The sequence below is a fragment of the Toxorhynchites rutilus genome, chromosome 2 (assembly GCF_029784135.1).
Source record: "Toxorhynchites rutilus septentrionalis strain SRP chromosome 2, ASM2978413v1, whole genome shotgun sequence".
NCBI classification, from domain to species: Eukaryota; Metazoa; Arthropoda; class Insecta; order Diptera; family Culicidae; genus Toxorhynchites; species Toxorhynchites rutilus.
In genome coordinates, this window is record NC_073745.1 from 62840452 (window position 1) to 62984630 (window position 144179).

At 38.1% G+C, this 144179-nt stretch overlaps 6 protein-coding genes across 10 annotated transcripts; 5 read left to right on the forward strand and 1 right to left on the reverse strand.

Moving 5' to 3' along the window:
* The first annotated feature begins 3791 nt into the window (after positions 1-3791).
* LOC129768784 (7SK snRNA methylphosphate capping enzyme bin3) lies at positions 3792-19791 on the forward strand. Its single transcript, XM_055770660.1, has 5 exons — positions 3792-4382; positions 11955-14012; positions 18367-18585; positions 18646-18792; positions 18862-19791. The coding sequence occupies exons 2-5, from the start codon at positions 12084-12086 to the stop codon at positions 19474-19476; spliced, it is 2910 nt and encodes a 969-aa protein (XP_055626635.1). The 5' UTR covers positions 3792-4382; positions 11955-12083; the 3' UTR covers positions 19477-19791.
* Positions 19792-24856: 5065 nt separating this feature from the next.
* Positions 24857-64591, forward strand: LOC129768576 (sprouty-related, EVH1 domain-containing protein 2). Of its 5 annotated transcripts, none has more exons than XM_055770315.1 (10): positions 24857-25080; positions 44826-45015; positions 45076-45244; positions 52891-52961; positions 53059-53122; positions 53183-53328; positions 53448-53599; positions 53669-53869; positions 53940-54113; positions 63356-64591. In XM_055770315.1, exons 1-9 carry the CDS (start codon positions 25061-25063, stop codon positions 54064-54066), a joined length of 1140 nt encoding a protein of 379 aa, XP_055626290.1. In that variant the 5' UTR covers positions 24857-25060; the 3' UTR covers positions 54067-54113; positions 63356-64591. The 5 variants fall into 5 exon arrangements, with proteins under 5 accessions (XP_055626290.1, XP_055626287.1, XP_055626291.1 ...); XM_055770312.1 differs by having other exon boundaries at positions 24868-25080; positions 53406-53599; XM_055770316.1 differs by having other exon boundaries at positions 24870-25080; positions 52939-52961; positions 53406-53599.
* A 20931-nt stretch (positions 64592-85522) lies between these two features.
* Positions 85523-108766, forward strand: LOC129769680 (trafficking protein particle complex subunit 5). Its single transcript, XM_055772087.1, has 4 exons — positions 85523-85789; positions 85858-85984; positions 91772-91954; positions 108637-108766. Exons 1-4 carry the CDS (start codon positions 85620-85622, stop codon positions 108733-108735), a joined length of 579 nt encoding a protein of 192 aa, XP_055628062.1. The 5' UTR covers positions 85523-85619; the 3' UTR covers positions 108736-108766.
* Positions 108747-109377, reverse strand: LOC129769681 (uncharacterized). Its single transcript, XM_055772089.1, has 2 exons — positions 109180-109377; positions 108747-109068 (listed from the first exon to the last, which is right to left on the reverse strand). Exons 1-2 carry the CDS (start codon positions 109297-109299, stop codon positions 108856-108858), a joined length of 333 nt encoding a protein of 110 aa, XP_055628064.1. The 5' UTR covers positions 109300-109377; the 3' UTR covers positions 108747-108855.
* LOC129769679 (uncharacterized) lies at positions 108914-116169 on the forward strand. Its single transcript, XM_055772086.1, has 3 exons — positions 108914-109417; positions 115089-115569; positions 115628-116169. The coding sequence occupies exons 2-3, from the start codon at positions 115135-115137 to the stop codon at positions 116027-116029; spliced, it is 837 nt and encodes a 278-aa protein (XP_055628061.1). The 5' UTR covers positions 108914-109417; positions 115089-115134; the 3' UTR covers positions 116030-116169.
* Positions 116170-116410: 241 nt separating this feature from the next.
* On the forward strand, positions 116411-139926 carry LOC129765447 (cathepsin L-like). The gene is made up of 6 exons (XM_055765779.1): positions 116411-116561; positions 116682-116794; positions 131215-131420; positions 135293-135414; positions 138922-139358; positions 139428-139926. Exons 2-6 carry the CDS (start codon positions 116702-116704, stop codon positions 139587-139589), a joined length of 1020 nt encoding a protein of 339 aa, XP_055621754.1. The 5' UTR covers positions 116411-116561; positions 116682-116701; the 3' UTR covers positions 139590-139926.
* The last annotated feature ends 4253 nt before the right edge of the window (positions 139927-144179 follow it).

Genomic DNA, 144179 nt, shown 5'->3' on the forward strand with positions numbered 1-144179 from the left:
TGGATAATCGGGGGTCCACAGTATCTTGATTCACTCACATTGCACCGTGCCAGCAGCATGTCTTCGGTGTGTTTTATGGAAATCGTCAATGTGTGTGTTTGTATGAAAAAATGTCATTTGGTTTTGTTTTGAATTATTCCAGCAATGTTGAACGTATCTGGGTTAAAATCTCGACGGTAAAAAAAATTAAAAATTTAAAAAAGTTTTTTCAAAATCATAAAAAAATAAAATCAAAATGAGGGCATGCGTCTACATTTAGCAACCTTCCTCCTACATGCGTGCAGTTATAAATTATGTCACTACTGCATACAACCATATGCACGAGAGAAACAGAGAAGTACAAATATCGCCGGCGTGAAGTGTCTTCGTTTGCATGCCAGCAACACGCCAAAACCTCGCTCACGGCACGTCAGAACATAGCCATATTGCCTTAAGGCGAAACAAACGTCGAAATAATTCATCCGTATTCGTGCAGCTATTTACGCTCTATCACATTAGGGCTAGGCCCAAATTGAGTCGCGTAAAGCGCGAGTAACTTGGCTCGACCTAGCGCTTGTTTTTGTGGCTAATGAAAACAGATAAAAGATGGCCAAGATGGTGCAGCGTTTGTAGGACGTGACTCACGTGACGTTGTGGCTGAACCACAGTTTCTTGTGCTGGTCGTGTCGGGTGTGGTGCTTGTGTTAGTGAACAATTATGTAGCGCCGTGAGTCTGACATCGTAGGGTTGTGGCACGTTACTTACACCAACCTACGACTCAATATTGCGCACCACCACGAGACGTGTGTAGCACATGTGAGCCGGTTAGTTCACGAGTGCTATACGCTTTGCAATTTGCGCCTAGCCTAACATGCCCGAATGCAGTTTTAAATTGTTGAAATGTGAATGCAAAATTTTACTTGGTGTTAAAACTCCTGCAGATTGCAGTCTTTTTGTCGGCTGATAGTCGATAGTGTAGTCGGGTTGGGCTGCTAGTGCTAAAACCGACTCAACTGAATCGGTGTAATGTGCGCATATGCATACCTCTCCGTACTGATTAACACGTGAGCCCCGTGTCGGTTCCTAGGGACTGACCTTTGAGTTTTTCATTCCTATAAGTTTATTATCTCATGTAATAAACTTATAGAAAAATTGATTCACAACGCTTAGTTAAAAAAAACCCATATAGCATGAAAAATAACAGCATACATTCCATTCCGTACGCGGACTATTTTCCAAACGCTCATTTCCATTTGTCAAGAATTAAATCTTTTCTTTGACATGTACTGACATGTGTTATTTTTTGGCTTCGACCAACAGACTTGGTGGAAGCGAGTCAATGACAGAAAGTCATATTGATTGTTCTCGAAAAACTATGATTTACATCAAATGCACGCTCTGCCTCTTAAACCCATATAAACTCAAACGGTTTTATGATCGCACACGTCTATCAATGCGTGAATTCGTTACCGGGAAAAATCACCGCAGTAAACAACTTCAACAGAAACAAACGCTTAGAAAAAGTGTAGTAAGCTAGAAATATTGTGGCGTGGGAAAAACATCATGTGTATAAATGCCTCACATTTTTATTGTAAATTTATTCTCTCGTTTTCGTTTTCCGAAAATTATTCTGTGGTCAAGGTATTTTGGGGACGAAGTCCCCATTTCACGAGGATAAGGAATCGAGGCGGCCCAAGCGACATATTCAGGAAGCGACGGTGTCTCGCACGCAAACCTGAGTTCCACTGATTGCCCGATTAATTTGAAACATAGGATACGATCCTTAAGCAATGTCCGGCCGAGCTTTAGCGAACATCGGACGGCATACGTTTGCTCGGTGAATTTTTGTTCTGAAATACCGCGCCACAATATTTCTAGCCTACTACACTTTTTCTGAGTGGTTGTTTCTATTGCAGTAGTTCTCTGCAGCGATTTATTCCGGGAACCTAATTCTCAATATTTACGACACAACAACCACATGATGATCTAGCCTTCTATGTTTGAATATATTTCATTTCCGTACTAACATTATCTGTAACACACTAATATAAACGCCAGCAGTTGAAAACCATAAGGAATTTTGCGCACCTTAATTGGGAATAAACAAAGAAGTACGTATAATTAATAAGTCGAACGACAGGAGTACGCCATCTCTCACCATCAAATACCTCACCATCTCTCTAGGTATTTCTCCTGAAGCCTCCTTGTTCTATTTTTATAAGTTCAGAATTATCAACTATGGGTGATTCTGAGCGACTCTCTCTTTTTGTAAAATTAAATGTACCGTTACCCTAGGTTTAAACCGTAGAAGAGGATGTTTGGCGAAAAGTCATCGGTCAATTTTCATGCAAAGGATAGTTTCAAAAATATTTGTTTAATTTCACATGATCTGGCCGTTGATCAGAACAGACTACCAGGCAAACATTAATTGCCAATTAGAATGATTGAATGTATCCAGCATCCAAAAATCCCAATATATTCGCTGACACAAGAGGAAATGGTGATGCTATAATTGGGAAAAAATATCGTATGGAATCTGTCTATCAAACAAATCGCCTCCGTGGGCATCCACCATTACGAGGGAGTCACCTTTCTCATTGCCAGGAATTGAGAAGAGTTCTATACGAGAGTTTTCGAAACCAATTGCTGTCAGTCCAACAAAATAAACAGTTTTAAGTTTCAAAATAAGAAGTTTCTGCAGCTTACGGAAGGCGTATGAATATATTGTAGTGAAAAATTCCCACGGGATTGTGTGTTTAGCCTAAGAAAGTTCCCAAAGTCGGCTCAGAAGAGGTGTTATTTCTGCCAGAAGAATGCTGAAGAGGCGTGCTCTAGAATAGGCACAATAGTTCTTTTCTAAAACGTTATGAGATCTCCCGAATGAAATCATGTGCCGCAAATCGAGTGGAGAAAATTAACCGTCTAACTTTATGTGGATGTTCCAAGTGTATATTGAATCAAACCAGAAACCCAAGGTATTTTAAATTCAATGACTGGCTATTGTTTCTGCCAAAAAGTTTAAGTTATAATTGGGCTGAGAATCGACAATGCAAGTCAACAAGACAAGTCAACTATCAACAAATTGTACAAGAAGTCAATAAAATTTCAAGATTAACATGATATAATTGTAACGTTAATGTATAATTTGTGAAAATACGTCCCACTTGATTATCATATATTTTTATTCGTTCTACTTCATGATACATAAGAAACTATTTCATACTACAATTTGTCAAAAGCAAAACGTATTCCAAAAAATGACACATTAATATATTTCGTATCATTTTAGAATAAGAAAAATTGACATTTTTCATTATAAGCCCAAATATAATTGAGGTAAATGTTTTCAGGTTTTCTATGTTAACATGCCACTGAAAAAGTTTAACAAGGATACGCCCATTTCATATGTCGCACCATCTCCTCTTTACGATCATCAAATACATTTTCGCCACACTGCTGGGGAGTACTTTTCTTAGACCTCCTCTAAGCAAAAACTTGACTCCATCCAAATTCACCTAATTTTCAACAAATCCGTTACAACCTGTCCTGTTTCACATTTGCTATCTTCCCGCCTCACTTTGAATCTACTACATTTGATCACATATGCACTAATTGGTCTAAATATCCACTTTTTTATGGCCAAACGATCCCAAACCAGCCATTTTTATCTCCGCACCTGTGGGCCCAGTGGTTTGCTGTCTGTCAAACAGGGCCAGCATTTCGAGTGTCTCCATGCAAAACTTCACACCTAGCTTCACAGCGCTGAGTAAAATTCGCTCTCGCCTGCACCCGATCATCAGTTCGTGCCAAGAGTTGGAAGCGTATAGTTGGTCTGCGTTCGGATTCCCCCTAATTTCGGTGAATTTTCAGTGCTATTAAGCGGAAAAGTGAGTGATTTGCATGCAAAAGCAGTGCGGAAAACGTGTACTAGTATCATCCAGTGGGTGGACTTTGAGCCGTGGTTGGGCGATTTTTGAATTCGTGACACGCCGTGCTAAATCACTACGACCGTTGGGGAGGAACACAAGCAGCGCCAAAGCGCACACTGCACTCCAATCATCGTGGAGTGAGTGAGCGAACGAGCGAGGATTCCTCGATCCGGTCGAAGTGTGGACGGGAGAGAACGAAGGAGCGAAGACGAAAAGAAGGTCTTGCTTTTCCACACCGTGTGGTGCTGCGCTTCTGCTTCTTGTTTTGCTCTGTGGTTGAAGGGGGAGAGCGAAAATTCTGCATATGCAATAGTAGCAGCAGCAGCAATAACAACAAAGCACAATAACACAAGCGAAAGCGCGAACGAGAGGGAGAGAGAAAGAGCGATGTGAAGCGATTCATCTTTTATACGTTTTTCTAATCAACAAAGTTTTTTTTTGTTTTGTCCAGAGTGAGCAACGCGAGAGAAACAGGTTCGTGTACTGTGTTTGTTTATCTTTTTTTTGGGGATAAGCACTGTGGGTCTCTCGGAAGTGCATGTGGTCGGTAAATAAAATATTTTTTTCCGTATCAGTAAATAGTTTTGTTCTTGGATTTTAATTTGGTTTAATGGTTTAATTTTAAATTCAATTTGATATTTTTTTCAAATTTTTATGCACAAGAATGTTTTATTAGTTTATGCGATATATTCACTTTAGTCGGATCCGCGATTGCAAAGATACGGTGTCTTCAAAAACAATTTTCGTAAGAGATTATTGTACCATACGAAAAAAAAATAAGTTTTCTATGCACATTGAACACTGAAGGCGCGTTCACATTCTGCCGGTCGGCCTGTACCAGGCGGTATATTCGGTTCGTTATGTCATGTGGATGTCCCATCTCGAGACGTCGGTTAATCGTTCGATTAATTCAAATAATCGAATATCTGAAATTATAAACGAGTAATTTTGTATCGAATAATTTAAAATCAAAATATAAATACATCGAATAATTGTCACTGTAATCGCGATTAATGAAAAAAGGAATCTTTCTCAATGTTAATGCATTTTTAGGTTAAGAATTAGGCTATACAATTCTTTTATCCAACATTTTTATATCCAACCGATAGACCACGAGACCAGAATGACAACGTGATACGTGACTATTACGAGAAATAAATATTCGCTCGATCAATCGAATATTGAAAGACAATTATTCGAATGAATCGAATATTGAAAAATTCCCCAACGATTAATCAATAATCGAATAAATTTTAGACATCACTAGTCCCATCGGGTACATGAAGTCATGAACACACGAAGCACAATGCCGTCAATGCGCATTTACTTCGTTTTATTTTGGTTTGATTTTCTTTGATCCGGACTGACTTGTTTCGGGTTGTGTTCGGTTTTCGGCACGTCGGCAAGCCTGGACGGCACATCTACCCTTATTCGTCTTTACCGGGTGGCCAATGTCGATTGGCGTAATGTAGACGCATCTTAACCCTTTGCGGTCGAAATTGATTTCCCTTAAAAGAGATTCTCTTAGCTTCCCACGCTTATAATATTTTGTTTATATCGAGTACCGTTACCTATTATTCATAGAAACGCCGTAAATATTCGTGAAGAAGTTCACTAGGCATTAAAATTCGGTCAGAAAGAATGTAAACTATTACTTTATTCAAAACAGTATTTAGTATAATTCATTGCTTCGGTGGCTGAGAGTAGACAAACGACCGCAGAGGGTTAATTTGATACGGAGAACGGAGTTTTCATTCATGATTTCCATTTGAAAAGTATTCATTACGTGAAAATCCATTATTATCTTTCACGCTTAACTAACTCTTAAGATGAAGGTCCTTATTCCCCTACATACTTCACGAAACGTACGGCACGTCATTTGACTTGGTTTAGAGAACGTTAACATTTTTTTTTTCTCTATTATAGTGGCTTTTAACAAATTTCGGCTGGTTCTTCACTTTTACTTTCATTCTTGGAATGAATGTCGGGAGTGAGAATTGAACTCGTGATCTCTGCGTGAGAGGTGTGGATGTTACCATTACGCAGATCGCCTCCACAGAAGAACGTTTATAATTATTTTAGCTTTCAAAGAGTTTTAAGGCAGCATTCTAGTCTAGAAATTTGAAAAAAAAAATAAATACCACTTTGTCGGTTGAACAAAGTGTGAATGTCAATCACTTCATTGGAAAAAAGAATAGCTATGTTCATTATCGCTAAATATTAGACCCGTTTTTTATTTATTTTTTTATTGAGGTGCCTATTTCTATTTCAGGGTGGTCAAAAAAATAATTGTTCCCCCTTTTCCCAAAAATTACTTCCTTCATTAATTTATAACTTTTGAACTACTGAACCGATTGAGATGATCGACATATCAAATTAAAGCCAATAAGCTTCTTTGAAAAAAACCTTGTACTTGCCAAACATTTGGATTTTGTTTTCGTAATGATTGATTGTATTTTTTTTATAGTTTACTCGGTTAAAGATAGAGGGCGCTTTCTTGAAAACTGAGTTTTTTTACATAACATATCCAAAAATCAGAGTTTTTTTCGACTAGAGTAGATTTATTCAACTAAAATTTAATTACCGCAAATGTAACGTTTTTGCAAGCTCATTGGTTCCAATTTCATATGTCGATCGTTCGAACCGGTCAAGTAGTTCGAAAGTTATGAGTTTTTAAAATGTCATTTTTGGATGAAAAGGGAAAAAATATTTTTCGGACCATCGGTTAACTTTGAAAAATCATTAACCCAAAAAAAAATACGCCTCTCTGATTCTCGGATATTTTATGTAAAAAAATGGTAGAAAAATTATTGAACAATTAAGCCCCTTCTATCTTTAAACGAGTTAATTATAAAAAAACAAATACAATCAACAATGGTAGCAAAGGAAGAGTCTCGAAGTCTTGGCAGGAGTACCCCCGCTTACTCTTCGGTTCACAGAATTATCCTCCAGATTTCTCATCCGTTGCAAGATCATGAATCCATTGGTGATTGATAACTTCGAAAATCTACTCCAACTGACTCCTCAGTCAAGTTTTATGTCTTTATACCATGAGTACCTTACCCACGACGTGCACCCTTCACCAGGCATCTCCAACCAAGTTTGCTTCCCATACTTCTGCAATTCCTCTGTCATTTTTGATCTGTCCATGCGACAAAAAATCCATGGAATACCAGATCACCTATGCTCCAATGTTATTCCGTCGATATTTTCGGAAAAATATGGGAAAGTTGGATCTGATAAAATGTTCTTTACTGACGGTTCATTCATAAACGGGTCCACTGGCTTCGGCATCTTCAATGAAAATTCCAGTGCCTCTTTCAAACTCAAAGATCCTTGTTCCGTGTATGTCGCTGAACTGGGTGCGATATATTACGCATTAGGGATCATTGAAACATTGCCCATCGACCACTATTTTATTTTTTCAGACAGTCTCAGCTCAATAGAGGCAATCCGCTCAATGAAAGTTGATAAATGCTCATCTTATTTCCTAACAAGAATAAGACAACTATTGAGTGTTTTGGTCGAAAAATTATTCAAGATTACCTTAGCATGGGTTCCCTCTCATTGCTCGATACCGGGGAATGAGAAAGCGGACTCGCTAGCTAAGGTGGGCGCTTTAGAAGGCACACTTTTTGAAAGGCAAATTGCTTATAATGAATTTTTCCACATTCCTCGTCAGTATACGCTCGTAAGTTGGCAGCGCATGTGGAGTGGTGATGAGTTCGGTCGTTGGTTACACACGATTATCCCTAAGGTCTCGACGAGTGCATGGTTCAAGGGATTGAATGTAGGTCGTGATTTCATTCGCGTGATATCTCGGCTTATGTGCAATCACAACAACCTAAACGCGCATCTCTATCGCATTGGGCTCGCAGCAAACAATCTTTGTGATTGTGGCGATGGCTACCACGACATCGAGCATGTTGTCTGGTCGTGTATCCGGTTCCATGCTGCTCGCTCTCAGCTCTCTAGAGCACTGAGAGCACAAGGCAGACAATCGGATATCCCCGTCCGGGATATCTTAGGTAGCCGGGATCCTGATCTTCTGCTTCATCTATACCTGTTCCTCAGAAACGCCGATGTCAACGTTTAATGATGTTTCCTTCGTTGTGTCCCCGTTTCATATCCCTCCTATCCGATCGATAAACTTTTACTTAGTCGCGGCAATACATACACACACTCTTTACAGATGCACGGGCCGAAGGTTGTGCAGTCCACTGATTATTCAACAAGAGCCAAAGATTGTACCGCTCATGACAACTCTACACGAGCTGATGATTGCGCCGCCATTCTATCCTGGATTCCTTGAGTCGAGAAAGACGCACCACGCTAGATATGGGGTACAGACTAGGGGGGCGTTGCTGATCAATGGTCAGCTGCATCCCAATAGGAAGTATCCCGTGTCGGGCACACGTACAGAGCATCGAAGACTGCGACATACCAATTATGAGAACACTTGTAATACTAACCTCGAGTCAACCGCGAGTAATCGGTTACATATTACTAACATAGTCTAAGCAAACATTGTCAAAATATTGAACTCCCGGCCCCGTTAGGCTGACGCCATATGAGCCTTAATAAAATATATATTTTGGATAAAAAAAAAAAAAAAAAAAAAAAAATACAATCAATAATTGCGAAAACAAAATCCAATTTTAGCAAGGGCTACATTTTTTCAAAAAAGAATAGCTCATTGTCTTTAATTTAATATGTAGATCGTTTCAATCAGTTCAGTAGCTCAAAAGTAATGATTTTTTTAAAAAAGGGGAAAGAAATTAAATTTTCGGACCACTCAAATATGGAAATGGGCACCCTAATGAAAAAATAAAACTATGAGTAGCTTATACGTAATCGCAAGGCTAACGTAGGACTATCGCTGGCTTAGTAATCATTTGTGTACACTCAGGTTTTTTATGTGGGGGATACATACCTCGTAAAAAATCCGCGTTGATTGGACAATCCGCGTTAATTCGAAAATCCGCGTTAATTGCAAAAAAACGCGTAAAAAAAGCTGGGTGTATTGGTAAAACTAGTGACTGAATTTAACAAATTCCGAATTTGATTGAATTCAACATATTTACTTTGTAGGTAAAGAGTTTGAATAAATCATTGATAGAGTTCGGAATCGACGTTATCGAAGCAAATTGTTATCAACAGTGAGCTGAAGACATCGAGGGACATCTTCCACCTAGTCATGAAAAACCGAGCCAATGCACACCACACCAGAGTTGTCAAATGTTTTTCAGTAAAGTCTCGATTCGGACGAATAAAAGGTCTGGATATATATGAAATATACCTCTTGTAATTTTGTTTTATATTTTTTTTATTCTTTATTTGAGAGGTTTTCAACCTCCTGGGCTGGTTCGCCACGTTATCGACGGCATTGCTGCAAGGATTCGTTGAGATCAAATTATTGCAAATAAAATAATTACACAAAAGTTGGATAGAGGAACTGCCCTCTATCTGCGAACCACCTTTCGATCCAAAAGATGCGAAAAGAGTTGGGTCAATATGAAGAGATTATCATACAGCTCCGTTCAGCCGGAAAAGAGGTATTTACGTTCAAAACCTTGCACTCGTTTTCGAAACTTTGAACTCACACCCCGGTACAAAAACGCAGTCTTACATCAAAAATTCGGGTCCAATATTTTGCGATAACAGGGTGTCGACTTCTTGGAAAAACCTTGAAAATCGGGAAATATCATCAATCTAGAAAAAAATGCAATTCCGCCGATTAGAATTTTGGTTATTGCAGTAATTAGAAAGTTAATTATTCCAAATATTGTATCTGACTAGTTTGACTTTTTCTAGGTTTTTCAGTATATGTTGTTTGCTTTTGTTTTTGGAGAGGATATGTGTAAGGATCTCTATACTATATGGTCTATCTTGTGTGTGGAAACCTCTACGTCGGGAGGGCATTTGTTTTTGAATGTTTTTATGTAAACATGCGTGAGAAAACGGTTGTGCTATGCGATAAGTTTATGACAAGGAAAACCGAAAGAATAATGCTTTTGCGTCAAATTAATCAAAGTTAATGAAACCAGAACATTGCCAGAACAAATCGCTTTATTAAAATCGTAATAAAATCGTGAAATTGACCCAAATCAAAATGAAAATGACTCGTTTTGTATTAGTGTTTAAAGATCCGTCAAGAAAACTTTGAACCATATCAATGAATCCAATATTTTATCTTTTACGACACTTTTCAATCGACGTTCAACTTCATAAAAAATCACAAACAATCTATCGAAAATATCGACAGACGTTCAAAAATTTCATCGTTATAGCAAATTAAATGTATCCAAAACTACACCTATAGCACTAGTAGAAACTTTGATTGCTAGTCTGCATCTGGAATTTTTCTGAAAAATGATTAGAAAATCAGGGAATATGATTCGATGATTTTTTTTTCGGGTTTTGAGTCGCCACCCTGGATAAAAAACCAAACTACCAATTTTCACGAAAATCTAAGAACCATCATACTGGTTTGGCATGGAGTGACTGATGAGTAAGGTTAATTGACCCAAAAACTTGTTTCAATAGTTCAAAACTGCTTCGAAATCAAACTATGGGAATTACAAAAATCAATGAATATGACAACTGCTTAAAAGCCCATTTCAGTAAAGATTTCTCGATGCATGTCGTTGACTGACAGTAAAAGTTCTCTAAATATTTGGCTCACTTTCTGTTTTGCTACTGTGTTGAACAATATTTTTCGCTACAGAATGCATCTTCAGAACATGCAAGAAACAAACTTAATGTAGAGCACACTCAAAGCAGAAGATAAATATTAAGTAGGACGTAAGTCGTCGGTTTTCATAACGTGGAAATTATACGAAATGTTATGTTTTATGCGTTATTAAATAGACAACAGTAGTGGGGGACATATGTATAATCGCCTGGAGCCGCATTGTGTGTAGAAAGGCGAGAAGGAATAAACTATCTTCACCTGGTCTACAAAACAACGCAAACCCATCGGTCGTTTTGAGGCCCACTAAAACTTTCGACTAAAGGGTTATTTAATGTTTTTTTTTTCAATTATAGAGTCCTTAAGTTTGATCAGTTCATTCGTCTTTAGCATTGAAGAAGACCAATTTGAAAAACTTAACTAAACAGCTCGGTCTTGAGTAATACCATTTGGGAAGATTGGGATCGTTAGTTGGAAGTCTGATAAATAATAACGCGAATAACCTATTTGTGATTTTTTTCCAATCGATCATTCAATTTTCGGCATTTCAATTAATGTTTCCGGGTTAAAATTAACGCATGGTATTTTTCAGCGTTGAGAGTTGTGTTCTTCGGTGGAAAACGAAAGGTGAAAATTTCTTTCGATGCTATTGCTTTCGCCTCTGTCGCCACAACACAATAGATTCGGTTCAGATTTTCTGTTGCCGTTCAGCGTCTTGTGTTTAGATGTTTAGTTCTGCATTGGAGACGAAATTTTGCTAAGAGATACTGAAAAACTATTTAGATTTTCGAAAAGTTCAGCGTTACAGTTTCAGTGTTCTAGACAGCTAGCAATCAACTGTACAAGTCAATGCTTAGAATTAATTTGACAATTTACTCAAATTGCTTCGCGTATCGTTCGCGCTGCTTCCTCAGTGAAATCATTCATCGCATTATCGGCCCTTGACATTGCTATCAAATATTTGTATCGAAGAGTTTTAATATCAATTTTTTTCAATGTTTGCTCTCGCCGCCAATAATTTCGTAATTCTATATTAACCAATGCGGTCGTGTCTTGGACATCACCCTTCTTTTCTTGTTTTTTTTGCGACCCACGAAGCCATGAACACGTGTTTGTGAAAAAAGGTTGAATACCGCTGGATTGGACAATAGAGTACGATTTTCCAGCGTTAAGTTTTGGTAATTTTGTTATTGTCTGAATTTGCGTGAAGTGTTAGTATTTGCCTCTGATTTATTTCAAAAGGCAAACGTTATCTTGAACTGTATGTCTTCACATATTTTGTTCCATTTGGGCGTTTTTTCTTTCTCCAACCGACACAATTTTGTTACTGATGTCACTTTGTTTTTCATTTACAGATTTTTGAAATCCATCATTTGTGCTTTGCATGACGCAACGGGTAAGCGCGCAAAACATCTCTCGCGTTCGTTACACTAACAGCAGTGCGATATTTGGGCGGCGGTTTATCTGAGCGCGCCGGACTATTGATGGAAGACGCAGGAGTAGAGGGAGAAGCAGGTGGTGGTGGAGGAGGTGATGAACAGCAGCAGCATCAACAGCATGCTTTCGCTGCCGTACGCAATGAAGGCGGGCAACAACAGCCGCAGCCGCCACCGCCACCACTGCCGCCGCGATTGCATGGCAATAAGAAACAGAACAAGCATTTCTCGCGGCAGCAGAATAAAAACAAAAAGTGGAAACTGAATAAATTCAAGAAAAAGCAACGGGATAACGGTGGGAAGAAAAAGGAACAGCTCAAAGGAGGGCTGGATTGTGGGCTGCTGGTTGGAGGAAAATGTGAAGAAAAGCCTCTCCAAACGGCTCCAAACGGAGGAGGAGCAATGGAGTCAAAACAGCAGCAGAGCGGAGGGAAAAATAAACACTCGAACAAAAACTCCTTGAACAGCTTGATGCAGGTTAGAAATAAGCGTCTACAGGCGGTCGCAAAATTCTTTTTGCCAGATAAACGTCCCAGAAAGGATTGCATTATCCCGCCGACAAAATTTCTCCTCGGAGGAAACATCTCCGATCCACTGAATTTGAACAGTTTGCAGAACGAGTCGGAAAATGCCGTCACTCCCAAGTCATCTCCGATCCCCACGCCTCCACATTACAAGAACAAAATAGAGGTAATTATTCCGCCGAACATCAATGATCCGTTGCATCTGTTGGACCCGGTGGATTCGGTTGAGTACGAGATGCAGCTTTGCTCACCGATGAAGAGAAAACAGCGAGCTCGAAATAAGCGAAAGAGAAAACTAAAATCTGACAAAAACAATCAGAGTATCGACAATAGTAGCGTTGGAAACGCCAGTGGGCAGCTGTCCACTAGTCTATCGGAGGCGGAGGGAACCACGGCGGAAGAAGCCCAATTGTTGGAGGCTCCCGGTTCCACGGCCAAAGAAGTTGATCATCCACTCGAGAGCGGCAGCATAGGCGACAGGGACAAAGCAAGTCGTAATTTGAAGCTGGATTTGGAGATTTGTCGGAAACGAAGGATTAGCGAGAGCACATGTTGCAGTAATAAGGGTAAAGTGCGCCGCATCGATTCGATGGACAAAATCGTCAGTCCCGTCATACCTCAGCCAGGTGCTTGGAAACGCGGTCATTGGCCTACGCTACCGGTAGGTGGACGAAATCGTACCAGGACGCAGTCATGCACCTCGAACAGTGATGAGCCTCCGGCAAAACACGCCGCTCCCACCGAATCAGAGGTAACTGCCGAGGAGGCTAAACCGCCAGTTCCGGCAAAGCAAAAAGACGAATCGGAACAGCAAGAGACAGCGTCCAAAAGCGAACAGGGCAGTAAAACTAAGTCTCCTCAAAACGAAACAAATTATCATTATGGAAACTACGATCGATACTACGGGTATCGAAACTTGAACGAATTCATCGATGTTCGATTGAAAGTATTTCTGCGGAATCCGTATTTGTTTCGAGACAAGGACGTCTTGGATATCGGATGCAATGTTGGCCTAATGACGATTGCCGTTGCCAAAATGCTGCACACGAAAAGCATTACCGGCGTTGACATCGACAGCAAACTTATCGCCAAGGCTAGAAGAAATCTGGCGGCCCAGGTGAGAATCCCTCCGCCTGATGATCCTACGATGATTTCAGATGCTATTGTGCGATTGGATCAAGCCGCACAGAATGAGCAGCAGACGCCCGGGGAGCATTCCAAGAATGCAGTCAAAAGAGGCAAACCACATCCGCGTCGAAAAATCAGCGGCGCTCGTCCAGGTCAAACGAAGCATCATCAGCAGCGGCATCAGAGCAACGAAGCTAAAAAGGGCATTTCACAATTTTTCCCCATCTCGTTCCCCCTGTCGCTTGGCAATTGGGGCGCGAAAAAATGTCAACTGGATTTGATTTCACCGGATAATACGTTCCCGAGTAATGTCATCTTCAAAACGGTGAGTTTCAGTTAGTTTTTTTTTTTCGATTCATCCAAACATTTATTGCAGAAGCATCATGTGTAAACTGGACCAATTTGAATTTTTAATTCACAATTCTAACTATGATGATTTTTTTTCCTTTGCGAAACATGGCTTTCTTCAGGCGACGAGCTGAATTTTCACGATTCCAACATTATTCGCCTCGATTGAAATGACTCGTTTGGGGGCGCACTATTTGGGATGAAATTTTGGTGGGTTATATCTATGATATAACCGCAAGGTTGACGTGAGATTACCGTTGGATAACTAATTATTTCTTTGCATTGGTGAAATTTTTGATTGAATGAAACAATTTCCGAATTCAATTGAATTCAACATATTGGCTGTGTAAGTAAAGAGTCTGAACAATTGCCATTTAAGATCAATTCATACATTGTGATATATTATGTTCCTCGGTAGAAATTAATTTAATGACCGTCTTTTGACGGTAAACTACTTCTTTCAGGAAGGATGCCAAATCAGAAAACAGGTCACGTTTTTATGAAATGAAGTTAACGTGATAACTGTTTTCACAGCGAACGGATTCTGATGATTTGCACACCAAACGAATTGGAAATTCTCTAAGATTTGTTTGACAATTCCCTAATCCCTAAACGATTTAAATTAATGAAAACTGGAAACATTCCTATTTTCCCATACATTTGTTCTGCCGATTTGTGTGCTTCCCGTACCCGTACCGACAATAATCCGGTTCAACATTCGTTTCTGCCCGTTTTCAACTTATTTGATATAAAAAAGCCATCCACGATTGGAACCCACTCCACTTCTCGTTTGGGGGTCATCGGAGGAACATCGTTGCTGGCGGACATCGAGCGAGAATGGATTCGTTCCCTGTCGGGAAAGACAAGGGAAGGAGAAGTATGGAGTAGAGTTTCTTTCCACTGATGGAATGGAATAACCACAGTTGCAAGCGAGTAAGTAAGTACAAATTTCCTCCGACTTGCACTGTGGTCACGCGTATTCTAGAGCTTGCCACTAAGAATGCATTCTAGGCGTGTTATTTGGCATAGAAATCTCAACTAAGTACTAATAAAAAATGACGCAAGTAATACTACGTTGAGACGGTGAAGTTCCTTTAGGAACGTCAGTGTCATTTAAGAGAAGAGACCTTTCATAGAATATGCTTTCAAATCCCAGTAGGATAACTCCACACTTTTTCCACCCGAAACATTGAAATAGACCCCTATATTGAAAGGTTAGATTAGTAGTCTCACGTCAAAACAAGGAGATTGTATAATACAATTCCATGGTTCTACGTCGAAAATGCGGTCGTGTCCTGAATACAACCCTTTATAACTTTTTACGATATGATGTTTAGAGCTTCCAAAATATTTGAGCGGAAGAATTTTCAAATGATCATTGTAATTTACATTTCCCTCTGAAGTCAATGCATCTCTCAAGTGTACGTACTTCTCGAAGTGCGAATTAGCTTGATTTGATGAACTTCAGGTACCCAGTTTCGATTTTGACATGCACGCCCAACGCATATTGTTGAATCTATTGACGTTATCGCAGCGAATGGTTATCAACATTTTGTCTACTCATAAAACGGTATGCGTAGAAATTCAGTGAGCAGAAGATATGAAGGCATATACCAGGCAGACACGAAATATAATTAGAAAGCTTCACGAATTTCTTACACTCTAGAATTTTGTCTGTCCAGTTCTAAAAATATTTACACCCAACGATTTTCAACTAGCACAGATTCTTTGTTCCAACTTATTATCTAATGAATTATAATTCCTCTGATCATTCTCCACTAATCATAAAATATGTCTTTATCTATCTGATTTGAATTTTTTTTTTTTCAAATGCTGCTTTCAATTTCTGTTCATTCAGGAATAATCTTGAATACAACCCATTTATACTTAAGAGTTTCTCCTAGCCTTCTTATTTTTCAATGTAGTGCAACATATTTTCGTAGAAAGTTTTCATATATTATAAGAAATTTAGCCTCCTATGTTTAGATTGAATTGATTAGAACACCAATGAAATCATCATTGAATTGATTAGAACACCAATAACAAAAAATATAGGAGGTTTTGTCCAAGGCACGACCGCATTGTTGACGTAGAACTATAACATTGTTGACGTTGAACTATAACATTGTTGACGTAGAACTATAATATTGTTGACGTAGAACTATAACATTGTTGACGTAGAACTCATAACATTCCAGCATGACATTCACGATGGTCTAGCTTGGTATTCCCCGAAAAATTATTTTGTGCACAACCTTAACGCTTGCTTCGCCATAGCATCAGTTCTATGCATTGATCTAATGTCAAATAAAGCCCTTAGGACGACGGAAAACAAGCGATGTTTACTGCTTGGAGTAATGAGGAAGACAGAATATTTACCTCAGCAGAGATTAATAATTAATATTTGTGTTTGGCTCAAAACTAAAAGTCGCAATGTAGTCATAGCTATCCACAGGCTCTGGTCACCATCTTTCTGAAGGTTTGTGAAGATATCTGAAAAGAATTAGAGAAATCACGCTGAGATGACTTCGGAAAAAGCTTTGTTTTAGGCGCAATACTTGACCGATTTCGGCAACCTAAACCTGAAAAACCATAGATAGAAATTGTGGAAGAAAAAATGTTGAATTTTGTGTTATTGAAAATAATGACAAAGAAATAAATATTTTTTGTTCATACTCAAATTACGGCACAAGTTGATAGAAAGACGGGACAATCAAAGAGGGTCGTAAAACGGTACTGTCCCGTTCAGAACGGTCAACCCACGGGAACACATTTCGTTGAGAACAAAAGCATTCTCAACTTGCATGTATTTGCAATGCCGATTTTCACGATTTGCCGATTGGTTTTAAAGATCGTGTTAGGAAAAACACGTGCTCCCGATTTGCATGTATTTGGAATGCGATTTCCCAGGGACGTTAGTTTTGAAATTTTTGTTGGGGAAACACATTTCGGTGGGGGACAAAAATGCCCCCGACTTGCATTTATTTGCAATGCCGATTTCCCCAGGCTCCTCGGTTTTGAAGTCTGTGTTGAGGAAACCGTATTTCGCTGTTACTCTGGTTGCTCCTTTTGGGCAGCACAAATCGAGGAGCACAAATCGGGCCAATCGTGGCAGTTAGGGCGTTTGGATAACGCTTGACATTCACAATTATTCAATTGTTCATCTCGTGAAAAATATCGTTTTATTCATTAAATATTGACTATAAATTAATGCAACATCTTTGCGATCTATTAAGAAATGCTATAAACATTCGAAATTTTTCATTTTTCCCTACATGTTCTGTGTTTAGGTTTTCAATCCTCCTGCATGGCAAGCATGTTAGAAATATTTCTCTGCTCTTCTTCGTTATCCCTGGATTGCATGAAGAAGGTAATCCAAGATCCCCATGACAGTGTGATCACCTACCAATATCTTTATCGATCGTCAATCAATCAAGATCTCGTGAGTAAGTCGATATTGCGTATGAATTCACGAAAAATATTTGACTGGAGAAAATTTGCGGAAATAGTATCTGAAGCAGTCGTTTCGATGCAGGAACTTCTTCCCCTCGACTAGTATAACTTTACATCATGTTTGCTCAGGAAAAATCAGGAAAATTGGATTAGTGGAATGGTTTTGAAACTAAAAGGTTTGATTAGAGCAAAAAAAAGTGGATATTGACGGAAATTCGCCAATGGTTTGTCAAAGGAGACCACTATGAGCACTTTTTAGAATACGGCTACGAGAATGCGTGACTGGAACCATACAAATGAAGCGAGGAATAAAGAAGGTTTGCGACATAACGCTTCTATGCGGTTATGAAAATCTTTCGATGGTAGAATCCTAAATTGCCCTCCTTTCGTGTAATAATTTAGCTTCGGGATCGGACATAATTAAATTCCACTTGTTGAAGAGACTTCAAAACTTGGCGAAACAGAGTTACGATCACTATTCGTATAGGAAAATTGTAATGTCCCGGCTTTTGTCGAATCATTCTAACCTAATCGCGCATCTTCTTCGCATTGAGCTCGCAGCAACCAATCTATGTAAGTGTGGCGATGGCTACCGTGTATTTGGTTCCATACTGCCCGCTCTCAGATTTCCAGAACATTGAGGACACAAGACAGACAATCGGACATCCCCGTCCTTAGGTAGCCGTGACCCTGATCCTATGCTTCATCTATACCTGTTCCGCAGAAATGCCGATATCAGCGTTTAATGATATTTCCTCCGTTGTATTCCTGTATCAAGTCCCTCTTATCCGATCGATAAAACTTTACTTGGGCGCGGCAATAACGAAAAATAGGTCTGAAAAGAAATCTAAACATTCATTGTGAACCTTATTTTGCAGATGAACTATGTTCTCAAGGATGAGACTCTCATCAATTACGATACCCAGCAGTACGATCTTATTTTGTGTCTATCGGTGACCAAGTGGATGCATCTGAATTTCGGAGACAACGGTTTGAAAACAGCTTTCAAGCGAATGTTCAACCATCTACGACCAGGCGGTAAATTGATTCTAGAGGCTCAAAACTGGGCAAGCTATAAGAAAAAGAAGAAACTGACGGTGAGTAGAGAAAACTGATCCAAGGTAGCTGACCAACATTTCGTCTCGTAATTTTTCCAGGACACAATTTTCGAAAATTACAAGAACATAGAATTTTTCCCGAATAGATTTCATGACTTTTTGCTGAGTCCTGAAGTGGGGTTCAGCCACAGCTACCCCTTAGGAATTCCACGCCATTTGAGTAAAGGATTTCGACGACCTATTCAGGTAATTGTGGTGTTCTCACAGTCCAGCTCCATCAGGATTCGATTAACGTTTCCCTCTTCATAATTTTAGCTCTATGTGAAGGGAGATTTCACTCCCAGCCAGGCACAGTGGAGTGACACGTACCACCCGCAGACACCGTACGTGAATCATCACAACATATACACAGATATCGCGGCAACCACGACCCAGAACCACTGCATGTGGGGTTCGACAACGCCCTACCAGCCAAGCTACAGCGTTCGCTGTACACCCTCACACACCTTCATGGCCACTTCACCCTACTACAATCCACGCCAGACGGACAGCTACCAGCCCAGCTACGACGGGGGCAATCGGCGGGGCAGTTACTGCTTTGCGTCCCCACTCTACTCGACCACTTGGTCACCACCACCGGATTTGTGTCACCAGAGGCGGTCGGCCTCAAACACGCCCAATTCGGCAAGTTTTAGAAGCGCAGAAAATGACGATCACTACGCACAGCAGAGCCGCCACGTGTACCCTCCTATGGAGGTGTTCCCGTTGGAGCCCGCGGTCCGGCTACCTGGTTCGGCCAGCGTTCGGCAAACCGATTCCGACTCGGAACCCTCGTCGAATTCGGCCTCTCAAACACCCACGCGATCGCAATTTGATGTGGACCAATCATCGAACTCTCCCAGCACCACGCACTCACAACCGGACAAGTAGACGAACGGCGCTGTGTTTTTGGTCTTGATTTCCAATGTAGATGTATTTTTTTTTTCATTCTGTGATTGAACTAAGGTTTTGGATTCGGTTTATTATCCAAATTACCCATACACTATCTCATTGCTGCGAAACACCTAGTCCGTTTGCTTTGCGAAGAAACCCGTTGTATTGACTAATGTTACAAAGGATTAGTAGTTCTTTAGGACGACTACAAATTACCTGTTTTTTTTTCTTCTTAGATTTACTACTTAGATTAGCTATGAGACATAGTCGATGTAAATATTCAATAAGAGAATATACAATTTTGGCAAACAATATCGAATCAAAGCGTTTTTGTCTCCTGAAACTATTCCCGACATAACACTTTTAACGGCCAGCTGATGTAATAATCGAATTTTTCATGTCATTTGAACCTCCAATAAAAGAAAAAAAAATCCGGAAAATGAGAAACTGAAAAAAAAACTGGAAAATCGAACAAATCTTTGTCACATCCACTCGTGACGCGTCTTCTTCCAAACACCTTGGGCAGAAGCAGCATGGTCCCACCTGAGAACACCAACAACCACAAAAAAAAACTGAACAAATAGTCTGAGGAAAGTGTGAAGGTAAGGGCTGTATGGAAAACTCTATTATAAAAGGCTTTAATACTAATTATCCTTAATTGTCTATTCTAAATCAAAATCGAGTAAGTTAGTAACTCGATTTTTCCTATGTCTGATGCTAAGTCTAAACTTATAGCTGCGAATAGCTGCGAATCAAAGGTCCTATTATAGAAATCGATTCAATAAGAATTTTGCTCGTTATCTCTATGATACTATTAAAGATATCGAGCAAATCGATAGCATCGATCGAGTGATAGCTGTCGGTGCAACTGTCAGAATTTTTCGTGTTGTTTGGTTTGCTTGTTGCATATCTTCAGGGAATTATTCTGCTTTGGTTTGAGTCCCTGATATTTTCCTTTGGGAAGCGTTTCAGAAACGCTTAAATATATGCATTTTGCAAAACATGAAATTCGAGCTCGGTAAGATTTATTCCATTTTTCTCGATTTACAAAATACGAAATTTTGCTCGGTGTGATAGTGATAGTGATCGTATCGACTTCTTTTTCGATTTATATAATAGGGCCAGTATCCCAATCACCAGTGGCGTCGAGTGAAGCTTCCGCACCCGGTGCGGAAGTGACTGGTTGCACCCCAAATATTTTTGATCTATATAAATAAAACTCTTACGTTTTTAAACTGTTTTTGATATCAATTAATAAATATATAAATAAAATTAAATAGGGGGTCTTCGTAGCCTAATTGGTTGCGTGTCCGCTACTAAGCGAACAATCATGAGCACATAAAGCCCTAAAGCCCTCAACTGACCATCTTTGTGTGTTATTCTAGCTACAACGTCCACACAACAATCATCATGTGACGGTAGCCTCATATCAACAGTCCCGCTGTGTCCAACTGTGAACATTCGAACAATAGGAATATTCTTACGCCGAAAAATGCGACATGTGTTGTGTATCGATAGAATAGGAATAATCTTACGCCTAAATGGCTACTGTGTAATGAGAAAAACATAAGAAAAGATGTACACGATAAATTCGGCTCTGTTACAGCTGAATTGCTAAATGAGCCTAATAAAAATAAAACTGATGGGAAAAAAACTAAATAAAACAGCTTATTTTGCATTTAAACATCATAGATTTCTATTATAATAATAAAAATAATAAATGTTGTTCTTAACTCATAGTTTACATGGTATGGCATAAAAAAATCACAGCGTAAGAATACTTTCTGGGACATTTTTCAGTTGAGGAGCTCTGAGTTATGAGCTCATAATCGTACGCTTAGTAGCGGACACGCAACCAATTAGGCTACGAAGACCCCCCATAGAATATGGATCCAGTTCAATTAATTGTACAGGATTTTCCTTCTCAGGTTACCTAAAGGTAAACTCTTCCGCGGGTTGTGACATATAAGATTTTCGGAATTTTGAATATATTGAGAGTGCAAATTGAAAACAAAGAATCGGTCGCATCACGAAAATTTCCTATTTAACGCGCTCATTGCTCGGGTATTCCCTGATGGATTAATAAGATGTTTGTGTCAATCGTTTCAGGCCCTCCCTAATAATTTATTACAGTGAAAAATATATATTTTCTGAAACTTCCTGATTATTTTTTACTCTAGACAGCGAGCAGTACAGAGATAGAGAGAGCTGAAAGAGAGAGTGTGTGAGAGAGAGAAAGAGCTGTCTACGAGTGCTAGGATACTATTCTTACTTGTAATTATGCAAACGATGTATGTTACTATAATACTTTCGGGCGCGAACGATATCGAAGTGGTGTGATGTTATTTTCACATACTACTGTTACGGACAGATGATAGCACTAGAAAATAGTACAAACTAGACCCCGGGAGAGCGAGGGCAAAAATAATACTACCTAAGGATGAAATAATTATTCTTTCCTTCATTCGCAGCGCAAGCGTATCGACGAGCTGATAAACACTAGATGCACCAATATAGTGCTACAAAGTTTATTGTATGTTAATTTGGGATAACGCAGACGTCGCCAGATCGCATCTTGCGTTATCGCGTACGAGAAGAAAGCAAAAGGAACAAATTGCAAAAAGGGAATTCTAGGTTCAAATTCTAGGTTGTGCACCCGTGGCCGAGTGGTTAGCGTCTCACATTATCATGCCGGGTGTTTAGGTTCGATTCCCGTTCTGGCCGGGGGATTTTTTCGTCAAAGAAATTTCCTTCGACTTGCACTGTGGTCACGCGTATTCTAGAACTTGCCCCTCGGGATACATTCAAGGCGTGTTATTTGGCTTAAGAAATCTCAACTAAGTATTAATAAATGACGCTAGTTAATGCGTACGTTGAGACGGCAAAAGTTCCACAGGGAACGTTAACGCCATTCAAGAAGAAGAAGAAGGTTCAATTTTAGGTTCAAGAAAAAAAAACATGTATAGATTGGAAAGGATGTGAATAAAGATTAGTATTAGAGTAAATTAGTGGGAGGGATCCTCGTAGCCTAATTGGTTGCGTGTCCGCTACTAAGCGAACGATCATGAGTTCATAACTCAGTTGACCTCAATTGACCATCTTTGTGTTATTCTAGCTACTAAGTCCACGCAACAATCATCATGTGATGGTGATCCCAGCCTCTCATCTCACATACGGTCTACTCCATCGGCAATTGATACTATTAATAACACAACAATGGAAGTTTCAAATAAACTGTCCCGCTGTGTACGGTCCAACTGTGAACATTTGAAAAAAAGGAATATCCTTACGCCGAAAAAGGTGACATTGTGAATTTTCAACACATGTATCGATAAGATAGGCATACTTTTACGCCTAAATGGTTACCGTGTAGCAAACAACAAAATTGTCGTGAGTTGAAATGTACACGAATAAAATCAGCTCTGTTACAGCTGAAGTGCTAAATGAGCCTAAATAAACAAACAAATGGGATAAAAAAAAATGCAAATTGGATTAGATTTGTTCACCCTTCATATATACCATATATGAAGTTTCCAGTATAGGGAGATTCATAGAATTACTAAAGAACTCACTTTCGTGGATAAACCGCACCGCGGATCATCTGCTCGCTGATAATTGGGGTTCTGCTGTATATCATTTCTATTCGGCATTTTTAATCGAGCTATGCACCATACAACGACTAATCGCCATTCTACTGTCATCATCGCTCGGTGATCAAATCATTACAAAAAGTTTATTTAAGTGGAATTTTCCAACCTTCCTGTAACTTTTTTCTATTTTGAAAACGTTTAATTAGTTCACCCGAAATACATTACCATTTTTGCTCTTCCCGAACAAAACACAAACCTTCGTCAATGTCGAATTGTGCAGCCACATTTGCGCAACTCGATTGAATTTGGGTCGAACGGGTTGCAGGATGCAAAGTTGCGTCCCGTTCGGGTAATTCTGGTTCGATCGGATTCTTGAATAGGGGAGAATGAAGTGCGATACACAAACAACGTCACCGTCACCGTTCCGTCAACAATTCTTTTGAACTTATCTTGCCGACGTCTACGTTACCGTTAATGGCGCAGGGGTAGTGGGGGGAAAGTGGTCATCTGCTTGTTTGGTAGTATAACTATTGACTATTGACACCGTATTGATCGTCATCTTATGTTTGAAGAATTTCATGACTTTGGAGTCATCCTGTACTTCAGTGGAGCTGTCGCATGTCAAAATATAAACAAAAACAAAAATCGCTCTCTCGGTAGACATTTGGCCGTAGTTTTGTGCGTTTTGAATTTAAGGAATTTGTAGTGACATTTAGTTTATTGGACCTGAAATTTTCGAACAGTTTGGATGACTGCTCACAGATTCTAGGAGAGGTGAACAGATATTTTGTTCGATTTCAGCGATTATTTCGCATTTCGTTGTTTGGAGGGCAATGTGGTCAGTGGAGGATTACTATTGACAATGTTCTGTTTTCAAAGGCTGATATACCTTATCACCTTCTGCTCCTAAAGGGGTCCCTTTTGTGGTTTTAATCCAAGAAAAATATACCACCCCAGCCAAAACCAAAACTCATTATGAAAAACGTTATGTGTTTCCTACTACGTTTTCGTACATATGAGAAAATTTCAATGGCGACTCTAGGTGAATAGGCCTAGGTCATTTCATACATGTACCTACTATTTCAATAATAATTTAAACAAATTTGGACAAGAAAACACGCATAAATCCATCCCTTCTAGCGTGATAGTGCGAGTGACCACTTTGCCCTCCACAGGTGACCACTTTACTTCCTCACTAAAAAAAAAGTTCGAATTTTCAACTTTTTTTCTAATGATCAAAAATGTACTATTTTTAATTTTCATAATAAAAACCGCTTACTATCTTGAACTACAATAAGTTGAGCTACAATATTCTTCGAAGAATGGGAATTTTAGTGGTATGTGGACACAGGAAATGGGCATGTTCCTAAGGGCACATTCCCCTGCGTGAATGCGACCATAAGATTTCAGTGGGTATATTTGTTGTTTCATTCGTTTACGTTTACTTTACGATGACAGGATGTTGCATGTGACATGGAGAGTAATAGTATCATAGCAAAGGATTCATTTCTACTCTAATTTCATCTGTTATGTTTGAATGAATACAGCTCGATTATAATGACGTCATATGGTTATTGCCAGAAGTTACTGCCTTCTTTTGTGTACCGTGTCAAAGAGCACCACCTGAACACTCTAATCTCGTCTCTTTCTCGTTCTCTTTATCTAGGGAAAAAACTGTCTGGTATTAATCAGGAGAAAATAGCAAACATCATCCGTGAAATTCTCGCGAGCAGAATGAATGAACGAGCGAGAGTGAGATAAAGAGTCGAACACCAACAGAGAGATCTCGCGCGAGGAGTGTACAGAGCATCTCAACCAAGCAAAAGCCAGAGCCAGTGTAGTAGCAGAAAAAGCAGCAGCAAGGAAGGAAGAAAACCTTACCACTAATCGCCTCTCACACGAAAATTTTCGCTTTGGCCCATGTACAGATACAAAAATGGTGAAAACAGTGTTACTACCGCAAAATATTAGTATATTTGAGGTATCGAATCATGACCGAGGCATCTGAAGAGTAAGTGTCGCGTTGAAAATAGCCCCATAATGGTGCAATGCTCGGGCATTGGAAAATCATGGGATACACATTCCTTTTTTCTTCGATCCTTGTGGGATTCCGTGAGTCGGGCTCGATGTGTGTATGATGTTGTGGAAGAAGGGGGGACGAGAAGAAGGGATATGAAGCAAGGCCCACAGAGTGAACAGTGAGATGAAGTAAGAAAGAAGTAGAAGTAAATCAATTGTGTCTCCACTGAGGTTGGAAAGAAAGTGAAACGAGTCGCGAGTCTCAAGAGTGTAGTGTGCCTATGAAGGTCCCTGATTTGGGGACCGGTGAAAAGTGGCCGAGCTGGATGATACTGCTGATGGGGACCGTGCCAGTGAATCGGATGGAAGTTCCAAGGAAAAGTTAGTGATCCAGGCTTGCTTGGATGGGGGATGTGGTCCTAACGAAAATGGAATTGAGTTTTTTTTGCCCTCAGTTGTTTCGAGTGCTGCTCGCTCAACGCTCTTTATCACCCAATACTCGTCTCTCTGTTTCCTTCTGGAGCAAGAGTCATTTTGGAGGAAGCCCTATATCAGCAGGCGACTATGCGTGTCCCATATGTGTTTGTGTGGTTTGCGTGGTTTACATTCAGTGGCAAATGTTCTCAGCGATTTTGACAGAACGACGATGGAAGCGACAAGCGCTTCTCACTCGCTAGCATAGGGTGGGATGGTGGTCGCTTTTTGGATTTTATTATCGAGGATTTGTCTATCGAAATAGTTTTCAATGAAGCAGAAATGATTCACTTGATATGTTCAAATCGCAACATAACTTCTTGCTGTGATGAGAACAATTCAACGATAATCAGGTCTTATTAGATAAATACACGCAAAGGACCACCCTTGCACCTGTTCATCGGTGAGAGAACGTGTATGAGTTCGTATCGAGTTTATAAGTAAATGCCAACCTCAGAGTTTTTTTTTATGAATGAAAAAACAAGAACTATGGGGTTTCATTGAGAAAAGTCGAGCTGCCTTAAGTTACAGTTCGTATGGTTCTCTGTCCTGCATACTCTTTTTTCCTCACTAGTCAACACATGTTTGGTTTTGCGCTTGTGTTTGTATGAGAAATTTGCTGTTTTTTTTCTTTGGAAGATTCATACATTTATGAGACTAGTAGATCAAATAATACCATAAACATGGATTTATTTTTAAATTCGATATTTAGATCGTCTGCTATAAATACTGTGAACATTTTCTAATTTGGCTAGACGAGGTCCGATGTTTGTTGGATGTGAGGGCTCTTATGTGAACGATAAGGCAATAGATTGGGTACCAAAAAAGTATACGAATCCCCCTCTCATTGATTACCCTATGCGAGAGAAAAGATGTCCTGAGAGAAGAACAACATTTTGCTTTAAGAAAATATCTTTAAAAAATATTTTTCCAACATCCACGAGCAGCATGTTATCAATTAGTTGCACCCTTCAGTTACCATCGGTTAGTATCGCTGAACTATCGCCACCCGTGGTCATGAACAAGGCCATACTAAAAATATTAATGATGTGCAAAAATTTATGAATGAAAGAGGGAAGACCTTCGGAGAGGCAGCCAGTCTGTCCCAATCGCCAACAACACAACGCAGCAGCAGAAGCTCTGTATAACCCCCTATCGCTCTTTTTCTCACTGCTCATATTTAGCAGCACTTCTCGCGTGCTCATGCGAGGGTAGGCCTCTAGACGACAGCCTAAGGAATATAAACAATTCCTTGTGAAGCTGATTATATTGTTCTAGATTTTAGAGAAAAATGGTTTGATGTGCTTCATAACATTGGAGCGTAAAGAAACTTTCAGGTGGATCATTCCACGATAATGTTTCGTAATGTTTAACGCTATTTAACGCTTTAAATATCCCTATGTGGACAAATTGTCTTCCAAAGGTCTATATTCTCCTCATCTTATCTACGTCGTTTAATATTTGTTACTAAGAGCCTACAGATTCATCTGAGAAAAAATGACCATTATTTCCAACAAAATTAAAATTAAACTGACATAATCAGCTGTCATTCGAATGCTTATCAATGAAAAATTATGGCAATTCAAACTAGAGAATTTAAACAGTGATTATCAACTGTTTGACAACTCAGTAGTGACAAGTCGTTCGGTTTCACGTTCCTCAGACCATTGGTCCTTATTCCTGCTTACACTTCACGGTGCAAACGAAATTAAGCGCCTGATTACGAACGTCACTTCAAGGTGAAAACGAAGTGATTTGTATGCAACGTTATATGCACTTCATTTCAAGCCTGATCACTAACGCCACATCACTGTGAAGACGAAATGAGTTGTATGCAAAGTAATGTAGAATTAAATTCGTTTTCAGCGTGAAGGTGCGTTCGTGATCAGGCCCTTCGTCTTCACCATGAAGTAACGTTCGTGATCAGGCCCGAAGTGTATCAGCGATGACAACGGTACGGTGTCGACTTCTGGATAAGAAATTAGTTTTCTACTAAAACCTTACCATCATAATATAAAATTATCTTCAGATACAATTTCCGTAAGAGATTATTTTACCACATGAAGAAAACAAAGTTTTTCATCCACATTGAACACTAATTTGATATGGAGAAGTTTATTTTCATTCATAAGTTCCATTTGACATGAGTTCAATCTGCTTGAAAACCAATTGGGCCTGATCACGAACGTCACTTCACGGTGAAACGAAGTGAATTGTATACAACGTTATTACGGCCGCCAACGTGTGTGTAGAATCCGGAAGAGTTCATCCGTCGTGACAACTTGATGAACTCTGAGTTATGAATATCACGATACTGTCACGTCACGGGGGAAAACAAGTATATTTGTCACCTGTGTTTTAGATGGTGAAAGCGAATCACGCGGAATTTCGGATTTATTTAGCTTTTTTGCTAACATTTTGAAACTCGTCTTGCTTTTTAAGAAAGAAAAGATAAACAAACAGCATTTGGTGGTATTTTCAGAACGAAATCCTGACGTATCCAGAGGACGTAAATTTGTTCATTTTGATTCGATAAATACGCTATGGGATGTAATTGAGGACTAAAAATGTAGCTCTCGCAGATCGATTGAAACATGACGAAAGGTCTGTTTTCGATTATTTGGGGCGATTATTCGTATCGAATAACAATCCGCTGAAAAGTATTCGATTAGCTGATGAACGATTAATTTCAAAAATCGGGGATCACTAGTTGCAACCCCATGGAATGGCAATGGAGGCCACTGGCCCAAAACGATCATTATGATTGATTATGTATAATATTGATTTGTTGATATTTATATAAATAAAATAATATATAAATATTTTAACGTTGTCCTTTTTTTTTTATTCTTTATTTGAGAGGCTTTCAGCCTCCTGGGCTGGTTCGCCTGTAACGTTGACCTATATTAAGTACTTTTCTCTATTCAAACGAGTAAGACAGCTGAGAACAAGAGTATGCGAGATATCGATTATAAAACTTATGATAGTCATGCTTTAACTCTAGAGTAATTTTTTTAGAAAGAGGAAAAAAATTACATTCCCATATGTTCAACAAATACATTATTCAAGAGCAACCAAGTATTCCTCCTTATCTTTGAACCAACGTTTGATTCGGCAGACTAACGCACCAAGCAAATGATTCATGGAATGAGTCCGAGTAGTTGGCATTGAAATACCGAATCATCGAGGTATAATCGCAAACTTGTCATTCTAAAGCATACGATCAATTAAATGGAATATTTCCTCATAATCTCATTAAATTTACCTACATAACGTTCAAACGCCCGAAATTATGCAACTGACATGTTTCTTATAAACGGAAATGAACTCTTTCACTTCACGGAGTTTATTTTTACACGCAACTGTCCGTGACGATGATAGACACAAAAAGATTAAGTGAAAGCGTTTGTGACAGTGACTTTCGTGATCAGGCCCAATATTATCTTTGACGCTTCACTAACTCGTAAAATTTGGATTTTGACGATTTACATTCCAAACGATTCGGAAATTCCCTAAGATATGTTTTTTATGCTATACTAGCTGAACCCTGCCACGCTTTGCTGTGGCTCATGCATGATTGAGTTGAATTTTTAATTTTTTTTATGTTGTAACAACAATCTTAGATGTGTTTGATTGTTTTGCATATTGTTTGAGCTCAATCGGATAGAACACATATGCATTACTGAATAGTCGATTTTCATTAGAAGCTCAATTTCAGAAACGCACTCTAGTCATATATAAAATCATTTTTCTTCAAATTTTCCCATTTTTATGCCATAACAACACTCCTTGAAGTGGATTGTGTATTGTGTCCAAGCTCTATCGGTTTCGTATTTTTCGAGTTTTTGACGTGTACACAAACGAACAGAACATTTTTAAATATATAGAGATATTACAATCCCCAGATATGTTATTGGTTTAAATCGATGAAAACAAGAAGCATTTCCATTTCCCATACATTTGTTCTAACGAGCAACTTATCGGTGATCAACGAAAAAAAAATGATTTCGAGACCGGAAATATTAATTGAAAAATCTTCTACTGAGAAGAGCGCAAAAGAGGGGATAAGTGTGTGTATATTGAGTTGCTTCAAGCCATCGATATATGACTGTGTGCGTAAGTGCGTGCTTCATAACCCGTATATACAAATAGCACATCTTCGCTACACTGAAACTGAAACCATTTGTATTATTATTATTTCAAGAATATCAAGATAAACCATAGTGAATGTCGTGCTGGAATGTTGTAAGTTATTTGGGTTCGCGTGCAAATCGCAAAACTGCCTTCAATAAGGATGGAATTTGCGCTAATCTTGATCATAATGAAGCAAAGCAATTTTTTTCGTGGTTATTGAGATTAACAGACTTATATACATAATTTACTTCGTTTATTTAGTCACCAGGAAAGTAAATGTCGTTCTAGAATCTTGTTTGTGATTGGGTTTCGCCCGTCAGTAGCAAAACTTTCTCCACTAAGGGTAACAGCTGTGCTCATCTCGAGCATAAAAAAGTAATGCAACTTTTTTCGAGGCCAGTAATATTAACAGAAGCGTTTCTTTTGAGAATTAGCGCAAAATGATGAGAAGTGTTGATATTCTTAGTCGCTTCAAGCCCTCAATATATGGCTCTGTATGCATGCTATGTTGAACGCTTTTTTGGTGCTGGTTGGAGAGTTTAGAAGAGTGCAGCTGTTCACCAAATCATAAATTTAACCATCAATCAACACTCAACTTCAAGTCATCCAAAAGAGGAATTGAGCAAACGAGTCAAGTAAACACCGTAATGAAGTTTTGTCCCTTAATACTTAAAGATAGAAGATCCTTGTAATCAACAATTAGATTGATGAGTTGTAACTATTTTTTTTACAATCTTTATGTGTGATATGTAAGAACAGCAATACACTTCAATCTAGGATAAATTATTCATCTAAGATGAGTTTGATTTTATGAATTTAAATATTTGACGAGATATTTAAACAGAGATACTAAGTTCATGATTTGTAGTTCTAAAACAACATTGCTATTAGAGATGTAACACTGTATGGGGATGAGCTGTCTTTAATTAAATATTTGGCATGGCGAGTTTTTCGGAAAATTGTTTTCTCACAAGAAAGAAGGCATGTGGCATGCTAAAAGTCCATCACGAAAGATGTTATGTGAAATATGCTTTCCCTGCTAGTTCATCCTACGCCACCAGAAGGGCTAGAAATATTGTGGCGCGGTATTGTATTTCAAAACAAAAAAACCTAACGCCCCGGGCAAACGTATGCCGTCCGACGCTCGCTAAAGCTCGAGCATTGCTCAAGCATCGTATCCTATGTTTCAAACTAACCGGGCAATTAGTGGAACACAGGTTTGCGTGCGAGATACCGTCGCTTCCGACGAAGGGTCAGCAGTGAACTCGGATAGTGTCATCTTGGCGGCTTGGGCCGCTTCGCTACCTTATACTCGTTAAACGGGGACTTCGTCCCCATTACATTGCCCTCACAATAAATTTCGAAAAACGGAAACGAGAGAATAAATTTATAATAGAAATGTGAGGCATTCATACAAGTGATGAAACGGATAGTGGTTTGGCCGGATACCGGTGGCGATTATTGCTAATTGGAAAAAAAATCATTTAATAGTGTATCATGTTTTCTACAAGGAATTTAGAAAGTTTTATTCTGACAATGGTTTCATATTATTATAAATAGATTTTTGTTAATGAGGTAATTCGAATATTGGCCGAGTTGGAGTAAAAGTTACATGCAAACAGAAATCAATTAATTTCATAGAGATTGAGAATGAACTTAGAACTATGATCAGGGATGGTAGTCTGAGAAGGGGTACACTTACTTCACTACAAATCGAAATTCACTAATTTGAAGACTCAATAACTGTTAGGCTTGGTGGAGAAGTGCGTTGAGCTTTTATATATTCGAGGTAATTCCACATGTTCCTGCATCAAAAAAGTATTTGGATAAGGACGAGACTGCACAAAGAACACCGATCTTACTTCGTATGAGAACATCTTTATACGCTGGAGAGATCGTTTTAACTACTTGAAGAAGATCAAAATTATCTGATTGCAACCTTTTAAGACCCGAGGTTCAGGTCAAACAATTTAGGTGTTCTCGAAACGTAAACAGACAGACAAAAAATCATTAAATCACCGTTTATTTCAGACAGGTACAATGTTTTCTAGTTTTAATCCCATCTATCGCTAACCTTCGGCCCTATCAACGGTCGTGAAACGATCAAATGATCAATCGGCTGAACTTTGTGATCCTGATTGATGATGATTGGGAAATTTGCACGATGCATTTGTGCAACGATGACGTGTTTACGATCACAATCTACAATCTATTGGCCTCGTGTTTTTTGAGAGATTTCAAGCGCCTGTTACGCAGAATCGATCTCACGATAAATGTTCTATTATATACCATATTAGACGCCGAAATTATTCAGCGTTTTTTTTTCTCATAAAACACAAAGAATGGAGATAGTTTCAACCATTCACTGGTTCGTCACTTGGACCAACGGATTTATTCTGTTGGAAGAATGTTGGGAGTGAGCATTGAACTCGTGACCTTTAGCGTGAGAGGTACGGATGTTAACTACTACGCCAGATCGACTCCCTTTATTGGGTGATTTATTTAGGGAACCATCTGTAACATAGGAAGCATAAGAGTACTGAGTACGAGATGGCAGACAAAACCACCCTTCAGGCATTTGGCTGCAAGATTCGAAGTTTTCGTCATGGTTGAAGCACATCGACACCAATCACACCCAGATTGTGTTGCAAACAGATCACTTACTTATGCAATCCGTACTATCGAAGCTTACGATAAATTCATGCTTATTATACAGTCTAAGCTGAGATCCTGTGGTGTCTGGAAACAGTTGTGTGTCACAAATCATTTCGTACTGCTGGAAAATACATCATTTGCAAAACCCCTCAATGTGCTTTCGAAAAACTCCAGTTATAGTGGTAGGTCAATTCGTCTAAAATATCAAGCGATCTTTTTCTCACGACGACACAACCTCCCAGGCTTGCACAGCTGCACAACCAACCGAAAGAATAACTTCAAAATCGACAAAACTAGATACTTCAGATAATTCTAGACCTTTAATTCTATTACATTACTATCCGAATTGGCCACAAATTGAACTGTTAGTCCTTGAGACCATCGCAAATGTTTTCAGCTCGAATCTAGTGCCGTCCCAATTGTGCTAAAAACCTCTCGATTCCTCTCCTCTTCTTTCCAATTCGAGTAACAGTGTTTTTTCAAATCGGAAACGATAGCAAACGATAAGCCACAGTGCAAGGAGAATCATACGTTTTAACCAATACTGTCAGAAAGTCAGAGCGTACAAATCGATCGAAGTCAGTTATCGATGATTTTCCAATCAGTCAAACGAATACTTTTCCCGAAAAAAGATCAGTCAACTTTTGTCCTCAAATGTGAAAATAGGAATAAAAATAAAGAGGTCCTGTGATAAAGAAGATGGTAATATAAAGAAGGTGGTAATTATAAAAAATTATGTTGAATTCCTCATGATGAGAAATGAAAAAAATGAGAGCGGACCACTGCTCAGTCTTCTGTGGACAATATGCGGTGAAACGTTGAAACGAATTATTAAAGCTCAAAAGAAGAATCGATTCCTCCTCGGAAACACCAAGCGCAAATCATGTGCTCATTTTTGTATTGGAATAATATTGTATGTAATATTTTTTAGCCATTTTGAGAACTACATATAAATTTTACACGAAGCTTCGAGGGAAATTCTATTTCTCAAGCATCGGAATGGGCGATAAAATCATTTTAGATGAATCAAAGCCGATCTTCTTAAAATAAAATGGTTTCACAGAATCTAGTTTTTGAAAGAGCAATTCTCCAGACTTTTGGAAAAAATTGGCATACCTGCCGATAGCAGAAAAGAAATGGAATTATGAGAGAAGAGCATAGTGTTTAGGCGTGCGAGACCATTTCTCTGTCGCTTTGCAATGATTACTAAACGGATTTCCGATCGGATACCGGCTTATATAAAGATTATCGTGATTTCAATAGCCAATCTTCAAGCTATTGGAACAAGTTTAGCAAACATATAACTCCTGGACATTTTGTCTTTCGAATGAAGTGATTATCATACCACTCCGTTCATCCGACAAAAAGTATTAACGTTCAAAACTTTGCACTCCAAGTGTAACACTCCCGTTTTGAAACTTCGGACTTACACTCCGGTATAGAAATGAAAGACATAGTTCTACGTCAAAAAACGTTTTGTCGTGGGTATTGTCGGGGACATAACCGAAGAGACCTTCGACTATAGCAAGGGCCGTCAACACTACCAACGCTCCCAGAACATAATTTCCAAAGAACAAATCCACAAATTATACTATGCAGCGCTTTTCGTAGAACAGCAACAGAAAATCTGAACCGAATCAACTGTGTGGTGGCGGTGGCGGCGACAGAAACCGCAGCGGAACAAATTTTCACCTTCAGTTCTCAACCGAAGAACACAACTCTCATCGCAGTAAAATATCTTCTCCACATCCGGGTTGAAACATACAGAACAAACAATGTCTGTCTAGATTGAAACTAGAAATCGAAACTACAAAGCAAATCAATTCATACCTCTTGCTCGATGCAACGTGAATTGACTTGATTTCCACTATACAGTATTTCCATATTTATCGATTTCCACTATACAGTATTATCCGATTATCCGCGAAATAGTCTGGCTAGGCCAACGCGCATAACGAAAATCCCGGATAACGCGATGAAGACTAAAAATGAGGTGCAAACACGAAATAAAGATATCTCAGCATAAAAACTATGTTTTATCAATACAGAAATTATTCAACTATTTATCTGTAAGGTCGTGCACATCAGTGGTCAGATAATGTGAAAGCCATGACCAAAACAAAAGAGCAAGTGCTTACCTCTCACTGACAAATTTCGAGATGTTCTATAGAATTACTATAGAACTCGCTTTCGCGGATAATCCGCACAGCGGTTCATCCGCTCGCGGATAATCGAGGCTCTACTGTATATGTCTTAGGCAAAGAAAATTGCTAGAAATGTCTCCTATAATTTTTTGTATTTGGAATCAAAAAACATCCATTAATTGAAGAGATATTAACGTTCAAAATCCATACATTTTTTCCACCCAAAACTTTAAAGTGGACCTTTCACTTAAAGGTTAGATGTTGTCCTATGTAAAAATCACGTTGGAATTATTTCATAGAAAAATTACGGTTGGTTTCTTGTAGGGGAAGGGTGGTAAAGACGGACATCCTAAGTAAATGTTGATTTTTTTTAGTAAATTTCACAAAAAAAAATAACAATCTCACCACAAATTGATAGTCTAGGTCTCTTTTTATAGTAAAATTTGTCTTTGAGGTAGAAATTTTGGAAAATGAATGTGTCCGGCATCCTTGAAAAAAAAGATTAACACGGGAAAGCCGGACACTTAGGGAGGGAAAGATGGACACTAACTGAAAATTCATGTTTATGTACTCGGTGAGTTTTGGAGGTCTTCAAATATGCCTTAAAGATAATCTAACAGAAAAGCTAGACTAAAATCACCCAGGAGAGCTTGTATTTTTTTGTCTAAAATAGCTTTCGGCATTCGGAATGACAAATTCGGATTACGTTTTAAAAAAGTATTTTATTTTCGTCAATATTTTTGCAGTAAAAATGAGAAAGCTTCACCGCTGATTCGATGAACTGGAAGAGAAGTGGTGGTAAAACATTCACGTAACGAAAAACACTAAAAAAATAACTCGATAACAATGAGAACCTTATATTCTGCAGACGAAAACTTACATCGAGCTGCTCTTTGCAGATTACTTTTTTATTTTTGTTTACAATTTTAACAGAAAGCCAGCTAGGTGTACACAGTAAGTGTCAAAGATATTGATACACTGTATTGCAAGTTTGTACATCATTAAAATTTAAAATAAAAATGTAATTTATCAATTATACAGGGGTGTCCGTCTTTCCCGACTTTCCCCTACTTATTCTAGGGAACATTAGGATCGTAGGATTAAATTTTGCATCAGTTTTCATTTGACACAAATTAGAAAAAAAGATTTCTCACCATTTTTCCAACACGAATTTCCCCCATCGCATGACGAGAAAAATCGAACTTGTTGCACCAGTGATTAGCATCGGGGGTACGTTTTTTTTGCTCTGTTTCGTTCTATCCGCGCTTCATAACTATGTGGCGCTATGTAGTTGTTCTGAATGAAACACAAACTTCAAGCGCACGGCAGCAATCATAACCCAGGCTGGCAGGCAGGCAGTTTCCTCCCTTCATTCAGAACTTTTTAGCAGCAGAACCATGAACGAAGCCCGCCTACCGCTGCTTGCTTGCTTGTCCGATAATATCGTTTCTATGCGCAAGAACCCATTCACCCAGTATGAATGTAGATTTATTATTATCCTGATGCCGAGTTGGGTAGTCCCTCGGCGTGTTCTTGCTTGTGTGTATGTAAAGAGTCATTACAAGTTGTTCGCTGCCAGGATGGTTAGTGAGCGAGTGAGAGGAAGAAGAAAGGAGATCTCATCAAAAATAGTGCAAGTAGTTCCTTGATGAGGGGGTGGTGTGAGGGATACACGGGAAGCATAGATGGTTTAGGTATGTAGGTATTTAGATCATATGTTTTTTATTGGCGTTTTACAACATTGGATTTAAATAAATGTAAAGAAATAATTTATTTTTAAGCAATTCGTATTAGAATCTGGTTCCGTCGAAGGGGGTGAAATGGGTCAAAGAAAGGAAATTTCCGATTTTTTTGTCAAATAACTATCGTAAATTAGAGTGGGATGCATTTCTGATTATATAAAGATGTTCTCTTAAAATTAATTTACGAGTGTTCAGAAAATAGTTGAATAGCATTAATTTTTCACTGAATTGCAATTAAATGAAAGTTGACCCAATCCCACTCCTTGGAAGGGGTGACAATAGATCAAAGTTATGAATATTGTTTTCTTTTAACATGTCTCCTACTAAACGGTGAACAGCTTTCAAAAATATTCGCAACATTTGTCAAGATATTACTAATAGAACTTACTTTTTTCCCTGGTTTCCCTGGAATCATTAATCTCCCTGAATAATTTCGATCACAAATATTCGGAAGACTTTATAGAAGGGGAGCAATTGACATATGATTCCATTCTATGACATTAGTTGGATCAATTATCGTCATGTTGGTGATAAAAGGATCATATAAATTAAATAGTTTTAGGATTTGGTTACAGAGTGCAATATAAAAACTTATCGAATCGTTCATGAATTCAACTACGGCGTTGTCTGAAATTACGGACAAATATTCATTGACCAACATTTCAGTCGCGGCACCTACAGACCCCTTGTCCAAACTGACATAATTTTTCTGATCGAACTGTACGTTGTTCAGATTGGTTATATTTTTCATATAGTCTGTCCTCAAACAGTGTCTTGAGTAATCCTGGAATGCTCGGATACAAAGTAAATAGTTCCGGACTTTCGCTTTGATATTATCTGTTGATATTGTTCGCCATGCTTAGAGCATAAGACAAGAAGGTCAAATAAAGAATCGTCGAAGGGACATTTAAACCGTCATAGACCGATCTTACTCGGATCTTCTCTACATGATCACCATTCAAAAGAAAATGAAAATATATTTTGAGCGGTTCGTAACGTTAAAATATACGTTTGACAACACTTTCTAATGAAATCCACCGCGTGGCTGACGGATGCAGCAATCTGAAGGATTTCAACTCTAAGAGAGTTTGAATCATATCAAACTTACTGTTTTATAAAGGACTATAGATCAAATAGGAGTAGATGTCCTTACACAGCTGCTCGATTGTGCTCGTAATGCACACATGGTCATACACATTTTAGTGTGAACAAATCTGGACTGTCCTTCATTAGATACGCTCCTAATGACTTCCCAAGAACGATCATGTTATTAGCTCCGTCGGAGGAATATTGAAATTATTTTTTATCAATCTGGGATAAGCAAAATTAATGCCATACCTTTTTTGAATAAAATTCTACCCAAAAAGAAGCATCTTGGCGTTCGTTTACAATGAAGTCAGTAAAATCCAGGTTTCGGATATCCCTGAATTCATTAACGATTTCCTGAATATAATTTCGATCGCAAATACGTGAAAGACTTTGTAGAAGGGGAACAATTTACATATGCTTTCATTCTATGGCGATAGATGGATCAATTATCGCAATGTTCACGAATAGCTGGCCATTGAAATTAAAACGTTTTAGAACTTGATTACAGGGCGTAATGTAAAACTTTATCGAATTGGTCTTGAAATCAGCGACGACGTTGTGTTAAATTTCCCATACTGACAAATATTTATTGAACATCATTTCAATAGCGGCACCAACATAAACATTATCCAAACTGACCAACTTTTCCTGATCGAACTGAATGTCAATTGACGGGAGCCAAGTTAGTGAAAACCCGACATACCATACTTCTGTGTGTCAGTAAAAAACTTGAAAATGCTGGGAAAATAAAAAAGCTGGATAAAACAGTGAAAATTGAAAAAAAAACTGGAGATTTTTTGCCTTTGGTTGTTTCGCAGGCACACTTAAAAAAAACTGACATTATACAGGAAAAACTGGAAGGTTGGCAACTCTGAACACAAATGAGTACTTTCATTCATATAAGTATCTGAATGATCCACTCATGTTTGGTAATATATTCGTGAGAGGTTACTTGCATGACACATTGTGTGTCATTCGATATTGATAGAGATGAACACTGATGTCAATTAAGTTTCGGGACTGGAAGTGAAAGAATTTGTTAACAAGTTTTATTGATATTTGTTGAGTTTATTATTCAAAGTAGCTTCCTTCAGCTTCAACACACTTTGCATACTGATTCAATAGTGATTCAAAAACGTGCTTAAGTCAATTTTCAAAGCTTTCAATGTTTCGTTTTTTGCAGTGTCATGACACTTCATGAGTAGGTAAACCTAGCCAGACCATTTCACATACTCCCTGACTTCTTGATGCTCGTGTTGTATAGTCCTGACCAAGGAATTGCCGAACAATCGCGCAGGTGCTATGGGTGATCGACGTTTGAATACCGACCAAGGCCTTCTCCATGATCAACATCTTTAGCATTTCCAAAAGCGTCTTCGGTACGATTCCAGTTCCAGAGAGAACGACTGAAACAAATCATTGGACCTCGCTTTTTTTTCCCTGTTGGATGTGAACCACTGCGTCCATTATTCTGAACTATTGTGGTATATCCCATTTTTTTATACTCCGCTTCAAGCTTACCTACTGCTTATTGATGGAGAAGTAAACTGAAAGCTATAGCGAGATAGGTGCCAATCAGGACCTCGCTTAATCCCCACACGTTTCTTGTAAATTTAATGCCCGTGAATCTCTTCCAGATTTTGGCTCAGCTAAATAGCGACATCGCTATATCCTCTGCCAGTGACGCGGACAGCTTGGTATAGTGCGTTTTGGTTGGGACGTTATGCGAAATATTCGCGCAGTCGTCGCACTTGGGCAACACATAGTGCAGGAATATCGACGGATCTTAGTCCCCATTCCGGCACATCTAAACGCTTTCCTCATCTTCCTCACGTGATCTTCTAAATCAGTTTTGTTCGATTTGATTACTCCAAAACAGAGGGTCAGCAGGGGAATCGCGAATGTGTTTATCGTGCGTATCTTGTTTCCCGCGTTCAGCATATTTTTCAGCTGTAAAAGCCTCACAACCCAGCCGGCCTGGATTCAATCCCTGTTCGCATCGATTGGAAATTTTTGTGGTACAATTCCAAGCTGACATTCAGTCTGAGAGAATGAGAAGTCTGCTTCATACATACAAACAAAAAAAAAATATATGCGAGTGGGCTTTATTAGTAGTAACGGTTGTTTTTTATTCTTTGCTTCCTTCATTAACGATGCCCGAAAAGCTATTTGTATCGCGCTTCAGTTTGTTCCAAATTCTATTTATGTGGTATTTCTTATACCACTTCCTACCAATATATTTGAGAGTTTGAAAATATGTGGAATCGTTGGCTTCAGGAAACGCTCTGTTAATTGTATGAAATGGTGAGTTAAAATTACTAAAACCAAAAATGCGTTCTTTTTCATCCCATTCGTTCGGATGCGTATGGAAATCTATTTAATGATTTGTGTAATAATCCCATTATGCTCAAACTACTACTTCTTCAAAACGCTTTTCGAGAATATTCCAGAGAATCAACGTCAAATACATATCTGCTTTTCTAATGGTCTTAACGTAAAGATTGTTTCCAAAGCAAAAATAAAAACTGAAATTAGAAACATTTCTTCGGTGACTTCAAAGGACAGTTCAACAGTAAAACTGCACAATCAAGCGAATATTTTTACAATTAAGCATGAAATAACATCTGAAGAAACTTATTTGACAATAAAATCATTCGCCTGCAGATAATCCTCGAGAAACAAGTGTCTATCGAAAAGAGTTTTTTCTGAAGTCTTCTGCAATCGTTTAGTGCAATTGAATGTTGTTTTATTTGAAGCTAATCGAGGTACTATTTGAAAAAATGTGTAGAAAGCATTTAAATGAAGAGACAACCAATGGATTTAGGCATACTTCTTTACTAAACTTTGACTGCAAGATACTAGTTCATATATTGAAGCGTAAATTTGAACAAAGAAAACAATATTTTGAATGTTTTATTCCATAAAGCGTATTGATAGTGGATTTCTCTTGGCTGTGGTGCAGAATATGTAATCTAATCCTGGATTCAAAGCCACTGGAAAAAAACACGAATGTCGTAATAACATGTGCTTATTAACGGAAATTTCATTTGTAACATCACAATCTTTCGATCGGTAGGACAAAGTGATCCTTTAAAAAATTGATCTCCGGTGCCGAGCACTCTGTTTTTGAGCTGGTATTATGAAATTTGGATCGCATTCATTTCGCTAAGTCCTTCTCAAATTATTTGGTAAATCCTAATAATATTCCGGTCATTTCATCATATTATTAACATCCCACATATACTCTGCAGATACAAATGTATCAGCAGTTCGCTATGTCAAATTTACTCTCACGTAGACCTGGATTTAGAACACAGAGTTCAGTTTATACTCAAATATGACGTAGCTAAGAAGTTGAAAACAAATATCCTCCACTACCAATGGAAGCTTCATCGCTCAATGTTTATGTGACTTCCATGCAGAATACATATTTCAGTGAAGAAGTTCGATGATATGGAAAAAATATTCGACATAACCATTTTATGGATAAATATGGAGTACCCAAAATAGGCGGAGATTGCAGAAAAGTTATCATTTATTTGAACAGGTGAATGTATTTTTAAAAAAAAATCTGTTTACGTGTCCACGTGGACATTATCTGTACCCCCACCCCTTCTCACCGTGAACATTTTCGTACCCCCAACCCCCCCTAAAGTTGTCCAATTGGTATGTGGACAGCCCCTAACATCTTTTCTGCCAACGCTAGTCAAAATTACCTCTCAGTTTTTAAAAATGCTGTTGACAAGAGCGATATTGAAATAGAAATAAAGGGGAGAGTCGGGAAAGACGGACACCTATGTATGATTGATAAATTACATTTTTATTTTAAATTTTAATGATGTACAAACCTACAATACAGTGTATCAATGCTTTTGGCACTTACTGTCAATTATGTCAATTACACCAATTACACCTAGCTGGCCTTCTTTCAAAATTGTAAATAAAAACAGAAATGTCATCTACAAAAAGCAGCTTGATGTAAATTTTCCTTGTGCAGAAAAGAAGGTTCTCATTGTTATCGAGTAATTTTTTAGGGGTATTTTTCGTTACGTGAGTGTTTTACCGTCATTTCTTTTCCAGTTTATCGAATCAGCGGTGAAGTTATCTCATTTTTACGCGAGAAATACTGATGAATAAAAAAAAACTAACCAAGTCGGGTAAGATACTTTGTTTTGAAATCGATTTGATTATCTCCGCCTTTTTCTAACAGATGCTCACTAATTACGTTTGCAAGTGCAACCAGATATCATGGACGAATCGGCAGAGCGGTTTTTAAAACGTAATCCGAATTTGTCATTCCGAATGCCGGAAGCTATTTTAGACTTGAAAAAATGAGAAAAATTATCTAGAAAAATCTTCTAGGTGATTTTAGTCTAGACTATTTGATCTATCATGTTAAGGCTTATTAGAAGACCTCCAAAACATATTGAGTACATAAACTTAAATTTTCAGTTAGTATCCATCTTTCTTGCCAAGTGTCCGTTCTTCCCGACTCTTTCTTATTTTTTCAAAGATGCCGGACACATTCATTTTGCAAAATTTCTGTCTCAAAGACAAATTTTATTATAAAAAGAGAACCTAGGATAGTCTAGTAGTCAAACCTAGCTATATAATTTTTGTGTATATTACGAAGAAAATCAACGTTTACTTAAGGTGTCTGTCTTTACCACCCTTGCCCCATATGTTCCTCTTACTATAAAGCGCGGTGCCCTACGAGCATACTTAGGCTAGTGCACAAATTACGTAACGCTAAACATGCGGTTTTTGGACCACCTACAAGGCTGCTATAAAGGGCCGGGCCGGGTAAGGGAGTAAAAAGTGCCCCCAAACCAAATCACTAGCTGTATGGCAAATATTGTAAAGGATATTAAATAAGAAATTTTGGCGGTTTATTTGAACCCCTATGTGGTTTGACGTAGGATCTATAGTGAAACACGTGTTTTTCGTTTATTTCACGCCATCCTCAAAAGATCCGAGATAAAAATTTGAAAAAAATACTGAATGTGCATCTTACTACGGTGTATCAAGAAAAATGATCAAAAAAAATTTCATCAAAAATTTTAGTACCAAAAAAAATATTGAAATTTTTAATTTTTTTTTTTGAGATTTAGAGATTCAGTACTACTCTAATTCATATTTAAATGTGTTTCTACGGCTTTTCTAGATATGTGTGATTTTTTTGAGATTTTTTTCAGTGTTGCGCGGTTTCAAATTTTTTTTTTATATTTCCAAAGAGTGGTTAGGTAAGGGAGTAAAAAGTGCCCTCAAACCAAATCACTAGTTGTATAGCAAATATTGTAAAGGATATTAAATAAGAAATTTTGGTGGTTTATTTGAACCCCTATGTGGTTTGACGTAGGATCTATAGTGAAAAACGTACTTTTTTGTTATTTTGTTATTTCACGCCATCCTCAATAGATCCGAGATAAAAATTTGAAAAAAATACTGAATGTACATCTTACCACGGTGTATCAAGAAAAAATATAAAAAAAAAATCATCAAAAATTTTAGTACTAAAAAAATATTTAAATTCTGAAATTTTTTTTTTTGAGATTTAGAGATTCAGTACTACTCTAATTCATATTTAAATGTGCTCTTACGGCTTTTCTAAAATATCTTCTGGACTTTTTTCAGTCAATTGTATCTTTTTCTTCAAATAAATACCAATAACGCCTAAAAAGCTATATTACACGCACAGTCTGTGAGTATTTGAGTTACGATTTTTCGCGAGTACAGTAGGGTTGAAGAATATACTTTTGAATAAATTCTGTCGTTCTACTGATGGGTCCTGTTTCAGATCAACTCATCTGTGCTGTATTCACATTGAGAACTGCGAACTGGAACCATACAAGATTAGTCTTGTATGTGGGTGTGTGTGGGATATCCTACAAATTCCGCTTCTTCAACATGGGAGTTTGTGGGTTTAATATTTTCGGCTTCAACGGGATATCCAACGATCGCTAGGTTGTTCCTCAGACCATCTTTTGTACTCGCAGAAGCGTAAAGACTTGAGCCGCTGCGGAATGCTTCAAGTTGAAGTTCGCGGGCTGCCTTCTCGATAGAACGTTTGCAAATTTGAATGAGAACTTGCTCGGACACGCCCGCGTAGGTATCCCAGGTGCCCGTCAGCTGGTCTAGGATAGTGTCTTCTCCAAACGCAATGGATTAAATGTCCTTCCACCTTTTGCCATTATCATTTTATAAGGTGTTCGTGCTAACCTCAATAAAACATATTAGATGTTTCTTCATTAAAATTTTCGTTTGAATATTTCCGTTCAGATTGTTAGTTATTTAATATTAACATATCCTGATATTTGACCATAACTTTTATTAAAGGAAAAAATTGCCATTAAGAACAATTTAAATAATATTTTCTCCAAGCATGTAATTTGTTAAATGACCAATTAAAAATGCTGGAAACATTCAAAAACAAATACAATTTTGATTTTACTGATTTTCGAAATCTTATCATTATTATTAACTAAACCTTTGGAGAAAACTTCGCCTTTAAAGACTGCGAATGCGAGTTTCAATAAGGGAATAGTTACTTTTTTGCTCGTTAGCTCTATTTTGCTGTTATAGAAACAGTCGGGTGAAAGCTGTCGGCATCATTTTTCGAGCTGAGGAGGCGATCTGGCGTAGCGGTAACATCCATACCTCTCACGCTAAGGGTCACGAGTTCAATTCTCACTCCCGACATTCTTCCGAAATGGAAGGTAAAAGTGACGAACCAGCCAAATGTGTTGAAAATCACTATAATACAGAAATAAAAAAAAAAAAAAAATTTTCGAGCTGTTTGGTTTGTTTGTTGCGTTTCTGATGTTTTGCTTTGGGAAACAATGTTTCAAAATATGCAATTCGACCGACGTTCGGGAAATTATTCGATTGGATAAGATTCTATCGATTTATAAAATACGAAAATTTGTTCGGTGTGATAGTTATAGGGATCGAATCGGCCTTTCCATTCAATTTACAGGATAAGTTATATATAATATTTTATATATACAATATTTCCGATACATTCGATTTCGGCCATATGGCCACTAGGGGGCCGTTTACAGCGATCGATCCGATGAACTCAATTTTCCACTACGAAATTCGCGACGGATGTTGTCTCTGAGTTCTTCTAAAGTTGCTGGTTTGTTTGCATACACTAGTGACTTGACATAGTAGTGACTTAGAACATGTCGCGATAGCGCTCTCTATTGACGATCGTTCTCATCGACGAAGAAATACGGCCCAATCACTTCTCCGGCATTAAAGCTACATGTTCATGTTTTTTTTTGCGGAAGCAATGGTGTTTCTTGAAGGCATCCTGAAATGGTTTGTTTATCTTATGTCAAAAACGGTATCTCATAAGGATGGGAAACAAGCATAGAGGAACAATTACCAAACATCATCACTGTCTTTTTGAATAGTGCCCATGTTCGTTACAGATTTTTTAAATGTTACATTTGTACTATATCCGTACTAATTTCTCCTCAACTTTTATTTTGCAGTGATTTCTTAGTTACAGTTCGTGCACAAGTGATGGCCAGAGATGAGAGTACAGAAGGTTGGTTACCACTGCAAGGCGGTGGCCTAGCGAATGTCTCAATCCGCAAGCGAGCACGACTGCCACCGGACGGTGGTGGTCACGAGTACATCATTTATGGACAGAGAATTGCCGACCAAACAGTAAGCACAGCAGTCCGTTCGTTCAACAATTTCCCGTTGATCATACTGATTTGACCCGTACCTTACTTGCAGGTTATACTAAGTTGTGTCATTAATAGAGATTTGCAGTACTACAAGGTAATGCCCACTTTCCATCATTGGCGCGCCGGGAAGCAGCGGAATGGGCTCACCTTCCAAACTGCGGCCGACGCGAGAGCTTTCGACAAGGGAATCATCCGTGCCTACGATGATCTTATTGATGGTGAGTTAGGAAGTGGTGTTTCGTTCATCCTAAACCGTTTTTAAAAGAGATGATACCGAAGAAGCTGCCGTTGGATTCCGCCTCATCGACAAACCTAAATTTTTCTCCCTGTTTAAATATGCAATTAGCTATTGTTTGTTTGTTTTTTTTCTTTCTCTCTTTTTATTAAACACCGCATTGTCCGAACCACAATGATCGCGGACAATCAATTTGTGTCGGGAAAAAATAACTTCAATCGGGTGCAACAAACACAAATAACTGACCAATATAAAAATCAATCCCGAAATTTACTACTCGGTGCACATCCTTCAATATTCTCTGATGGTAAGTGGAATTTCCGTTGAAATGGATGGTTTCGGTTTGGCTTTCCTTGTCTTTTTCTTTTCGGTTTACGTTTTTCGTTATTATTTCCGTTTATGGAAACAAGTGATGCAATGTAAAACTGCGTGTATGATAATTATATTAGATATCGCTAAACGCGCTACTGTTTGGTATCAAAGCCTTCTGACAGATACCCCTCTAAATACTTACTTTCACTCTTGTAATACTATAATTTACGAGTACTATCCCAAACTCGAATGTAGAACTGTAAACTCTCCACGATTTTCGCATCTATTCCATCGTGTAAGGCAGTTTCATCAGCGCTTTCCTTCCACATGTCCAGTGTATCGACCTTATTCTGCAAGCACACAATCTTGAACGGAAGTTCAACAATAAAGAAAACATTCTGCCCACAATGGAATGGCTACAGAATTCTGATATTATGGAACTGACAGAATTGGATATTCGTTCCCATTCTAGATACTGATATCGGCACTTACTTGCCGGAAACTGAAGGGAATTTTTATGATAAGGCAATCAAAATTGAAAAAAAGTGTTTTGCAGTTGAAGACGTTGTTATAGAATAGTATCTTATGTTTCAAACTCACCGGGCAATCAGTGGAACACAGGTTTTCGCGAGAGTTGTGTTTGTGTACATAAAGCACCACCGAAAGAGGGTAATATGAAGAGGTTAAAAGACCATTAATATTCATGTAGCAATTTCAATGGAATAATGGAATCAAGTTTTACGGAATCGACCGCCCAGCATTTAAGGCCATGTCTTAGACGCTTCGAGCAGCGTTTCTGATAAAACATCGCCAAAAAAGCATTTTAGGCGGTGTTTTTTTTAATAAAAACAGGACCATGCAGGATCTTTGTAGAACTACGAAAAAAAGATGTGAACATTAAATTAATCAGTACTCTAGGCTCGGTGATCAGAAGAACTAACGAGCTTCGACAACATGTAAAAGATATTAAGTACGTTGGTAACAACAAGTTGCTGCTGTTTTTACAAACATCTTTTAAAAACTATATAATTGATGGAAAAGCTGAACAAAAATAAACGGGTTCTGCAAAACCTACGCGTCACGTCACCTCGTGGCAGTCACAGGTAGTATTGCCACATTTAAATCTGTACCAGAGGGGTCAACAATCTTTCTCATCTGTACTTTTTTTTCTAAAAATCTGTACCATCGAAAATATTCGTTGTAGAGAAAAAATACTCATTTATTTACTACAAATACTACATTTACATTAGCAAGTCATTCGTGTGTTTGATGATGCTTATACATAGTTTTTTTTGAATCTAGATTGCAAACTATCTATTTTTTTTTATTTTCGAGCTGCCACCACGATGTTTGACCAAATCCTTTGATCTCAAAATAGCGTTCATTGTATCGTTGCTTAGCCGATTTCAAAGCTTTGTTTTGATTATATTCAGAAAAAAAATCGTTCGACAGTTGCCGAGGAGTGAGACATAGTGAGAACGTTACAAACAAGGTATCGAAGCGAGCGAATGGTAAATTTTTTTAGGCATCCAATTTTTGCCCACCAACCCTGCACAAGCTCGTTTTCTGAAATTGTGATTTCCTTACATAGTTTTTTATTTTTAGGCTACAGAATTAATTCTTCACATCTTATACATTCCCATTGTAGAATCCTGTAAACGCTTCTAACACAACGTTAATTCTAGACAAATTGGAAAAGTTTCTGGGATTTAACATTGCCGTAGACTTGAGCGTCGAATCATCAAAATCGAACCTTTTTCTCATTTGTTGGATCAGCGCCACGAAAAAACTGCGACAAATATCCTTTGAAATGATCTGCTTTTCGCTGTCCGTTGTTCTGATAATTTCATCTGCTGGTATACCAACCTAAAATTCTTTTTTTTTATCTCATTTATTTATTTATTAGGCCTATCAGCATTTTTTAGCTGTAACAGAGCCGGGTTTTAATCGTGTACATGTACATATGTTTATGTTTCTATAAATTGTAAATTACACAGTAGTTAGTAGTAGCCATTTAGGTGTTAAGTTTTCTGTTCCACTACATTATGGTAAATTACACAGTACTAGTCATTTAGGCGTAAGGGTATTCTTTCTGTTCATCCATTGTTCAGCAGACCGGACAGCGGAGACAGTTGAGATTGATCATTGTTGAGTTATTAATAGAACAGCAGCCCGATGTGTCTTGCAGAGCAGAGCAGTTGTATGGATGAATCGATCTTATTTCGACCGTGGATCGATTTCCATCGCTGATGATGGTTACGTGGACGTAGTTATTCTATAACAACAAAAGGATGGTCAATTGAGGGCCCGGAGTTTGAACTCACGATCGATCGCTTGGTAAGCGAACGCGTAACCAAGTGGCTACGAAGACCCCCTACCTAAAATTCTTGTCGCTATTCAAATGAGCACTTCATGTGGCATCGTGAATTCAGGTTTTCCAGCCTGGAACACACGATTCTATCTGTTGATCTGGAGCAAAACATACGTCGCACCGTCTGACGCGGTTTTAGGAGATTTAAAATAGTGCATTTTTCGTCATTAGAAAAAGGTTGAAAAATCGAACTTTTTTAACCGGGAGGTAAAGTGGTCACTCGCATATATCATGCTGAATGGGATCGATTTATGCGTTTTTTTCGTCCAAATTTGTTTAAATCATTATTGAAATAGTATGTGGATGTACAGGGTGCGGCAGCACAACTTCCTTTTTTAAAATGCGCGCCACTCAGTTAGTTGATGTCATAGCGGAACGCTAGTGGTCTCGTTCAAGAGGGTGCTATTGTTTTTTTAGCGATGAAGCCCATTTTGATTTGTTTGGGTCAGTTAACAAACAAAACATGCGCTACTGGGCTGACACCAACCCTCGAGAATTGCATCAAAAGCCTTTGCATTCACCCAAAAATTCACTCAAAAAGTAGTGATTTGCGCTAAATATCTTGTCAAATGTGCTAGGAAGGAAGCCAGGATACAACACCTCGGATCCTGCTGCTCAGAAAAGCTGAGTCAACGAAAAAAAATAAGCACATGAGTATGTTACCTAAATTTGTTCGCCGAATCACTTGGGAGGTAACAGATTATACATTGATGGACGCAAAAAAATCCACCCCCATTTGAAATCAAAGTAATCCAATATTAAATGTTTTTCCAAACTTTTCGGTATTCCATTCAATACTACGTAAAAGTAGGTACAGTGAGTTACATCTAATTCGACATTTAGTTAATTGGACAGACCTGTAATGCGACACGAGTACAGTGGAACCTCGATTATCCGCGAGCGGATGATCCGCGGTGTGGTTTATCCGCAGAAACGAGTTCCATAGTAATTCTATGTACTTTCCCAGAATTTATCAGTGAGTGGTAGGCTTTTGGTCTTTTGTTTTGGTCATGACTTTCACATTATTTCCCTACTGGTGTATACGACCTTACAGATGGATAGTTTAATGATTTCTGTATTGATAAAACATAGCCAGATTATTCCGCGGGTAATCGGGGTTCTATTGTAATTGGACATTTTTGTCTCCAATTGAACATTTTTGTGAACATCGAGTTTGGGACCCGAATTATGACCCCAGAACGAAAGAGGTGCGGACTGCCCATGTTTGTATAGGAGACGTAAACGACAAAATGAACAAAATCGACTTTTTCGCTGTTTCGCATTCTACACAATGTAATACGTTTGCTCAACATGCAAACAAACAGCACTGTTTGTCCGAATAACAGACGTAGTTCCATACAACTTTCATACATTGTTCGAAAATCAACAATTATCAGTATTATTTGCTATAAGCTAAATCTACATTTGAATCACATTCTTTGTACAGTCCAAACATGTCTGTCACGATAGTGTCTTATTACTTAGTGTTTCCTAATAGATTAATATAAAAAACCATTGAAACGCTGCTCATATAATTATTATTTTCTGTACACGATGAACAAAGAGAAGTAATTGTGTTCTTTAATATTATAATTACCTAAATTTCTGCATTTGGCTCTTCAAGTAGATAATGAAACAATCAGATCAGTAGTAAAATTAAAATAATATTGGTTCTTAGCATTATAACTCCTCGGATTAAACATTGAATTATTCCACATACTCAGCATTTACTCATACCGTTGGAGTAAGTCACTCTACCATCTTTATGCAAAAGATCGTGATATCGGTAAATCATGTTGCTAAAATTACCAACATTGCGGATTTCCTTTACAAATTCAATTAATTGAAAAAACACGAACATGCTGTTCGTATCATATCCCAGAGTATTCTTCAGGAAAAAAAATACTATCATAGACTCGCAACAAATCCAGTGTATCTTTTCCAGACATTTCACTAAATTTCTTCCGAACCTTTTTGATTTCATCCGATATTAACTGAAACTACCGACGGAGACGTTTTGACTATTATCGGAATTGTAAATACTAACGCTACAAACAGAGCAATCTGGTGATTACGTCTAGCTATGCGGACAAATCTTGATTGAAACGATTGATTGTCCGCATAAATAGACGCAAGCGTTTTCCAAATGGGAAAAATATGTTATAATCCGCAAAATCACCTAGGGCCTCTTTTTGCCGATAATATCCTTCAACTGGACAGATCATTTTATCGGAAATTTGCATGGTTGCTTGTAGGCCAAAAAACAACAAAAATGCATTTTCCCAACACTAATGGTGTTTAGAGATATCTAAATTTTTCATTTATTCGATTTTGGATTAAATGAAAAATTTTGAATCATTTTGAAATATTCGATTCATTTGAATTATTCGAATAATTGTCTTTCAGTATTCGATTAATCGAGCGAATATTTTTTTCTTGTAATAATAATGAACAGATATAGCTGTCGCAACCCCTCGTTGCTTCTCACCTATTATCCAACGACTTGCTTGTGGTGAGAGATCCTCTTTTTTGGTGAGCCACTGTCAGTTATACGAATGAGTGATGAGAAGAGACATAAAAAACAAAACAACTGATAAAAGCGCTAGACAAATTATAAAGATTGTAGATTTCAAATTTCATTTCAAATTTCTAAAAAAAATTAAGTGACTGTGATTGAATTATATATATAAAAAAATATATTTAAAAAAACTCTGTACAGTTCACAAGGTCAGTTGACGCATAACTTAGAATTGTAATCGTGTTTCTTATTATTAAATTTAGTTGGCAGTGAATATTCAAATTACCAAATTGAAAGGACAAGAGAGCGATTGTAAAACGAGAAAGGGATAGTAAACGTAAGGAATTCTAATTTAATTAGAAAGAACAATTTATTGTATTGACCCCCTTTTGGCAGGATTTTTTTATTTGTAATATACTTTTAATCAATTGGAAAATATCATCTTCGTTGCAATCGCAACAATAGCATAATAAAAAAAGATTATGATATTATAATATTATATATTAATATATATATATATATATATATATATATATATATATATATATATATATATATATATATATATATATATATATATATATATATATATATATATATATATATATATATATTAAAAGTTACATTAAATATAATTGTAAAATAAACATGGAGTAGAATCATGGTTTTTGAATGAAATGATGTTTCAGTATATTGATAAATTTACTATTTCATGATTGACAAAAAAAATCCATAGCCTAACTCTTGGCCTAATCTCATTATTCGATACCAAATTACTCGAATATAATTGCAGTTATTCGATTATTTGAATTAATCGAACGATTAACCGATGTCTCTAATGGTGTTGTCGATTACGTCTCATATGCAATCATGGGCAGCGGAATAGTAAGTGAATCTCTGAAAATTAAAAAGGTGGTTGCTATTCCAAAACATGGTCGTGACCAGAGCCTACCTACATGAAAGCGACAGATTTCGTTAGTACCAACGTTGGCAAAGGTAACGAATTCAGCAGTACTACACCGTTTACAACAGTTCCTCGAATCAGGTGGGGTACTTCGGGATACCTCTTTCGGTTTTCGTAAACAGCTATCGACAACCACTTGCGTTTCCTCTGTGATAGATAAACTGGATATAAGGAGGCAATAGGGAAACATTTGTGACTGGCTTTATCTGTATCGATCTTTTACACGCATTCATTTAGAAAAAAAATGGTGGAAATAATGTCTATACTCTGCGTGTCTGTGGATATACAGCCATGGATCTCATCGTTTATTACGAATGGGAAATCAGCCTTTAATTGCGCGATCGGAGCATTTGCAGGAGAATCACGAATGGCTTACCCCAGGGAGATGTGTTTTCACCATCATTTTTTTAACGTGCATACCGCTGTGGTTTTTACAACCACACCAAACCAAGAAATTGCAGAATGTTAACTGTGATGAGAAATCAATGTCTACGTCGGGTGACTAGTGCAATTAGGACTACGCCACTCAATGCATTGGCAGATCTGAGTGGACAAGGTCCATTAGAAATCAGACTACAATACGTTACAACACGAGAAGTAGCAAGATGTATCTCGACAGGTAATGTAGTAGCTGATCAACCAGAAGACGGCGAACATTGGTTCAAATATACGTAAATGGAAATTTTATTTTGGAGTAACAAAAGAATTTTTGACGATATCGACCCATGGATTAAGATGTGTAGTGCTGAAGGAATTGATTGCCTAGAAGGTTTGAACTCAGCGAAGCAAAGTTCTAATCCTATGCGGTTGAAACAATTGGCACTTTTTGTGGTGAATGGAAGAGATAGGCATCGTGGAAAGATATATACTGACGGCACAAATTGCTCGAAACAAAACGGATCATATCGAATCTTTCATACCGAGTTGGATTTTTCCAAAGAACCGTTTCCCTTTCGTAATAGCAATAGGGTGGCACATGTAAATAAAATAATGAACATAACAGTATGGTGTTGGGTTTCGTTCCCTATGCGTTGGAAAATGTACAGACGAACGAGCACTTATGTTGAGGATGACGTCCTGAAACATAATAAATCTAATCTCATTAATAAGAAGTAGAAGCTCTGTTCATCACAGGTTAGCTAACGCTTAGCATTGATTCATTGACGTGCTTGCCAGATATCAGTTTCTCTGTAACATAATTTGACTGCGGTTGGCAATCGCGTGACATAAGGATGGATTCGTATATTGATGACATCCAGGAACGATAGTTGATCCCCGGGGAAAGCTGTAAAATATGAACCTTGGCATTATCACTGTCTGATGTTTTTGCTCCTTGTTAATAGTTTTACTTCACTTTATTTTGTTCACGTTTCGATTATGCTATATGGGAATTGATGGCTCATGGTATCAGTGGAGTATACATCCTACTAATGGGTGCTTTTCTTCTCACGCTCTTTTCAACAGGTATGGCTGACTGTACGACGCGCAACAAATACAACGATGTGGATAAAGTTGGTGAAGACGACGTGTTCATGGTAAGCGATCCTCCGAGTTCACTCTTAGTTCGAAACTTGTGATAGAAGGTTGTTGCATCCCTTGATTAACAATTGTCCTTTGTGGTTTCTGTTGCAGACATTAGATTTACCCGTGGAACCCTCCGAGTCGCGGTCGAATTCCGAAGGTAGCGGAAGTCATCGTATGTTCCCAATGGTTCCCCCGGTTTTCTACCATAATAAAGTGTTCTCGCACATTGCAGAAAGCGTCGATAAACAATCACAGCAGCAGCAATCCAGTATTCAATACATATCGGGCGATAAACCATCACCTCTGTTAAAGCCTGGTGATGACAAAGTTACTCCAATAGTACCTGGTGATAACTACTCATACGTTCAGATCACTGATGTAAGTATTTTTGGCAGCATTGTTTACTGTGGAGCGTGTTCATCGAATTGGAACTTATTCATTGCACTTCCCCACAGTCATGCGACATCAAGTTAAAGTATAACTTCTACAACTTGAAGGCCCACGAATACAACTATCCGGTCGTCGATGAACCCGTTGGATCGATCCTGAGCGTACGACGTGATTCGACATCTAGTCTTAAAAAACGAAACGCTCTCGACGTACCACCGATGAAGGAGGCTACGCTAATTAAGGCCCGATTACGCTGCAGGTACAGTAGTGCTACCATTGCGATTGTTCACGATGGGTGATTGTGTCTTTTTGTTTGTTTTCTCTTTAGATATTGTCAAGAGTTTTATAATGACGAATATAATCACAAGGGTTCGTGTAACTACGCGCCCGACTGCTTCAAGACCGCCATCGAGAACGTATCCGGAATGTTTTGCGCACGCTGTATGCTGTACCACTGTATGAAGGACGCGGAGGGCGAGACCGCATCTCATCCATGCTCTTGTACGGCGGAATCCGGCTGCACAAAGCGGTAAGCGGTGTTTTGGTTGATGACAAAATGAACCGCTGAATCGTTATGATTATTATTCTACTGCTTCTAGTTGGCTCGGTTTGGCGCTGTTGTCACTGCTGGTACCCTGCCTTTGGTGCTATCCGCCGCTACGCGCCTGCCACTGGGTGGGCGTATCCTGTCGACTGTGTGGCGGGAAACATAAACCACAGATTTGACATCCGATCAAAATCATTAACCTAACAAGTATTAATCGGCTCGACTGGTAAGTGATTAGTACTTAACGAATTCCCTTGGGTCTCAAAAATTCAGTGTTCAGTCATCAAGCAAAACGCTTTTTTTTCCTGGCGAAATTTCCAAGTTTTTTTCGTTGTTTGATATTTTAGTTTAGTAACGATACTACAACTTCCTCGATTTTTGCGCTCTCAGATGGCATCTGGTTAACGTTCTTCTGTGTATTACTGTACAATTCCTGAAACACGAAACCAGAATAGCATGTTAGGGCCTTCAAAAATTACAAAAAAAATAACTCCCGAATGTATCTTTTTAAATTGATGCCTTCTTAGAACCTTTATTGGACCATAATCGCGTGTGAGTTGCGTAACGATCAGGTAACCCTTTGCGGTCGGAATTATTATCCCGTGAAAGTGATTCTCTTATCTCCCCACACTAATATTTTTTGTTTACACCGAGTACCGTTGTCTGTTATTTATAGAAACAGCGTAATAATTCGTGAACAAGTTCACTAGACATTAAAATTCGTTCAGAAAAAATGTAAGCTATTACATATGTTTGGATAAAGTATTTAGTATGATTCCTTGCTGTGGTGGCTGAGAGCAGACATACGACCGCAAAGGGTTAAATGTTATGCCTTTTCGGTGGCGAATTTCAAAAAACCGGATAGATTGAGTGAATCAATAGATTTTCTCCGTTTAATGGAAATTGGCTTATTTTAACGCTTTTTTGACAAAAGTAAGATTATTTTGAACCACTCTTAAGAATCCATCAGCAAGACAAGTTGGGATCAGCTGGAGGCGATCTGCCGTAGCGGTAACATCTATACCTCTCACGCAGAGATCACGAGTTCAATTCTCACTCCCGACATCCATTCCAAAAATGGAAGTAAAAGTGACGAACCAGCCGAAATGTGTTGAAAGAGTCCCCATAATAGAGAAAAAAAAGTTGGGAGCACTTCGATTCGATCGCATTCCCTGAGAACCGTTAGGTACTCATTAGAGTGCCAATGGATGTATGAGAAAGAAGGGTATTTCGAATTTTCAAACGAAAACTTTCATTTCTTTGAAAACCGAAAAATCACCAAAGGGGGAGTAGATGAAATCAATACAAATTTTTGACCAAATATCCAAAAAATTTTTTTTGTCAAAAATCGACTTTTCAGACAAAAAAAAACACCGAGTGCCAAAAAGTCTATTTTTGACAATTTTTTTTTTCAAGATTACAGTAAATCTCGTCGTTTCTTGCAATTTAAAGATATTTGGCATCACAATTTTTTTTTGTAAACCCCGATTTCATGTTCGGTGATTTTTCGGTTTTCAAAAACTTAAATTTTGACGTGTTATAACTAATAACTAATAGGGTAAATGATCTTGGTTTGTCCGATTTGGGGTGTTTTTACGCAACTAGTAAATGCAAATCGATTTTTCTTTATGAAAATCACATATATTCAAGACGAACTTGGGTTTGTTCAAAAGCCCCAAGTCTCTAGTTGCTAATAGTACCATAAGGCGTTGAAATTATTCAAATTTTTATGTTTTTAACGATTTTCCTCAAAGAGGAATTATGATCATGGTTTGACCACCTCTGATCATGGTTTGTCCAAAAAATGATCATTAGACACCATTTTTTAATGAAAACATTCGAATTTTCAAGTAGATGTTGCATTTATCATTGCTTGAGTTTACTGTCATCCGTGCGATCCGTCCGTGCTCCTAGGCCCAGACCCATCAACTTGTTACTCTTAGAAAACACATTCCAACTTCATTTTGTAATGAGGCGTAATATTATCACGCATTTACGCAACAACATCATTAGCTATGTGGATAGCGTGGTCGTGTAAAACAGCCTTGCATTCCAGCCGGCCTTGGTTCGATCCCCGTTGACGTCGTTTGGACTTATTTTTGGGTGCAATCCCAAAAAAGATGAAAAAAGAAAAAAGAAAGAGATGTCTGCTTTCATACATACAAACATTTTAAAGCGTTGGGGACAGATGATTTATTTGCCCATTTACGCTTCAAATGAAATGCTTTCTAGCAACGCTAATTTGAGTGTTAACATACATTTATTCCGTCTGAATACAGAATAAAGCTAGAGCACCTTGGTCATGCTGAAGTAGTTCAATACAATGTACGTTGCAGTACGTTCAGGAATGCACTGTTCTTCGAACGCATTTTCTCATGGGCTCGATTTTAAAAGGGTGTTCGAGCTGCCTGAATTCGGGGTTATTCGGTATTGAAGAATAATAAAGCCAGTAATCATAATTACTGTGGATGGAGGACCAGACGAGAACTCTCGTTATGTAAAAAAAGGCCATATGGTGATTCTTCATTTTAATCAATTGAATGATGATGCGATGTTCTTTGCTACAAATGCTCCAGGACAGTGCTTTCAACCGAGTTGAACGTCTGATGACTCCTCTATCCCGGGGGTTAGCAGGCTCAATACTTCTACATAATCATGAGGGATCTCACTTAGATGAAAAACTCCGAACAAGGGACCCGGAAGTGAAAACGAAACATTTTGAGTATGGGGAATCGTTAGCTGATGTGTGGAATAACTTAGTGATCGGTGGATATCCCGTGAGCCTGCAAATTTCCAAATCGATGAAGCGGAATCAGTAGGATATTCAGCAGAGGTGTTTGCTCGTCGCATGAGAACATCCCAGTAGTTTTTGCAAGTAGTGAAATCGATAAGATCTGTACTGTATTTTGTGTACCACGCCTAATCGACCGGATTGATGATGTTCAGCATCTGTAATCGGTCGAGCTTACGATCAACGGTATCCTCCATAGCGTAAGCTACCAGACGCTTCGGATAGAAGACCCGTCTGTTCGAACATGTTCTTTTAACTCCAATTTCACTTTCATTTTGGTTTTGGTCGACACTGGTAATATTGACGCATGGCAGCAGAAGGTGTCCATGGGTACAAATCTTGTTGAAACTATCGATCAAATCGGATCCGAATAAATGCCGCTGCTTACAGATGAGCTCGCGTCACGTACTGCTTCTGATGGCGACGTCGCACTTGAATTCTCTATCACTTTCAATGTTGCTGACGATAACGTAGGACTGTCAACTTCCACCAAATCTTCCTGCTGATTCGGTGATGTCTGAGGCAGTGTCGAGTTGCAGGCGAATATTCGTTTTGGGAAGACCAACGGAGACACATCTGCGTACACCTCGGCGGCGAATGAATACAAACCTGCCACTTCGTTCAACTCGACTTCAATCCACATTTCTACTCTCCCTGACACGAATCTCGTTACCCGCGGACACATTCTTATTTTTACGTCCATATAAAGTGAAACGAACACTTGATTTCTGATGCAAAAAAGTAGTTACACAATTAATTGACGATTTATTGTTTACAAACGAACTTAGACAGTTATCAGATATACTATAAAAGTTCTCGCATCAGTATTAGTAAATAGCGTGCAAAATAGCATGCAGTTTGGGAGGAATTCTAAACAAAATTTTAGTTCACTTTGTATCCGAGTTCAATTTTGTGGAAAAGCAAAAACAAAAAAATATCAACAAAAACAATGTTTATATCAACAAAATTCACAAATTTGTCAGTGTTTCTGAACACTGTACGCTTTTTATATGTTTGAGTAATTTCCGTGTACGATACAAAAAAATCTAGCTCACCTGTATTATATGTCAAACCACGTTGAATTCAAACATCTTACATGCACACGTGATACATGTGAGAGAGAGAGAGAGAGAGAGAGAGAGAAGCGAATTCATTTTGGGGGAGTCACTTCAGTATGCATTGAAGTCCATTTGACGGATAAGAATGAAATGCGATAGTCGAGTCATAGAGTGAGATAGCATCTGAACGTCTGAATGACTGTTGAGTCATGTTGGCGGAGAAACTGCTGGAAGAAGTCAAAATTCATTTCCAATTGAATATGAAGGCGAATTTCTTCATAGTCCGCTGACTATACTCAGTTGAATGTGCCTTTGGCGAGCCCTGGTATTTACATGTCTAACTTCAACCATTTTTCATAGTTGGATTTGAAAAAAAGTGTCATATGAAGAATTTCTCTGTTCTGCACATTTGTTGACGAACAAAATGAGTTGAAGAAAATCGATGAAAATTGTTGACGTTATGACAAGTTCTTCAGTCGAGTTAATTGTGCCCTGAAGGCATTCCAGAACGCGGGAAACAAGGTAAAGGCTATCAACACTTTCGCGGTTCCCCTGCTGACCTTCACGATAGAAGATGGCGAAGAAGAATGAGATATGATGACACCCGCCCTCTGTGACGTTGGACGAGCTCCTGTGTTCTGTATAGATTAAATAATGGAAAAAAAAATCACCAGTTTTTAATCAGTTTTTATCACAAAAAAAAAAACCACAGGATGTTTGTGTCCGAGACACTACTGCATAGTTGACGTAGGATTTCGTTAGGCTATCTGTTGCATGCTGATTTTGGATATGTTTGAAGAATTGCATCGTTAAACTCTTTGATAATGATTTCGTGGTCCTGAAAAGATATTGGTTTTTATTTATGAAAATTGAGATAAATTGTTTCATATTTCAAGTGATTATAACACATTAAGGACCGCTCACGAGTTTTCTCGTGATCCGTCCGTGATCTGTCTTTAGATGTCACCTACTTTGATGCGTTGTATCCTACTTTGTGTATTTAAGTATTTACATCAATAACCAATGTAATGCGGATTATAAAACAAAAGTGCATCTTATTTTACAATTTCTAAAAATTTAGTACAATTTTTTTTTTTGAGAAAAAAAGTTATTATAATTATTAAAAAAACATTTTTTCAATAATACCTAGAATACATCTTATTGTACAATTTCTGAAAATTTCACAAAAATTGCTTCATAAATAACAAAGTTATGATGATTTTAGAACGTACAAGTCTTACAGATTTCTTTGCGGTCCTTAATGTGTTAACACAACCGCTACCATATACAATTTTACACCTACACTTGTGCTAAATGTTTCGCAATGCATATGAATATTTTTTATATGAAATTTCACGATCCAATCAACATTAAAGTTCCAAATTTAAATTTCATTTGCTAGAATTAATAGTATCACTCACCTTACTTGCAATATTAGAATGCCCCGACTTGCTTATATTCGTAATGCCGATTTCACCTGGCTCCTTGGTTTAGAAATCTCTATTAGGGAACACATTTCGGTGGGAACATAAGCTCCCCCTAGTTTCATGTACTTGCAATGCCGATTTCTCCAGGTATCTTGGTTTTGAAGTCTCCCCAATTTGTTCCCGAAAGACGTAATCCTACCGCAATCCATGTTAATGGAAAATATAACTTTCGGTCATAATTTCAACTCATTATCATTTTCACTTAACCCATTAGTGCCCAGCGTATGAAATTGATTACGCAAAAATGATGATTTTTTTGATGAAACTAAAGTGTTAGGCGTATTTTAAATGACATTACAATTTAAGAGTGTTTTTTTGTGTCAGTGTCATTTTATCTGTCATTTTTGTTGTGTATTGAAGCTTGCAAAGTTCGAGTTTAATGGATTTGCAAAAATAAACATAAATTTATAAAAGTTTTTCCTCTTAAAGGATTCTAAATTGCTCAAATCTGTGACACAACACTACTAGACGAGTGTAAAAAATGATATCTAGCAAAAAATCCGAAGAAAATTATGAAACCGCAAAAAAAACCATGTTTACTTTTGAGCGTATGAAATTTCATACGATGTGCAACTACGGTATATTTTTTCTCAATAGGATATATCAGCTTCCCGATAATCCAGAGGAGCTGTACAATTATCTGATTGATTTGAACGAAGACGCTTTTGAAAATCTAGTGTCAACAAATGATATTGACTTTGTCATCGTGCCCCCAAACGGTGGAGACAGCGATGTGGATGCTGGAAATAGTGACTCGGAGGACGGCCCTTCCGGTTTTGGCAAACAAGTGAATGTCGAGAGCAACATTGAACGAGACCAATCACAAGAATGCTCCTCGGGCAGCAGCAAGAAGCGGAGAGCCAGACACTGGAATTTTAGTCTTTTTTATTGTTTCGCGCCTGAGCCCAACAATAAAGTTGAAATGGCCAGTCTTTTAAATGAAGATACAGGCAAACCTGTTTTTGTGCGATTTCTCACTTGTATGACTGTTTAGGTGCGATTTTATGATTTGTGCGATTGGTTTGTGTGATTCAAGACCCGATGTCATAATAAAATCGCACAAATGAGGAATGGCGCAAAAGGGGACCGCACAAAAACTGGTTTGCCTGTAGTTATTATATCCTACACTTTATTTACGCGGATTTTTCAATTAACGCGGTTTTTTTAACCGGATTTTCCAATTAACGCGGTACCGCGTAAAAAACCAGTACAATATCACATCTCTCTCTCAGCTCAGCCATTTTTTTTCAGGTTTACACTTACAGGACAAGACAAGATAGAACCCGATTATCCAGGGGTATGACTAAAACGTCAAATCTCTCATATTGCCAGTGTACCCAATATTGCTGCGGTTCACTGACATTTTGGTTCCGTCAATTACTGTTGTTTACAACTCGGTCCGGTTATATGGTCCAATAGTGGCTAACTTTAAACTCCATGTTGAATGTGAACACCTCCATGTGAAACTGAAACATGAAAATCGCTTATGCAGTTAGAAATAAAGCAGCGCAGTTTTTCTTTATTTTTACTATCTCCGTGATTTCAACGATTTCAATCCTCGCAAATTATATGTTGGTAAACAAACGACGCCATATTGAATTTGATTTTGGGTAGCCTATATTCAATTGATGTCTAACCCCTGCGATTATCATGTCGATTATCAAGTTTCGTTTTTTTGTGTATTTAGTAGAGATGGAACGGATTTGTTGATTTGTAGTGAAGTAAGTGTCCCCTCTCTCAGATTATCATCCCTGAAGACTTTTCATAGTTTTTTGATCTTGAATGCAATTAATGGATTGTTGATTTGACGTGTAACCTTTCGGAAACATATTGGGGTACAAAATGAAAAATGAAAGTCGATCGCATCAAAAAAAAATTCAATTTAAAATACTTATGGCTCAATCATCCTATGATGGATTGGTGAGATTTATGCATCAATCGATTTCGGCACTCCGTAACAATTTTTTACATTGAATAACAAGATATATGTCGTGAAACCAACTATCGAACAAATCATAAAGCTCAACCGTTATCCAAATGGAAAAAATCTCGTTCTGATCGGTCGAAATCGAGGATACAAGCTTCCTTTTGTACCCATAATTATTGCTCAGTCATTTTCTGATCGATTTACGAGAGTTTTTCATCAATCGATTTCGGTACTTCATAACAATTCATTACAGTTAAAATATAATTTATGAAACTACTTTGTTTGTGTTCCCTAACGCAAGCTTCAAAACCAAGGAGCCTGGGGCAATCGGCATTACAAATATATGAGAGGCTCAGAATGCAAGGGGTGTAAGTGACTTGATCGTTTTCTCTTCATCAACTTTTTATTTAGTTAATAACTCAACTGCAAAGACTTTCCAATTTAAGTTTGCTATAGAATCCGATAGATGAGGTTTTGACCTATTTTCCACGTTGGTAAATACAGCTGGGAATGTATTTGCTGCTAAGTTATGACCCAAAGAGAGAGTCGATGTAGAGAAATCGATCAAATCACTTACACCCCTTTCATTCTAAGGCCCTCATATAAAATGGAAATCATTTGAATATCGAACAAAACGGTTTTATTTCATAAAATTCAACTTCAACAACCATTTTCATGGTTTATTAGCACTTTCGTGTACTGCCGTTCTACGCATAATTGTCCCATAGTTCATAGGAATTGCATAGAACATAGTACAGTTATGCATAGAACGGCAGTGTATCGGATTTAGTATCACTAAGTATGGTACCGGAAAAAGCACTCCGAAGGGTGCAAACCCACATCATACTTCGAGTAAATATACGTCGTACATCGGTTGCAATACGCACACCTTCGTTGGGTACCAGTTGGATTTGCATTAATGAAATGATTTATTCCGTCAAACCTAACTTCCGATGACTTCGAGTGTTCAGACTTGATCTGCATGAACTCGATCCTCGCTGGATTTATGTCACTCATCCGAATTAAAGGTCATTTTTTCCCAGTGTCTGGCTCTCCGCTTCTTGCTGCTGCCCGAGGAGCATTCTTGTGATTGGTCTCGTTCAATGTTGCTCTCGACATTCACTTGTTTGCCAAAACCGGAAGGGCCGTCCTCCGAGTCACTATTTCCAGCATCCACATCGCTGTCAGAAGCATCCACAATTCCAGTCAGAAGTGCAACGAAGTACTTCAGAATCATTTACTGCTGTATTTACACCAAAAACTATTTGATAATTGGGTAATTTTCCATCAATTCATAAAATCCGGAAAGTCAAGGCATGGTTTGATGAATAAGGGCTTCAGATTCTGGATTGGTCAGCTTGTTTAACAGATCAAATGCCTATCAAGAACTTATGAGAAGTGATCGTACGAATAGAACAAGCAGCTTACAAGCAGTATGAGTGTGTATCTTGTTCTACGCAGTATCCTCTGCGTAGAACAAGATACACACTACAACAATTCATGTGAAATTAACGTTAATTTTGTAAAGGAGTGAAAGTTTTTCCATCTGGTTCTATAGTTATGAAACACTGGAAATTTGGTTTTTTGAATGTTTCGCGCCTGAACACAACAATAAAGTTCAAATGGCCTACACTATATACTTCAATTCAACCGACTTCTTAAGACGCGTCCACATCACGCCAATCGGCCTTGGCCGCCCGGTAAAGCAAACTAAATGTGGACGTACCGCCCGGGCTTGCCGACGTGCCGAAAACCGACTCGAATCAAACCGAACCCAAACCGAAACAAGTGGATCCGGTTCGAGAAAGTCGAACCAAAACAAAACGAAGTATATTAGCGTTGACGACATAGTGCTTCGTGTGTTCGTGATGGCTTCGTGCATGCGATGGGACTTCGGCTTCGTGCACCCGATGGGGCGTCCACATTACATAACGAACCGAATATGCCGCCTGGTACAGGCCGATCGGCCTCATTCGGCATAATGTGGACGCGCCTTTACATACCTCTGGAAACTCAGAATAAATGAGTGGTTCTATAGTTTTGAAACGCAGTGTATGTCGTTAGAGCCAAGTTCCCATAGAAAAACGGTGTTAGAAGAGGGAAAACAACTCATCATGTTCAAAATTGAGCATTAGCTACACAATCAATAATTCTCATAGTCCAGTTTGAATCTCTCCTATCACACATACCCTTCTCTACTTCCAGATAGCCATTGGGCAGCTCTCAAAGCCCCTTCTGAATAGCAACTAGAGATGGACAGAGGAAACAATGAAACCACATGGAAACACTTGTTGGGCACCCAACAAACCAGCACCCAGGAAAGAGTAAAACACACACACAGACACGAATCCAAAAGCAACGCAGAAATCTACCAAAGTGATAAAAAAGGGGGCAAAACGGAAAATTGAATTGAATGTGTTATGAAAGGTAACATGAAACCAAATCAGAACAGAATAACATAGATCTGCTACAAAAAAAAACCACACATAATAACTAAATAAATAAAAATAAATACAAACCAACAAAAAAATATCGCTAAATGTAGAGAAAGTGAACAGTGAATCAATAACTCGTTCGTTGATGTCTATATCTAGCTGAAACAAACAAACAAAAAAAGGGAAATAAAATAGGAAGCATCCACATCAAATTAGCGAAATCAAAAATAACTTTTGAAAGGCGCATGGCTGAAAATCGAACCTGTGGACAGGCAAATCTTTTGTTAATAACACAACAACTTTGAAGCTCTATTTGAAGATGGAGAATGGATGGCAAACCACACCAAGGTATCAGCAGATCAAGCAAAATTAATGAAAAAAGTTGTGCGCACTAGAGGAAGGTGGAAGAGTATAGGGTATAACAGCGAAACAGTGAAGAACAACAACAGCAACAAATCTGTATTTTAATGTCGAAGTGGAATCTGTTACTACAAAAAAAAAGAAGTAGGCATATATTACTCTACCATAAAAATAGTTTCCACAATCATAAAATTTATGATTGAAGATGATGGGGCTATTAAATTCATCTTAGAAACGTCTACATTTGTTTTGTTGCACGCGAGCACCAGGCAAAATAGGAACAAACAAAAAGTGTGCTATAACGGAAAGCATTTTCTCGTTTTTCCGGTTCATCGAGGTATTACTATTTAGTTCAAATACATTAAGACGACACCTATATTTGTACGTCAGTTAGTACAATGGAGAAATTTATGAATTATTAGTATGTAAGCACACCGTTGTTTGAGGTTTTTTTTATCGAAATCTTCTATTTTATGACTCTAGAGTACGAATTGTAAGAGATTAATGATTCGTTCAACTATAAATATATATATATATATATATATATATATATATATATATATATATATATATATATATATATATATATATATATATATATATATATATATATATATATATATATATATATATATATATATATATATACATACAACAATTATGAATTCGTTGGATATTTACTAGTTTAAATCATTTTCATTGAATATTCATAAAAAGCCTACGAAGGCAGAGGTGGACATATGTTGAATAAATACGTATGCTATAGTTGAGTATCTAGATAAATAACAGTGTATATTATAATTACGATAGCAGCAGTGCATAAACTTAAGCAGTTTGAAGAAAACGAAACTTACCTTAAGGTTTAATAAGATGAACATCTTAACATGAAATGTGAGAGTTATGTGGCGCGTTCGGCAATTGAATAGTTTCACGAGATGATCCGAACATTGCGGCGCATCGTTTGAAGTTTTCGTAGACGAACCTACCGATAACAATGCGCATCCTGTGGGACCCTTGAAATATTTTTCTAGGTATTCACCATTTGTCCGATTTGCACTGTGCCATGAGGATGCACACCTTATCGAGCGGTTCTGACGGAACAACCTGCGCGCGCAATGGCGAGGAACCATCTCGATCGATGAAGTAGAAATTTTCATTTACGTTTTTGTTTTGAATCAGCGGAGAAATAAGTAACATGGCAATAGTGCATATTCACAATGTTAGTCTTCTTTTACATTCTATGGGGCACACACACACACGAAGGTCGTCGTGAAAATTGCTACGGGCTCAGCAGTTCTCATATTCGACCTTCAAGCATTTCTATATTGTCGAACGGAGATGAAGATAATGGTATATGTTGAACAAAAACAAAGAAAAATATATCCAGCAGCTATAAATCTATGTTTCAGCTTGACAGAAAGTCTTACAGATTATTAAAGACTAGTAAAAAAACACATTAAAAAGGTATAAATAAGAGAACAAAAATGTATTCAATGGAAATAACAAATATAAAAAAAAAATCGTAAAAAAGGAATAAACTTACTACGAAAAGAAACTTATGTGTTATGTCACAGTGGGAAAATATGAAGTAGACAAGATATCGTAGCAACCCATTAATCCTATGTAATTTTGATTTCACTTTCTGTTTATCTGATCTCATTTCCATTGGTGACATAATTGTTTCTACCAACACATGTTCGAATTCGGATTCCATGCGATTTCATCCTCATTTCATTTATCGTGTATCGCCATAAGTATTTATTGTAATTAAAAAACAAATTATTTGCTCCCTCCGACCAAACCCTTTTATATCTGAACGACGAGGAGGTAAACAATACACACGCAAAAACACACACACATACACACACACATGATTAGACAAAAGAAATTCCAAAATTCGTTCACATGTCCATCGTTCTGTTTTTTTTTCTTGACAAAGTGTTTTCGTCTTTGTTCAGTGAGTATTTTGTACCTATTCGATACTTTCTGTGTATAGCGAGGAGTTATTGTACGGAGACGGTGAGCGATAAAAAAAAATCTCGGGAAGGCACGACATGACAGACGACGAATAATCAATACATGGGAAATTCATGATTTTTATATATTTTAATATATTTAAAAATATTAATTATAATGGAAATGAAAATAATAATAATGAAAAAAAAGAGTAAATAAAATAAGAGATCAAAGAAATGATATTTGTAAAAAGCAAATATTTATAATTCTAATAAATAAATGAGAAAAAAGAATTACAATAACTTACCTAGCAAGTTAGCAGTAGCGCATTAGCACGAAAGAAATCCATTCAAATTTAACAGGAGTCTGTGGGAAACTATTGAGAACCAGAGCAGTGGGTCCAAATCCCCAGAAGGATGGTTGTAATAGCTGTTATCCATGGTTATTATAGAAAGAAAGTAATGGTTAAACCCCTAAGCCAAGGTGTTACGCAACTCGTGCCGAGGGATGAATGGTAGGGGTCGGGAATTTCATCAAATACCCTGCCTATAATGGAGCCTGTGGACCACCGGGGCGCCCTCCATAGTATTTTCCGACCTTACTGTATTAAGCGGGTCACTGATGTAGCTGACCTTCTTTACCGCGCAACTCGTGGAACTCACATGAACAATCCTAACAAGCTTTTCGGGTTCCGGCAGCCTCTCCCTGAATAATGGAGACGAACATAATGCTGGACAGAATAAAGTTCATTCAGGTGAACCTTCATCACGCCAAGGAAGCAAGCAGCGTCCTATGCAGAAGATTCATTCGCGAAACTTTGGATGTGGGTCTTATTCAAGAGTCTTGGTTCTATAATTCTAGGATTCGAGGAATCTCTACACAAAAATGTTACTAAGCTTCTCTATGGCAACACACAAACCGCACCAAGAGCAGCAATTCTTATACGGGATAAGATTAGGTATGTTCATTTTCGCTATCCAACTCTTGACGAGTAAAGTTCAGTGTCGGTTTTGTGCGTTGCCACTTTTGCTATTGTGCTATTGGTACGAGTGTATCGTGTACGAGTGAAGGTCATTGCTGTCCGCGACCTGACCTTTTGTGAAGTGGAACGAAGGAACAAAGGAAGCAGCGCTCTTGCAGCGAGCCGGATTGCGGCTGTTGAACTGATTCGGCATAACGGGATCGCCATCGCGTGACTGTCGCAAACGGGATTCATCATCACGTGGCTGCGTAAGCTATTCTTGCGCTATTGTGTTGTCTCCGTAGCGCGTAGCCTCTGTCTCTCCCTGATTAGGGCAGTAGAGCGCATTATTGGAACAACTTATATATTAAGGTACACATATTTATTATTAATATTATTATTCAATTCATTTGTTCATTGTTTAATATTATTATCATAATTTTTTTTTTGCTATTTTTTTAAGATTATTGTTAACATCAATAATAATTTAGAAATAAGACAGAAATTTTTGTAAGATGGAGAATAGTGGAGGATCTCCAGAGATGGAGATCTCCGATAATGATTCTCATACAAGATCTGGGAAAAAACATAAACGATGCTTCCGATGCAACCCAATCCTCGTCCTCGTCCTCATCCTCATCCTCGTCCTCGTCCTCGTCCTCGTCTTCCCCCTCTGTTGTCTCCGCTCCACGTGTCAGTGTTTATCCAGAAGATGCACCTGGAACTGGCCCTTGGGTTGTTATCCTCCGGCCAAAACCGAAAGGAAAAAACCTTAACGTGATTCAGATCATGAAAGATCTGGCCAGATACACTTCTGTATCTGAAATTCGCAGGGTTAGACCGAACAAATTGCGAGTTGTCGTGAATGGACGGAAACACGCAAACGAGATTGTTGCTGATCAACATTTCACTCTCGAATATCGAACATTTATACCCTCCCATAACGTAGAAATTGAGGGGGTGATAACTGAAACGGGTCTGACGAGCGAACAAATAAAAGCAGAAGGAAAAGGCAAGTTCAAGAAGCTCCCCTCAATGGAAGTGAAAATCTTGGACTGTCGCCAACTCGGGAAACTTTCCCATGATGGGGACCAAACTAAATTTACGCCGTCCGACTCGTTTCGAGTCACCTTTGCTGGTGCCGCCCTCCCTGACTACGTTATGGTGGACAAATTGAGACTACCTGTGCGACTCTTCGTGCCAAAGCCCATGACTTGCAACAAATGCAAGTCAGTTGGTCACACTTCGGATTATTGTGCCAACAAGGAGCGCTGTGCCACTTGCGGAGAGTAACATGAGGGGAAATCCTGCAGTGCGACTGAGCATAAATGTCCATATTGCGGGGGATCTCCACACGAGCTCTCAGTTTGTGAAAATTACAAGAGTCGCTGGGAGAAACAGAAGCGCTCTTTAAAGGAACGCTCGAAGCGCACATTTGCGGAAATTTTGAAGGGCGCTTCGCCACTGACCCAACAACAAGAACAACCAATCTCAACACACAATACCTTTTCCACGTTGCCAGTTGATGAAATGGAAGCGGACGCAGCTAGCGGGGGCACACCGTTTATTTTCAAAGGGAATCCCCGGCGCAAAAATGTGACCACTCCCAAAGTTCAAGAACAAGTCCCCACGGTTATATCCTCTGTAGCTTGCCTAAAAAATCGAGTGCAGCGGACAAACAAAACCAGGTTCCTCCTGGCTTCCGTGGGAATATTTCATCTTCGAACGACCCAGCACTCGAGGGGACATCAAAAACCCCAACTGTCCCTGTTTCGCCGTCAAGCTCAACTTCCCAATCGGGATTTATAAAGTTGACTGACCTTGTGGATCAAATCTTCACGTGTTTTAATGTTTCCGATTCCATCAGAACCATTGTCATCTCAATGCTTCCAGTACTGAAGACAATTTTGCAACAATTGATGCAAACATGGCCCCTCCTTGCAATGATTATCTCTCTTGATGTCTAATTTAAATAGAGAGGTCGGAGATATCACTGTTTTACAGTGGAATTGTCGTAGTCTTATCCCTAAATTGGATACATTTAAATTTTTAATTCATAAGTTCAATTGTGATGTTTTTGCTCTGTCCGAAACTTGGCTTTCTTCGCGAGATGATCTCTCTTTCCACGATTTTAATATCATACCAATAAGTGGTATCAATAAGTGCCACTCATTTTTTCGAATTGACCTTCCACCTATTGGAGGGATCGAAGCTGTTGCTTGTCATGCAAACATCAGAGGCAAAGACCTCTGTATTGTCAGCTTGTATTGGCCTCCGAGAGCTGCGGTTAGCCGCAATCAACTTGTTGACATGTGCTCACTCCTTCCTGAGCCACGATTGATCTTGGGAGACTTCAACTCTCACGGAACTGCCTGGGGGGAACAGTACGACGACAATCGTTCATTGTTGATATATGATCTTTGTAACAGCTTCAATATGACCGTTTTGAACACTGGGGAAACAACACGTGTACCTAAACCTCCTGCTAACCCAAGTGCTCTTGACCTCTCGCTTTGTTCGAATTCACTATCGTTAGATTGCAAGTGGAATGTAATCCAGAACCCCAACGGTAGTGATCACTTGCCAATCAAAATTTCCATCACCATTGGGTCGAATTCTTCTGAATCTATAAACATGGCATATGACCTCACAAGACACATCGACTGGAAAAAATATGCGGACGCGATTGCTCTAGCCATCAATTCCAGAGATGGTTTACCTCCATTGGAGGAGTTTAACTTCCTTTCTCGTTTGATCTATGACAGCGCGGTTCGCGCTCAAACGAAACCCATCCCAGGTTCCACCATTTCCCGAAGGCCTCCCAATCTATGGTGGGATAGCCAATGTTCCAAGCTTTATGTAGAAAAATCGAATGCATTTAAAGCATTTCGGAAACGTGGAACCCCTGAAAATTTTCAAACGTATTTAGCCCTTGAAGATCAATTTAAAAACTTAATCAAAGGGAAAAAACGTGCTTATTGGCGAAATTTCGTGGGAGGTTTGTCACGAGAAACGTCAATGAAAAAATTATGGAAAGTGGCTCGAAACATGAGAAATCGCTCTTCAACGAATGAAAGCGAAGAATATTCACATCGATGGATTTTTAATTTTGCACGGAAGGTTTGTCCTGATTCCGCTCCTGTGCAAAAAATTGTTCGAGATATACCACAAGGTAGGTGCGATCTTGATTCCGAGTTTTCGATGGTACAATTCTCTCTTTCTCTGCTCTCATGTAACAATTCTGCTCCGGGATCGGATAGAATTAAGTTCAACTTGCTGAAAAACCTCCCTGATGTGGCGAAACATCGCTTGTTGAATTTATTCAATCGGTTTCTGGAGAATAATATTGTTCCAGATGATTGGAGACAAGTGCGAGTTATAGCTATTCAAAAACCTGGAAAACCCGCGTCCGACTTCATTCGTACCGCCCAATAGCAATGCTGTCTTGTATACGGAAATTGTTGGAGAAAATGATCTTGTTTCGCCTTGATCGATGGGTTGAAACGAATGGCCTGCTCTCAGATACACAATATGGGTTCCGCAGGGGCAAGGGAACGAATGATTGTCTTGCGTTGCTTTCTTCGCAAATTCAAATGGCTTACGCCGAAAAAAAACAAATGGCTTCAGTATTCTTGGACATAAAGGGGGCCTTCGATTCTGTTTCAATAGAGGTTTTGTCGGACAAATTACACTCTCGGGGTCTACCACCTCTATTGAATAATATGTTATATAACTTGCTTTGTGAGAAACATTTGAACTTTTCTCACGGAGATTCGGCAGTAAGTCGGGTCTCTTACATGGGCCTACCCCAGGGCTCATGTTTAAGCCCCCTTTTGTACAACTTCTATGTAAGCGACATCGACAATTGCCTTACACAAAATTGCAACCTAGGACAACTTGCAGATGATGGAGTGGTGTCTGTCGTAGGATCAAACGAATCCGACCTGCAAGGACCCTTACAAGATACTTTGAACAATTTTTCAACCTGGGCCATTGGGCTAGGGATCGAATTCTCCACGGAGAAAACAGAGATGGTGGTTTTTTCTAGGAAGCATAGACCAGCAAAACCAAAGCTTCAACTTTTGGGTAAACCGATTACTCATGCTATGTCATTCAAGTATCTTGGGGTCTGGTTCTACTCCAAATGTACTTGGGGGGCCCATATTAGGTATCTGAGTAAAAAATGCCAACAAAGAATAAACTTTCTCCGTACAATTACCGGCACCTGGTGGGGAGCCCACCCAGAAGATCTTATAATGTTGTATCGAACAACTATTCTCTCAGTGATGGAGTATGGCAGTTTCTGTTTTCAATCAGCTGCCAAAACACACCTCATTAAACTCGAGCGAATTCAGTATCTTTGTCTCCGTATCGCGTTGGGATGTATGCCCTCAACGCATACCATGAGTCTCGAGGTTTTGGCAGGCCTACTCCCACTAAAAGATCGCTTCAATTTATTATCTCTTCGGTTCTTCATCCGGTGTAAGGTCATGAACCCATTGGTGATCGGAAATTTTGAGCAGCTGATCGAGCTAAATTTTCACTCCGGATTCATGAGTTCATATCATGAATTCATCTCCATGCAGGTTGATCCTTCTTCGTATATTCCCAACCGTGTTTGTTTCCCTGACTACATCAATTCCTCTGTGCATTTTGATCTGTCCATGAAGCAAGATATCCATGGATATTCAGATTACCAACGATCGAGGATCGCTCCAACGATCTTCGATGAAAAGTATGGGGGTATCAATTGTGATAATATGTACTTTACTGATGGGTCCACTATAAACGAGTCCACAGGATTTGGAGTGTTCAACGAATTTTTTAGCACCTCACACAGTCTTCAGAATCCTTGCTCAGTGTATATTGCTGAATTGGCAGCAATTCATTGGGCGCTGGACAGCGTCGCCTCACGACCTGTTGAACACTATTACATTGTAACGGATAGTCTTAGCTCTGTCGAAGCTATCCGTTCAGTGAGGCCGGAAAAGCACTCGCCGTACTTCCTTGAGAGAATACGAGAAATTTTGAGTGCTTTATCCAGACGCTGTTATGTCATTACCTTTATCTGGGTCCCTTCACATTGCTCCATTCCGGGTAATGAGAGGGCTGACTCATTAGCAAAGGTAGGTGCAATTGAAGGCGATATTTATCAGCGTCAAATCGCCTTCAATGAATTTTATTCTTTAGTTCGCAAAACTACCATCGCAAACTGGCAACGTAAGTGGAACGAAGATGAATTGGGCCGGTGGTTTCACTCGATTATCCTTAAGGTTAGCCTCAAACCGTGGTTCAAAAGTCTAGACTTGAGTCGGGACTTTATTCGCACCTTCTCCCGACTCATGTCCAATCACTGTTCGTTAGATGCACTACTCTTCCGTTTCAATCTTGCCAGCAGCAATCTCTGCGTTTGTGGCCAAGGTTATCACGACATCGAGCACATTGTTTGGTCGTGCGAGGTGTATCTGGTCGCCAGATCGAATTTAAAAAACTCCCTTCAGGCCCGAGGAAGACAGCCCAATGTGCCGGTGAGAGATGTGTTGGCTCGGTTAGACCTTGATTACATGTCCCATATATATGTTTTCCTTAAAGCTATAGATCTTCGTGTGTGATTGCCCCTAAATCCTGATACCCTCCTTTCCTTCCTTTGCGGGTAATTCGTCCCCTTCCTATAAATAGTAGAATAAGTTGAAATGTAAATACACTATAGATATACGAATAGATTTATAAATTGAGTGTTCATCAACATTGTTACAATTTCCTTATATCCCATCCTTCTCCTAAAAATATGTCACCCTCCTAAACTCGAGTACACCGCGAGTAATCGGTTTTCCACCTTACTAACCATAGATGTAAGAAAATTGTTTATATATATATTTTTAAAATTATATTTAAGAATTCGGCTCCTTTAAACTTAAGTAACTGAGCCTGTAAAAATAAACGAATTAAAAAAAAACATTAGGTATGTACCGATCACAGAATTCATGAACCGTGACATCGTGGCAATACAATTGGAGGTTCCAACGACCCGAGGGAAAACCGTTATCATCGTTGCTTCGGCTTATTTCCCAGGAGACAACGTTGAAGTTCCTCCATTTGAAGCTGCTGTGCTGATACATCACTGTAAATTAAATAACAAACAATTCATCGTAGGATGTAACGCCAATGCCCACCATACGGTCTGGGGCAGTAGCGACATCAATGTTAGAGTGAATGTTTGCTTGAATATTTAATGTCAAATAATATTAACATTTGTAACCAAGTAAACGACCCAACATTTGTTAACTCTATTAGACAAGAAGTTCTTGACACTCTGCAGTTCTAAACTATCAGATGGGATAAAAATTGGCATGTGTCAAATGAAGAATCTCTATCTGATCATAAACATATAATGTTTAATTATAATTCTGGTGATCTTCTGATCGAACAATTCAGAGATCCGACAAAAACAAACTGGGATAGTTATCATTCCAAACTTCAGGAGAAAATTTAGATATCAGTCCACTGAACAGCTTGAAATAGTTTATTCGGAATTTGAAACCAATTTTAAATTCACCTTCGAAAAAACGGATGGATGCATCTTGGTGGAACAAAAAGCTTGAAAGGCTTAGAAAATTGTTTAAAGCTCTTCAACAAAGCAAAAATTACCTCCGATTGGACAGATTGCAAAAACTGTCTAACAGAATATAACAAAGAAATCCGTAAATCTAAAAGAAGGAATTAGAAGTTCACCTGTGAACAGGTAGAAAGTTTATCTGTTGTTGAAAGACTTCATAAAGCCCTTTCTGAGGACCACACCAACGGACTTAGTAGTCTGAAAAAAAGAAACGTTCAGTATACGACCGACTCTCGGGAAACACTTAGTGTCATGGTGGAAACACATTTTCCTGGCTCAATCCAATTGACTTCCGGAAACGCACAGGTCTTCAATACAGCTCAATCTTGTCCAATCAGAGACGAGAATAGAGCTAATGAAATGGCTAGCGCGGTCTTTACGAAGGGTTGAGTAGGCAGTGGATTCCTTGAAGTCCTTTAAATCTCCAGGACCAGATGGGTCCCTCTTCTGACGGAGATGTTTAGAGCTAGTATGGTACTAAGCTACATTCCTAGTAAATGGCGAGAAGTCCGGGTTATATTTATTCCCAAGGCTGGTAAACGTGACAGGACGACTCCCAAAGCGTATAGATTGATTAGTGCAACATATATCATCTTAAAAATGATGGAAAAGGTCATTGATCTCCATATCAAATCATCTACTCAACTGTATTGAAATGCGTTATTTGTTTGAAAATAAATAGAGAACGGAAAATGAATTTGGACGTCAATCATGCCGCATTTAGCTCAGAATGTTCAGTGTATCAAAGACTTTTTGATTTGAAAAAAAGCAGCTTGCATTTCAATAAATAGCAACCAGGTTCCAGAAGAATTGTGAACCAATATTATATTTTGTATTTGAATATTGCGGGACTGTCAACAAACTACGTAGCTTTACGTCAGATTGTTGAAGAAAAGCGTCCACTTTTGGTCCTCTTGTCGGAAACACACATCGTTGAAATAGAATCGTTTGATCAGTATAGTATTCCGGGATATGATGTTGCTGCTTGTCTATCACATTCTAGACATACTGGCGGTGTTGCTATTTATGTCAGAGAATCAGTTCATTTCAATATTCGCCTCAACGAAGTTATTGATGGAAACTGGTTTTTGGGCATTACAGTTGAACGTGGCATGAAGATGGGTAACTATGGTGTTTTGTATCACTCTCCAAGCTCAAGTGACCAACGTTTTGTTGAAATTTTAGAAAATTGGCTAGAAATGTTCCTTGATTCCAGCATATTAAATATATTGGCTGGTGATTTCAATATCAATTGGCGAGATAACCATGATTCAAACCACTTGAAGCGTTTAGCAGACTTTTTCAATTTAAAACAAACAGTAAATGATTTTACGCGTATTTCCAGGCACAGTGAAACTTTAATTGATCATGTTTATTCCAATTTTGATACAGTTTGCTCTGTCACTGATACAAATTTAAAAATAACCGATCATGAGACCTTAGTTATTAATGTAGTAGATAATTTCGTTTATAACGATGATTTTGTGAAACTAAAGTGCTGGAGGAAATATTCGAAACATGCCGTCTCGAATCTTGTGTTGAGAAGCTTGGATTTTCCATTCGGGACGAGTAATTTAGATGAATCAGCAGCTGTTCTAACTGATGTCTTGAAAACGTGTACCAATCGATTAGTTACGCAAAAGTTTGTATGTTTGAAAAACTCGAACAGCTGGTACAATTTGGATCTTTTGCGTCTCAAACGTAAGAGAGACAGGTGGTACAATAATTTTCGTAGAACTAATAATGAAAATCATTGGAATATGTACACAAACGCGCGCAATAGATTCTTCACAATCAATCAATGGCACACTTGAACAGTCTGAACAGATAATAGCTTCTAAATTTAACGATTATTTTGTCAATAGTGTTTCATTGATCAATCAATCTATTGAATTGGTCGATGAACCTGATGAAATAAAACTAATAGTAATTGTAGTTTTGAAAGTTTTCACCCAATTACATTAAATGAACTTAGAACTAATGGCTTTTCTTTTGGAAAAACGGCTGGAGTAGATAGTGTTAATGCTAGAGTTATTCAAGATTGCTTTCATGTTATTGACTACATCTTGCTGGACCTTATCAATAAATCTTTACTAACTGGGCATGTACCTCAGGTGTGGAAGGAATCCCTGATAGTCCCTATTCAAAAGGTTGCTGGAACGATTAAAGCCGAAGAGTTTCGTTCCATCAACATGTTGCACACATTAGAGAAAATATTGGAATTAGTTGTTAAAGGCCAGCTGTTGGAATATTTAAATCATAACCCTTTGCTAATACCAGAACAATCCGGATATCGGGAAGGTCATTCCTGTGAAACCGCATTGAACTTGGTGTTAGGAAAATGGAAAGATAATTTAGAATGTAAAGAGACCATCATTGCTGTTTTCTTGGATCTAAAACGCGCTTTCGAGACAATTTCTAGGCCCTTGTTGTTGAACACGATTAAGCGCTTTGGAATTACGAATACTGCATATAAATGGTTTGAAAGTTATTTGTATGACAGAACTCAACGGACTATTTTTAACGATTTCATTTCCAGCCCTGTAGAGAATAATCTTGGAGTACCTCAGGGAAGTGTATTAGGGCCCATTTTATTTATTATGTACATTAATGACATGCGACGAGTTTCACGATTTTGAAATATCAATCTTTTTGCAGATGATACTGTATTATTAATTGCAGCTAATGATTCAAACCAGGTCGCGTCACATTTAAATGGATATTTGCATTCTTTAAGTAGATGGTTGAAGTATAAGCAATTAAAATTGAACATAAGTAAAACGAAATACATGGTAATCTCGCGAAAACGTTCAAATGAAAACGTCTCTATTGTTATTGATGATGAGACTATTGATCGCGTTCGGGAAGTTAAATATCTTGGCGTGATTATTGATGACAAACTCAAGTTCAACACTCACATTGACAATGTCATCAAGAAAATTGCCAAGAAGTATGGAATCTTATGCCGATTGAAAAACGATTTAACTATTTGCAGCAAAATACAGCTATACAAATCAATCATCTCTCCTCATCAGTCTTCCGAAAAACACTTACACATGTCCACGCGATGTGAAAATTCCATGTTTTTGTTTGAATTCGAACATGATTCTCGCTAGTGTTGAGTGTCTATCCCCAACACGAACAATGATACACAAACATAGACATGTGAAAACAAACACGATGTTTATAATTCAAGAACATAATGTACAAACATATCACCCGATGTCGCAGTATTCATTGCTTTCGTTTCGTTTCTTTTCATGCACGGAAAGAAATTATTCATCCCAAAACATTTCTTCGTAGAATACTTTTTCACAGAAACGAACTTGAAATTTAGTTCGCATTTCAAAAATTGCACGAACTAAGAGGCTATAAGTTCATGCACCAAAATATATATTTTTATTAAGGCTCATATGGCGTCAGCCTAGCGGGGCCGGGAGTTCAATATTTTGACAATGTTTGCTTACAGCTATGTTAGTAATATGTAACCGATTACTCGCGGTTGGCTCGAGGTTAGTATTACAAGTGTTCTCATAATTGGGATGTTGCAGTCTTCAGTGCTCTGTACGTGTGCCCGACATGGGATACTTCCTATTGGGATGCAGCTGACCGTTAATCAGCAACGCCCCCCTAGTCTGCACCCCATATCTAGCGTTGTGCGTCTTTTTCGACTCGAGGAATCCAGAATAGAATGATCACTAACCGGCGCAATCATCAGCTCGTGTAGAGTTGTCATGAGCGGTACAACCTTTGGCTCTTGTTGAATGATCAGTGGACTGCACAACCTTCGGCCCGTGCATCTGTAAAGAGTGTGTGTATGTATTGCCGCGACTAAGTAAAAGTTTATAGATCGTTCATGCACATTTTGCAAGTCTGATTAAATAATCCTTGGTTTCGTCCAAAGAAAACATTCTCTGAATAGAAATAAGCTTTCTATTTTTTTTGCGTGCATGTTGGCAATTAAAGTCTGGGGAACCGACTGCATAGCGGGCGACGTCGTACAAATGCTGACCAAAAAAATAAATACCCAAAAATTAGTTTTAGATGCAACCTTCAGCGGCACACAGCAGAACCAGCAGAGAAATTTCAGCGGCCAAAACACACCATTAATTTCTCGATGTTATCACAAACTGAATGAAGGAAAAAACTAAAAGCTACACTTACACTGCACTACATATGCTATGTGTGCATGCGATTGCATCATCCTTTCTTCTCCTCTTCTCCACTCGTTTTATAGCTCGGGTCGCGATCGTCGCGAACAAGCAGTATTGGCCATTTGTATTCAAAGATCCAGCCAAAATTGTTGCTCCCGTGGTCGAGTGGTTAGCGTCACGCCTAACATGTCACTGCTGAATAATTCAATTTTAGTACTTGTTCAAATAGCTAATAATAGCGAATGTTACATGAATTCAATATATAAATTGATGCGTGCACTAAATAATGATATCAAATGTGAAAAACTCTCATATCAATCGATGTTTATTTTGTTCAGAACAGAAAAAGAGGTTTATTTTATTTGCCCAATATTTTTGATGAAGCACCCATTGTCATGAAAGGAAAGCATTTTTTCCATGTCAACATACCAATACACCACGCGTTGAGTGGTGGTGGTGTGGTGTCCGATTCGCTTCTTCTACTCTACGCACTGCCGGTGCTTGGGGTGAAAATGCAAGAGAAACTGTACACCATGTTCGAACATCATGTGAAACATTGGGATTAAACATCGTATGTCCAAACATACCACGAATACAAACATGTCACATTTTCTAACATAGGTACGAAAAAATCATGTTTGTACTCAAACACAAAACTGTGAACAGCAGCGTGGACATGTTTATTCCGGACGCAGTGTTTTTTGTGAAACATGGAAGACTGCTCCTCATTTAGACTTTTGCTCTTCCATTTTATTTCTGGCCAATGAAACACAAATATCGAGATTACAGCGTTTGCAAAATAAAATAATGCGGTTGATACTAAAATGTAATAGATTCACTTCCTCATCTTTAATGTTGGACGCTCTGCAATGGTTATCCGTGAAGCAAAGGATTGTTTATTTAACTATGGTGTTCATTTTCAAAGTAGTTAAAGGTTTGCTGCCTCGATATTTGTGTGATCGAGTTGAAAGAGGAAGTGACTTTCACAGTTATAACACAAGAAACGCGAATGAATTGAGAACACCCAATTTCTTGCCATGTGCTTCACAAAATTCGTTGTATTTCAAAGGTATAAATGTGTTCAACTCGATGCCAAGACATATTAAACGTGCAACAACAGTTACAGAATTTAAGAGGCGCTGTATTTCACACGTGAAAGCTGTGTTTCATTAACAGCCGACCGATATATTTTTAAATTTTATGACGAAGATTGTTACTGACGAAGTTTTATACGAACGGATAATTTGATGTGGGATTTTTTTTGCAGTTTGTTTTTATTATTTTCAATTAACCTGACGAAGTTTTTTTTTTGAACGGATTATATTATGCACACTACTTAATTTTTTTAAATAATCTTTTTTTTAATTTGTAGTTATGTCCTCTCTATTATGTCCGTCATGATCCTGGTGATGATGGACTATTTTTATTTTTATTTTGTTGTTTTATATTATATTAGTTAAAAAATAAAAGTAGTCTACATAAGTTTGAGCGTCGCGCGCGTAACACAGATATAAAGGATATTAAATTGAAAGTTTTCTAAGTGCCGGTCTAGAAATTTTTCGTTAAGGAAATTTTCTCGATTTCTCTGGATGAGGATATTCATAGTCAATCCAATACAAGGCTGGCGGTTGGGCTTGTGCTCTGGTGGACCACTCGGCTGCAAGGGCCTCGTCGGGATCGTATCGGCTCTGTTGCGGACATGACTGAGTATTGGATTGTCATTTGACATTGCAATCTTTTGAACTTATATCTGTAAATAAAATCAGTTCGTTGTTTTTTTTTGTTTGCTTAACTGATTTCAATGCTGAAAAAAATAACTAAATTATCTTATAGATAACTCGTCTTGCTCAAATCTCTGTAGGGGAAGGAGGCGGGACCATCATCATCATCATCATCATATCTGAACAGGAAACCATTGAACAAATTTCAATTTGCCTACCAAGCAAATAAATCAACTGAAACAGCACTTCACACATTACTTTCAAAAATAGAGAAGTCTTTTGTGTGGGAGATAGGACTAAGAATACCGAATATTATTAGAATTCATTGGACGATATAACTACTAGAACGGAAAATAACTAGCAGTTCGTCTGGTTTGTAGCTTTGATGAATTGACGAACTCTACACTTGCAAACAGTCTTCCATGTTTCACAAAAAACACTGCGTCCGGAATAAACATGTCCACGCTGCTGTTCACAGTTTTGTGTTTGAGTACAAACATGATTTTTTCGTACCTATATTAGAAAATGTGACATGTTTGTATTCGTGGTATGTTTGGACATACGATGTTTAATCCCAATGTTTCACATGATGTTCGAACATGGTGTACAGTTTCTCTTGCATTTTCACCCCAAGCACCGGCAGTGCGTAGAGTAGAAGAAGCGAATCGGACACCACACCACCACCACTCAACGCGTGGTGTGTTGGTATGTTGACATGGAAAAAATACTTTCCTTTCATGACAATGGGTGCTTCATCAAAAATATTGGGCAAATAAAATAAACCTCTTTTTCTGTTCTGAACAAAATAAACATCGATTGATATGAGAGTTTTTCACATTTGATATCGTTATTTAGTGCACGCATCAATTTATATATTGAATTCATGTAACATTCGCTATTATTAGCTATTTGAACAAGTACTAAAATTGAATTATTCAGCAGTGACATGTTAGGCGTGACGCTAACCACTCGACCACGGGAGCAACAATTTTGGCTGGATCTTTGAATACAAATGGCCAATACTGCTTGTTCGCGACGATCGCGACCCGAGCTATAAAACGAGCGGAGAAGAGGAGAAGAAAGGATGATGCAATCGCATGCACACATAGCATATGTAGTGCAGTGTAAGTGTAGCTTTTAGTTTTTTCCTTCATTCAGTTTGTGATAACATCGAGAAATTAATGGTGTGTTTTGGCCGCTGAAATTTCTCTGCTGGTTCTGCTGTGTGCCGCTGAAGGTTGCATCTAAAACTAATTTTTGGGAATTTATTTTTTTGGTCAGCATTTGTACGACGTCGCCCGCTATGCAGTCGGTTCCCCAGACTTTAATTGCCAACATGCACGCAAAAAAAATAGAAAGCTTATTTCTATTCAGAGAATGTTTTCTTTGAACGAAACCAAGGATTATTTAATCAGACTTGCAAAATGTGCATGAACGATCTATAAACTTTTACTTAGTCGCGGCAATACATACACACACTCTTTACAGATACACGGGCCGAAGGTTGTGCAGTCCACTGATGATTCAATAAGAGCCAAAGGTTGTACCGCTCATGACAACTCTACACGAGCTGATGATTGCGCCGGCTAGTGATCATTCTATTCTGGAGTCGTCCTCGTCCTCGTCCTCGAGTCGAAAAAGACGCACAACGCTAGATATGGGGTGCAGACTAGGGGGGCGTTGCTGATTAACGGTCAGCTGCATCCCAATAGGAAGTATCCCATGTCGGGCACACGTACAGAGCACTGAAGACTGCAACATCCCAATTATGAGAACACTTGTAATACTAACCTCGAGCCAACCGCGAGTAATCGGTTACATATTACTAACATAGCTGTAAGCAAACATTGTCAAAATATTGAACTCCCGGCCCCGCTAGGCTGACGCCATATGAGCCTTAATAAAAATATATATTTTGGTGCATGAACTTATAGCCTCTTAGTTCATGCAATTTTTGAAATGCGAACTAAATTTCAAGTTCGTTTCTGTGAAAAAGTATTCTACGAAGAAATGTTTTGGGATGAATAATTTCTTTCCGTGCATGAAAAGAAACGAAACGAAAGCAATGAATACTGCGACATCGGGTGATATGTTTGTACATGATGTTCTTGAATTATAAACATCGTGTTTGTTTTCACATGTCTATGTTTGTGTATCATTGTTCGTGTTGGGGATAGACACTCAACACTAGCGAGAATCATGTTCGAATTCAAACAAAAACATGGAATTTTCACATCGCGTGGACATGTGTAAGTGTTTTTCGGAAGACTGCTTGAAAATATCAAAGCTACAATAATGAGAGAAAAATAGAGTGCAATGAGAAAGCGTTACACAGAAAGAAATGAGAATACTGGGAAAACCGAACACTTTCTCCAATCTACTGTGCATATGACAGTATATGGAGAACTGAGTGTTCGGTAAATCGAGAGCTTGATTTTGCTCAAATATTGTGGTTGATTGTAGAGATGGGCAAACAGTTCACTTTGATGAACGGTTCACTCACTAACCGTTCATCTACGTGAATCAGTTCTTTTGAACCGTTCTTTCGCTCTTTCGTTCAGCGGTATTAAGAACAACATAGAATGTTGGCTGGAACCCAACATCAATAGACAGCTATTAATTGATATCGTTGGATTGGATAGTGTACGTATGTGATTTATGTAATATTTTGATGCGCACAAAATATGTGCAATTTTTCATATTCTCTTTTTGGACAACACACTGGTTCCATGTAAGATTACATATTTCATAATGTTCATTCAGGGAAAAAAATCAACAGCGATTTTCACTAACAATCAATCACAATAACACGCAATAGGCAAATCAATGAATTGAAAGCAACGAAAAAACTTTTTTCTCAACATGCCCTCACTATAAAATTTTATGTTTACCTAATCCATGAATCGCCCCAGCTTCCCCCAGATTTTTTTTTCTGATAATCACGAAATATATGAATGTTAGGCGAAATTGAAAGAATACATGTAATTGTAAATATATAGTTTTGCTTTTAAAACTATGAAAATCTAATTTAATTTTTAACACAAAATTGAGTATACATTAACAAAATAAACCCTGCGTTAGATGTATTTTGCTCATCATGACAATATCGTTTTATTTTCCTTACAAGCGTTATCGTTATATTTGTTCATTCCGTCCAGCGCAAATCAGTTCAGCTGCACTAGTTCGTTCGCAAACAGTTCGCCCGCAAACACTTCGTTCTCAAACAGTTCGTTCCCAATAAGTTCACTCTCAATCAGTTCTTTCTCATACAGTTCACTCGCAAACAGTTCGTTCTGAACCAGTTCGTTCACAAGCAGTTCACTCTCCATCAGTTCACTCTCAAACAGTTCACTCGCAAACCGTTCTTTCGGAATCAGTTCGTTCACAAACCGTTCGCTCGCAATCAGTTCGTGGGGGAGAACTACCGTTCTTTGAAAAAGAACGACCGTTCGTTCACTCTTTTCGGCGAACTAGTTCGTTCGTACCGTTCGTGAACGGTTTGCCCATCTCTAGTTGATTGTAACAAACTTTCATTTTCTGGATTATTGTTGGTGCGAGTAGACGTGTTTTAATTCGGCGAAAATTTTGGTTACGACATTTTGATGCTAAAGAAATCTCACTTACAGCTTTTCTTGATATTGAGGGACAATGCATCCCACAACTCTAAACAAAGCTATGAAAAAATGGAGTTTTGACATGTGCATCTCCAACTGGATACGTGACATGCTAACCAACCGACTAATAACACCTAAATTAGGAGGATCTGCTCTAACAATGAAACCAACTAGAGGTTGCCCTCAAGGAGGAGTTCTGTCTCCTCTGTTGTGATCCCTAGTTGTCGACTATCTTTTAAATAACCTAGTTATTTTAGGATACGAAGTCATTGATTTTGCTGATGACAAAATCATCTTAGTGAGGGGTAAATGTGAGTATACTATTTCCAATAGAATGCAAACAGCCCTTAACTACATTCTTAAATGGTGCAACTTGGAAGGGCTTAGTGTTAATCCTTCAAAAACAGTCATACAGACCCGATTTTCGATTTTGGCAACACGCCCCAATATTTTGTGTTGCCAAAATTGAACCGTTCCAAAAACCAACGTTTATTTTCATAATTTTTTAAAAACCTTTCAGTCGTTAAAAATATTTAGAAATCAATAAAAATATTACATGACGCGAATATTTCGGTTTTTGCTCTCCTCGGATACACTATGGTATGCACTGAAGAGTCTACTGCTCCGGGGCTAAAGATGGTGAAATATAGAATAACCTTTACGCCATGCGCAAATGCTACGTGTATTCACAAATGTTTTTAATTGGATAAACTAAGAACCCATAGTGCGTTCAAACTCATGTTTAATATGTCGCTTCGAAAAATGCATGGACAATATATTTCAGAAGTGGTTTCACGAGCCTTTCGTACCAAACATTGGAAAATTTTCCAGTAGAATGGGAATCAAACCAAACACCATTCTCCTTCTTCACAATTATACGGCCCATCATTTCCAACATGAGCTGATTTCGGATGACGGCTCGACAGAGGCAAACTTTCTACCGCCAAATATGATCCCTTTACTACAGCCCATGGACCAATAGGTCATTCAAATTACCAAAACAAGATACCGAGGCAAATTACATCTTGAAATCGCCAATGAGTCTGACTTCAAGCAGCGGATTAAGTAAATCAACCTTAAAGATGTTTCTTTTTGGCTGGATGTCTTCGAAACAGTGATTCAACGATCTTGGAAAAATATAGGATGGATAGTTAGAACTGCTGCACGAAGACGACGATCCATTACGTATATTGTTCAATTCCCAGATGGACATCCACAGAGTTGAAACAACGGAATACCCTGAGGAAGAATTTTGCGTTGATGAATACTCAGACGCGAAAATTATCGCTCTGGTACTGAATAAGGACGACAAAGGCTGCGACGGCATAGAGGAGATGACGAACATTTCTTGGATAAACAAGAAAACGAAGATTCGATTTTGATGGACATCACTCTTCCAGCTCCAGCATTGACCCGAACACACCAAGCTCAAGAACTGGCCCGGGTAATCAAATGGGCTGGGGACAAACATTTCGATATGGCTGATACGAGGATCGTTCAAAAAATAAGTTTCAGTGCCTCAAAAATCTCGGAAAAATAAAGTTAGGACAAAAATACAAGGTGATTTTCGTAATCTACGTTTTATTTTCTATTTTTCTACATAATCGCCGTAACGTTCGAGGCATTTTTCATAGCGTGGCACGAGTTTTTCTATTCCGAGCGCGAAGTGCGTAGCGTCCTACTTTTTGAAGTACGATGTAACTGTGTCATGAATTTCTTCAGTGTTATCGGATCGTTGACCGCCGAACCGATCGGAAAGTAATCATCAAGAAGGATGACTTTTCTGACTGAATCGCTCAAAGCCAAGTTCCAAGTTCGGAAGGTCATCCGCCTGCCGGAAGTCATTCGATCGTTTTCGCAAGCTTCTTTAATCGTCATTGCTTCTAACGCACTACAATCCTAAAATGAAAATCGTTGTGCCAGCGGATGCATTAACGGTCGGGCTAGGAGCCCGCCTCGTCCACAGGTTCCGAGACGAGTCTTTCTAAACCATCTACCACGTGTCCCGTTGCCTGATTCCAGCCAAAAGCAACTACAGTCAAGCCGAGGAGGAGGTCTTTTTTCCCTCTTGTCCAAGCCATCCAGAGCAGATACAAAGCCGTCATCTTTACCATCTAACATCGAAACGGCTGAAGTGTTACTCTGCCAGAAAAGATTAAAGAAAAATTCACTAAAGTGTGTACTTCCTTTCAGCCAACATTGTTAGTTAGAAATCACAAACACTTTAACTTGGATTACTAGTTTTCATTTGTTAGAAATTAATCTATTATGCCTCCAATGAGCTCCAATAAATTAGTTTTAAGAAAAGTACGCAAATTTACACATCGCTATCAAAACAACGCGAGTTTTTCGATAATTGGTATTTGTCCATATGTAAAATTATGGTGGTACTGTTGGGTGAATCGTTAACAGTGTGTTCATACATCGACCGTCAGATGGAACTGTTCGAAGATCCGAAGAGAACAGAGCGAACAGAGGGAACAGAGCAACAGCGCTCGATATTTACATAAAAACGGTGAGAGAAGAGAGGAGAAAAACAAAAAAAAAAACATTGATATCTGTCAAAACTATTGAGAAGTAAACATACGTAGCCCTGAGTGTTTATTATTCTGGTTTGTTTGAATTCCACCTGTGTTAAAATTACTCGGTGTCATGGAGAAAATTAATCTAAACTTATCAACGCGACCGAAGCTGAGCATCCTGGACAAACCCTTGAGTCGTGGCAAGGGCGAAGTGTCGCTCAGTTGCTATGCACTGCTGTTTTCCGAAGTGATCCAGTATTCGCAGAGCCGCGTGAACACTATCCCCGATCTGCAGAACCGGTGATATGGAAGCATCACTAGATTGGTCGGAAGGTTTTTCTCATGTATAATACATGTTCTTTTCCCAGGCTCCACGATTTAGGCAAAGACATTGGATGTCGAATTATTGATCTGTACTTTGTTCGGGAACGAAGCTCCAAACGTGAAACCAAATTGATCAATATGCTGCTGTTTATCAAAACAACGCTTTGGAAGGTAATCATTTTGATGGATTATTTTCAGTATCAATCCCAAATAGGAAAAAAAATCGTTACCGTATTAGTTGATACTGCAGGAACATACATATTGATTGCTATTTTGTACCCAATTCGGCAATTAAATTTCAAAACACGTTAGATTACTTGTTGTAAAGCTGCCCAATGTACTTTTTATCATTTCGTTAGCGCAAACATCGAATGGACTAACAACGCTTATCACGATGTAATTCCGATAAAATATTTAAACTCAATTTTCCTTTAGAGTTTACCGAAAATCTTTCGATTTTTCTCTTCAGATCAATATCAATCTATGAGCAGTTACAAATACAACAAAACGAAAACGGCTCAAATCGGTTGATTACTCCCTCGAGTTTTGCGCTTTCCAACGAATTTTTATGTATATAGATATAGTGAAAATAATTTTCCCTTATATAAATCAGATTACTATTACAGAGGACGAGCTCAGAAAGAAAGGTGTATAAGTGATTTGATCGATTTCTCTTCATCAACTTTCTCTTTAGTTAATAACTCAACTGCAAAAACATTTGAGTTTGCTATAGAATCCGATAGAAGAAGTTCTGACCTATCTTCCACATTGTCAAATACAGCTGGTAATGCGTTTGCAGCTAAGTTATGATCTAAAGAGAGAGACGATGTAGAGAAATCGATGATGTCACTTACACCTCTTTCATTTTGAGCCTCTCATAATTAATCAAATCTAATTACTACGAATTTTATACCACTTATGCCCAGTGCTGCCACATTTAAATCTATATCTTTCTCATCTGTACTTTTTGACGTAGGATTACGTCTTTCGGGAACATGTTGGTGTACAAATTAAAAATCGAGAATCGAACACAACGTGAAAATTGTCCAATTTTGAACGGTTATTGCTCGGTCATTTCATGATGGATTGATGATTTATTTGCACGTCAATCGATTTCGGCACTCCATAACAATTTTTATATTGAATTTATATTGAATATGTCATGAAACTAACTATCGAACAATTGAAAAATCTCAACCCCTATCCTATCGGAAATACCCACTTCTGATTGGTCGAAATTGACGACACATGCGCCGGTTCCCTAAAAGAGGCGTTCGTACCAAGCTGCCTGGGGGAAATCGGCATTGCAAATACTTGAAGGTAGGGGGAACTTTTGTTCCTACCGAAATGTGTTCCCTAACAGGGACATCAAACCAAGCTGCCTGGGGGAAATCGACATTGCAAACCGGAGACGAATGAATCGTAAGATTTAAAGTCTCCGTAAACAAAGGAAAAGAAGAAGAAGAACATTGCAAATATATGCAAGTCGGGTGCATTTTTATATTGCAAGTAAGGTGAGTGATACGATTAATTCTAGCAAATAAAATTTAAATTTGGAACTTTAATGTTGGTTGCTTCGTGAAATATCATATCATTGACCGATGGTGTATTGTGAAAAATTGAGCACAAATGTAAGTGTAAAATTGCAAATAGTAGCAGTTGGGTTAGAAATGACTTGATGTATTAAACGATTTAATTCAATTTTCATAAATAAAAACCAAGGTGTGTTCCCGCTTGCGAATAGGTCGTTCGGTTCAAGCTGTCTGTTTTGTTGTGTCCATTTTCACCCAAGGAAAGGTCATACGGCGGGAAAAGTTGGAAAAATGAAGAAATATTCGAAAATGTGATTTCCCATATGCTCTACATATGGTCGGTGTTAAGTCAGACCGGACCATGTGACATTTTTATGATTTCAAGAAAAACGAACATAAAGTTTAATGCTCTTCAATTTTCAAAACATTTAATTTTTTCGTTCAATACTGTTCTCAGAAATGTTAGCTACTCTCTGGTAATGAATAGGATTGCACGGCAAGCATGTTAAGCATAAACTTCCCATTTCAATCATCTTAGACAGTATTCGTCAACAGAATCGTCAAATTTGGATTCATTATTCGAACTCTGAAATAGTACGTTTTTCGATCATTCACACTGAAGACCAGCATTTTTCACTGATCTATTCAGTCGGAGTGGACCAAGTTTATTTCTTGATATACTCAGAATGTGCACATTTTAAACTAACGGGTTCAAGCACATTTCGACAAGGTACCTATTAGCTTCAAGAAAATGTTCTGTTGGTTTGAATTTGGCGCTTGGATATTGTTTAAATTCAATATACAAATGACTGCCACATTGTCCACTCTGTCTGCATATGATATAGAGCAATTTCGCCATGGTAAATGGTACATGGTCCGCTCTTACTGCATACTATGAGGGATTTTCGTTGATCAATCATAAATATTTCGATCCGTTATTCCTGCAGTATGCGTGATTTTCCAAATCTGATAAATGTGGTATGTAGCTTAGATAATGCTTAACCAAATGTAATCAATAACTCGAAATTTTCAATTTTGCGACTTGGTCCCCTCTGACTTAACACCGACCATATAATATTAGGTGTTGTTAGTCCAATTAAAATTCGCATTGGGTTGAATAAACACTCAGAAATTAAAAATTATAAAAGAAAATTACCTTTTCCATTTCAAATATATTCTCTCTATACAGCCACTCCATGTCAAACCGATATAGTAGTTCTCAGATTTTCGTCAAAAGTGGAAGTTTCGTTTTTTATCGCAAACTATTAGACCCGTATTTTTTTTATTTTTTTGTTAGGGTGCACATTTTCATTTTAGGGTGATCCGAAATATCGACTTTTTCACCAAAAAACCTCAGGTTTCAGGAAAAAATATAAAAAAATATGGCGTTCTTCGTCCCGAAACGATGTAAGCTATAGAAAACAAATACAGTAGAACCCCGATTATCCGCGTCATAGTCTGGCTAGTTCACCGCGAATAATGAAAATCGCGGATAACGCAATAATGGCATAAAAATGGGTTTCAAACACGAAAAAAGGATATTTTAGTGTAAAAACAATGTTTTATTTATACAGAAATAACTCAACTATTCATCTACAATGTCGTGTACATCAGTGGTCAGATAATGTGAAAGCTATGATCAAAACAAAAATGCATGAGCCTATCACTCAGTGACAAATTCCGAGAAGTCCTATAGCTTTGTTCTGAAACTTTCTGTCGCGTATAATCCGCACCGCGGATAATAGGGGTTCCACTGTATAATCAATAATGACGAAAACAAAATCCATTTCTATTCAGAGAGTAATATTTTTTCAAACAAGAGCTTTTTTTTTATCCCATTTATTTATTTATCAGGCTCATTAGCATTTTATCTGTAACAGAGCCGGGTTTTTATCGTGTACATGTACATATGTTTATGTTTCGATAAATTGTAAATTACACAGTAGAAGTAGTAGCCATTTAGGCGTTAGATTTCCTGTTCCATTACATTATGGTAAATTACACTGTAGTAGCCATTTAGGCGTAAGGGTATTCTATCTGTTCTTCCATTGTTCAGCAGACCGGACAGCGGAGACAGTTGATATTGATCATTGTTGGGTTATTTATAGAACAGCAGCCCGATGTTTCTTGCAGAGCAGAGCAGTTGTATGGATGAATCGATCTTTGTTCCACCGTGGATCGATCTCCATAGCTGATGATGATGGTTGCGTGGACGTAGCTATTCTATAACAACACAAAGATGGTCAATTGAGGGCCCTGAGTTTGAACTCACGATCGATCGCTTAGTAAGCGAACGCGTAACCAAGTGGCTACGAAGACCCCCTAAACAAGAGCTTATTGGCTTTAATTTGATATGTCGATCATCTGAATCGGTCCAGTTATCTTTGAAAAATAATAACTCAAAAACGAAAAAACGCCTCCCTGGTTTCGAGATATGCTACGTGAAAAATTCTCAGATTTCCAGAAAAATATAAAAAAAATATAGCGCCTTTGGACCATGAAAACTATAAAACACAAACTCAATCAATAATAACGAAAACGTAATTCAAATTCAAAAAAGACCAGCTAATTGGCTTTAATTTAATATGTCGTACATCTGAATTGGTACGGTGGTCCAAAAGTTAGGAGTTTTTTAAAAAAAGTCATTTTTGGCAAAAATGCAAAAAAAAGGACTTTTTGGGCCACCCTAAAATGGAAATGGTCACCCTAACAAAAAAATAAAAAAATATGGGTCTAATGATTTGCGACAAAAAACAAAATTTCCACTTCCCACGAAAATTTGAGAACAACTATATCGGTTTGACATGGAATGGCTGTATAATAAAGTAACATGTTTATGCGGATGAGAAAAATTGATAATTGAGTTCGGTATTGATAATTATCTTATATTAAATAGGAGAGCTTTTTTTCTTTATTTCAACTATACATAACACAGGAGGCATCTCGTCTAGGGATACAGAGGACGGTTTTCATCATATCTCAATCCACTTCGACATCTGATACGCACCATCCAACGGCTGTTTACCATCCTTCCGTCATCATCACTCGGTAAACACTGATGGAGTAAACAAACGATACCCAAAAACCAAACAAAACGGCCATTCTTCCAAAGCCGCTGTAATTCTTCAAACATATCCAAAATCAACAGATAGCCTAACGGAATCCTATTTCAACTATGCGGTCGTGTCTCGGACACAACCCTCCTGTGTCTTTTTTTTTCCAAAAATCTTATAAAAAATTTCGCGCTGCCACCGGTTCATCGTTCATCATTGCTGAATCGATTTCCAAGCTTATTTTTGTCCTGATAATATTCAAAATAAAATTCACTCGACAGTTGCCGAGGAGTGAGGTACAGTGAGAACGTTACAAACATGGCATCGTAGCGCCGAAAATGCAAGCGAACTGTCAATTCTTCTTAGGCATCCAATTTTTGCCCACCAATCCTGCACATGCTCGTCTTCTGGAACTGTAATTTCCTTACGGAGTAATTTTATCTTTAGGATACAGAATTCATTCTTCAGATCTTGTATGTTCCCATCGTAGAACCGTGGAAATGCCTCAAACACATTTTCTTCTGAATTACCTCGAACTCTTTAGTCCTTTTTGGGCTATTGGTATATATGTCCCTCAAAAAATGCTCAAGATAGTCAAGGATTTTCTCACATGCATAACTAGCCTACAAAACCAGTGAATGACACACATGCGGAAAAAACTGTATCGATCTATACTTTTTGACGAAAATCTGTACTCTGTACCGTACAAAATCTGTACCTTTCCAGATAAACGTGTAGCAACACTGCTCATGCCTATAGATGCATAGACCAATCAGCTAAACTATTGAATGATTCATGACTAAAATCAAGCTTATTCAAATAATATACATTGACGCCTTGATTTGAGTTTATATAATTAGTACATTGTGAGTTCAAACTTCTTTCAATTTCTTTACGGCTTTCATCTAAAAAATTTCAACCTAAAACAATCTACACAGATAATTGAGACCTACAATTAACAGAAGTGATCAATGCGTTACAGAATGCGTAAACTTCATGTGTAAACAAAAATATTTTTCCCAAATAGAACGACAACATCGAGTTTAACTTGCCATTCGACATGCGTGTATTGCAGAGAATCTCGAAAACACGTGACTCAAGCGGCCCAATTATAGAGCATTGAGCGCTGTTCGAGCCCTTGGCTTTTTTGAACCCGGTATCGAGGGTGAATGAATTGAATTTCGGCTGGCTTATCAAGACGTAAATATTTGCAATCTATAGCTCTCATACGTAGCAAATAAGATGTTTGTAGGATTATGGTTCGAAGACTTATTTAGGTTTACTCGAAATATTGTTTTTGACATGAACTTGTAATTCATGATAAATCGTAGAAATTAATTGATTTGCGTTTTTCCGCCCCCTTTATTTTCCAGACACTATTCGGCAGGGAAGCGGACAAGCTGGAGCATGCGACCGATGATGAGTGCACGTACTACATCATCGAGCGGGAACCACTGGTCAACAAATTTATCAGCGTGCCCAAAGATAAGGGTTCACTGAATTGCGCTGTCTTCGTTGCTGGCATCATCCAGGCGGTGCTGTCGAACTGTGGCTTTGTAAGTGCAACACTTTATTTACCGGTCCTCTCCTGCTCTTGTTTGGTATGATTAAGCACATTTTGTGCGCGTCTGCTGCGCTTGTCTTGCGCATTCCGGTTAAAGAGATCGCTCAAAGTCTGCATTCTCAGGAATCATTGACTGTGACCAAGTTGCAAGTGCGTTTCATAGACGCGAAGACGTAGTAGTAAACAATTTCCGTTGCAAAGATTCTAGGGCATTCGCCGCTGATAGCAAAAGTTGAATTAGTACATTCCAGTTCGCGCGAACATGATAGCCGGGCGTATTCGTCACGCTATTACATAAAATGACAGCAAAGCGTTAGCGGAAACTAGATCCGCTCCTCTCGTTCTGATGCTGATGAAAGAAACATTATCATTGCGATATTTTTTGTTCCAATTCAAAAACAGATTTCAACCCTCTTCAATTAATGATCGCCCATGACATCGTGGTTGAATTATGGTCGCTCTTACGGTCTATTTAAGTCCCATTTTTGTAATCTCAGTATGATCGAATGGGATTCAGACGCTGGATGATTAATTCTTGGTTGAATTCATCTGAAGGTAAACTAGAATTGCATTTTTTTGCAGTCCAATCGTTTCTTTTCATTTGAAATCGGAACCGTATCGAATTGCTAATTAAATTCACATATACATTATTGTTGTTCTTCATTTTTAAGAGGCTTTAAACATTGCGATTCATTCGCCTCTAAGGCACATATACTTTTCTTCATGTTTTCACCAGTCTTCAGAAAACTGTGTTGAGTTTAATTTTTCATCAGCGCGCGCTCAAAGAAAACTCGTATTCTATCTTGGTGCGAAGAGCACAAAATTCATAAGCAGAGGACAGCGCAAAATGTGCCCGGCGCGGAACTCAGATACTACTCAGATACTCAGATACCGTATACGCTTGTGTGAAGAAACATATCTCAACAGAGAGAGCAATCCAGTTTCAAGCGCGCAGTATAGAAATACGGCGCAAGCACGGTGCAAATTTCAGCGTAAAACTCAGCTTAATACTGGGCGCAAATCTCTGCGTAATAACGGCGCTGACAACCAAACATTTGATCTGTGTTTCGGAGCGTGCTCATTCGCCTGAGCGCATGTGTGCACAAGGAGTGGGAGCTCAACTGGGTACAAAAATCTTGTTGCGCATCAGCACCGAGTTGCATTCTGAAGACTGGTTTTCTCCCATTATTTCATTCAAAACACACATACAGTCAATCTTAAAGTTGAGTATACAACTTCTGCTGGTTTGTTATTGTTGAGTTTTTCGTGGTTAAAAAATAAATAATTAAATGCGACTTATATTCATCGTGAAATCGATCCATTTTACTCTCATGCAGTAATGAGAGAAAAAAATAAAATAACAAAAAATCTCCAATTATGACGTTGCAAAATTGAGTTTAGCTAGATTATTTTGTATCGTACACGAAAATTACTCACACGCATAAAATAGCGTGCAGTGTGTGTGCGGTATTTTGCACGCTATTTACTAATACTAACGCGAGGACCTTTATAGCATACTTGATAAATGTCTAAATTCGTTGGCTTGAGTTCACGATGGGTAGATAATAAACCGTCCATTGATAGGGTAACTTCTTTTTGCATCAGAACTTTTCGTTCCTCTTTGTATGGACGTAAAAAAAGGATGCGTAAGCGAGTATAAATTTCGTTCCAAGGGGAGTAGAAATGTGGATTGGAGTCAGTTGAATGAAGAGGCAGATTTGTATTCATTTGTCGAGTCAGTTAAAATAACCACTGGCTGGACTAGTTAACCAGTCATCCTCGCTAGTCAACGCTAGTCAATTCATTTTCTAGTCAAGTCACTTCTTGTTGTGGGCGACTGCCGAAGCAGTTCTAGTCGAAGCGAAGCTACTGAGAGTAGAGTCGGTCTTCATTTTTCACCTTCGAAGATTTCGGGCCCTGCAACGAAGTCATTTTGCTTCGGGTCATTATTCTGTTGAAAGTAGTAATCACGAGGGAGACCGAATTTCTGAACGGGAGACTGCAGGTTACGTTTCAGGAAGATCAATTAAGCCATCTTGTCCATCGCTGAATCGATAAATGCCATGGTTCCAGTTCCAGAAGCCGCCAATGTACCATGCATCATTTGACTATCGCCGCCGTGTTTTACTGTGATAACCAAATGCTGAATCTGAAGCACCGATCCTGGTTTCCTCCACGCCATCTGTCTTCTATTCGATTCAAATATATTGGTTTTCGGCTCATCCGTACAACAACCATGTTCTAGAACTTCTTGGGTCAGTTTACATATGCATAAGTAAACTGTAGTTTTTTTTTTCATATTCACCTTTCAGATTTAATACTTTTCACGGCCAACACGACCTCTCAGATTGTTCCTGTATGCTGCTCTTCGGACAGTTTCTGCGCAGACAGGTCTTCCAATGATGCCGGCCACTTCGGTAGTCAATTTAGGAATATTTGTATTAGGGTTCTTTCGTAATGTTCGAACAATTACCCGTTCATCATCAGAAGATAGGATCCGTTTGCGTTCTCTACCGGATGATTTTCCATGGTTGCTTCGTATTTCCACTTGTTAATGATTTTATTTGCTGTATAGTGAGTTCATTCTAGTATAGCTGGTATTTCCTGCAATGTCTTTCCACGATAATTCATACTTATTATCATTGTACGTGTAACAATATCTATTTCTTTCCACTAACTTGCCATTTTGAATTCAAACATCAATATAAAAACAAAAACCAACATTGCCCAAGCAATGGTTAAGTGTTGACACCAATCACTGATGAAGAAAAAATACGCTAATTCGCAAAGAAACTTACCGAAACTTACTTACAAGACTAATTTGTTCGGACAAATTTAAGGTGTACACTCAATTTTGCGATGCCTAGAATTGAGATTGTTTTCAATTTTAATGAATAAACAATTAGCAGAAAACATTTCTCGGAATTTCATTGCATGTACAGCTAGTTAAATGTGTAATAATAATAATTATGCATCAATAGACCCAATGTATTCAAAATATTTTATAAAGCATTTTAAGCATTTGTACACTCAATTTTGCGATAGACTGTATACACATTTTTTGTTGTGATAGATGTGATAACCAGTCTTCCGAAAAACACTTACACATGTCCACGCGATGTGAAAATTACATGTTTTTGTTAGAATTCAAACATGATTCTCGCTAGTGTTGAGTGTCTATCCCCTACACGAACAATGATACACAAACATAGACATGTGAAAACAAACACGATGTTTATAATTCATGAACATCATGTACAAACATATTACCCGATGTCGCAGTATTCATTGCTTTCGTTTCGTTTCTTTTCATACACGGAAAGAAATTATTCATCCCAAAACATTTCTTCGTAGAATACTTTTTCACAGAAACGAACTTGAAATTTAGTTCGCATTTCAAAAACTGCACGAACTAAGAGGCTATAAGTTCATGCACCAAAATATATATTTTTGTTAAGGCTCATATGGCATCGCCTAACGGGGCCGGGAGTTCAATATTTTGACAATGTTTGCTTACAACTATGTTAGTAATATGTAACCGATTACTCGCGGTTGGCTCGAGGTTAGTATTACAAGTGTTCTCATAATTTGGATGTTGCCCTAGTCTGCACCCCATATCTAGCGTGGTGCGTCTTTTTCGACTCGAGGAATCCAGGATAGAATGATCACTAACCGGCGCAATCATCAGCTCGTGTAGAGTTGTCATGAGCGGTACAACCTTTGGCTCTTATTGAATCATCAGTGGACTGCACAACCTTCGGCCCGTGTATCTGTAAAGAGTGTGTGTATGTATTGCCGCGACTAAGTAAAAGTTTATAGATCGTTCATGCACATTTTGCAAGTCTGATTAAATAATCCTTGGTTTCGTTCAAAGAAAACATTCTCTGAATAGAAAGAAGCTTCCTTTTTTTTGCGTGCATGTTGGTAATTAAAGTCTGGGGAGCCGACTGCATAGCGGGCGACGTCGTACAAATGCTGACCAAAAAAATAAATTCCCAAAAATTAGTTTTAGATGCAACCTTCAGCGGCACACAGCAGAACCAGCAGAGAAATTTCAGCGGCCAAAACACACCATTAATTTCTCGATGTTATCACAAACTGAATGAAGGAAAAAACTAAAAGCTACACTTACACTGCACTACATATGTTATGTGTGCATGCGATTGCATCATCCTTTCTTCTCCTCTTCTCCGCTCGTTTTATAGCTCGGGTCGCGATCGTCGCGAACAAGCAGTATTGGCCATTTGTATTCAAAGATCCAGCCAAAATTGTTGCTCCCGTGGTCGAGTGGTTAGCGTCACGCCTAACATGTCACTGCTGAATAATTCAATTTTAGTACTTGTTCAAATAGCTAATAATAGCGAATGTTACATGAATTCAATATAAAGGGTGTGTCACATCAAATTGCATCACGGAAAAAACGCTGCAGAAATTTAATTTTAGGAATATCTTCAGCTTTCGCTTATAATCAGATAAGAGTGTATAGATCACGTTGGCCATGCTTCACTGTCAATTTTTCGTAAATTTGGAAAAATGTCGTCGAACGAAACAGAGCGTCGTGAATTAATCCTGTGCACTCATTTCGAGAATCCGGAGTTGTCACATCGGGACATCGGTAAGATGCTGGGAATCGTCCAATCCACGGTCAGCAGAGTACTAAAACGATACTTCGAGAACCTAACCATCGACCGGAAGGTGAAGAACGGCAAAAATGGATGCTCCGTTAGTGAAAAAGATCACAAGCGCGTAGTTAAGCAGTTTAGACGTGATCCGAGAAGTTCGGTCCGGGATGTCGCCAATAAGCTGAATTTGTCAAGTTCATTCGTCCAGCGGACCAAGCAGCGGGAGGGCCTGCGTACATACAAGGTTCAGAAGGCTCCTAACCGCGACGAAAGGCAAAACATGGTGGGGAAGACGCGAGCCCGGAAGCTGTGCACCGAAATGCTGACGAAGCCGCATTGCCTGGTAATGAACGACGAAACCTACGTCAAAGCGGACTTTCGTCAGCTGCCGGGCCTGTTGTTTTTCTCCACAGAGGACAAATTCAGCGTTCCGGAGGAGATTCGCAAGCAGAAACTATCCAAGTTTGCGAAAAAGTACATGGTGTGGCAAGCGATCTGCTCTTGCGGAAAGCGGAGCGCCCCCTTCGTGATGACCGGCACGGTAAACGGGCAGGTTTACCTTAAGGAGTGCCTACAGAAGCGCTTACTACCACTATTGAAGCAGCACGAGGGCCCGACCATCTTCTGGCCGGATCTCGCTTCGTGCCACTATTCAAAGGACGTGTTGGAGTGGTACGAAGCCAACGGGGTCACCTTCGTGCCAAAGGAAATGAACCCGCCCAACGCGCCGGAGCTTCGCCCAATAGAGAAATATTGGGCGATTATGAAGCAGGCCCTCCGGAAGAACCCAAAAGTTGTCAAATCGGAGGCGGACTTCAAGAGAAAATGGATTTCTGTTCAAAGAAAACTACAACCTGACGTTGTACAGAACCTTATGGACGGGGTAAAGAGGAAGGTGCGAGCATACGGGCTTGGGCTCGAAGTATGAATAAAAAGAAAATGCCAAAAGTTGTTTAATAGTTTTTATTTTACTGTCTAAAATTTTCAAAAGGATCGGTCTACTGGGCGAATTTCTACAGCGTTTTTTCTGTGATGCGATTTGATGTGACACACCCTTTATAAATTGATGCGTGCACTAAATAATGATATCAAATGTGAAAAACTCTCATATCAATCGATGTTTATTTTGTTCAGAACAGAAAAAGAGGTTTATTTCATTTGCCCGATATTTTTGATTAAGCACCCATTGTCATGAAAGGAAAGCATTTTTTCCAAGTCAACATACCAACACACCACGCGTTGAGTGGTGGTGGTGTGGTGTCCGATTCGCTTCTTCTACTCTACGCACTGCCGGTGCTTGGGGTGAAAATGCAAGAGAAACTGTACACCATGTTCGAACATCATGTGAAACATTGGGATTAAACATCGTATGTCCAAACATACCACGAATACAAACATGTCACATTTTCTAACATAGGTACGAAAAAATCATGTTTGTACTCAAACACAAAACTGTGAACAGCAGCGTGGACATGTTTATTCCGGACGCAGTGTTTTTTGTGAAACATGGAAGACTGGTGCCAACTATTCTGTTGCGTTGGAGAAACTTTAGAAAAAGTCTTCTTCCTTGGGTTTGGTACACAAATTACGTAACGCTGAAAATGCGGTTTTTGGACAAAAAAAAACCCCCTCTCCCTGAAATTACGTAATGCTAATAAAATTTGTACACAAAGCCAAGGTCATTTGAAAAATGTTCATAATGTTTTAGCTTTTTTAAATTGATGAAAATATCAACGTAAAAAATCAGACATATGCCCATGTCGGAATCAAATGTTCATACGGAAATTGCTTATATGCAAATAGTGACTTTGGAAAACCTTTCGACAAGTTCATAGAATTTCAAACAGAGACGGAAAATTAATGCTCACATTTGTTGGGATTGGTGCGTTCAAACTAGTGATGAAACGGATAGTAGTTTGGATATCCGGCTATCCGGCCCCGGAGCTTGCCAGATATCCGGCTCTTTATTTGCGAAGACGAAACTGGGAGAAACAGTATGTTTACATAAAGCTAATAAAAGATTACATTTTAGGGAGAAATAAACACATCTTTACATGAAAATAATTAACTATTATTAAATTTTGCTTCTAAAATTAACTAAAATTAAACTTGCTTCGACACAAATCAAATTAAACGAAGCGAAAGAAGCGAAACTGAATTAAACCTGATACGCGAAGCTCACGTCACCTTTTGAGACAGTTTCAATTAAGTGGCAAATGAATATGATGGTCATCGTCGCGAAAAGAAAATTGCTAATTGAAAAAAAATCATATCATGTTTTCTACAAGAACAGCTTTATTCTGATAATGGTTTTATATTATTATAAATAGATTTTTGTGAGTGTATTGAGATAATTCAAATACTGGCCGAGTAAGAGTAAGAGTTACATGCAATCAGCAATCAATTATTTTCATTGAGATTGGGAACAAACTTAGAACTGTCTTCAGGGATGGTAGTCTGAGAGGGGGTACACTTATTTCACTAGAAATTATTATGATCGGCGACTGATTCACTAAATTGAAGACTCAATAATTATTAGGCTTGGTGGAGAATTGCGTTGAACTTTTGTATATTCGAGGTAATTTCACGTGTTCCTGCACCAAAAAAAAAGTTTGGATAAGGACGAGACTGATCAAAGAACACCGAACTTACTTGTATGAGAACATATAATATTTAAACGCTGGGGAGGTCGTTTTAACTATTTAGAAACAGATCAAAATTATCTGATTGCAACCTTTTTAGACCCGAGGTTCAGGTCAGACCATTTAGGTGTTCTCGGAACGTAAACAGATAGACAAAAACCAATAAAATCAAAATCATCTTCCAAAACTATCTTGAGACGAATCTTCTGAGCATAACAGCTCATTGTCGTTTTCAACGAAACGTTAAATGAAGCGGAAGCGATGAATAAAACTTTGATGATATGAGGTGATAATAATTCAATTTCAATAACATTTTGACATGTCAGTAATCACACCTTATTTTTAATCAAGTGTGCATGATGTTTATATGCTACTAGCTGACCCGGCAAATTTCGTCCCGCCCAAAATTGGTTTTTTGTTATCAATACCTTCAAACATTCACGTTTTCTTACTATGAGTAAGTTCATGGGTCCAATCGAAGAACTGTTCATTGATTGATCTTCTATTTGACCCCGTTAAATTTACCTTTTACTATAAAATTCGTAGTATTTCTAACAAAACTCATCATATCATCATATTATTTTCAGACACAATTCTCGTTCAAGATTTTTCAACCGCTTGCAAATAACATGTTTCTTCGTTACATTTGTTTTATGCAGAAAAGATGATAGAATAAAGACAGTCCTAAATCGGACAATTCCTTCCTCGAGTTCTGCTCTTATCAACACATCCGGCGATCTTTTTTTTTGTATAGATAGAAGAAGATATAGAAGTGCGTTTCATAACATCAAAATCCATTTCCAGTTTCGAACAAAGATCTATTTCGCTATCGCAAACATCAAATGGACTTTGTCACTATGTAATTGTAGAACATATGGGAATATAATTTTTCGGATTTTGGAATATCTTTGGTTGAAATATGTTCACTATTTTTAGGGGACCCCCTCTCCATTCCAGAGGAGGGAGGGGTGTCATACCATTATAGAAGCATTTCTCATACCCAAAAACCCTCACATCCCAAATTGTGCTTTATTAGCTCTCGAGTATTGCAAAATTTTGTGCTTCATTTGTATGACAGCCTACTCTTAGAGAGCGGGAGGAGTGTCTACCCACCATAGAAATATTTCTTGCATCCTAAAACCTCCACATGCCGAATTTGGTTTCGTTTGCTTGATTAATTCTCGAGTAATGCAGAAATTTGAGTTTCATTTGTATTGCAGCCCCCCGTAAGAGAGGGGGGAGGAGTATCTAACCACCGTAAAAACATTTATTTCACCCTAAAACCTCCATATGCGGATAGCAAATATTGGCTGGATAGGCCGGATACCGGATAGTTACCGTATATCCGTTTCATCTCTATTCGAATACGCTATATCGCTATCTTGACTTGAAACAAAATTAGGATTAGTAGCATTTTTTTTTCAAGGAAAACATGAAAAAGTTGTTGTTAGAAAAACTTTGTCCATGTAAAAATTTTCATCTTCCGAAGTATGGATTACTTGTTGGAAATTGTAAGGACTATTTACATATTTTTTGAGAATTGAAAAATATATATTTTTGGGAAAAATTAATTACAATTTTTTAATTTTTTTTCAGTGTAATTTTTTTTTATTCTTTCAATTTAAATTTATTAAATTATCAAATAGATTATTCAAATATATTTTTGATGAAAATTTAAATAATTTCCTACATTTCATCCTTTGACCAGAATTTTGTAGATATTATAGTTTTGGAGTTATATTTTTTTTGTAAAAAACAAAGAACATTTTTTTGGCCCTTTAAAAAAAGTAGTCCAATTTTTTTCGATGATTTCAAGTGTGCAAAGTTACTTAAATGACCAATGACTTTACACCCACAACGTTTCACTGCAATCTGAGATGCTGTTTCCAATAGTCAATCGAGTTGACATGAAATTCGTAAGAGGTCTGAAATATGAAAATCTCCTCACTAGGACTGAATAACGCAAAAGCTCTTATAGCAAAGCCTTTGTAAGGCAGAGATGGTCGATGGAAATCTGTGTATAGAATTCGCCTCAGATATACAGAATACAATTATGAGCGTTTTTTTCACACCTTAGGGTGTTGATGGTGGCTCTACTAAATCTCCAATTAAAAAAAAGACGGGTGGGTAATGTCGGGGACATAACCGGAGTGACGTAGGACTATACAAAGGGGACAGCTTTTGTTAAATATATATTTTAAATATATTGTTTTATTTTCTTCTACCTACCTACCTATTTTTTTTTGAATACCTACCTATCTACCTGAAAAATGGATTAGTTTACTGTTTACTCTTTATGAATATGTTGAGGGTTGAAAAGAACCTTTGGTGTTGTGTTTTTGTTATCACTCGATATTCCCATCTTGTTCGGTTAAACCTTCCTGTTTAGCTATTGCGTTTGCCACTCGCCACAGCTTTCACAGTTGGAAAATTTCTTCCCATCCAGCTTGTGACATGTTGTTCAGTAAATTACATTTAATGCGACATGCCGGAGAAACACTTTGCCACTCACTGAAACTAATTGTTGCCTTGATGAGCGCCGAACCGAAGCTGCTCTGTTCTTGATGCGGGTTTTCTGATTGTCGTGAGCAGCTTTGCAAGCCAACTCGAGCACTCCGACGGCCGAAACTCTATAATCGCTGTTAGGTATACTGGTGCTCCGGCTCCAATCCGTTCGGCCTAGTTACCCTTGCGGAGCAATCAGTGAATGCGATCAACAGGGAACTGGAGACCTGCACGGTTCGAGTGAGACTTTGCCTTTCCCTTAACTTGTCCTCCTTTGTTACGTCCACGATGCCGATGCCGTACAACCACACGGGTTTACGGTTTGAAAGAAAATAAGATATTTTTTTGGGGTCCGCGTGTTTTATACTCTAGCGGTACACACTCACAGGATAGAGACAAATCGGCAGACTCAGCCAGAGGGGCGAGTCCAACGAGACGAACGAATGAGCGTTAAAAGGGAGCGATGGCAAAAAAATACATTCATTACGATTTGTTCGCTCGTTGGATTCACATGCAGGCTATGTTATGTCTTTTCAGGGTCTTTTCAGGATCACAAAATTATCTTCAATCTAAAGAGTTTATTGTTTTGTTATCACTCGATATCCCCATCTTGTTCGGCTAAACCTTTCTGTTTAGCGATTGCATTTGCCACTCGCCACAGCTTTCACAGTTGGAAAATTTCTTCCCATCCAGCTTGTGACATATTTTACAGTAAATTACATTCAATGGCACGTCGCATTACCACCACTCAGTATCGGATTGGAGGTAATTTTAACCTGTAATTGAACATTTGCGATGACAGTGGTACAGTGTCGGCTTTCAATGAGGAGTCATAATTTGGACCCCGAACTCAATGTTTACAAAAACGTGCAACTACAATGTCGCATTACAGGTCCGTCCAATTAGCTAAATGTCGAGATAAGTGTAAATTACTGTACTTTCAATCTAGAAGTAATTTAAGAGTTGGTGAAAATCAATAAGCTCAGAACAACTGCCCAATTCACATACTCATCATATCCTGGCAAACAAATTATGAAAAAATCAATTTGTGTTTTATTATTATTTTGGATATTGTTTTAGAAAGCATTGAACTGTATTTCCTAAACTCTTTTTTGGAAGGTTTAATGGCCCTGAAAAGCGCCTTGTTTTATGGAATGGTTCCAATTTAGAAAACTTAGTACTCGTGGTTTTGAAAAAAAACCATTTCGAACGCCCTCGATGCCGCCTTGTTCTGGATTTACCACCAAAGCAGTTTGTATAAAGAACAAACTTTTTTCTTCTGCTACCTGATGCCGTTTTGTGATTGCGTTTGCCACTCGCCACTCGCTGCAACTGCCTGTTGTCTTGATGTCCACCGAACCGAATGTGTTCTGTTCCGAATGCGGGTTTTCTTATCGTCGCGAGCAGCTTTGCCAGCTAACTCGATCACTTCAGCGGCCGAAACTATATAACGCCGGTTAGGTGGACTGGTACTAATGCGCTCGGCCTAGCTACCCTTGCGGGGAACTCCAGATCAACACGGTTCGAGCAGGATTTTGCCTTTCCCTTCACTTTTCCTCCTTTACCATGTCCAGACATGGCTGCTTGGGTTGGTTTGTTGATGTGTTGTGATGCGAACCGATGTGGTGTACGGTTTGAATGAGAATGATCGTTACGGAAGGAAGGTATTGTATTATAGAGACTCTTGCCTTGAGAAAGGCACTCGATCCCTCGCCGTCCAGCCCGTCCAGCAGCGATGTTGTCCAGTCGGTGTCCACACAAAGAATGGATCGTTACGGCAGCGGAGCGAGGATTTTTAAGCTGACTGGCTGGCTCGAGAATTACGCATGTGTGAGACTGCGACCAATGTGTCGTTCATTTTTTTCTTTTTCCTTTCCAATCGTGCTTCATTCTATTTCGCTGCTGCTCTGGTTGCCCGTTTTGGTCGGTACGATTTGAGGAGCACAAAATGGACCAATCAAAAATGGGCACATAGTGCATTTTAACAATGCTTGATATTTCACAATTATTCAATTATTTATCTCAAGAAAAATGAAATGTTATTCGTTATGATAGATGCGTAGATATATTTCCTATCAATTGATGCAAAAACCTTTGCGATCTATTGAGAAATGCTCGAGTTATAAGCGTTCCAAATCTTGCATTTTTTCTTACTTGTTCAGTGCCTAGATTTCCATTTCACCCCCTATATCTTCCGGTTAGACGTAGTCCTACGTCAAAAATGAAATGCGACTGTAAGCAACAATATAGAGTAGATCGGTTATCCGCGGAATAGTCTGGCTAGCTCATCGCGAATAACGAAAATTGCGGATAAAGCAATAAATGACTAAAAATGAGTGCGAAATACAAAAAAAAAAGATATTTCAGCATGAAAATTATGTTTTATCAATACACAAATCATTAAACTATCCATCTACAAGATCGTGTACACCAGTGGTGAATACCACGAAGAAAACAAAAGTGCATGCAACTATCACTCACTGACAAATACCGGGAAGGCATATGGATTTACTATGAAACTCGCTGTCGCGCATAATTCGCACCGCGGATCATCCGCTCGCGGATAATCGGGAGTCTATGACGAATTCATGGCCACAAAGGATTGCAGGAAACGATGAGGCATAAAGGCTATATTATTATGATATTTTCTCTTTCATTTGTTTACAGTGGGATTTCGTTAGCATACAATCTACCCATGCGGAGTGCAAGCCAGCATCTTAACACATCTGAAACGAGCCCTGGATAGTGATATAAGTGGATGCTTTATTCCAGTTTCGCCCTTGATACAAAATTAGTCATAATACGTTCTCATATTTTAGTTATCGTGGGTCACATAAATACTAACCCATTAACGGCCGAACTGTAAAAATATTTTACGGAAACCATCGGTGCAATTCTGATTTATGGCACTAAAGAAACCCCAATGTTCAAGAATTAGTTTTTTCCCATCTTCCATTTTCCGGGAAATAACGAAAAATTGAAAAACTGTCAAACAAAAACATTGTCCAAAACCTGCATTTTTTTTGTCTTGTAGGAGGTTCACTCTAATGTTTTTTTTCTACATCACAATCTGTGTTCTTTTATCAAAGTAATACTTTAAAAATGTTTAACTTGTCTTGTATTTTATCAGGTTTTATTAGCTTATGTACGTTTCGCACAAACCTGCTTTAACCCGAATTTATTGCCCTATAAAGTTATACGAAATTAAATGAAATCAATTTAAAAAATTATCAAATTAGCTGTTCGACTTGTCGAACACTTGGCTCGATATGGGCTAATGCTTTGGGGCTTAAAACTTGATGCCATTGTGTGCCCTTATCTGCGTATCCGGAGACTCGATTTATAAACACACGGTGTGTTTATATGACTTCATTTGCTCATGTATACTCAATGCAGTTAATAGCATCCATGTTGAAGCCCAACGAAATAATATTTTCGATTGGAACTTCTCGGAAAATTTTCAATCAAAATAGGAATTGGACGACTAAATAGTTTTTCAATGTTATTCTTTCACATTTCTTTAGTTTTTTTCTTAGTGACAAAAAAGAATCGTCACAATCGAAAGTTTATTATTATTCATGTTGCCAATATTGAATGTAGCAGATGCCACAGAATGTTGTAATGGATCTGGGGAACGTTCATCCCATTTTCTCGTTAGTATTTCATTTGCAGATAATGAATGCAAAAGCAGATCATCATTCATCAAAGAGGCAGTTTTCATCATGATTGGTGGTTGGAAAGCGCAGAATGTTGACCCGCCATCTTCCACGCGACAGATAAGTCTCATGCAGTTCAAATATGTTGGTAGTATACTGTTTATTCAGACATTTGTTAGAATAATTTGGAGGAAAATTGGTTTTATTGGTTTGTTGTGTTATACAGTGATTCGCCTCTAATCCGACATCTAGCTAATTGGACAGGCCTGTATTGCGACACGAGTTATTGGACATTTGATTTTAATTTGACTTTAATTGGACATTTTTGTAAATATACCTTTGTGCTAGTTTTTACAACACGATGATTTCTAGGAGTGTATTCAACAATTTTCCGAACAAAATTATTTATGGTATTACAACCAATCGTTTCATTCTTTAATCATGTCATATACTTAATTACTATTAACTCTAATGCACTAGAACAGCTCCAATAAATGTTGCCCGGTAGTACCTCTTCAAAATGTTCTTCTAAGTATAACTTAACACTTTTAGAATGGTTAATTGTTAAATTTTCATCGATTTTACTGTTTTAACATGGTTTTCACATTGTGTTTTTCGTTTGTCAGGAAAATCAGGAAAGAAAACGGGGCGCGTAATGTTATCGCAAAATTTGTCGCACTCCAGATCAAAGTTCTGTTTGGCAATTCATAATTTCAACGTTGAGTATTTTGACATTGACTTCTCCGTTGTCCACATTTTGTTCATCGTAGGTATTATCCTTTCAACTGGTGCGGTACAAGGCATTCACAAAATATCTATATACAGTAAAACCTGTTTTTGTGCGGTTTTTTTGTGCGATTTTTTTGGTGAGATTTTTTTTTTTGTGCGGTTTTCTGTTTTTGTGCGGTGTATGAAAAGAAGCATATTTGACGAACTTATCGTCCATTTAGTTTTTTTTTCGATGGTTTATATGCATTTCAGTGCGAACAAAGCATATTTGCGTCTCTATTACCCACTTCTGAAATCATATAAATGAAACACGAATTTCTGCATTACTCGACAATTAATCAAACGAACGAAACAAAATTTGGCATGTGAAGGTTGCAGGGCGCATTAAATGTTTTTACGGTGGTTAGATACTCCTCCCCCCTCTCTTAGGGTGGGCTGCCATACAAATGGAACACAAACTTTTATATTACTCGAGAATTAATTAAGTAAATGAAACGAAATTCGGCATGTGGAGGTTTTAAGGGTGCAATAAATGATTCTATGGTGGTAAGATACTCCTCCCCCCTCTCTTAGGGGGGTGGGCTGCCTTACAATTGAAATACAAATTTCTGCATTACTCGAGAATTAATCAAGCAAACGAAACCAAATTAGGTATATAGAAGTTTTAGGGTGCAATAAATGTTTTCACGGTGGTTAGACACTCCACCCTCCTCTCTAATGGCGGGTTTACATTAGGGAAATCTATAGCTATAGATGGATTTATTCACGTGGAATAGGTGTAAACGGGTGAGAATAAATATGATACACTTATTCGTGGTATATATAACTTGAATAAATTCAGCATATGTAAACGCTTGTGAATTTCTCACTGGTTTTAGAGGCGAATGAACTGAAAAGTTTAAAGCCTCTTTAATTCAACATCATCATCATCATCTCACTGGTGAGAAATCACTAAAGTTGGATGCAGTTCTACTTCAGGTGAATAAATTCACCGAAAATATGAATATATTCATTATAGAAGTTCACGCTAGTGTAAACAGTTGATGCGATTTGTATGAATCTCATCATTTTTCTTCACATGAATATATCACTAGTCTGAACCCACCCTAAGGAGAGGCTGCCATACAAATGAAACACAAATTTCTACATTTCTCGAGGATTAATCAAGCAAACGAAACCAAATTAGGTATATGAAGGTTTTAGGGTGCAATAAATGTTTTCACGGTGGTTAGACATTCCATCCTCCTCTCTAAGCGGTGGGAGGGGGGAGGGGTGGTGCTGCCATACAAAACACAAATATCTGCATTACTCGGGAACTAATCAATAAAATGAAACGAAATTTGGCATGTGCGGGTTTAAGGGTTCAATAAATGATTCTATGGTGGTTAGAAACTCCTCCCCCTCTCTTAGGGGGTCTGCCATACAAATGAAACACAAATTTCCGCATTACTCGAGAAACAATCAAGCAAATGAAACCAAATTAAGCATATGGAACTCTTAGTATGCAATAAATGTTTCTATGGTGGTTAGACACTCCACTCCCCTCTCTAGAGGGGGTCTGCCATTCAAATGAAACACAAATATCTGCATTACTCGAGAATTAATCAAGCATATAGAGTTTGGGATGTGAGGGTTTTTGGGTACGAGAAATGTTTCTATGATGGTATGACCCTCTTTCCTCCTCTGGAAAGAAGAGGGGGTTCCATAAAAATAATGCACATATTTTAAACAAACATGACAATTGAAAATTTTCGCAAAACTCTGAAGGAAAATGGGAAAATTCGAACAATTCAATTCGCATGTGTTCTACAATTACAAAGAGTCGATTAATGTCTGAAAGGACACTATCCGATCTCTGGTAGTAAGCAGGTTTTCGGACAAATCGCGTAGCACAAGACATATTTTTTTCTATTTATACTCAAAATAGGGTACATGAAAGACGGGACAATAAAAAAGGTCGAAAATCGGTACGTTTGGTCAGCCTAGTTATACATCCTAAAATACACACCCTTTTCCCAATAATAATGATTTACCACTATTCTAATCATGGTAAGAGATACACTAAAAACAAACCAATCGAACAATACAATGCAATGCGTGGGGCACATACGCTTTTAACTCAAATGAACAGAAAGTCTTAACAAAAAAAGAGACTAGCAGGGAACGTGTTAATAGTAAAAAGGATAAAAACGCGTCGAAGCTTGTCTGAAAATCTCATAGCTGTTCATGGAAAATGTTTAGCATGATTCAGTTCTAATAATAATTATCTTGCTAAAGACAAGACACGCAGTTTTTTTTCTTGTTTTTAAGGGACTTTAACCCAAAGGCCTTAAGACACGCAGTTCGTCCGATCAACGAATATATTCATGGGTATTAGAAATTATTGATTATTATTGCTAGTAAAATAATTGATACAAAAGTTTCGTGCTTCATATGGCAATATAATTTTTAAAAAAAACTCATAAACGTATATAAACTATAGATCTCAGCATTACCGAACATCAAATTTTCTTTTTCCAGACATGTCAAGTGTCGGCGCACTGGCACAAAGGCACCACGTACATGGTGAAATTCGAGGATCACGTTATCAGCCGAGACAAACAGCTAGAAGAGAAATAAACAACCAAAGCTTCTCGTACCCGTGACTAAATCACCTTTCTATATTTCTTTCCATATTCGAAACAACCGTGTTCACAGATTCATTCTGCTACAAAAATGATAAATAGTGATAGCTGCTGTTTAAATGAATTTGAAACGACGATCCTTGTACGCCACCTGACCGGTACGATACAAATGCTCGCGGCCATCACGTTCCTTCTTCAAGAGCAGCGCATATCCTACAATCGGAATCACCACCGTTAGCATGCCGATTCTGAACGAGTACCAGGTTGGTTTGAAGTGGTCAATGTGGTTAACTCGCATGGCCTGGAAGCGTGCCAGCCCTTTGTCGAACTGTAGGAAGAAAGAAAAAAAGGTAACCATCAATGAGATTTCCGATGTTTTGGTTTGTGCCCTAGAGTCGATGACATAATCACGCCCGGACGAAACTGGAAAACAACTTACCACTCCTGTGCTCTCGCCACGTAAGTAATTGTTCGGATTTGTCATCGTCCGCCAGTATTCATTACGCAAGGCGGCTCGGTGGGCCGCCTTTTCCTGCTGGATCTGTTCCGGGGCGGACATTTTTGGTTTTGCAAACACCACAAATTGCGATATACCCTACCGATGGGCTATATCCACTGACAGTTGCTCAGTATGTTGGCGATGTTTGCGTTGTGCTCAATTAGACCAAGAGCTAGTGGTAAGTAGCTGGAAAATAGCAGCAGCGTGCATGACGGTGGGAGGTTGAACATAATTTATTTTTCTTGTGAGAAATGCGAACTCATTTTGGAATCGCACAAAAATTTAGTCCTGGTATAGCTCGCACCAAAATTTCGTTGAAGAATTATTGGTTTATCTTGTGGAATGATCCCCTGCTGAATACTGTGGAAAAATAAAAATATATGGTCAAATCTCAACGATGGCAGAATTTTCTTTTTAGCTCTGTTTGCACTAAACTGGTTTTAATTTTAAAATTGCACTACTCGACCCGACTATGTTGCCTTCATTTGAATGATACGAAAATTTGCATTGAAAACATATATAGAACATTTGAAATTAAGAAAAACTTTAGAGTTAAAGAAACTGGAAGTTATTTTTACTGACTTTCGCCCTAAAAACATGTATTTTTCATTTTCGTTGAAATTTAGTTTCAAGTACAGGCGAACCTTTTTTTTTTGGGCGGGGGATAGGGACCACACAAGAAAAATCGCATAAATGATCGTGCAAAACTTCACCAGTAGCCTTAAAAATCTTGTTCGGTACACAATTTGAAAAAAAACTTTATTTGTGCGGTAGATAGGGACCGCATAAAAAAAGAAAATAATTCAAATCCACGCCGTTCACCGTTTGATTTTCTTTTGTTTCCCTGCTTTGCGATAGAACAGTTTGCCTTTCCGGTTGCGCGTGGCTGTGTTGTGCTTTTAGTTGCATGTCGAAACTTGTTGCTGTCAGAAATCACGACATGCGAAACCTAGAGCATTTGATGGAAGAAGGGAATAATTTGAGAAGTGGATAATTTAGACACAAATATGCCTTTTCTGCACTGAAATGCATATAAATCATCGAAAAAAATACTGAAGAGACGATAACAAACATGAGGAGTTTAAAATTATGTTGCAATAAATCTTAAAGAATACAGGACCACAATTTGTGAGGCAATCCAATATGATTCATGAGAAAAAGGCATTCTTTGGAATGGTGTGTTGGATCGTTTCAATAAGGCGTTGCTGGATCAGCATCTGGGTGAATTCGTTGGCATTCACCCGAAATCTGCTCCAATGTTATGTCATTTCGCTTCTTTCGCAGGTTGCCGAGACGAATAGCAATCTGGTTCGGACTACGGCATCGCATTCTGCCTTCAGTCCGCAGACAAATCCGAGGCATTTGAACTGAACCTCCGAAAGATATCTTAGGTCGAGTTCGACATATAGTTTTTTTTACCCTGTGGGCGATGGTTTTGTAGTCTATAGTGAATTGCAAGCAGTGTTGCTGTTTGCTGATGATGGAATGTCGAATAAACTTTTTAGTTTACCAATCGTGTTGTCATCTCGCTCAAGGCGCCTCTATATATACCAGGTGAAACAATCATATGAAATGCACTTTCAGCCATATTGGAATTGCTGTCGGTATTGTTTACAAACAGCTGCCGACGACTCTCTACAAACTGCCACCACGCTCATTCGAACGATGCCTACTATGTTCGGCTTTCGCGAATTTGTGTGAAAAAGAAGAGATGATTTTGTAGAATTTTATTCTCATTCAGTTCATCTACCACTCTCGCATGTGAAAATGCAAAAATGGCGTATCCTAGCAATAACAAAACAAACAACCCCCGCTCCACAAACCGTAATCACCATCTCATTGAAGTGATGATGTTGCTTCACCTGTTATACATTTATACAAGCGCCTTGATCTCGCTGAGGCTTTTCAGTAGGATGAAACTGGTGTACTTCTTGTACTCTGAAAGACCCAATGCAGTAGCGATTTCGTTATTTTTGCGGCTGCTGATGGGTACTAATTATTGGCCGGAAATTTCGCGTTAATGGATCGTGCTGTAACTAATTTTCTTGCACTGAATGGCACTGCTTCCGGTCTTCCGGACGGAAACATACCGTCTTCAACAATTTCGCCCCTCTTTCGATAGCCAAATACTTCTGAGCGTTCGTGATGCGATGACCTCCGATTTTGCCCAGACTCGTCGTCTCTTGATTCTATCTCGACCAGAATCTTGCTTCATGTCATCCAGCAGTATAGCTTCAAGTGCACTCTAGAATCTGCATTCTGTCCGACAGTGCCACGGATCAGCCGCTTTTTTCTGATCATTTCAACGGATTTATGACAGAATGCAGAACACACATCAAATTCTAGCGCCCTTTTGTCTTCGCTCGTTCTAAGCTAAGCAGAAAAAAAACAACAGCGCGCCTCCATACCATCCGTATGCGCTTATGTGATGAAAAATAACTCAGCAGAGAAAACTAAGCAGTCAAATCAGATTCGAGCGCGGTTTAAAACGGCAAGGATTTAAAGCAGTAAGGATGTTCGAATCTTAAAGCGAACGGTGTTGACAACAAAACATTTCAACTATGTTTCGGTGCGCGTTGATTCGCCCGAGCGCATGTGGGTACAAGGAATGAGAGTCCAACTGAATGCAAAAAAAAAGTTGTACATCAGCACCGCGTTACATTCCGAAGACTGAGCAACTGTATACTTAAGAGCCGTTCTCCTAACGTACTTTCAGACCATAATAACCAGAGTCCACAAGTGGCAATTAGTCGATACATACCTTCGTTCCAACTTGCCCCGTTATATGCGTTTCAGCTTACCACTAAAAAGCTAGTGGTGAGTAAAAAAAAATAAAAAATCTGAATGGTAAATATTCTCTCGTAGATTCATCAGGTGAAATCCACCTAGTCAACATCCAGTAACTACTATGTGTTGTTAATTATAAATGACAGGAAGACTGTTTTTGGAACGGATTGAGTTGATTTCAAAAAACTGTCTTATCTTTTATTTTTTGTTTTTACTTGTAAAACTAAACTTTAAAATACCCCTCGTCAAAAATGGAATTGAAACGTCAAAGCAAAACTGACATACAATTTTGCTGATGTCCAATTTCCAATTGAAAACTCATGAAACTCTTAATTAGCGAGCATGTACTATTATTATTATTATTTATTTATTTACTTGTAACACTTCACCAAAGCGCGTGGCAATCGTATCGAACTGAGACGAAAATGTGGCTGCACGAATCGTATGCAATCGTGAGAAGCAGGGCTCAGCATAGTCATATTCAACTGAGGATAGTCAGCGGACTTTGAACAAATACTCCTTCGTATTCGATTGGAAATGAGTTCTGGCTTCTTCCAGCAGATTCTCCGTCAACATGACTCAACAGTCATTCGGGCGTTCAGTTGCTATCTCACTCTACGACTCGACAATCTCATTTTATTCTTCGCCTTCGTCAATTGGACTTTATTGCATTTTGAAGTGACTTTCCTCAAAATAAATTCGTTTCTCTCTCTCCCATGTATCACGTATGCATGTATCGATGTTTGAGTTCAGCGTGGTTTGACGTATACTACAGGTGAGCTAGATTTTTTCGTATCTTACACGAAAATTATTCAAACGTATAAAATAGCGTGCAGTGTTGTGTTCAGAACCACTGACAAATTTAGGAATTTTGTTCATATGAACCCGTTTTCCTATATGTTTTTTTCACAAAATTGAACTCGGAAACAAAGTGTACTAAAATTTTGTTTAAAATTCCTCCCAAACTGCACGCTATTTACTTATACTATAGTATTATATATAAGCTATAGCCTTTGTAGCACACCTGATAACTGTTTAAGTTCGTTGGTTTGAGTTTGTTTCAGAGCATTACGCATAGTATTGTGTTGGGGAAAATTTATTTTCCATTATTTTCTCGGTAGATGGCTGTAGTGATCGATGTCTCGTATAGTGTCGATCAAACATCAACAAAGAATACCCCCTACTTGCATGTTTTGATAAAGCGGATTCCCTCAGGCACGTTGATTTTGAAGTTCGTGTTAGGGAAACACAGCTCGGTGGGAACAAAAATACCCCCGACTTGCATGTTTTTACAAAGCGGACTCCTCCAGGCACATTGATTTTAAAGTCCGTGTTAGGGAAACACAGCTCGGTGCGAACAAAAATACCCTCGACTTGCATGTATATTTCCAGATCGGATTTACACAGGTACATCGATCTCAAAGTCTGTGTTGGGGAAACCGTAAATCAGGTCAATCAAAATTTAGCAGTTAGTGCGTTTTGATAACGATTCGATAACGTATTTTACAGTTATTCAATTGTTCATCTCATGAAAAATAATATTTTAGCCTAGAATGCAAGGGGTGTAAGTGACTTGATCGATTTCTCTTCATCAACTTTTTCTTTAGTCAATAACTCTACTACAAAAACGTTCCAATTTAAGTTTGCTATATAATCCGATAGTTGAGGTTCTGATCTATCTTCCACATTGTCAAATACAGCTGGGAATGTATTTGCAGCTAAGTTATGACCAAAAGAGAGAGTCGATGTAGAGAAATCGATCAAATCACTTACATCCCTTTCATTCTAAGCCCCTCAGTTGTGATAGACGCGTAGAAATATTTCCTATCAATTGATGCAAAAATCTTTCCGATCTGTTAAGAAATGTTTGAGTTATAAGCATTCGAAATACGGGGTAGGATTAGCACACAAATCGGCAGAACAAATGTATGGGAAAAAAGGAAGTTCTTCCAGTTTTCCTGAATTTCAACCGTTTAGAGATTAGTGAATTGTAGTGTATAGCATACTAAACAAAAGAATTTCCGATTCAATTGGTATGCAAATCATGAGTGAAAATAGTTATTAACGTTAACTTTATTCCATAAAAACGTGACCTGTTTTCTGATTTGGCACCCTTCCTGAAAGACGTAGTTCTACGTCAAAAGTTAAGTTAGTGTCTGGATTGTGTTTTCTATGCCTTCAAACGACATCGAGTAATTATTTTCAATTAATCATTGTTAAAATCATTTTGGATTTGTTTCCGGATTTGTCAATCTGATAGAGAGTAAATTGCTCCTCAAATACTATCAATATTGAATTTGAGAGGAACGAATTTAGGAATGCGAAAGATGATTTCGATCGAATCGTACAGTCGAGTTTCAAACCGATCGGATTGAGTGGGTGGAATGTTGACTGTTCGATATTGTTACCACAAACACAAAGACAGGCACGTCAGCTTCATTGAAGTTGTCGGACGTATCGTTGTTCCCATTTCATGAATAGTTATAAAACTAACCGTCCATCTTGAAAACGGTAAGCGCGTATTTTTCACCGAGACAACAATCGAACGAAATTGATATTGTATTATTTCATGTTTCTTCTTTACGACAAAAATATATTACTTTTTTCACCTTACGTTTAACTTTCAAGAGATCAAACATATCAGTTACATGAATGAAATACATTGAATCAAGAAACATTATACACATTTTCGTTCTATTTTTTTCATTCGTTCTGTTTTTTTGATCACATTCGAAAAATTTCATAGATCGTTGAAACATTTAAACACTTTTACAATACATTATATGTTTCGTTTAACACCCAAAATATTTACTAGAATATGGCAGAACAACGTTTTCCGGTTCAGCTAGTCTTAAATAAAGTTTAAATTTCACGCAAAAATAATGAATTTCTTTTTCCCAACCTAATACTATGGAAGCAAAAAAATTCCAATTCCCATCAATATATAATCATCATCATGTCGTGTGTCAATAGTATTCACACCTTATATTGACAATGTTTACTCCAATACCGTACGCCATGACATTGATGTAAATACTGATTGTATGCAATCTATTTTTAAGCACTGCATCTTATTCCGGATCATCAATCCTCACAGTGATATTGACAATGTCCGACACATTTATTGGCGAAGAGTACATTCTAGGCGATGAGCAATATATTCCTGGAAGTGCCAGCGCTCGGGAGGAGAAACAGGAAACTCTTCGTGCATTCATCGAGCAATATGAAGCAGCACCCGAACTATGGGATCCAACCAATCCAAAGTATACCAACAAGATGATGAGAGATAAAGCTCTCGATCGACTTTTACCCTTCCTGGCAAGATTCAAGCTGAACGCCAATAGAAGAGAAGATGTCAAAGATAAGATAAACAGCCTCCGGACAAATTACAGAAAAGAACTCGTACGAACAAAAAAGCCGTTCAAGGGTACAGGCGAACCTTACACACCCTCGTCGTGGGTTTTCTATGCTTTGTCATTTCTTGAGCCAGCTCTAAAATCAGCTCAGCGAAAGAGCAAGGCAGACGCAACAGCCGATCATCAGGTAAGTTTCAATCATGAAGTGAGTTTTATAATTATTTCATTGGCTCTGCCGTTTTAAGGATTCAGAGCAGCTAGAGGATGCTCCGTTAAGAGAAGAAGAAAATGATCAACACGTTCAACAGACACCTGCGGTTGATTGCACACCATCGAAAACTCGAACGCTTTCCACAGTACCATCACCGCAGAAAGTTCTACAAACCACCACCAAAAGACAAAGATCGCAAAGTTCGCTGAAAAAGCAAAAATCACCTCCGCCAAAACGCCTCTTGGAAAGCCCATCACCAGCTCCTCATCCAAATCATGACGGCAGCATCCCAACAATTGCGAAAGCTTGGGGGGAAAAACTGTCGACACTGGATTCAACGCAACGGGTCTTCGCGGAGAAGGCGATCAATGATATCCTTTTTGAGGCGAGCTTGGGCACTCTGCATCGCAAATCCGTGCAAATCAATGCGGAATAGTGCGGTCGGTGTTTCCACACCATTCGGATGATGTACTTCGGATGGAAGTACTGAAAGGGAACAAATTTTAGAGACCGAGGGCCATGTTTAAATGTAGTTCAGTTTAGAAGTAAATATTAATTTTGTACTTTAGATTTTCGTAAATAAAATAAAAACAATGGTTCATTGAGCTGAATGTAAATCTGCTGAATGGTAAAATGAGCATATAAATCCTGTGAGACATAGAACAAGTTCCGAGCGGAATTTCGTCCGTCGATCACTCTGCCGCCTGGTGGCCGGTGGAAAAAAAAACTTACAAATCATTCTCTTCTTGTGTGGAAATGCTCCAGAGAGTATTATAAACAGAGAGCGAAAAGTTCCCCAGCGGGAACTGAGAGAGAGCAAGTATTAAATGCTGCACTTCTCAATATGCTGTTTATTCCAAACCAAACCCAGCTGAGGTTAAGTTTTCTATTTTGAGTGGGGTTGCAAGCGAATAAACTTTGTGTGTTGTTCATGTTAATGTGTTGTTCGAATTATTTTCTTTAAATTGGTAAGATGTGTTACAATTGTTAAACTATGTTTCATAAACTTGTTATTCCTGTTACTGTTCTCGAAGTTCTAATTTTCGTGTGTATTTTTTTAAATTTTTTGTGATATCGCCAATCGATAGAGACAAACATCCGAAACAAAATGAAGATCCTAATTGTGCTGGTTGCCTTTGTGGCCGTTGCCAACGCCGTGTCCATCTTTGAATTAGTGAAGGAAGAGTGGAACGCATTCAAGGTGAGTGTCCCTTCGCTGTGATCCCCGTGTGTTTGATGATTTAGGTCAGAAAAAAATCTGTTGCGTGCCTAATTACGCATTATTTTCGTAAATAAACTTCCTTGACTTTGGTCGTACGATAAGACGTGTCTCTGGTGGTACCAATACTTAAAAGTAGAAACAGCAAGAATATAGTGGATGAGAAGAAACGAAATACATAAAGAGTTGTGTCTCAGGTTCATCGGCGCGAATTTTGATATAGTTTCTAGGTCACATATTCATATTCCTGATTTGTGGAAATAGAATTATGAGTCTAATCATCGTCGATAATGGAAACAAAGTAAGTTCCTTAATCGCATGAGTCAGATCTGTCCGATCCACGACTTTACGATTCCGATGTTTGTTTGCTATTCTGTCCGTATACCTGTTTTTGTGTTCCTTCAGTGGTGAGAATACAAAGGATGTTTTTGTTCGTATATCTCCACTTATGAACGCGTCAGTCTGATGTTACAACACGCGAAAATTATACACCTAGACTTGTCGCCAGCTGATGATGAATATAATACGCCTCGCGCATGATGTATTTAACCCACACAATCCTAAAACGGTACGGAGTAACGTGAATGAACAGGTTATTTTCGCTTTGATTTCGGAGTGTAATCAAACACCAATTCTTTGTGTACAAACTGACCCGCGGTCATTGTATTCGAATGCGTTCTGAGTTGTGATGTCCGATTTTTTAAATTGATCGTTCATCAACTAATTGAACATTTTCAGCTGTTCGTTAAGTTTGTTTTTCAACCTTTCACGATGAAGACAAATTTACGCGAACTTTTTTCGCCTTTTTTGTTCCACAAAGTCGGGATTTTTTTTTGTGCAGTGTTTTTTTCGGCTCTCTAATAAGTTACTGCATGTGTTTTAGCGCTTTACGACTTTCTAAGCAGTGTGAATTTTGTTTTTAAAAAAATCCTGTCGGCAAGGTAAGGAAACAAGAGATGAACAAGCTTAAGGAAAGGCATCCAAACTTTAAACGGAGTTTTGCATTAGTTTTCCGGTCAAAGATGTACGAGATTGTCGCACATGCTATGGAATATAGGCTGCTGGAACTAAAATTGATTTTTTGTGTTACGGCAGCATCGACAGTTAGGCTGATGTCACATTAGGCGGATTCACCGCCGCAGAATCGCGACGGTTTTTTTTTCTCGATAAGAATTCGCTTCCGAAACCGCCTCGCTCTGTGTGTGGCTCATTCACAATACACTGTAGATCCTCCGCTGCGGTTTCACTCGCGGAATCCGCGACGGCGAGACCGCCTAATGTGACATCAGCCTTAAATAGTTTTTGCGTGAATTTCAGACAGAGACACCGATGGTTCCTTTCCTTTCGATGACCTAACGGGACTTGTGAAGTGTTATGGAGAAAATTATGAAATCCGAACGACTGAAAGTAATATCTCAATCACTCACAGAAACCATTCTACTGCTATCTGGAAATATTAAAATTGGATTTGCAACGAAATCCGCAATCAACAAGCAAGGAATTCCGCAAAATTTCCGATGAAGGTGTCCTAATATTTCGTACCAGCTATCGTGAGTTCTACTGTGGATCTTTAAAGAAATTGTTCATAAAATCCCCCTTGACATATCGCACTCGTTACCTAAAGGTAGGTTTAGAGTTCCCGTGAACGTGAACGCTGACAAACACTTTTTTGTTAATAATTCATCAGTCCATATATAAAACGCGAGGAAAACATCTTGAAACGATAGGAAGAAAAATTTTCTATTTGAAAAACATGTTTAAACACAATTCATATTGATAAAAATGAATTAAATTTCACAACAGTTCTGAATTTCCACCGTGGAATCGAGATGTTGATGAACTCACCATAGTTCACCGACTTCGGTGAACGTGAACGTGAAAACAGTGGTGAATATAGACGTCAAACTATTGCCACGTTCATGTTCACGTTCGAATGTCCCAAGGCATTCTGAAAATTATTTCCGTGAACGAATTTCCGAATTTTCCGTTTCACCGTGAACTGTAAAAGGATATGTTTAGCAATTCTCAAGTTTTCAATGAAAATTTTGATATGGATGCAATTTCAATCAATCGGATCTCTGCGCGGGTTAAAAAACTTCGTTGGTTTGGGTTGATTCGTGAACAACTGTATATTTTATCCGAATTACTTTATTGAAGATCGATGTTTATTTACTTCACGTTCACTGTCGAACTTTTAATATGAACGTGAACGTGAACAAAATCATTCTATTCACCACTATTTTTTGAGTTGTTTGTTCGCAATGTAGTTCACCGTGAAATGATTGTCCTATTTCACCACCTGTTCTCAAGTTCACGTTCACGGGAACTCTAAACCGGCCTTAACGTGTATTAACCCGGATGTGATTTTCAACTTTCCGGATATAGCGAAGAAACGGACGGAGTTATGCTTTGAAGTATTCGTCGATAAATAACATTTGCCAGGCGTTTGTGCAGGTAAAATAAAGAATGAGTATGGACAATTGTGTCCAATGTCTTCTGCTGAAATTGTATTATCTGCATATCAAATAAAAGATCAAAGATTGCATGACTCTTGGATGGAAATTATCACTCAGTCGCAGAAGGAGCTTCCAATTCTGACCTTGTTTGTGAGAAAAGTTCTGAGCCTATCGCATGGCAATGCATCATTGAAGAGAGAGGATTTTCTTCGAAAAGCACGAACGAGGCTAGAAACTCGAAGATGTTGGCTGACACTCAGAGAGCAGTCTTGATGGTAGAGAGAATTAAATGCTCAAAAAGTGTTGAAAGTTGAACTGGATTTGTAATAACGCTCAATAAACATAATAGGTTTAAATCAACTTCTTTTCACTCATGGTTTTCTTATGGCATCCAATAGAGACATTCGTATCATTGAAAAAATAGTAGTTGATAGTTGAAATGTAGATACAGCATACGGGTTGAAACATGTCCTTAAAATAAATCAAGGCCTGGGTAAAATTGGGACGCATTTTGAAGAAAAAGGAGTCAGATTCTGGGTCATGAAAAATGCTACTTACTTCGTGTTATTTGTTTCATGTCGTCTCATATGCTCCTATTCCTGCTAAGCATTTTTATTCAGCCTTTTTTTAACAAGATAGATTTTCTGTATAATTTTGTTATGGATTTTAGGGTCAACTCAGGAACTGATCATAGAAGGTATCCGGGAAATGCTCGGAATATGTTTGGATGTGACCAATGAAGTTATAGTCAGTTACTCTAATAAATGAAACTTTTTGAATTCGGACTAAGTAGAGGTGGGGTGGGTGTGATACGTTTGAAAGCGATACAGGTCCCAGATACATATATTCCAGAAACATTTCCGTCCGTATCTCCTGAATCCAATATCCAAGCAAAAATCTGTTGCTGGGATACACACCGTCCAATTTTTTGTCACATGCCGAACTTGGAAACATAAAGTAAAAAAAAACAATATTATTAAATTTCATTTCTGTGAGTCGGGAATTTCGTGAAATCATGCGGGAAAAATGCGGGAATTCAAAAATTTAAATTGGGTGGCCACCCTGCAAGTATCATGGGACGGTATTATAAATTTGTCTAAATTAATTTATTTTCATGGTATTTTAGCTTAATGTATATATTTATTCATTGCAGCGTAAAGATAATTCAATTAGATTTTATTTCTAATCAAAACCTAGGGAAAATTGTGGTTCGGATTTTGACTTCTGAAGATTCCTGTAGCTCTCCGATACCTTTTGCCGCAGTGCTTGAATTAAACTATCAGAACCGGCCTATCAGATAGTCATGTTTTCTCCTATTACAAAACTGGACCGATTGTGCGATTGTTACGGATGTTTTTAATGGATTCAACTCCTGTTTTTGTCAATCAATACATTTCGGCGAGCCTTCCGGTTTTGATTTCCCGAGGCATGAGAATCGTTGGCCTTTCTGACAGTAGGAACAGCTAAAAATAAACTATTTTGTGTACTAATTGTATAATCTGGAATTGTTTCAATTTATCTGTTCGTATCAGTTTTCGACGATGTTGTACATCCAAGCCATCGATATATGTACATGAAACAATGAAGTGAAGCGAGCAAATGCACATGTTTTTAGTATTGCGGTTTAGGTCCTGTCCAAAGAATCGAAGCCATGTCTTCCGAATGGTCACATACATCGGGAATCGATGGAATGATAATTTGTGGGATATGTTTTCATAATTCTGTTGGACTCGGGCCCGGGCATCGATGATCGAACGCTCACGTATTCGGGTGCCACACATCGAGTTGTCTGAAGATGGAAATATTGGTTTCAAAAAGCAGCACAGAAACAACACATCCTGAGTACTAGTTCCGTTATTCTAACTTTAATGGTTCACTAACTCTTCTATCTCACGGATTATTGATGTATTTTCAAAAAAAAAAAAGTTGTAGGAGGTTGTGTTCAAGACACAACCGCATTGTTGACGTAGAACTACGCTGTAGTTTAATTCAAATCACTTGTTTATAACTGCGGATATTATTTTATAATGCTACGAAAATTTTGAAATAACCATTCTACCAGTTTGGTCGCCCTGAAATGTTTCTTTTATTGCAGAATCATTTGACGATAATTGTTTGATGATTCATTCGTGTGCTGGCAGAACAATACATGCTCGAGATAAGCGCAGTCCTGTCATCCTTCGTGCAGAAAGTTTTGCTACTGGCAAGCGAAACCAAATCACATACAAAATTCCAGAACGATATTTACTTTCTTGGTGACTAAATAAACGAAATAAACTCTATATGTTAATCTCAACAACCTCGAAAAGAGCAGCACTGTTTCATTATGATCAAGATTAGCGCAAATGCAATCCTAGTTTAAAGCAGTTCTGCGACTGACAAGCGAACCCAAATAAATTAATGAATTATTATAGCTTCTTGAATAACTTGGTATTCCCCAAATATTTTTTTGGTGCACAACCTTGACACCTGCTTAACCATAGCGTCAGTTCAATGCATTGATGCATTGATGCCATGCAAAACCAAATCACTGACTAAATTCCAGAACATTTATTTTCTTGGTGAGCTGACGATAGCCTAGTTTGATTATTCCTCACACAATTGTGTAGTCCAGAACCTTAATGCAATGGCCTGGATGCAATGATTGCAATGTCGGAGACATCAGCGAGTGAGTAATTTGGTCGCGTCCACAGCTCAATCCGAAACGAAGACATGTGATGACGCAAAACAAGGAAGAACAAGCGATATCCATTGCTTTGAATACAGAACGAGACTGATAGTTTACCTTTTTTCCTTGCTTGTTGAATTAGATAGACTTTGAACTCCTTCAGTTCATTCGTCTCTAACCTTCAAAAAGGCTCTTGGGAAACTTTACTTTATCCATCATATTACTCTTCCTCCACCATTGCCTTGAGAAAAGTATACAATCCCTTGCCGTCAGGCTCGCCCAGCAACGATGTTATTCAGTCGATTTCCTCACGAAGAATGAAAGTTTGCCTCAGCGAGATCAACCGTTCATATTCTAGGCAAATATTTCCCTTCCTTCTTCTTCTTCTTTTCCTTTGTTCATAGAGACTTTACACCCTATGGTTTCCCCTTCGTTGCTCGTTATTGAGAGCTCTGTTCGGGAAAGCACACAAATGGATAGAACAAATGTATGAGGAAATGGGAATGCTTCCAAATTTCATTAATTTGAACCTAATACAGACTATGGGATTGTAATGTATGGCATATCAAACAAATCTTAGGGAATTTCCGATTAGTTTGGTATGTAAATCGCCAAAATCAGTTCGCTGCAAAAATAGTTATTAATGTTAACTTTATTTCATAAAAACGTGACCTGTTTTCCGATTTGGCACCCTTAATGAAAGACGTAGTTCTACGTCAAAAAGTAGCAAAACACGTAATATTCGGCACAACAAAAAAAAACACTTCTTATGAATTGCTTTGCGATCGCTACTTTTCGTCAAAGCTAAGTTGTCATAGCTGAGAGTGTATATGTGAATCGTGTCGTTACACACTTCGAGTCAAGGTTACCTTGTCATAAAAGTACCTTGGAATTTCATATCGTTTTGCTGCGAAAAAATACGAACTTGCGTTGTTCTGACGGTAGCCTCTGCCCACATCAGAAAGTTGGAACAAGGCAATCAAAATGGGTGCAACATGATATAAAAAATTTCGCTCAGATTCACATCGATGGTCGTAGTATTCTAGCTTGCTGCAGGATAATAAATAATTTTCAGAATTTCTATTTGTACTCTACTGAATTTTCTAATATTGAATTGTATTCGGTTGTTCGAGATATACTTGAGTTCACATTTGTGAGTAATATGAATTTGTTTCGCCAATTTCGTACAACTTGTTTTCGTTGTAGGGACGGTAGTTTGACAGATTTGTATGATTTCGTAATTCAATTTGAATAAATTTAGCGAAAACATTTCGCAAGAACCAATTCGCATCTTAAAAAATCACTCATTCTAAAACAAGCATTATTCGATACGATTAATCGATTATTCGCCACAATGAGAAAAAATAGTTAAACTATTTTTTTTATAATTTGCCGTTATAATTACTTGTATTTGTAATTATTTTAGTTACTAGTGTGCGACCAGCTGCAGTTGCTGTTTGGTTTACGAACGTGAAGTTAGACGTCGTGCAACAAACTCTACCGAAACAATGTTAATTAATATTGGAATTTGAATATATGAATAGAACTTAACTTTTTCCGTATCAAACAGATTTTCTAAGTGATAGGATGAAACGATTCTTTGCTATCGGTGAACAAATAATGAATATTGCGAAATTTATAGAAAAATGATGTTTTTTTCTAGTGCAGTGTTTTCATTGATAAAAGATTTTTATCGATTTAAATATTGAAAACAGAAAATTGATTATACAGGTAAACTTCGATATAACGTACATTTCACTTCCAAAATTGTACGTTGTATCGAATTGTACGTTATATCGAAGCATAATAAAGTAGTCACAAACGTAGTCTATAATACATTATTGTGTTGCTGTTTTAGTAAAGTTAATGAACAACTTCAATCAGAAGACGAAGACAGCCTTTCTCATGATGTTTCCCTTCGTACTGTTGATTGAAGCTTGATTCATTTAGAATCCGGATTCACAAAACCAGCTGTATTTCGGGATTGATTGAAGGTACAAAACTTGTTTTAGCATCACAATACAGATAATTCATTGTTCTATCAGGAAAAAAATATTGAATTTTTTTTTCCTTTACACTTTGGAAATGTGTACGTTATATCGAGGTAAAATGTACGTTATATCGAGTGACGTTATATCGAGAGTACGCTATAACGAGGGTACGTTATATCGAAGTTTCCCTGTATATACAGTGATCATATAACACTCAAAAAAAAATCGCGTGATGAAATGTAAACGTGACATATTTGAGACAAATATTTTTAATAAACGAATTTTTTTTCCTCCAATATGATTTGCAAAAATGCAAAATTAATAGTAAAACATTTATTACAATATTTATGACATGGACACGTAAAACAACACAATATAACATGATATAACGAAATTATAGTTGCAGTGCTTTTCACATAGCGATTTCTCTTGTTTTCTCGAAGACATTGCGTGAAAGACATTGTTTTGTATGAATTGCATTCTGTTTTCCAGAGTTGCTGTTTCCGGTTGATTACTGTAACATTTTTTTCTTTATTTTCATTTTTTCAACGTCCGTATTTTCATCCTTTTCTGATGGATCATTTACTACACCGGTAATTTGGCTGTCGGAGAGTTGTGTGTGAAATATTCTTCGTTCTTCGAGGTTTGGTACCATTATTTGATTACCAGGATCAGAAATCATAAATAAGATGGGTACAGAAATCCTGTCTTCATTAACCAAATACATATTTGTTTTGGACCACATCAAATTGCTTCCAAGATTTTATGATTGTGGTTGATGTGCTGCCAATATTCAAATAGCTAGATCTTCCAATGTATTTTTGAATTTAGCATGAATGACATTTTTAATTTTTCTCGATATACATATTACTCTTATGTTTTGAATTAGTCCCTGATTCATCATTCTGTTGGCGTTGGACATTCTTTAATCAGTCCATCGCCAGATGAAATTTTATCCCCACAAGCAATGGTGCGCAATGCAGTTATTTATTATGAGCCCCGCGCCCCTAGGTTGTAGTCTTTTTCGGGAACTTCCATAAACTGATTTCAGAAGCATTCAAGAAATAGTTTCCGCTTTGAAACATCGAGGTTTATTCGATTTTCCAATTATCATCAATGGATGTTTATGAGTACCAAAAACATTGTAACATGAAATTTATCCGGTTTTTGTCAGCATTGATTCATGTGACGCCTTTTTTCCGCCAAATGAGTAAACGTTTATGTGGTAATCATTTTAAAAAATAAGGCATATTCGTTGCAATTATATATCTGGTCAACAGTCAAATAATGAGTTTTCAAGTAATTGAAAAATTGTTCTTTGAAGTTATCCATTGCACAAACTTTAAAATTAAGACAAGAATCACCGAACTTAAACGACTAGCTTGGTGTATTTTCCCTTAATCGAACATCTACCATCAATTAATTTAAACATTTAAACAATCTATCAATATTGATTTTTCTTATAGTGCTCGATGATTTCAAAACATACAGCTTCACAAATGAGTCCTTCTCTTTTAGCATTCCTGTAATTGTCGTATACCGAATTGTTGACCGATTTGCGAATTGTATTTTTTTTTATTAGCTTATATCACTTAAATGTCACTACACAAGAAAAAATCTATAACAAAAAAGTATTATCGATTTTCGAAACGGAATTTCAACAATTGATAAGATAATATACATTACGACTGTCTCTGTCTTTTCCACGGCTCAAACTGGGAAACGGCAAAGGTCGTGTATCTCATTTCAAACAATCGAAGAGAAAGTTGCTCAGAATTATTCATAGTTTTTGATTCTGAGCTTATGACAATCATATGCTTTCAAGCTTTCGAAAAAATATGTGGTATACGCTACAAATTCAACAGTAAGAATTTTTTTCATGAATACGGCTAAATCACGATAAGCGCATAAATATTTTTTTCTGCTTAAATTTAATTTTTTGTTCAATACTTTAATGGCAGATTGAACTTTTCATATAATTTCTCATTTTTTGAAATACGTGATGAAAGTGAAATATTTTCAATGATAAACGCCCAGTGATATAAGCGAGAAGTTATGGTACTATTTTATTCTCTATGAGGGGCTCAGAAGGAAAGGGGTGTAAGTGATTTGGTCGATTTTTCTTCATCAACTTTCTCTTTAGTTAATAACTTAACTGCAAAAACGTTCCAATTTGAGTTTACTATGGAATCCGATAGATGAGGTACTGACCTATCTTCCACATTGTCAAATACAGCTGGGAATGTGTTTGTAACTAAGTTATGATCAAAAAAGGAAGTCGATGTGGAGAAATCGATGATGTCACTTACACCCCTTTAATTTAGAGCCCCTTATTTATGATATACACTGCACGAAAAAAATTCTAGTTGAATCGTTTGAACGCCTTTCTCTGTAAACTAGACACTAATACAATACTATGTAAAACCGCGATCTCACACATTTGAGATATACAATAGTTCACGAACACTAAGTCATGCCTAATTTAGAACCAGACAAAAGGCTTAGTAATGATCTGTCCTGCTTTTGAATGAACGCTTGTAGCTGAATTGCACAAGATTTTCATAACAATTTTATAAACTTTAGGATATTGTGCTCGCATTTCATTCTACAGCGTGAGTACGTCACAGCTCCGCGGAGCGAACGCAGTGTTTAAGTGCTGCCTCAGCTCAACTGGAATTTCTCCAGCAGGCGACTTTCAGCTACAATTGAATCGTGAATCACCCACATATCGTCAGAGTTGGTGTTCTGGCTTTCCTGATCTTTGAACTTAGCTTTTCTTTTGCAGCTGTTCTGACGAATTCGCGTGTAAAATAAGATTATTTTTGAAACATTTTCGACCATTTGGATGAGAGAAAAGCTCTGGTTTTCATAATTAAAGTATCATTCATCTATCATTCATCTATATATTTTATAATTGCCAAGACAAAATCAGAGCGGTTCAGCTATTGCTCTTGATAGTAGAAGATCATTCATTCTACCAGAAAGAAGAAATCGCCGAATTATTATAATCAGTGATGATATAGTAATACCATGGCAAATAGACAGTCGCTTCACACAATTTCGAAACTTCAGTCATTATGTATTATGACAGACTCATCCAATACGTTTTAGATGCAACTAAACTTGCGTAAGTCGACAATCTATAATATTATTCCGTTACAAAATGACTAGAACCAGATGGAAAACTATCTCTCCTTTATAAAATTAAATTCAATTTCGCTTGAACTACAACCAGTTCCAGTTCGTGAGTCACATTTAATTCTCAATCAGTTATAAAAACAAATTTGACGTGGTTTAGTCCAAGCTACGACATGTTTTTGTTTGTATGTTGTTCCACGCAGATTAAGCTCTTCAAAGCACTCATAGTGTTAGCTGCCCCATAAGCTCTCGATTGGTTTTTGATCTGGTATATAAGCTGCCCTACCCAGATTTTAAAGTCTCTATTCGTTAGAGCATGCCATGCCCTATTGGAAAACCTATTTATCACGGTGGTTTTGATACAAAAACAGCAGTAAATGATCCTGAAGTACTTCGCTCCTGACTGTTCATTCGAGTTCATTAACGGACTATCTAAATCAGGCCTCTTTGAGAAGTAGGGAACGTCTTACCGGAAGATATAGGGGGTAAAATGAAAATCTAGGCACCGAACATGTAAGAAAAAATGAAAGATTTCGAACGCTTATAACTCGAGCATTTCCCAATAGATTGCAAAGATGTTTACATCAATTGATAGGGAATATTTCTACGCGTCTATCACAATGAATAACATTTTATTTCCCTAGAGATAAACAATTGAATAATTTTGAAATGTCAAGCATTGTCCAAAAGCACTATGTGCCTCGTTTTGATTGGTCCAATTTGTGCTCCTAAAGTGGTACCAAAAGGAGTCCTACGTCTCTTCGGTTATGTCCCCGACATTACCCACCCGTCTTTTTTCTCTGAGTATGGATGGATTAATCGACATAAATTATTCGATCGCTTTGATTATCGGTTGCACAGCAATCGTTCGATTAATAATCAATTTTTGTAGAAAGTATTCGATTAATCGAACGATTAGCGGGAATCGCTAGTGCTAAGTTGTGTGAAAACCCCGAAATCGGAGATAATACTTATGACAGACATACAGCTGTACTTGCGTTGTACTTCGAAAATTGTATGTCTGTCACCATGTACAGCGCTAGAACCATGCAAGCAACTCGGTACAATCGCTGTATCTGTACCGACCTGTTTTACCGCTGTACATGGCTACAGATGTACTGTGCGCAGCGCCATAGACGGTTAGTGGTGGGTAGCATAAACAAACCGAATCAAAACACTTGGTAAACGTTCTTTTTATGGACTTTCTCTTGAGGTCATAACTCAGATTGGAAACTTGTTTGTTGTTGTGATAGTTTAGACGCTAAATAAAAACCTTTTTCATTGAAATATGTAGTGAAAATTGGTCAAATTTCTGATTGTCAGTTAGACATACGGTACAATGTACAACCAAAGTATGTCTGTCATGGTACGATGGTACCTGTACAACGCTGTACACGTACAACGCTAGTATGTCTGTATGTCTGTCCATGATATAACCCTTGCTTAATTTTGTCTTTGTTTAAAGATGGCTGTTCAACCATTTTAGTTCACACGCCGTTTAACAAAGACGCATGACGCAGATGCATTGAGAGCCAATAATTTCGTGCCAAATCATCAGTGAGAATGAGAAATACAGTAGGAAAATAAACTTGTAGCGTTGAAATCTATGAACGGATAATTTCTTATTTTTGCGGTATAAGAATACTTCTTTACAATGCTATTGGGATCGACTCAGTTCTACTAATTGATACTCAGATATCGGACAAAAGACCAATAATTGAATGAGTTATTGTCAACTCGCCATGATGGGGGAAAGTTTCATTGAATCTGTTAATCAAATCACGTGGAATTAGTGGCAAACTTGGTTCTGTTTAATCGATCAATTATCGGGGCAACTTATTATTGGCGGTGTTGTCATCATCTCGCACAACCCGCATCATCAAAATATCATTCACATTCTGATGAAATGCGGGCTAGGAGGGGGTTCTGTCTCACCATTATCCCATTCCATGACGCAGCAAAAAACGAGACACCCCAATAATGATTATAAAAATATATTTTTCTCAACATTTCCACAAAGCTGATAATTTGCCACAATGTAAACAATAACAATTTACAGATTTTCTACGTTGTTTGCACAAATTCAATCAAATCAAGTCGTTCCAGAAAAAGGGGACGCATAAATAAATAAATGTGTCTGCGATCTCATGATCGAACAAACATAGGGGACGACGGGGTAATCAAACACAATGTATACTGAATTGTCAACATTTTGCTTCAACGGCAGAGCAGCACTTCGCTGAATCTAGTAGAGATGTCGAAAAATAGGTCGGCGAAGGCCTGCGATGGGCGAAATGTATAAAATCAAACAGATATATCTGGAATATGAGTTGCAATGTACATTAACTCTTCGTGGTCGTTTGTCTGCTCTCAGCCACCACAGCAAGAACCCATGCTAATCTTATATTTCATTCAACCAAGTATCAGTTTATGCTTTTCCTAAACGAAACTTGATGTCTAGTAAACCTGTTCACGAATCAATACGGTGCTCCTATGAGTAATAGATAACGGTACTCAGTATCAAACGAAGTAGTCACCCACACAAGACAACGTACAGTGCGTTGGATGCATAGGAATGTGGGACAAAAATCATAATAGCAGAATTTTGCCATTTTAAAACTTTGGTGTGGTGGATAAAAATGTTCATAAGTATCAAAAACTGTTTATTTTTAAACGGTTTTATTTAGCGTGCCCTGTAATTTATGTGTTTGTATTTTTGTAACATGTTTGTAGCGCTTCACCACATTAATAGAAATTTAAACCCCTTCCTGTTGATCGATTTATCTGAAATTTGGAACACACCTTTATCTCTGCAGTTATTATAAAACTTTGTATTTCATAATTTTAAAAATCCAAGACTACAAAATGGCGGATTTCATATTTTCTCAAAACCCCATCAATACGGGTTTTTTCCAAACCCCATCAATATGGGTTTTTTCCAAACCCCATCAATATGGGTTTTTTCCAAACCCCATCAATATGGGTTTTTTCCAAACCCCATCAATATGGGTATCAAATGAAAGATCTTGACTAGTAGAACAAAGTTATACATGAGAAATGCAAATCCAAAATGGCGATATATATTTTTTCCAAAACCCAATCAATATGGGTATCAAATGAAAGGGATGTGAATCATGCACAAATCATAATTTATTATGATTGTCCAATAGTTGATTGTTTCATAAATCTAGAGAGTGGCCGATTTACTCCGGATGGCCGTATTACCGCCAGGGTTGCCATAATAAAATCTGTTTTTTTGATCTGAATTTTTTTTTATCTTAGTTTCTTCTGAAAAAAAACGGATATAATTTATTAGTCAAATTTTGAAGCATCATTTTTGCTGGCGAATCCACCATTTTCAATTATTTGAGCAGCAATATTTCCTGAATTTAATCGATCCCTTCTTTTCGCTTTAAGCTGACCCTGCATGAAAAAGGTCTCGATGGTTCTTCTAGATATTATTAATCCATGAAAATAGAAGATTCAATTTTTTCGACAGTATAAGTACGACAGTCTGTTAAAAAAAATATTTTTTTACAGCTTGGTCGTTAATGGGTGAAATAGATTTAAAGGCTATATGATTAAAAAAGGCCAATTTATTTTATTATTTGAACGTTATTTTAAAAATTCTGTAAATTCTGTATGAAACGCAAAAAGTCTGTAATCTGTATCTACAGATTCTCGGTTTCAAAAAGTCTAAAAAATCTGTAGATATACAGATTATTCTGTAGATATGGTAACCCTGCTTACCACACCTTCCCCTACGAATACACAATACTAAAAGATTCGCGGTTGGTGTCGTAGTTACAAAATTCAAAACGGGAGCGTATAAAGAGTTGGAATTGATAAGAAATAATCTTCAGCTGTTGCGTCATCTCTGTTTATGCCCGCAGTCTGTTGCAACTGTACGATTCATGTAAATATGAAAAAAAAAGAATAACAATCAAAGGTCGCGTTCACACACGCGACCGATGATGTACAGGATAAAGTTAATCACAGCAAACAGGTTTTTGCGCAGAGATAGGTTTTTAATGACAGCAAAGTGTTCCCGCTGAGTGAATAAACAAAAATAATTCTTTATCAGAACAACAGAATGACGAATTCAGACAACGAATTGATAATTCATTCTTTTTCCTCTCGCACCTACAGCTCCAGCACCGTAAGAAGTACGATAGCGAAACCGAGGAACGCCTACGGCTGAAGATCTACGTCCAGAACAAACACAAGATCGCCAAACATAATCAGCGATACGACATGGGCCAGGAAAAATTCCGCTTGAGGGTGAACAAGTACGCCGATTTACTGCACGAGGAGTTTGTCCATACGCTGAACGGTTTCAACGGAACAGCTGCGAAGTAAGTATATGTTGCGAAACAGAGTACATAGTCTTTATAGTGTGAATCATACGGTGAATTGCAATTTCTTTTTTCCCTTCTGAAGGGCCCCTTGTTAGTATCATGACTGATTCATCATAATCTTGTTAACTGACCATGTATCGCTCATAAGTTATTTTTTTTTCGGTTTCCTGTTTGTGAAATGTAGAATGCTGGATGGGTGGCAAAACATGGTTTTTGATTGTGATATCATGTATCACAACATTTGCTTCTATTTAACGCTGACTTTGCCTCTCGGTTATCAGCTTCGGCGACAAACAAACTTCATGTATTAGGAATATTCCTCTTGGGGACTGTCGAAAATTCTGCGAACTAATCGAACTGTGTGCAATATTCTGGAATAATTTGGTATTGGCAAGCTACATCTTTTCACCAGCTCCAAAAAGAATTAGATAAGAGCTTGAGTTGGTGGGCGTGATATTCTAACCCTTTGCGGACGAGTGTTGGCAAGCCTAGTCCAATTCGCATCTACTGGCGTACGTCTAAACGATAAGATACGCATTTGGATGTCAAGTCAAGTCAAGTTGCCTCTCAACTAAAATAAGAGACTGTATTTGTTGGATTTTATGTAAAAGTTAATGATAAAGCTCCAGTTTTTGTAACGCAAACGTGTGACTTGAATATTTGCTTTGCAGCGCGTTCCGATACATGGCTAATTATCACGGCTCGCCGTTGCTTCGCTCATTTCGCCAATATCATTTTTTTATCCTTCTCTTTATTTTCATTCAGACTCTTTTTCAGCGGCTTTAAAACAGTCGGATTGAATCGTGTGTTTGATTATCTTACCGATGCATATTGTAAATTACACACTGCCGCCCTTTCAGCGTAAGCGCAATTCTTTTCGTACATCACTTTTAAAAAACTAGCTTCGAGAAAAACGCGTTTGAAGTTCATTGTTATGGCAGTACCAGGCTAGATACCGCATCACTAAAATGGCTCTAACTCGGTAAATAATAGGATTTTCGATAAGTCCTTTTTAGGGTATATTCTTGAATGTCTAAACTACAGGAATACGAAGAAAAAATTCTTTGATTTTCTTTTCCCTTGTAAAGGTGCCCATCTTCCGATGTATGAGTGGTTTGTTGGAAATTATAAAGACTATTTATTTCTATGTTTTCAGAATTTTTTTTTTCAATGCATTTTTTTATATTTTTTAATGAAAAATTAAACAATTTTCTACATTTATTCTTCAACCAACATATTGTATATTTTATAGTTCTTAAATTAAGATTTTAAAAAATCAGAAAAAATAGATACGTATAACCCATACAATTTTCACAACAAGTCATCGGAAGATTGGCATTTTTACATGAAAAAAGTTTTACGAACACTTGCGAACTTTTTCATGTTTTCCTTTGAAAAATTACTAACGTTATTCTCTTTTCAGGAGTCTTCTTACAAAAATGCCTTATATTCCAGAAACTATAAAAGATAGAAACTATTGAGTTAATTTTTTTTGTACAAAATCAAGAAAAAAAATTTGGATCCTTTTCAAAGAGTAGTCTAATTTTTTTTTGAATATATCAAGTGTGCAAAGTTACTTAAAATACCCATTTGCAGATTTATCTAGAAAGGTACAGATTTTTTCGTTATTTTTGGTACAGATTATTTACAGTACAGAGTACAGATTTTCATCAAAAAGTACAGATTGGTACAATTTTTTTCCGTGTGTGAAATTTCTTACATTCGAACAAAGCAATATTAGGCTGATGTCACATTAGGCGGATTCGCCGCCGCGGATTCCGCGAGTAAAACCGCAGCGGAGGATCTACAGTGTATTGTGAATGAGCCATGTCACACATAGCGGGGCGGTTTTGGAAGCGAATTCATATCGAGAAAAAATCCGTCGCGATATCCGCCTAATGTGACATCAGCCTTAGGGTACATGACGACTTTTACGTCGCAGTATCGCTTGGAGCGTTATAGCGTTAGCATTATAAAACACACGAAGGACTTGCAAATTTAAATGTAGTATTTGTAGTAAATAAATTAGTATTTTTTATGCTAATATTTCCGATGGTACAGATTTTTGGATAAAAAGTACAGATGAGGAAGATTTTTGACCCCTCTGGTACAGATCAAGGTGCGTAGAGGTATACCCTAAGGTGAGGCCGTTTCGGCACTAAGTTGGTTAGGGGAGCGGTATATGAAAACAGTACGGAAGAAAGCAGAAGGGGAATTATTTGCTTGAAGCGTGAAAGAGACAGACTGATCACGAGCGAGCTTGGGCACAAGCGTATGGTGTTATGTTTACAAACAAAACACAGTAGACTTCCAAGATGGCTGACGAGTGGTTTTAGCAAGTGGGCCCACTTTAGGATATACTTCTAGGCGCCTTGGTGCAAATTTAAATGTGGCAACACTGCCCATGTGTTTACACCAGCCTGAGGGCATCCGTATACTAGCACATAGGATTTGACAGCGTCAAACATGTCCGGGTCGCAAATGCAATTTGCGACCACTGTCACTCGCGAGAACTGCCAAACTCTCAAGCTGGTGTAAAACAAGGCACTTAACATACTACCAGGTGGGTCAAAACGTGAAGTGGTTTTCTGCAGCCATTTAAAAAATACACAAAAGTAAATTAAGACGATTGAGCACAATTTGTGGAATATACTGATACTTTATGAAATACTCATTGCTATATTCATTATATTCATTACGTTTTACGCTGCAAGCGTTTCATTTATTGTCTTTGCGTTGAAGGCACCATAATGATTTGCGCCATTTGGAAAACGAAATTAAGGACGAAATTAACGGTTTGTGAACTCTATTCAATAGAACGTTTTATTCGGCAAACGCTTCATTTTTTCCGCACGCAAAACGCAAATTTTCGAATAAAGCATGAGCAGCAGCTAAATACAACTGAAATTATTGAAATAATGCAGAATTCATTCAAACTCTTTTATTTCACTTAAATTCTTTCAATTTCTTAAGTTGGTTTACATTATAATATAATACTACATTTCAAGTGATCAACCTAGGGTTCTACGTTTTATATTATCATTCAGACCCTTGTGATCATCATGATCATTACATTTCACATAAATTTTTTTTTCAAAAAACAATTCTTTTTTTAGTTAGCGAATGGGCGCACCTTGTTCCATAGATTTGCCTTGAGTTCGCCGAGTAATTTGATAGGTTTGGCAATGACAGCTAAATTTGTAGCACATCTTGACTCGCGGATCATATCCCCTTGCCCGGGGCTTGGTTTACACTTGGTTGAAAAAAAAAATTATGTGAAATGTAATGATCATGATGATCACAAGGGTCTGAATGATAATATAAAACGTAGAACCCTAGGTTGATCACTTGAAATGTAGTATTATATTATAATGTAAACCAACATTATGGTGCCTTCAACGCAAAGACAATAAATGAAACGCTTGCAGCGTAAAACGTAATGAATATAATGAATATAGCAATGAGTATTTCATAAAGTATCAGTATATTCCACAAATTGTGCTCAATCGTCTTAATTTACTTTTGTGTATTTTTTAAATGGCTGCAGAAAACCACTTCACGTTTTGACCCACCTGGTAGTATGTTAAGTGCCTTGTTTTACACCAGCTTGAGAGTTTGGCAGTTCTCGCGAGTGACAGTGGTCGCAAATTGCATTTGCGACCCGGACATGTTTGACGCTGTCAAATCCTATGTGCTAGTATACGGATGCCCTCAGGCTGGTTTACACCCACAACGTTTCACAGCATACTGAGATGGTGCTGCCAACGATAAGTCGAGTTGGCATGAAATTTGTCATAGTTCACTATTGTATTGTTTCTCGAGAACAATCTTACTAATAACTCATTTTCTATTACTTATCTCGCCAACAGCAAAGGGCTGAAAGGCATACGCATAGACGAACCTGTGACTTTTATCGAACCCGCCAATGTTCAACTACCAAAAACTGTTGATTGGCGGAAGCAGGGTGCTGTTACCCCCATCAAGGATCAAGGTGAGTTCTGGGGAGAAATAGTTGGTAGTCTGCGTCATTTGTGTTAATCGGGTATCGAGTTTTTTTGTTTGGGTGAGACCTATTATTTTATTTAAGCGAATACTCTCAAGGCGGCATTCCATCTATTCAACATACTACATGCTACAAGTCAATGGTTAACAACAATGGCTATGATACTTGCGCAATGTTTAATTTTGTTTCCACCGCAGCCACTACACAGTAGAATGCGAACGCTCACTACTCCAACATATCTGGTCTGATGTTATTGTTTTTATGATCAAATATTTTGTTGTTCCATTATTGTGGTAAATTATGATAATCGTCAATACATGGAGTAGTTGCTTCAATATTGTCGTACATGTTGAATAGATGGAATTTCGCCTTTAGATGTTAGGCTGGGGAAAAGAAATTCATTATTTTTGCGTGAAACTCAAAAATTTATTTCAAACTAGCTGTACCCTGCCACGCTTTGCTGTGGCACATTGTGATTGCATGGTTGAGTTGAATTTTTCATTTTTTTATGTTGTAACAACAATCCCAGATGTGTTTGGTTGTTTTGTATATTGTATCATACTTTGAGCTCAATCGGTTCCGTACTTTTCGAGTTTTTACGCCCACACAAACGAACAGAAAATTTGTATGTATATAGAGATAGTTGAGGGAAATCGATAAATTTTGAATCACTTCGAAACACAATTTCAGTTCATAATTTTGTCAAACACGAGGAAAAAAGATGTTTCCATCATATAGAACACATATTCATTGCTGAATAGTCATTAGAAGCTCAATTTCAGAATCGCACTCTGGCCATATATAAAATCATTTTTCTTCCAATTTTCCAATTTTTTATGCCGTAACAACACTCCTTGAAGTGGATTGTATATTGTGTCCAACTTTGAGCTCAATCGGTTCCGCACTTTTCGAGTTTATATATAAGTTTATATATTTATATATTTTTATATAAGTTTATATATAATTTCAGTTCATGATTTTGTCAAACACGTGGAAAAAAGATGTTTCCATCACATAAAACACATATTCATTGCTGAATAGTCGATTTTCATTAGAAGCTCAATTTCAGAAACGCGCTCTGGTCATATATAAAATCATCTTTCTTCCAATTTTCCAATTTTTATGCCGTAACAACACTTCTTGAAGTGGATTGTATACAACTTTGTGTACAACTTTGAGCTCAATCGGTTCCATACTTTTCGAGTTTTTGACGCGTACACAAACGAACAGAACATCTTTATCAAATATGCACCTTTTTATTTCATAATTTGTTGCCATTTTAAAGATAACTTCATTATGCCTCTTTCATAGAAGTCTTGGTCTTTATTGCCGAAAAACTCTAGTAATCGATTTTCACAATTTTTTCTTGATCCCAAATTATCAGGAACTTTCGCAATACGAGAAGAGGTGGTAATCGCTTAGGGTGACCGGAATAAATCGCCACAGTAAACAACTGCAACAGAAACAACCGCTTAGAAAAAGTGTAGTAGGCTAGAAATATTTGGCGCGGGAAAAACATCATGTGCCTCACATTTCTATTATAAATTTATTCTCTTGTTCTCGTTTTTCGAAATTTATTCTGAGGACAATGTAATGGGGACGAAGTCCCCATTTGGCGAGGATAAGGAATCGAGGCGGCCCATGCCGCCAAGATGACGCAATCCGAGTCCACCGCCGACCCGCCGTCGGAAGCGGCGGTGTCTCGCACGCAAACCTGGGATCCACTGATTGCCCGGTTAGTTTGAAACATAGGATACGATCCTTTAGCAATGTCCGACCGAGCTCTAGCGAGCGTCGGACGGTATAAGTCTGCCCGGGGCGTTACGTTTGCCTGGGGCGATACGTTTGCCCGGTTAATTCTTGTTTTGAAATACAATACCGCGCCACAATATTTATAGCCTACTACACATTTTATAAGCGGTGGTTTCTGTTGCAGTCGTTTTCTGTGGCGATTTATTCCGGGAACCATCGCTTAGTGCCATGTCCGGACTATATGGTGGATGCATTAAAATTTCTCTGCCAGACGTGTGTGACATTACTTTATCTTGACGGAATACAACACCTCTTCTGTTGGCCAATTCTAGCCTGTTCTGGTCAATCGCTAACTTCAAACGATCCATTGTTGGCAGTAAATATCCGAATTTAATGTTTGGCCATACGGAAGCAACTCAAAATAAAAGATTCCCGCAGTAGACCACAGTTGACACAGTAAAACTTTCCTAGCCGTTAGTCCTGGTTTGGACATCGTTTGAGCTGCTTTTCCGCGCTTTGACGACTACTAACATGCCGGTCAACTTCGATTATTTCTGTGATTTTATCAACAATCAAACTAAAGGATTTCTTTTTTTCCAACCTAATATTTGATTCGATTCCCCGAGATTTCCCCGGGATTGAAATTTTCAGAGTTATTGGTTTCAATTGCCGTGCTTTTGAAATCAGCTATTGCTATCTACAATACTTGTCAACTAAATTAAATGGTCAATTGAAACATTAAAAACTAGACGGAATTCTCAGCACCCGAGAATGTAAACCATCGTGGAAATATCTAAATATTCCAAAAATTCTTAGCAAACGACAATCAACACTCCCATGTGAAGTCGGAAGACAATTTAAAGGAAACACACAGCACATTGTGTGGCGTACGATCAACCGTACGCCCTAGTGTGAATATTTACAAACATAAAAAGTATATTTTGATATTTCGATTTCGGATCTCCTACTGAGTAACGGTAGAGCAAGTTCCTAGAACTGAAACGAGTGGTGAAAGAAAACAAAAAAAACAGTTGTATCGCGTGATTAAGCGTTCACCTGTTTTATCATTTGCGGTGTTGGTTTACGGTATGAGAAAATAATAATAAATGTCCGATAGTCACTGGACGAATGCTGTGTAAACGTTTCGCGAACATAAAAAATGTCTAAAATTTGATATGAGTTATCGTGAAGTGTTCACCATTCTCGTTATGTTTATTGGTAATGAACAGGTGGACAAACAGAAATAAACAGTTCTATTATTCTGATATTGATATTCTGATATACTCTGATTTCAAGAGTTCTGTATTTGTCATTAAGTAACGCACCGGTTGATGCCTAAAAAACGAAAATGGCGAATATGGTATGTCCCAAATTCTCTATAATCCAGATGACCAAACAAACAAAACCAATAAAGAGCGAGACTCTTGTTTTCGTTCGTTTCGACAGCTTCTCCAATGTAGGCGAATGACTGCATCATTATTCTGCCAAGGGGGATGCAGTCGATCCAAATGTTCTTATCTCGCTTTTGTGTGCCGCAGTTCAATCATCTGCAGCGGAATTCCTCCCAGAAAATAATCCATTCTGAGTCAGCTTCTGTTGAGTCATCGACAGCGCGTGTTTGTTTGATTGATTCTGCTATCGATGATCATGTTTTAATTGGGCGTATTACTGTTCCTGTCAAAATACTAGCACACCACTCGTTATCGCTCCATTAATTTTTTTTATATATCAAAACAAAAACAGGACACTGCGGATCGTGCTGGTCGTTCTCGGCTTCCGGAGCGCTCGAAGGTCAGCATTTCCGCAAGACTGGCAAGCTGGTTTCGCTCTCGGAACAGAACCTAGTCGATTGCTCGACCAAGTACGGTAACAATGGCTGCAACGGTGGTATGATGGATTTCGCCTTCCAGTACATCAAGGATAACCACGGAATCGATACGGAGAAGGCTTACCCGTACGAGGGCATCGATGATACCTGCCACTTCAACCCGAAAGCCATTGGAGCCACCGACAAGGGATTCGTAGATATTCCCCAAGGCGACGAGGAAGCTCTGATGAAGGCAATTGCCACGGTAGGCCCAGTTTCGATCGCCATCGATGCTTCACATCAGTCGTTCCAGTTCTACTCGGAGGGTGTGTACTATGAGCCAGATTGTAGCCCGGAGAATCTCGACCATGGTGTAAGTGTAGCTTAGGATGTTTCTAACTTCTTTTCGAATAATAACATTCGGTTCTTTTATTTTCATCAGGTTCTTGCTATTGGCTATGGAACTAGCGAGGAGGGAGAGGATTACTGGCTAGTGAAGAACTCGTGGGGAACCACATGGGGAGACCAAGGATACGTCAAGATGGCTCGTAATCGCGACAATCATTGTGGAGTTGCTAGCTGTGCCAGCTATCCTTTGGTTTAGACACCCACCGAAGAACAGTCTTCCGAGCATTGTGTGATACACTAGTGAGAATGAGATAAGTCTTAGTTGAAGTTTCTTACATTCAATACTTTTGTTTCAAGTCTGTTCACTCATAGAGAGCAAAAGTGAACGATTGTTTTTTCAAACTAGGTAATGTCATTTAGATAACATTTGATTTAGATATTGCCGCATAACAGATCGCTATCGAGAGAATACTCTACGTGGCTCTGTAGATTTTACGAATTTTTATTTGTAGTATCTACATGTTTTTGTGTGTTTTGTTCTGCGACATTGTTTTGCGATATAATTTTAAATACGATACAGTAATTTAAATAATCTCATAGAATGTTCTTCTGATGACATTGTCCTGATGGGGATTCAGTGGCTTGCGTGTGAGTTCAGGCGTTGGAAGAAGCCTTTCGACGTAGTAACGTATTTTTTAAAAATTATTTTACAACCTGAAAATCAGCGTAGTCTTCGTAGCCACTTGGTTGCGCGTTCGCTTACTAAACGATCAATCGTGAGTTCAAACTCAGGGCCCTCAATTGACCATCTTTGTGTTGTTATGCAATAACTACGTTCACGCAACTATCATCGGCGATGGAGATCAATCTACGGTGGAACGAAGATCGATTCATCCATAAAACTGCTCTGCACTGCAAGAAACATCTGGCTGTTGTGCTAACCATGACCCAACAATGATCAATATCAACTGTCTCCGCAGGGGGTCTTCGTAGCCACTTGGTTACGCGTTCGCTTACTAAGCGATCGATCGTGAGTTCAAACTCAGGGCCCTCAATTGACCATCTTTGTGTTGTTATAGAATTACTCCGTCCACGCAACCATCATCAGCGATGGAGATCGATCCACGGTGGAACAAAGATCGATTCATCCATACAACTGCTCTGCTCTGCAAGAAACATCGGGCTGTTGTTCGATTAATAACCCAACAATGATCAATATCAACTGTCTCCACTGTCCGGTCTGCTGAATACAGAAAGAATACCCTTACGCCTACATGGCTACTACTGTGTAATTTACCATAATGTAATGGAACAGAAAACCTAACGCATAAAGGCTACTACTACTGTGTAATTTACAATTTATAGAGCCATAAACATCTGAACATGTCACGATTTAAACCCGGCTGTGTTACAGCTAAAATGCTAATGAGCCTAATTAAAAACAAATGAGATAAAAAAAACTGTCTCCGCTGTCCGGTCTGCTGAACAATGGATGAACAAAAAGAATATCCTTACGCATAAATGGCTACTACTGTGTAATTTACCATAATGTAATGGAACAGAAAAAATACTCTTACGCCTAAATGGCTATTACTACTGTGTAATTTGCAATGTATAGAACCATAAACATGTACTTGTACACGATTGATACCCTGCTCTGTTACAGCTAAAATGCTAATGAGCCTAAAATAAATAATTGGAATAAAAACACCTGAAAATCAAGCTCGTGTTATTTGCGACATCTTGCAGGATGCATAACCAGCGGAAAGGGACATTCTAGACCCTGCTAAGAAGATGTGATCCACGAGTCAGAATTTTTGCCGTCAATTTAGCTGTCATCGAAAAACTTATTGGTGAATTCAAGACGACTTTATGGTTTATGGTGCGACAGTTTAGTTATAAAGTGTGTTAGGGGAGTGGTATATGAAAGCAGTACAGGAGGAAGCATTATTCGTAGATAAATGTTTTGCGTATAGAAAAAACGAAACGTTTGCAACGTAAAATGTCGTATTGAATAGAGTTCACAAACCGTGCGCAATGCTATAGCAGCATGTAGAGTAGAGGGCCCGAAGCCCCTAAGGAGGATGGTTGTAATAGATGTTATTTATGGTGATTATGCAAAGCAAGAAATGGATAAACTTCAAATCAAACCACTCATCACAGTGAATCCTGATTCATACCTCTCCCCACTAACATTCATCCCTCCCATGATAATCGCTAGGGAAACACGCTATAGAGGCGACTTCGGTATTTGGAAGTCTAATTGTTAAGACAGTTTCTTTGAAGAGATTGTTTGTGAAAAACAGCAGAGTTAGTGAGTATGTTGTGCATTTAGACTCAATTAGACTAGAGACTGAAGATCACGGAGTGCTAATATCGGAAGAATCGAAGGTGCAGCTTCTTTATACAGCCTGACGGTCGAATACAAGGAAGGCCCTTTGTGAACAGCTTTCAAACATCGATTCTGCGTTGACTATAGGGTTTGCAGTTTTGTTTTGCTGGTCGCTCCCCAAATTGATATTGTAGCGTAGATGGTACAAACGCATAGTACATATCAATCAATGGTTTGATCGGCAGGAATTTAGACACTTTCCACAGAATTCCACAAATTACGTTTAAATCACGTTGAAGTGATTTAATCCTTTAACGGGCCGTGAGAACTAGGCATGTAATCAAGGCAAACTCCAATACAACGTCATGTTTAGATGCTAAAATACACAAAAAAAAATTTTTCAATACACAAAACATTAAAAAACATTGAAAAAAATGGTGGCAATATAGTTGCCACTGCCCGGCTAGCGTAAAATGTTGGTGACAATAAGATGCCACCTAGAGGCGAATGAACTGCAAAGTTTAAAGCCTCTTAAAAACAAAGAAGATAAGATAAGATGCCACCTGCCCGTCTAGCGGAAAACATCTGATGGTAAAAATGTTGTTTTTGTATTTGAAATTTTGATGTTAGTTTCAACAAAAACAACTAATAAAATTCATGATCAGACCCAACAGGTCCTAAACCGTTCATATGTATTGAAAACTTCAACAAAATGACTGTTCTTCAATAACTTTACGGGAAATTTGCTCTTGCTGCTCTAAATTGGGAGTTATTGACACAAAATTGTTCAAAAATGAATAGTTTTTGATTTTTAAAATAAATCAACTAAAATAAATCAGGCATGTTTCTAGACTTGCTCTAATGTCGTACCGTTGACGACGAGCCCATCATGGCGATCCAATTGTATACGAGATGAATGGAAGAGTATATTTTTGGTTTTTGCAAGATTGAGTGACGGTAAGTTTTGATCGAAGAACTGTTGCAGCGTACACCCAAACTAGCGTTGACTGAAAACATTTCATCTTAGGCAGAAATGATACCATTTCATGTGCTGGACGGTCAAATGCGCAAATAATGAGCTGTTCCAAAATTTTAAAAATGGTTTGTATGTATGCGAGCAGACATCTCTTTCTGCTTTCTTTTCTCATTTTATTTGGGATTGTGCTAAAAAAAAGTCCATACGACGTCAAATAGGGATCGAACCAAGGCCGGCTGGAATGCAAAGCTATTTCACACGATCACGCTATCCATATAACTGCCAGTGCTGTTATAGAGAAGCGGGACAATATTACGCCTCATCACAACATGAAGTTGGAAAATGTTTTCTAAGAGGATAAAGAAGAACATGAACGTGAATATTTCTTTCTCTGTCTGGTCCGTTTATTTGGTAAACTATACGGAAAGCTTTCATATGATCCTGTCTCGCTCGCTCATATTGGCTCTAGCATATCTATCTATCTATCTATCTATCTATATATATAAAAATGGAGTGATGTCTGTCTGTCTGTCTGATTCTCGGAAACTACTGAAACTACTGAACCGATCGACATGAAAATTGGTATGTAGGGGTTTTTGGGGCCGGGGAAGGTTTTCGTGATATTTTGAGACCCCTCCCCCCTTTCTAAGGGGGGGCTACCATACAAATGAAACACAAATTTCTGCATTACTCGGAAATTAACCAAGCAAACGAAACCAAAGTTGGCATGTGAAAGTTTTAGGGTGCAATAAATGTTTCTATGATGGTTAGACAGTCCTTCCCCCACTCAAAGGGGGGGCTGCCATACAAATGAAACACAAATTTCTGCATTACTCGAGAATTAATCAAGCAAATGAAACCAAATTTGGCATGTGGAGGTTTTAGGATGCAATAAATGTTTCTATGGTGATAAGATACTCCTTCCCCCTCTCTTAGAAGGGGCTGCCGTACAAATGAAACACAAATTTTTGCATTACCCGAGAATTAATCAAGCAAATTAAACCAAATTAGGTATATGGAAACTTTAGGGTGCAATGAATGTTTCTATGGTGGTTAGATACCCCTCCCCCCTCTCTTAGGGGTGGCTGCCATACAAATAAAACACAAATTTCTGCATTACTCGCGAATTAATCAAGTAAATGGGCGGGACGAAGTTTGCCGGGTTTACTAGTATATTATACAAATGATATACATGTATTGGGGAGTTGTTATTTTCTGTTATTTTTCAGCTTATTTAATGTAATAAATCGGGATGCCATAACATGTGCTAAAAATTAACTTTGGGTGTAGTCATGTCCTCTGCCATATGATGAATAGACTAAGTCTTACATTAAGGGGGCCAAATTAGAAAACAGGTTTGATATGCTGTACATTACAATCCCATAGTCTGTATATGGTTTAAATTTATTAAAATTGGAAGCATTCCCATATCCCCATATATTTGTTCTGTCCATTTGTGTGCTTTCCCGTACAGAGCTGTCAATATCGGGTAACTTATGCAGCCGCTAGAATAGAAGCAACGAAGGGGGATAGCGAAA

What these genes read in the sequence shown, in the direction of transcription:
- LOC129769680 (XM_055772087.1), top strand. Translation starts at nt 85,620, where the DNA reads ATGGAGAAAATTAATCTAAACTTATCAACGCGACCGAAGCTGAGCATC. An exon ending in ATCCCCGATCTGCAGAACCG is followed by an intron (nt 85,790 to 85,857) that starts GTGATATGGAAG and finishes TTCTTTTCCCAG; the next exon opens with GCTCCACGATTTAGGCAAAG. An exon ending in TCAAAACAACGCTTTGGAAG is followed by an intron (nt 85,985 to 91,771) that starts GTAATCATTTTG and finishes TTTATTTTCCAG; the next exon opens with ACACTATTCGGCAGGGAAGC.
- LOC129768784 (XM_055770660.1), top strand. Translation starts at nt 12,084, where the DNA reads ATGGAAGACGCAGGAGTAGAGGGAGAAGCAGGTGGTGGTGGAGGAGGT. An exon ending in GTAATGTCATCTTCAAAACG is followed by an intron (nt 14,013 to 18,366) that starts GTGAGTTTCAGT and finishes CTTATTTTGCAG; the next exon opens with ATGAACTATGTTCTCAAGGA. An exon ending in AGAAAAAGAAGAAACTGACG is followed by an intron (nt 18,586 to 18,645) that starts GTGAGTAGAGAA and finishes TAATTTTTCCAG; the next exon opens with GACACAATTTTCGAAAATTA.
- LOC129769681 (XM_055772089.1), bottom strand. Translation starts at nt 109,299, where the DNA reads ATGTCCGCCCCGGAACAGATCCAGCAGGAAAAGGCGGCCCACCGAGCC. An exon ending in GTGGCGAGAGCACAGGAGTG is followed by an intron (nt 109,069 to 109,179) that starts GTAAGTTGTTTT and finishes TTCTTCCTACAG; the next exon opens with TTCGACAAAGGGCTGGCACG.
- LOC129768576 (XM_055770312.1), top strand. Translation starts at nt 25,061, where the DNA reads ATGACCGAGGCATCTGAAGA. An exon ending in ATGACCGAGGCATCTGAAGA is followed by an intron (nt 25,081 to 44,825) that starts GTAAGTGTCGCG and finishes TTTATTTTGCAG; the next exon opens with TGATTTCTTAGTTACAGTTC. An exon ending in CATACGTTCAGATCACTGAT is followed by an intron (nt 53,329 to 53,405) that starts GTAAGTATTTTT and finishes ACTTCCCCACAG; the next exon opens with TCATGCGACATCAAGTTAAA.
- LOC129769679 (XM_055772086.1), top strand. Translation starts at nt 115,135, where the DNA reads ATGTCCGACACATTTATTGGCGAAGAGTACATTCTAGGCGATGAGCAA. An exon ending in ACGCAACAGCCGATCATCAG is followed by an intron (nt 115,570 to 115,627) that starts GTAAGTTTCAAT and finishes TGCCGTTTTAAG; the next exon opens with GATTCAGAGCAGCTAGAGGA.
- LOC129765447 (XM_055765779.1), top strand. Translation starts at nt 116,702, where the DNA reads ATGAAGATCCTAATTGTGCTGGTTGCCTTTGTGGCCGTTGCCAACGCC. An exon ending in TTCAACGGAACAGCTGCGAA is followed by an intron (nt 131,421 to 135,292) that starts GTAAGTATATGT and finishes TCTCGCCAACAG; the next exon opens with CAAAGGGCTGAAAGGCATAC. An exon ending in CGGAGAATCTCGACCATGGT is followed by an intron (nt 139,359 to 139,427) that starts GTAAGTGTAGCT and finishes TATTTTCATCAG; the next exon opens with GTTCTTGCTATTGGCTATGG.